Genomic DNA, 105,993 nt, shown 5'->3' with positions numbered 1-105,993 from the left:
CTTTTAAATTGGATTCTTCGCCACAAATTACACGACAAGAAATTCAAAAACAAAAAGAAAAAACTACACTAATAACTCGATTTGGATCGTTAATAGGATCTAACTTATATCGAAACAATGTGAAACAGAATGAATCGAAGCACCGAATCTTTTACTGACGTTTAGTTGTCGTGGCGCCTTCTATGCTAACAAGGTTAATTTAGTAAAGTTACCTAGAAACGAAATTCAGGCCTTAAGGCCTGGGTACATAAGCTGCCTCGCCTGCTTACCTTGCTTACTTCTGATAAAAGAATAAAAAAGAAAAGGGCAACCCAGTTCAACATTTTCCCGGCCTCCTTTATGCCTTGTTCAGACCATGACACAATTACCCAGGTAGTGGCATCGTACAATTTTGAATATGTTATGTCAAAACTTTCGTTATGTTGTTGGGGAAATTACAACAAAAATAATTTTTTATAAAGGGATTTGACTTTTCATATTCGATCAGCTGGTGTGGTACCACTACCTGGTAGTTCTGCCATGGTTCAGACTGACGGTAATTCGTTCTCTATTCGTTGTTCGACCCCAAATTACGATATAATTACTTCATTTCCCATACAAAATTTTGAGAACGAACAACGATTTGTGTACTTTGTTCGATTTGATTACTCTCAGAACGACGACAAAATATGTCCCATCTCTAACATATGAGAGAATTTATCGAAATAAATTAATTATGACAGGAAAAATATAAAATTTATTAAAAACCAAAATTTTTCAGTAAAACTGCAAAATCTGAATGAAAAGTAAACGGTTTAAGGACTAATAAACATTCAAATCATAGCAAATGTTCTATTTTCGTTATTGCAGCTGCATTTCTTGTCCATCGTTTCAAATTCGCGAACAAATTTAAAAACAAAAATCAAATGCCTGCCAGAAAGTCTGTATACCAAAAAGTTATTTTGGCAGGTCTCTCTCTCGTTAATTTTGAAAATAGAAAAATATTTTTATTTGCTGAAAACACCAAAATTGTGAGAAAAAATCGAAAAGATGAATGAAAATAATGTAATTAATGGGCCGATTCCGTACAGCGAGCCGAGTCATGTCGCGTCGTCTATCGTCTCTGCGACAAAATTTAAAAAATGCACTACGTACAGCGATAGAAAATAATCGTCGATAACAAGTTATTTTTATTTTTTTTTTATTTTATTTTTATTCGTTAGTAAAAATGAACGGCGACGGCTAATTTGTTGTCGCCGGAAAATCAACATTACGGCGACAAAAATTGATGTCGTCGTGCTACTTTTGCCATACGTAATGGAAAAATTGCAACTGGCAACGCGACACGACTCGCCTCGCTGTACGGAATCGGCCCATAAATATTTAATAGATATCTGAAAGAAGGACAGATAGTTTTTCAGTTCATATCAATTAATTTTACTCGTCTTCTGGACGAAACTTTCTTTAAAATCAGAAAATAAAAAGTATGAAAATATGAATCATGTTGCAATGAATTGTGTACCATGTCGTATGAACGGGTTAATTCGTGTACGTAATTATGAGAACGAACTACGTGATTCAAATTCTAGTATGAACATGGCATTATTCTTTTATTTTTATTATGTCAGAAATGAAGCAGGAAAGCATGGCAATCAGGCAAGGTAGCTTATGTACCCAGGCCTTTACACCTATGCCTAAATACGACCGTATTCCACGGGCGTGTGTGGTGAAAAAAGTAGAACACATGTATTCTTAAAGCGCTCGGCACATACGGTGCGTTCTGCGTTGCGTTACAACAACCACATGAAAAATGTGTAAGTGAAGCCAAGTTTTTTAATAAACAACAACATGGCTGACGCATTAAAGTTAAACATAATTTAACTGTTTTGGGACAACGCGTGTCGCAACGTGTCACTAAACGGACCGTATGTGCCGAGGGCTTAAGCCCTCGCGTTGTCCCAAAACAGTTAAATTATGTTTAACTTTAATGCGTCAGCCATGTTGTTGTTTATTAAAAAACTTGGCTTCACTTACACATTTTTCATGTGGTTGTTGTAACGCAACGCAGAACGCACCGTATGTGCCGAGCGCTTTAAGAACTACCGAAATACGTCGAGCGTATACTTTTTGTAAGTTGAACATTTCAACTTTGACAGAACGTACGATAAGTTATTGTATGTATAGCTGTGTTCCAGAACTAAAAAGTTTTTACAATTTTTACGACTTTTACACATTTTACTCGAAAAAGCGTTCCCGTACACAAAAAAAGTTGTAAAATGTTCACTTCTCTTTAAACAAAAATGACGCTGAATGACGCTCTCTTTAAAAACTTTTTACACTACAAATTTGGGCGAGTAAAAAAAAATAGTAATATAGTTGCCGGCGTCTGATTGGCTGATACGCCCACTTTGACATTTGTTCCAGTTTTTTTGACGTATTTTCCATTTTTCCGTTCCCGAACTATTTCAAAAAACGTGTGTGTAAGAACAAATTGTTTGCAGTTCTCTCTTTTACGAGTTTTACCATTAAAAAGTACGGGAACGAAGCTTATGTGTGTGTTTTGAATTTTGAAAACAAAAGCCCAACAAAACATGAAATACAATTTATTGCAAAGGAAAAATGTTTGTTTTACGAATGAAAACATTTAATAAAGTTTCAGTCGCGGTTTTTGTGTTTTAAATGGGATTTCGGATTCAACGTATTTGGGTAATACGGACGCTCAGGAAGCGTTGTTGTGGTAGGTAGGTGTATATTGTTGATCAATTTGCAATGGTTGTTGAGAACAGGTTGATTCATATATTTGTTATGTGTGCTGGTTCTAAGCACTAGGCCTAATAGTATGCGTAATGGTCATACGCATTATTACGCCTAGCTGTACGCGCTGACATAACAACTATACAACATATATCAAGTGCTTTGACACTTAAATTTAAGATTTTTCAAAAAGTGAACGACTCATTTATCGATATTTCCGAATAATTGACAGTCAAAACTGATCGTGTGTACCCCGCTTAACATGGTCTTCAATGCGTACCCAGCAAAACTTTTTAAAGTTGTTCTATGTGTTGAACAAGTTGAATCCATTTCATAAAATTTTCACATTTTAGCAATATTTACACTCATTCCCAGCAAAATTTATTTGAAGATGTTCTATGTGAAATAACGATTGCATAGTTTTTTTTGTAGCAGTCCATGAGGAGTCGTGAAAAATGCACTCCATTTATTACATTTTAGAAGCACTTGCGTAGAGATCCCTACAAAAAATCCAGTTTCTCGATCCCTACAAACAACGACTTTATTTTTATTTATTCCAAAGACAAAAAAGAGTGTCAACATTTCTAATATTTTGTTATAAATTAATAATACAAACAGTTAAGTTAATTAAAAGTTGCGAACCTTTTTGTGATAATCCACGAGAGTAGGTCCCAATTTACATTAGGCGAGTTTACTTGAGGCAATTGTCAGTTTGTGGGTGAGAGAGGGTGTTGAGAGGCAAAGGGTTACCATATACCTCACCTCTCTCTCCATCAAACTGACAATTGCCGCAAGTAAACTCGCCTAATGTAAATTGGGACTAAAATGAATGAGTGGATTTGAAGTCCTTGCCGAAAGCTCAGCTGACAATATAAAAACATGTTGGATGAGCGGAACATGATGATATTCTGGGATATAATAAATGGCGTGCACTTCGTTCGTTCGATACATTTTATAAGCAGTTGCTTTAGATATCCCTACAAAACAAAAACAGTTGGTTGATCCCTACTCGTCGTTGCCGACATTATTTCTTTAAAAGAGAAACAAGTGCGAATATATTTCGAAGAATTTGTTATACAATAAAAAAATACAAACTAAAGTAGCGAACATTTTCGTGGTAATTTACGAGACGGAAATTTTTAATGGAGTGGAATTGGAGTCGAAAGCTGAACTAGTGATGGGAAGGCAACATAAAAAACCTTTTGGATGACGAAGAAAAATCAGTTGCGCTTGGATTAAATGGAGAGCGGAGGAAGTACACTCAATTGTGATTGAATTTAATGGAAGCTTTTTTAATTTGTGTTTATATAATAAACTTCTTTGTATTCTTGTTTTACACAAATAATAAATGCATTTTATTTATTCTGGGATATTTCGCAATAGCTTGCATTTTACTGGATCTTTAGATTGATTAAAAACACAATCTGAAGAGTGCCTTTAAATTCAATCAAAAGACTATATCAAAAGCTGTGATTTAAATCGAAAACAGAGTGCATCCTAGCTGTGTGCTGTGGAAGCAAAACAGAGTGCATCCTAGCTGCGCGCTCTCTTGTAAAATTCATAGGAAAAGATGCACTTCAACGGCAAATGTACTGTACACTTGTAGTGATCCAACAGCATCCGCGGATGCAAACTTTTTGCTGGGAACGGCCACCCTGGAAGCAACCGATTATTTCAGCAAAACAGATCGTGTGTACCCCACTTAAAGTACAGTACACATAGAGCTGGCAAACCATCGATATTCCCAACATATATATTTTCGATATATTTTAAAATATCGATGCTATTGATATTATCGTTAAGTTGTCAACACCATTAATTTGGAGATGAAAATGGCGGAAATGTCAATGCTTTTATTGACATTTTGCACAAGTAGTTCACAGAAATGTAAAGGAGAGTAAACAATTGCCTTTATTTTATAAAAATATTAAAAAAATACATTTTACTTTTCCGAAAATGGTGTACGTTTGACTACGGACTTTCTCACACACACAGAACCGAATAGCGAAATTTCTATTTATTTCAATGAATTTTAGGTTGGGGGGTTTTTGTTCCGATAATATAGATAGGCAAAACTATCTATCGATATTTAATTTTTAAAAAATAATCGATTTTATCGATAGTGCCATTGATGTTTTGCGAGCTCTAAAGTACAGTACACATTGCCAGTTTTGAATGACGATTTTTTGCAATTATCGATAACTGTCCAACCGTCCAGCAACCACAAAATATTTTGTGGTTGCATGATGAATGACAAAAATGAACGGCCACACTAGCAAGCAACAACAATGCTGTCATTCAAAACTGACAACGTGTACACAGCTTTAAGAACAGTACACATTTGGTCTGTTCCAGTACTGCAAGAATCTACTAATTTTTGCTATTTTTTTTTCGATAACATAAAGGAAAAAATGTTATCGTAGTAAAAATAGTAGCTTCTTGCAGGTTCTGGAACAGAGCGATTGTCAGTTTTGAATGTCGATATTTCTCAAGTATCGATGACTGTCTAAAGGCCTGCGTACATAAGCTGCCTTGCCTGCTTACCTTGCTTACTTCTGATAAAAGAATAAAAAAGGAAAGGGCAAGCCAGTTCGAAATTTCCTCGGCCTTCTTTATTCTATTATTTTTATTATGTCAAAAATGAAGCAGGAAAGTAAGGCAATCAGGCAGAGCAGCTTATGTACGCAGGCCTAAACAGTCCAGCAACCACAAAACATTTTTCCGTTGCATGATGAATGACAAAAATGAACGGCCACACTAGCAAGCAACAACAAAGCTGTCATTCAAAACTGAGAATGTGTTCCAGCTTAAAGTACAGTACACATTGTCAGTTTTGAATGATGATTTTTTGCAATTATCGATAACTGTCCAACCGTCCAACAACCACAAAATATGAATGATGAAGGACAAAAATGAACGGCCACACTAGCAAGCAACAACAATGCTGTCATTCAAAACTGACAATGTGTACCCAGCTTTAAGAACAGTACACGTTTGGTCTGTTCCAGTACTGCAAGAATCTACTAATTTTTGCTATTTTTTTCGATAACATAAAGGAAAAAATGTTATCGTAGTAAAAATAGTAGCTTCTTGCAGGTTCTGGAACAGAGCAATTGTCAGTTTTGAATGTCGATATTTCTCAAGTATCGATAACTGTCAAACAGTCCAGCAACCACAAAACATTTTTCCGTTGCATGATGAATGACAAAAATGAACGGCCACACTAGCAAGCAACAACAAAGCTGTCATTCAAAACTGAGAATGTGTACCCAGCTTAAAGTACAGTACACATTGTCAGTTTTGAATGATGATTTTTTGCAATTATCGATAACTGTCCAACCGTCCAACAACCACAAAATATGAATGATGAAGAATGATGAATGACAAAAATGAACGGCCACACTAGCAAGCACCAACAAAGCTGTCATTCAAAACTGACAATGTGTACCCAGCTTAAAGCATAGTACACACGGTCCAACAAAACTGACAGTCATCGAGGTCTATTTCGTTAATATCAAAGTCTAGCTGAATAATTACTTTCATGGTTTAGTAAGAAAGGTTAGCCAAAGCTTTATGTCAATTTAAATTTTTTCATTCGAGTATGCCTAAAACTTCAAAACAATATAAACAAACTGTGTATGTGTGTGTGGTGTTTGAATAATATGCCAAACAATTTTAAAAACAATCGAATTCAATGATTTTTAAAATTGTTTTTAGACCATTTGTATGGAAGAAATTGGTGAGATTTGCATTGAATCAATCAGTTTATCATATTCACAACTCGATTATGTGGAGAAAACTTAACTCTTCATTCATTTTTCGCGTTTTTTATAAAATGCTCAAAAAATGGATTGTAAACAAAAACACTTGTTGCTTTTATTTTGAAGTTTTAGGAATTCAAGAAAAACAAGGGTTCTATAGATTTTTTTCATTTAAATCTAACTCTTTACTTATACCATGTCTTTACTTATACCATGATTACTTTCCTAATCACTAAGTTATACCTTAAATGTTGTTTTTCAATCATTTTTAGCTAACAAAAAGTTTTTATTTGCCAGAAAATTGCCGCAAAAGTACGTTGACTGTCAGTTTTGTTGGACCGTGTACTATGCTTTAAACTGGGTACACATTATCAGTTTTGAATGGCAGCTTTGTTGTTGCTTGAAAGTGTGGCCGTTCATTTTTGTCATTCCCAACATTAGATATTTTCGATATAATGTTTTAAAATATCGATTGCTATCGATATTATCGTAAAGTTGTCATCGTCATTAATTTGGAGATGAAAATGGCGGAAATGTCAATGATTTTCTTGAAATTATGCAAAAGTAGTTCGCAGAAATGCTTTTATTTTATAAAAATGTAAAAAATACATTTTATTTTACTGAAAAATGTGTACGTGTGACTACGGACTTACTTTCTTACACACACATAACATAAAAGCAGCGAAATTTCTATTTATTTCAATGGATTTCAGGTTAGGGGTTTTTATTCCGATAATATCGATAGGCAAAACTATCTATCGATATTGAATTTTTAAATAACAATCGATATTATCGATAGTGCCATCGATTTTTTGCCAGCTCTATCATGCAACCACAAAATGTTTCGTGGTTGCTGGACGGTTTGACAGTTATCGATAATTGCGAAATATCGACATTCAAAACTGACAATGTGTACCCAGCTTTAGAATGCATCTAATACATCGATTATCGATAGCAACTATCGTTGAGTGGAGTTGCCTGTTGTCAAAATTACTTTATGTATGGCAACCTTCAACTGAAGTTGGAATCTCAGTTAACGAACCGCCTTTTTTCCAGCAAACAGTTATTTTCAGTTGAAGTGAAGAAACAAGAAGTAACAGCCTGTTTATATTTGGTCTGTTCCTTTACTTTTGAAAGTGGTAAAACCGGCAAAAGTAGCAAAAGTTGTAATCTGCTTCCATATGAATTGTATGGTGTCTGAAGTAAAGGAACGCTTTTCGAGTAAAAAGTTGTAAAACTTGAAGATTCTTGCACGTAAAGGAACAGAGCTATTTTAGCATTTTGCAGGGTTAACCTTTTTTATGAGGATTTATTTGACGTATACACAAAGGAGTTGACATTTAAAACCCAGTGGGTTTGTTAAATCCGGTTATATATAAACGTACTATAAAATTGAAAGGAAAAAAACATTTTCTTAACAATTGTTGATTATTTGAATGATTAATTAATTTTGTGTATCAAAAATATGGTGAAAATAACTAGAAAACAACAGTTTGAATTAGTAATTGATAAATTGCCGACTACACCAGGGAATTTCGTTTTTGAACCGTCAACTTCGAAACGATGAAATTTCGACCCAATTTGTCCTCTATCAAGTTGACAACTTCCTTCAATACGTTTTGGAAACTTCCCTCCGCAAAAAATCTCAACGCAGCGCACACTTTTTAAAGTAGGGGTATGGCTGTTGATCTATAACTTACTTTGAAGTCATCCTTTAACGTTTCCACAATGTAACCTACGGCATCCTTTGGCAATCGAAAATACGCCTTAAACCTAAAATAATTTACTGAATATACAGATCTTTCCAACACTAGCTTCAACTTACAGTACATATGGCGATTCCAATGGATTCGGCTTGTCCCTCAAATTTCTTCTAATAGATGTCATGTCCTGTACATTTTCTTCATCATCAAAAAATAATTCCACTGAACGTATTAGCTTTGTTCCTTTACTTTTTTAATGGTAAAAGAGAAAACTGTCAAAATTACTCTCTCATGAACATTTTTACCAGAAAAGTAATGGAACGAAGAAATGGTAGATCTGGTAGCAATGTCAAAAAAAAAAACATACAAATTCAATTTTCTTCTTTTATTTCACAGTTTTTAATTTTTTTTTTGTCAGCGTTCGCCTTTTTCTTCTGTTTTTCGTTAATTTTTTTTTTCATTGTGAAATATGTAATGTCGGAAAATACGTTCTACTATTTTTTACCTGCAGAAATTTGTCTGAGAAAGGCATTTGTGCTCTCTCCCACTCTCTTAAAAATTGCTGCCAGTTTTACCACTTTTTGGGGTTAAGGAACGCTTTGCAGGTTAAAAATGGTAACAAATGGTAACCTCAGGTATGTAAAGCTATTATTTTAAAATGTTTTTTTTTGCGAATTGTGCCTTTTGGGTTTAATATAGAGTTCACAAGTTTGAAAAAACACTGATCGATAACACGTTTATCCACAACCCAGTTGGGTTGACATCAATAATACAACATTTCATCTCACTTGTGCTGACAATTGACAACGCAACTCAAGTTTAGTGGCAATGCATAATCGACCCCCAAATTCAATCCAAAGAACTCAATCAAAAAACTTGCCGTGGATCGAAAATGGAGTGCATCCTAGACGTTTGCTATGGAAGCAAAAGGGACTGCACCTTGCCCTTTTAAAAATCATGACTTCTTTCACGTAAAAAGATGTTGTCCGAAATCACTCGCACTGATGTACACGATTCATCCACTTCCTTGGCTACAAACATTTTGCTGGAATATAACGTAGATTTCGCGAAGAAGATTGCTCTTTAATGTTCAATATTTCTGTTTCAAATGGACCAAAATAGACAACAATTAAAACAATACAAATTTTCTCAAAAATGTTCAACTTTATTATAACAAAAATCTAATTGTACATACATACATCCTCATTACTATAAAACAGAGGGGGTTATTCTGAACGTAAATTCCCCGTGAGTTCTCCCACACTCTCCTTTAATTTAAACCGGCGGAAAGACAAAACTCATGCGAAATTTTCGTTGAGAATAAGGCAGAAAATTATTTAACAGCTTCTTGAATGTGTTTTTGTTTATGGGTGCCATCACAGAAAGGACGATGTTTGGTTTGTTTACAATTACATAGCCAATAGTCACCGGTCTTCTCAACCTGAAAACGAATGGGTTTCAATTTGATTTTTAGGAACTCATCTTTGTGCATTCCATCGCAAATAGGTTGGCGTTTCGATTTGCCACACAGACACCAGCTGTACACTTTATCTAAAAAAGGAAAATTATGAAAAGCAATGGTTAATAATTCTTATTAAATACTTTGCTTGGTCTGTACATAGTTTGTTGCAATCACTTCTTTGAAGGTTATGTAAAACATTTCGTTTCGTATGCTTGAGTTAAACCACTAACACCACTAACTTATTCCTTTCACTTTTTTGCTTCAAATTACCTTTGTCCAAATGAATCTTGAATGGTTTTTTATCAAATATAACACCATTTTCAGTTTGTAAATGGGCCGTCTGATTTCCTTCTAAGACATTTTTGGGTATGGTTTTGGTAGTTTCCTTTTTGCCGGTCGCACAATAGAAACGTTGCTGAAATTGATTTGCAAATTTTAATTTATTGTATGTGGAACTACGTAGAAAAGATGCCTTGGATTACCACAAGTCCTGTTGCAGGACGAATATCTCTTTTAATTGCAATGGAAAACATCCTTTCAACAATGCTCACAAAATATTCGGCTGTTTGGAAGAACGGTAAAGAACTGGTAAACTTTGAACAGCTGATTTGTTCATATTAGAAAAGTAATCGTTACTCATTACAGTAGGTCTGTTTGTTAACATCCTCAGCATTAATTAAACTGTTTTTACACCATATGTAGTTACGTTTGTTCTGCAGCTTTTTGTATCCACATGTCGAAGGCCAAACTAGAGAACTTTCGTTAACAAAATTACGTTTAGTCCCGGTGCACACTAAAGTGATTTCATTAAAAAAAAGTTCATGAAATTATGCGTTCTAAGATCGAGTTCCATACTAAAGTAATTTTATGAAATTGCTGTAGTGCGGACCTCTGATCTGATTGTTTCATACGAATATTGCAACAAAGCAAAATTGCAGAATACATAAAAGCGTGTACACTAGTAGTTTCTTGAAATTATGTGCTTTTCTAAAAAAAAATGCAAATTTTCATTTCTAAATTTCATTGATGGAGCTCGGTCTGCAGGCCTCGGCACATACGATCCGCGTTGCGCGTTGAAAACAACAACCACATGAAAAATGTGTAAAGGCCTGAATACATGAGCAACCTCGTCGCCTGACTTTCTTGACCTGCTTCAGTTCGGAGACAATAAAAATAAATGAATTAAGGCCTGCGTATATAAGCTGTCTTGCCTGATTGCCTTGCTTTCCTGCTTCATTTCTGACATAATAAAAATAAAAGAATAAAGAAGGCCGAGCAAATTTCGAACTGGGTTGCCCTTTTCTTTTTTATTCTTTTATCAGAAGCAAGCAAGGTAAGCAGGCAAGGCAGCTTATGTACTCACCCCTTAAAGGCCTGGGTACATAAGCATCCTCTCCTGCATACCTTGCTTTTCTGCTTCATTTCTGACATAACCAAAATAAAAGAATAAAGAAGAAAAGGGCAACCTAGTTCGAAATTGGCTCGGTCTTCTTTAAGGCCTGGGTACATAAGCTGCCTCGCCCGGTTACCTTGCTTTCCTGCTTCATTTCTGACATTACAAAAATAGAAGAATAAATAACAAAAGGGCAACCTAGTTCGAAATTGGCTCGGCCTTCTTTACTCTTTTATTTTGTCATGTCAGAAAGGCAAGGCTGCTTATGTACCCAGGCCTTTATTCTTTTATCAGAAGCAAGCAAGGCAACCAAGCGATACAGCTTATGTACCCAGGACTTAAAGAAGGTCGAGTCAATTTTGAACAAGGTTGCCCTTTTCTTCTCTATTCTTCTATTTTCATTATGTCAGAAATGAAGCAGGCGAGGCTGCTTATGTACTCAGGCCATATTTGTTCTTTAAGTTTTCATGTGGTTGTTGTAACATCCACTCAACGGATCATATGTGCAGAATCTTAAGCTGAAAACACATCCAACGTTTGAGTAAAGTTTTGTGTCATTTCTGGTAGATGAATAAAAGGCTGGGTGCTGAAAAGTTTAAATTTTTCTTTATTCTTCTAACAGAAATGACGAAAATCTTCTTCATATCCTCTCTCCCAAAAGCTGTGAAAGTTTCGTATGAAAGTTTTAACGTGTCGCTTTGTCCCGGTCCAAACAAGAGTGAGGTCATTGACAAAATTTCATGAAATTATGCGTTCTTAGATCGAGTTCCATACTAAAGCTATTTTATGAAATTGCTGTAGTGGGGAACGCCAGTGTGGGCCAGGAATTAAGAGTAACACGGCACTCAGCCGAGGCTTGGTTTAATAAGAAAGGTTAGCTAAAGCTTTGCGTCAGTTTAAATTTTTTCTATCGAATATTCCTAAAACTTCAAAACAATATACACAATCTGTGTATGTGTGTGTAATATTTGAATAATATGCCAAACAATTTTAAAAACAATCGAATTCAATGATTTTTAAAATTGTTTTAAGAACGTTTGTATGGAAGAAATTCTTCAGATTTGCATTGGAATAAACATTTAATCATATCCACAATTCGATTATGTGGAGAAACAATGGCCCTTCATTCATTTTTCGCGTTTTTTATAAAATAATCAAAAAAGATATTTGGTCTGTTCCTTTACTTTTGAAAGTGGTAAAACCGGCAAAAGTAGCAAAAGTTGTAAACTGCTCTCATATGAATTGTATGGTGTCTGAAGTAAAGGAACGCTTTTCGGGTAAAAAGTGGTAAAAATTGAAGATTCTTGCACGTAAAGGAACAGAGCTATTATAAACAAACACACTTGTTGCTTTTGTGTTTGAAGCATGGTATAAGTAAAGAGGTAGATTTAAATGAAAACAATCTGTAGAGCCCTGGTTTTTCCTGAATCCCTTTATAAAAAAATTATTTTTGTTGTAATTTCCACAACAACATAAAGAAAGTTTTGACATAACATATTCAAAATTTTACGATGCCACTACCTGGGTAAAGCCCTCGGCACATACGGCGCGTTCAGCGTTGCGTTACAACAACCACATGAAAAATTCGCGAACAAACTTGGCATCACTTACACAGTTTTCATGTGGTTGTTGTTTTCAACGCCCAACGCGTCGCACAACGGACCGTATGTGCCGGGGCTTAATTGTGCCATGCTTCAAACACAAAAGCAACAAGTGTGTTTATAATATCTTTTTTGAGCATTTTATAAAAAAACGCGAAAAATGAATGAAGGGCCATTGTTTCTCCACATAATCGAATTGTGGATATGATTAAATGTTTATTCCAATGCAAATCTGAAGAATTTCTTCCATACAAACGTTCTTAAAACAATTTTAAAAATCATTGAATTCGATTGTTTTTAAAATTGTTTGGCATATTATTCAAATATTACACACACATACACAGATTGTGTATTTTGTTTTGAAGTTTTAGGAATATTCGATAGAAAAAATTTAAACTGACACAAAGTCAGTAATAGGAATTCAGGAAAAACCAGGGCTCTTCAGATTGTTTTCATTTAAATCTACCTCTTTACCATGAGCCGAGGCCTTAAGCGATGCCAAATTTTCGTTTGAAGTTTTTATGTGGTTGCTGTGTTGGTGCTAAAAACAAGACTCAACGATTGTCTTTGAGCCCTAAATTACTAGAGTAATTTCACAGAAATTTTGATATGAAATTATAAGAAAATGTAAAATAAGTCCCGGTCTACACTGGAGTAATTTCATTGAATAAAATTAATAAAATTATGCGTTTATAGATAGAGTTCAATATTAGAGTAAAATCATGAAATTGCTGTAGTGGGGAATTCGATCTAAGAACGCCTAATTTCATGAAATTTATTAATGAAATTCACTCTAGTGTGGACCGGGACTAAAACAGTCTGTTTGTTTCATACGCGTAATGAAACAAAGTCCCGGTCCACACTATAGCGATTTCAGTGAAATAATTTCATGAAATTAGTCGTTCTTAGATCGAGTTCCCCACTAGAGCAATTTCATAAAAATACTTTAGTATGGGACTCGATCTAAGAAAGCCTAATTTCATGAAATTATTTCATTGAAGTCACTCTAGTGTGAAACCACTAGTTTCTTGAAATTGTTGTTTTTTTTTTTTTTTTTTTTTTTTTTTTGATAAAAAACTCAAAATTTCACGTCAGCAGTAAAATTACACTAGTGTGGCCCGGGACTAAAGATTTGCATAATTTCGGCCATGGTGGAATCAAGGCAAATTCACATAAGGTATTTGCATGAATTACAACAACTAACAAATTTACAAAAACAACATTTTGAAAATCCTCTAAAATTGAACAAATTTGAATTAAAATGTAAATATAAAGTATTCAGAATTGTCGTAGGTCATTATTATTACACGTTTATGATGAAAATAAGTATTTTATGGTAGCAAATATCGAAGTTTCAAATTTCATGAGTAGACCCTATCATGGTATAAGTAAAGAGGTAGATTTAAATGAAAAAAATCTATAGAACCCTTGTTTTTCTTGAATTCCTAAAACTTCAAAATAAAAGCAACAAGTGGGTTTGTTTACAATGCATTTTTTGAGCATTTTATAAAAAAACGCGAAAAATGAATGAAGAGTTAAGTTTTATCCACATAATCGAGTTGTGAATATGATAAACTGATTGTTTCAATGCAAATCTCACCAATTTCTTCCATACAAATGGTCTAAAAACAAATTTAAAAATCATTGAATTCGATTGTTTTTAAAATTGTTTGGCATATTATTCAAACACCACACACACATACACAGTTGGTTTATATTGTTTTGAAGTTTTAGGCATACTCGAATGAAAAAATTTAAATTGACATAAAGCTTTGGCTAACCTTTCTTATTAAACCATGGACCCTATTACATTTTGAAAACCAAATTCACAAAAAAGTAAAGATACAGCTGATTGTCACTTCTACCTTCTATAAATATGCCTTGGGTTGAATAATAAGGTGTAACGCCAAAAACAGCTAACCTTCATACCAGTTGTCAAAATGCGTTATTATAGCTCTGTTCCAGAACTAAAAAGTTTTTACAATTTTTACCACTTTTACACATTTTGTGTTCCCGTACACAAAATTTATATGAAAATAGTTTACGACTTTTACAACTTTTACGACTTTTACCACTTTATAAAGTACGGGAACAGGCCATATGAATAAAATCACATACAAAGTGTAAACAAGCAATTCACAGTAATGCATTATTGTGAGCAAATTTGACGTTTGACATGATTTGATGTAACACCTTCTTATTCCACCATGTTTCAGCCGAAAACACATCCAGATTAAAACACATTTTACACTTGCACTTAAAACAGATGTTTTGGGAATTTAAGTCATTTATTTTTATGGAATTGACAACTTAAATGTCGCATGTTTTATAAAACACGTTAAATGTAAAATGCGTTTTACTCAAAAGTTTTGCGACATTTTTGGTAGAAGAATAAAAGACAAAGTGCAGCCATGTTTGTATTTTTCTTTATTGCTTTAGCTTTGTTCCAGTACTTTTTTAATGATAAAAGTGTCAAAAGAGCAAACTGTCGAAAATGTGCCCCACATACACATTTTTCCAAAATGTACGGGAACGGAATAATGGCAGAAACGTCAAAAAAACTGGAACAAATGTCAAAGTCTGCGAATCAACCAATCAGAAGCCGTCAAACATGTTGCACATTTTTGCTCGCTCAAATTTGTCGTGTAAAAAGTTTGTAAAGAGAAAGCTATTCAGCTCCATTTTTGTTCAAAGAGAAGCGAACATTTTGCAACTTTTTTGATGTACGGGAACGCATTTTGGGGTAAAATGTGCAAAATGTGTTAAATGTGTAAAAACTTTTTAGTTCTGGAACGAAGCTTTTATCAGAAATTACACAAGGCTCCTTCATCTCCTGTCTCTTCCAAAAGATGTGAAAGTTTCTTATGAAAGTTTCAACGTGTGGCAACCGTATGTGCCGAGCCCTTAAGTGATACCAAGTTTTCGTTTGAAGTTTTTATGTGGCGTAGGGCTTTATGTAAACGTACTGTTATACCCCGGTTACACTTAACTGGATTAACCTAGTGGGTTTGGATTTCAAATGGCAATTCCAAAGTCAAATAAATCCTCTCGAAGTAGGATAATAACTCATTTAGACTAGCCATAAATCCTCGACTGGATTTAATAAATCCAGTACAAATCTCATTGCATTTAGATATACATTTTGGAGGATTTAAATGGCAGTCAGCTGATTTTTGTTCATAGCACAATTACCAAGGTAGATGCATCTGATCGAATTTGAAACGTCAAAAGAATTTTTTGTAAATTGAATTCGTCTTAAAAACATACGTCAAATTACAAATTTATTGTTTAATACTGAAAATGTTAGCACATTATGCTACTAATGCTAACTAAAGAGAAAATAAAGAATTATTTTATCGCAGTTTGCCCATCTAAAACAAATAAACGAATTATTTTTTCATTATGAATTAATCGAGCTAACATGGCCTAAGGAGTTTTGTATTGAAAAATGAATTCTAGCGTTATACCACAACACACATTCAACTAGAGTTGGGCAATATAGTTCCTGGAGCGGATCGATCTTTCTAGTTCCTTTTGCCAAAAGGAACTAGTTCCTTAATATAGTTCCATAGTTCCAAATAGTTCCGAGACCGATATAGTTCAATGAATCTTTCTCTTTAATCGTTCTTTCTATTTCCTTCGTTCCAAATAGTTCCGAGACCGATATAGTTCAATGCATCTTTCTCTTTCCTCGTTCTTTTTATTTCCTTCATTCTAAATAGTTCCAGGAATGAAGTAGTTTAACGAATATTTTTTCATTCTTTTTGTTTTCATCTTTTGGTGGATTAATTGACATACAAATAAATAAATTGCAGTGTAACGAGGATGTGATTTACGTTTATTTAACAATGTGGCCGAATCTGAATGATGAAGTAACCGAACGTGAAAGATCGAAGAAAGGAAATGAATTATTTAAATGAAAGGAATTATATGCACGCCTGGAACTATATGAACTAAAGGAACTATATAAATGAAAGAGCCGGATATAGTTCCAATAGTTCCTTGTCCGGAATAGTTCCTTGGAACTAGTTCGTTCCGGAACTACACAACTCTACATTCAACCAATTACCCTACGGACCGTTTCGCTTGGTGGTTGCCAAAACTCGTCAGGGGTATTTTGAATGTTAATTAATGGCTAGAAGACAAAGGCTGATTTTGATAACTTCTATTTTTACAAATTTGTAAATATGAAGTATTTTTCTTTTATCAAGTCACGCTAGTGTCTTGTCTAGAAATCAATTTCTCAATACATACACATGTACAATCGAAAGGGGTTTTCCTTCATGAATTGCAATGCCTACTTTTTCAGTAGTTAGATTGGCTGTGGCCTAGAGCGCTAGGACCTCGACAACATTGTCTATTTGTTGGAGAGGACCCAGGTTCAAACCTCAGCCGGGCTCTGCTGTGAATTTTTATTTAATTAATTCATAATTAATAAACTTTCATAAATAATTGGCCTTCGTCATAAAAAGACAATAATAAATAAATAAAAATTCACAGCAGCATTTTTGGATAGAAAAAAAAGGAAAACATAAAAAGAAACACACACGCACAAAGCTTTTTCGCAATGACAATTTCTACACACACACACAACATAAGATTTTTTGCCAGCCACCTAAATGAAGGATGTTTTTTCTATAATTAATTAATCTTTCTTTAATATGCTGTTTATATTAGAGCTTTTTGCGGGGTTAACCTTCTTTATGAGGATTTGTTTGACGTATATGTAATGGAATTGACATTTAAAACCCAGTGGGTTTTTTAAATCCGGTTATATATAAACGTACTATAAGAAAGCAATAAAACTATGTAAATGTAATATTTTTGTTATGGAGTAGTTCCCTGCCAGCATTTGGAAGTGACTCACTCACTCCCTCGCCTAGGAAGTCACTCCGGAGACACGCCAAGGAAGATCGTTGTTGAATTACACAAACAATTTCTATTGCCTTCTTGTGATTACCTTTTATCGCGTATGGCGACACTTCGGAGTGACTTCTGAGCGACTTCTAAGGCGATTGTTTACATTTATTTCATGATCCAGCACATTGAACAAATATAGAACATTTTCTATGTGAGAATTAAATGAGACGGTGGTGCAGTGGTAAGCATACTCGCTTTGCACTCTGAAGGTCCGGGTTCGCTTCCCAAGTCAGGCAGCATAACATCACATTTTTAAAATAACAAAATTAATGTAGGAGGAAATTCCAAAGAATAATTTATCTAAAAGAGCGTACTTAAAAATAAAAAAATAAGTAAAATGAAAAAAAAAAAAAATAAAAACCGCCAATGCTCCTAATAAAAAACAAAAATAAAAGAAAAATAAATTGAAAAAAATATTTTTTTTTAATTTCAAGAACTATCGCGGAAACGATCTTCCAGAAGTGTCCCTGGAGTGACTTCCAAGACGACACGCCGGCGTGGTTCATTTCTTCACAACGGAGGGCACTCCAGGGTGCCTTCCGCGACTATCGCCGCGACTGTTTCCATCGCCCTGGGCGACACGCCTAAGTCACTTCCGCGATAGATTTTGCTTGCAGGGTTAAATTATATTAGTCTTTTGTTTGTTTGTATTTGGTGTATGTATGTATGCGTTTTCATCAAACGACCAAGAGCCGGAGAACGATTTTTATCCGAATGATTGAACTGGATAGTGAACTATGAACTAGATTACTGACCTAGTTCAGTTTAAAGAGCTGAGCAATTGAACTAGATCTTTCAAATGAACTAGATTGTACAACTCTATTTTCTAGCAACATGTTGCAAAAAACAGAGTTGTATACGAGGATTTATGCCAGATTTAAAACAAATCCACCCAATACGAGGATTTATTTTTGTATGGGAAATTTGGTAGATTTTGGCTGCATTTAGCAAATAAAACCTGATAATGTGCTAAATCCGGCTAATAAAGTCATATCTAAATGGGCTATAACCCGGCAAAAAACTCTAGTGTAACCGTACCATTAAAGTTCCCTGTACTGAAGCATGATTCAAATGAATTAGGTAGTACTTGGCCTTTAATCTTTTACATTCTGTTCACACCTTAAAGGCCTACGTACATAAGCTGCCTTGCCTGGTTGCCTTGCTTTTCTGCTTCATTTCTGACATAATAAAAATAAAAGAGTAAAGGCCTGCGTACATAAGCTGCTCTGCCTGATTGCCTTGCTGTCCTGCTCCATTTTTGACATAATAAAAATAAAAGAATAAAGAAGGCCGAGGAAATTTCGAACTGGGTTGCCCTTTTCTTTTTTATTCTTTTGTCAGAAGTAAGCAGGCAAGGCAGCTTATGTACACAGGCCTTAAAGAAGGCCGAGCAAATTTCGAAATGGGTTGCCCTTTTCTTTTTTATTCTTTTATCAGAAGCAAGTAAGGTAAGCAGGCGAGGCAGCTTATGTACCCTGGCCTTAATAGTTGTGAACTGCTCTCTTATGTCATGTTCACACGAGCGTTTCAATTACGTTGTTCGCCTGTCGAACGACGTACACGAATTAAGCCGTTTCCACGACACCATTCGTAATTAACAGAAACATAAACAAAATTTCCTTCATTTGTGTTTCCTTGTTTTCACGAAAATTTGAACCGAAAATACATAAAATATACATTAAATGAATAGGAAAAGCAATAGACTTTCCTCCAAATGTATCTTCTATACTTAACTACACACATTTCATTCATTTTTTCCATAAATTCTGAATAATTTTGTATTTTCAATAAATTTTCAAATGTTTCTATTTTCAAAATTAAAGAGAGAGAGAGAGACCTGCCAAAACAATGTTTGTGTTTACCGACTTTCAGTTATTTGTTTCCTTTTTGTTTCTGATTTTTTACGCGATTTTGAACTAATGGACAAGAAATGTGTAAGGAATTAAAAAGGAAACACAATCATCTTCCTTCTGCATCTATATAAAATGTTTAGTAATTTTCTTTCATATTTTTCTTTTTTCCTAACAATTTTTGTGTTTTCAACAAATTTTTCAATTTTGAATTTAGTCATGTCATAATTAATTTTTTCGATAAATTCTCTCATTTGTTAGGGATGGGACATACTTATTCGTCGTTCAGAGAGTATTTCTAATCGAACAACGTAGAAAAATCGTCGTTCGTTCGTTGAATTTTGTGTGGGGAAATAAGTAATTTATTCGTAGTTATGGGTCGAACAACGAATAGAGAACGAACGACGTACCGTGGAAACGGGCTATTACAAATTGTACGCTTACATCCATGGTAGAACAAACAAGGTAAAGTAAATACTACAACAAATACAACTCAACAAACACCACATGAAAGATTGTTTTTGTTTGTAATGTTAGTGACACCGGTAATTGTAAACAAAAGAAGGAAATGTCTATAAACTATTGGAATTTAAAAAAAACTAATATTTTTTTCACATTTCATTAAATATTTCGAAAAACATCAATGAAAATTCGTTTCATTTTGAATTTGAATGTTTCCATATCAATCCACTAAATGGGTAATTTCTCGCAGAAGGTACAATTCTTGCAAAAATCTTTGGGATCGCTGGAAATTCATTGTAAAAGGTGATGCTGATTCAGTCTTTTGTTTTTGAAAACAAAAGGCAAATGTTTATTGGGACTGTATTATTTTTTTAATTAACCCTTTCGGCCTCAACGTTGCTTATAAACAACTTCGATTTTAACGTCGTTTTATTTAAAACTAACGGAATTTTTTTCCTCAATGAACACATTGCTTTGGCTAATTGTAGTCCAAAGAATGCAAAAATTATAAAAAAGTGCCAGTTGTATCCCGATCAACAGAACTACGATGCATTATTCAGTGTGAAGTCTGGAAAATCACGGCATGTCAAAAATCGATGTGTACAGTCCAAATTATTTAAATCGTTTCTAAATCAAAATGTATGAGCTTTATGTTAAACTTTAGTTTTGATTCTTCAAAAGTAAGGTCAGAGGAATACTTCTATACGATTATAACATTTATATTTACATAATTGCACAAAATAATGAGCAAATAAATTTTACATAAAATGTACTGTATCTTCCGAAAAAGGTGGGGTAACGCCCACCAATTTATGTTATGTCTTAGTTTTGACTTATACCTTAATTCTGTGTTTTTAAAGTAACTACTAATGCGAGGAAAAAAGTTCGGGGCCGAAAGGGTTAAACAAACTTTGGATGAGGTTACATGTCCTTGATATGAAAAAGTATTTATGGAAAATAGTTTTTTTCGGAATGATATATTTTTTTCCTGAAAAATATTTAAAGGAACACTTTGCAGGTTAAAAATGGTAAGAAATGGTAACCTCAGGCACGAAAAGTAACAGAGTATACATCTTCACATATTTGGAAGCAGTGGCATTTGCACTGCACTTTCGAATGCAAACTTTTTTGCGGGTAGATGTGGCAATATTGCAATTCATTTCCGCTTAATATTGGAAAAAAAAACATTTTTTCTCACTTGGTTTATGAGATATATTTCTCTTTTTTTCTAAATTACTTTTTTTATTTTCATTTAGAGAGTAAAATACCTATATGAGTCCTAGACATTTCTTATCTCCGAGCAACTCGTCATAAAAACAATAACAACCCACAGGCCATTCATAAGAGAATAGAGAAAATCACAAATCAAATCTTCGGAGGAAGACAAAAATTTATTTTTAATTTAAGAAAATTTTCACAAAGTTCGCCCGCAACAAAATCAGACGTTTACCGACAACGAACGCGAGCGGAACAACAAGACCAGCCAAAAGAATTGTAGAACGTAGAAAAATAACGTACGGAACAAACACAAAAGTGTGTGCGTGCGGCGGCGGGTGAAAGTGTGTGAGTGTGTATTGGTGTTACCATACAAAACAGACCATAAAGTAGACAACAGGGAGCTACTATATCGTCGATCTCACACACCACATAGCATATATACACATATCTTCTTCGGTCGGTTGTGTCACATACATATACATATATCTATCTATATATACATTAACGACGGCGAATACATTAATTCATTTTCCCCATTTTTCAAATAGTGGAAAAGACAATTAAATGTTTCAATAAAAAAATATTCGAATTTTCCGTCCTTCATTCGAAAAAAGAAACGTCATAAACCAAATGAAAATTACGAATTTTTTATTAATTACTATGTAATTTTAATATAAAAGGTGAACAACAACAACAACAACAGAAAATACATAAAAAATATTTGTGGGATAGAATTTAAAAATAGATCCACTACAAACCTCAGGTCATTATCATTTGTGTTACCCAGCAACAACAATAAAGAAGCAAAGGAGTTTGCAGAAGAAATTTCAAATCCAATTCTTCGATTTACCGTTAAACAAAAGCAACTTTAATCAGCGAAAATGTCTGGTGATGTACAACCACGTAAACGCAAGGACAAGAAGAAGAAACGTGGTAAGTTCATTTTCCTTCGTCATCGTTCTATTTCCAAATAGATTTTCAAAACATATGGATCTAATATCTAGTGTCTAAATCTTTAAATCTTTTTTGATTACTTGGAAACCAATCCAATTGTTCTTTCCTTGTCTTTCTTTTTAATCTCTTATTGTGGGAAATTTGCCCTATTATATAAAAATATTTTTGGTATTTTTTAAGTTTTTATGAAAATTATATTTTTAATTTTCATCACACACATTCTATATTTTCCGATGCCAGATATTGATGTTGTTGTTGACATTGTGTTATTTTCATATTTTGGCCATTAAGAAATTAAGAGAGAGAGAGAGTAGAGAGGGAAAAAGAGATAAAAATGAAGAGAAACACACTTTTAAAACTTTGTTGTTGAGTATGGCCATAAGAGAAAATGACGAAAAAATATAAATTTATCAAATGTAATTTCCCGCCAAATTGTTGTTAAGCTGACAATCAATCCCAGCAAAACATTTGAATCCACGGATGCAGTTAAATGAGTACAATTTTACAGTACAAATGCCACGGAAGTACATTTTTTTCTATGAATTTTACAAGAGAGTGCACAGAAAGGAAGCACTCCATTTTGTTTCACAGCACGCAGTTAGGAAGCACTCCATTTTGAAGCACTCCAAAGATGTAACAAAAATGCAAGCCATTGCCAAATATTCCAGAATTAATAAAATTAATTTATTATATGTGAAAAACAAGAATATTAAGTGTGTCTGCGTACTCGATAATTTGTAATAATTATTACAAATTATTACTGAATGTTGTTTTTTTACACAAATGTTCAGTAAAAGAGAATGAATTGAGAAACTTGTTTTGAAATTTTTATTACTGAGAACTTATAATTTTTACTGAAGGTATTTTGTTCAGTAAAATTTTGTAGCTTTAGGCAGTTGTCAAAAGTTTAAAATATTCAAATACCATAGTCGTAAATATTAATCAACTTGAAAATTTTTTACTGAATGTTGTCTTTTAACTTGTTTAATTTTTTCCTTTGAAAGAGTATAAAATGCTTTACTCTGAGTAATATTTACTGAGAAAGTACAAGGACAAACCTATTAAGAACTTCATTATAGCTTTGTTCCTTTACGTTAAAGTTTCTTCAAGTTTTACCATTTTTAACTCGGAAAGCGTTCCTTAACCCCAAAATGTAGTAAAACTGGAAGCAATTTTTAAGAGAGTGAGAGAGGAGAGAGATAGAAGCAAAATGCCTTTCTCTTCTACCACAGGCTACCAGACAAATTTCTTCAGGTAGAAAATGGTAGAACTGATTTTTCGATAATTGTTTCACGATTATTTGACAATGAAGAAAAAAAAATGAACAAAAACAGAAAAAATGACAAAACAAAATTAAAAACTGTGGTATAAAAGAAGAAAATTGAATTTTTATGTTTCTTTTTGATATTGCTACAACCATATGTGTTTAGGGATTAAGTGATGAAAAATTTGTTTTTGAAGTTTTCATGTGGCTGTTGTAACGCGGCACTCAACGAACCGGACAATTAGTGAATTAACAAGAGGTAGGCCAGGTACGAAAATCACTGAGAAATGCCACCCTGCAGCCATGGCTTAAAACTTCAAATGGCATGGTACAACAATAATGGTAGATGTACCTGCATAGCTATCCCGTATTACAAAAACATATGGAACTTAAAGCTTCACTTTTTATATGTTAAAAGTGCCATATAGTGTAAAAACATTTCTTTAGCTAGGCTCCAGAATATTCTTGTTGGAAAAGTGTTCCAAAAATAGCAAAAGTTCTTCCCAAACTTATGACAGTGAAAAAATGTCATTCACTTATTTTCTACTTGACAAGTTTGGCTAATCTGACATCGTAATTGCTGGTATCCGATTTGCAGATAAATGTCAGCAGAATTTTTACAAAAATTGTAATTTTTACATTCCCATACTTTTGGAACAAATTTAAATTAATATCAATATTTGATAAATTGTTCATTCGTAAGTTTTGCTTAAAAAATCAACAATTTTATTTTGCCACGCGAATACATATTTTTTGTCCTTGTTTTCAATTTTAAGATATAGTGATACAGCAGAAGTTTTTTGTTGGAACAATTCAGCGATACATCTACCTTTATGATTGCATAATGTCAAAAACAGTACAAAATGTTAACCCTGCTCTTGACAGATTAGGCCATAAAAAGAAAAAAAATTGTAATCAGCTGTTAGCTGTGGCCTACCTTTACTTTATTCTACCATGCATGGTGGAATAATAGTACGTTTATATAGCATTTCCAAATTAAATGAAACCTTTTCCAAATTGAATGAAACCTTTTCCAAATTGAATGAAACCTTTTCCAAATTAAATGAAACCTTTTCCAAATTAAATGAAACCTTTTCCAAATCAATTGAAACCTTTTCCAAATCAAATGAAACCTTTTCCAAACCAAATGAAACCTTTTCCAAATTGAATGAAACCTTTATTTTTATTGAAAGAAAAAATCTAGAATATTTTGAAAAGAGAAAGAAATAAAAATGTATATGGGGTTTCAACAATTTTTTACTTAAATTCTAATCATAAGTAATGACATAAAAGTGCAACGCGCTGCATGTTTTGCTTCCTTGAACTTAAACATTTTATAATTTTTGGGCAACAATTAAGGTTTTAGCGAAATAATGCTAAAGAGAGAATTGAGGTTAAAAATTGCTAAAAATAACAGGGGCTAATTGTATTACCTAACCTAATGAAGTGGTTCACGATTTGCTGCTTGTGGAATTTTCAATGGAAATACTCATTACATAATTGGAACAGTCCTCTTTATTGGGCTGTTGGTTGCTATGCTCAATCACGTTAACGATATTACGATCTATTGTCTGATCGCGTAGTACCACTCTAGTACACAATTTTATTTTTGAAAATGCCTTTACTATTGGGTTCAACATTGCTGAATATGGCATTAAAAATTTAAAATTACACCGGTTTAATTCTATCATTATGTGTATTCGTTTACTTATTAAGTTGTTACATAAAAATTATCCTGAAAAAAACTTTCAAAAATAAAATTTTGTGCCAGAGTCGTACTAAGCGATCGGACAATAGATCGTAATACCGTTCACGTGATTGAGCATTGTATCGAACGTCTCAAACAACAGACTATGAAAACTCGACAAAATCGATAAGCTACATTTTTGAAGAACATTTCGAAGCTGAAAACGTCATCATGTGGTACTTTTATAGCGGTTCTTAAAATAAGGGACGAAAAGGACATTGAAGGAAGCGAGTAAGAAGGTCGAAATGCTCTACGAAAATAATACTAATTCGATTTGACTGAAGACAAGTCATTTCATAAATAAGCTAAAACAACTGTTAACAAAGATATAATGTTAATTTCAGATTCCATATATGGTCTTCAGCAGAAACTTAATCACGCCATAACTCGGAACTTCGACACACGGCGGATCTGTCCTTGGGGATTCTTAATATACTCACAAAGGGCTTTCATCCCCAAAAAGAATTATCTCTGCCCCAGATTTTCACCTCCATTTTGTGTCACAGTGTTATTAGAATTTTTTTAAACCTAAATTCTCTCTTTAGGATTATTTCGCTATAACCTTAATTGATGCCCAAAAATTATGAAATGTTTAACCCTGTTCCTTTACGTGCAAGAATCTTCAAGTTTTACAACTTTTTACTCGAAAAGCGTTCCTTTACTTCAGACACCATACAATTCATATGGAAGTTGATTACAACTTTTGCTACTTTTGCCAGTTTTACCATTTTCAAAAGTAAAGGAACAGAACATTTATGTTCAAGGAAGCAAAACATGCAGCGAGTTACACTTTTATATCATTACTTAAGATTAGAATTTAAGTAAAAAATCGTTGAAAACCCGCATAATTTTTTTATTTCTTCCTCTTTTCAAAATATTCTGGATTTTTTCTTTCAATAAAAATAAAGGTTTCATTCAATTTGGAAAAGGTTTCATTTGATTTGGAAAAGGTTTCATTTGATTTGGAAAAGGTTTCATTTAATTTGGAAAAGGTTTCATTTAAGTTGGAAAAGGTTTCATTCAATTTGGAAAAAGTTTCATTTAATTTGGAAAAGGTTTCATTTAATTTGGAAATGCTATATATGACCGGATTTAACAAACCCACTGGGTTTCAAATGTCAATTCCATTGCTAATATTTCAAATAAATCCTCATAGAGAAGGTTAACCCTGCAAAAGTCTATAATATAAACATGGCCTAAAGGCCTGCGTACATAAGCTGCTCTGCCTGAAGGCTTGCGTACATAAGCTGCCTTGCCTGCTTACCTTGCTTACTTCTGATAAAAGAATAAAAAAGAAAAGGGCAACCCAGTTCGAAATTTCCTCGGCCTTCTTTATTCTTTTATTTTTATTATGTCAAAAATGAAGCAGGAAAGCAAGGCAATGAGGCAGAGCAGCTTATGTACGCAGGCCTTGATTGCCTTGCTTTCCTCCTTCATTTTTGACTTAATAAAAATAAAAGAATAAAGAAGGCCGAGGAAATTTCGAACTGGGTTGCCCTTTTCTTTTTTATTCTTTTATCAGAAGTAAGCAAGGTAAGCAGGTAAGGCAGCTTATGTACGCAGGCCTTAAGGATGTGTTACATCAAATCATGTCAAACGTCAAATTTGCTCACAATAACGCATTACTGTGAATTGCTTGTTTACATTTTGTATGTGATTTTATTCACAAAAACGCATTTTGACCACTGGTATGAAAATCAGCTGATTTGAACGATCTAGTTCACTATGTCGATGGTCAGACGCACGATTTCAACATGGCGACGTCAAGTTTTTAGGCGAGGGATATGAAGTACAAAAACCATGTACATGTGTTTGTTGTGTTGCCTCTTCTTGTTATTCGTTACAAGTTTTTTTCTTTCATTTTTATTTTCTCAAGCCAACAACAAAACAAGCATAAAAAGATTTAATAAAAACATTTGATTAGTGAAAGAGTGAAAATTTAACTATTAATATAAATTTAATTATTTTGTGTTGCTTTTTAGTTTATTTATGTTTATTTTGTTTTTATTGGTATGAGAAACACAACAAACGCGAATGGTAAAATAAAGAGGGCACGCAAAAATCTTAAATTTCACGTTAACGTGTGTGGACACTAACGAAATTTGAAAAGAAACTTTAACGACTATATAGTTCAATGGACACCGGTTGTTTGTATATCATCCCTTTGTTTTTATAAAATAACTCATATCATAACTCATAACTGAATGAAGCTACTAAATTTTACCACGATAACAATTTTTCCTTTATGTTATCGAAAAAATAGTCAAAAATTAGTAGATTCTTGCAGTTCTGGATCAGACCATCTATTGGCAAACGTAGTGAACTGCACTTAGCCCCGGTCCACACTAGCGTGAATTTCATTAAAAAATTGCATGAGATTAGGCATTCTAGATCGAATTTCCCACTACAGCAATTTCGTGATTTTACTCTAGTATTGAACTCGATCTAGAAACGCCTAATTTCATGCAATTTTGAATGAAATTCACGCTAGTGTGGACCTAGACTTATGTAAAACGCATTTTACATTTGCACATAAAACAGGTGTTTTGGGAGTTTACGTAATTTGTTTGACAGATATTGTATGGAATTGACAATATACAGTGGTGTGAAAAATAATAAGGACAGTGACATTCACAACTTTTGGTCGCTCCTAAAATGTGTAAAATGGAAGAATTTGCGATGGAAATTTGGTTTTGAAAATGTACATGTATTGCAATAAGAAATCCCGTTAAGATTTTGGTTTCTTTCTGTTTAGTTTTTATACAAAACAAATATTTTTCGTAAAATCCGTGATTTCTGCTGTGAAAAATAATAAGGACAGTTTTTCGTTTTAGTAAAAATAAATTGATATTATTTTTTTGTGATTCTTTCCTGTAAGTAAAAGTTTAAAAGTAAAAGTTTATTTTTAGATTTTCTTTGCAAATATGGGTAAAAATACGCATTGTTATCACGCTACTCTAGAAATCATTAAATGTTTACATAAAGAAGGAAATTTATACAGAAAAAGCTTAGAATCTTTAAAAACAATGGTGGAGGATGCAGCTAAGTGAACTTCAAAGATAAAAGTCGTAGTAGAAATCCAAAAATTGCACCTGTAATAATAAATGCGTTATTCGATGATTAAAAAAGATCCTTTTACCACATCTTTACAAATAAAAAACTACTTAAATATTAATTTTGAAGCATCAACAACTCCTAAAACCCTCTGTGGTGGCCACATTAGAGCTCACAGTGTCAGAAAAGTATCATTTTAATCGAAAAATTATACACTTCCCACGTAGTGGTGTAGGGTATAAAAATATTCAGCAAATAATACAGTTTGCTAGAAATCACATCGCTTGTTCTAAGAAAAATTGCGTATCATTCTTTGGTCTGATGAAACCAAATATATTTGTTTGTTCCGATAGAGGAGTTTATCAGTGTTGAAGACCTAAAAATCAATAATATAACCCAAAAAATACTCTGAAGGCGGCTAAATATGGCAGAGGTAACAGCATGGTGTGGGGCTCATTTTCTTACTATGATGTGAGGTCTCTATACAGTATTCAAAGTGTTTTTGAAATGACTAGATTACATTGAAATTTTGAAAAATATAATTCTTCCGTATTCTGAAGGGGTTTTTGCCGGGTTAACCCACTTCGAGAGGATTTTTTGACGTTTGCGCTATGGAATTGACATTTTAAATCTAAACCCACTGGGTTAATCCGGTTAAGTGTAACCGGGGTATTAATTTCTTTCAAGTTTGGTCCTTATTAAAAGTTGTCATGAAGTGTCCTTATTATTTTTCACACACCAAACTACGACTATTCGCATAAAATAAGATAAATAAAACATGGTTACAAGCAATCAAAATATTTTTATAATACTTTTCTTAACATTTTAAGAAAACGATAAATTTTATAAACTAGTGTAATTTTCACTTTTTTAGTCAGTTTTCAATGTAATCTTGGTTATGGATTTTCACACCACTGTATATGATTCATTAACATTTATTAAAATTTTATGCTAAGTTTACATTTACGAAATCCACTCGATTTCATTTGTCAATTCCATAGCTCAAACGTCAAATGAAATCTCATCTGAAATCCATTGGATTTCATTTGACGTTTAACCTATGGATTTGACAGATGAAATCGAGTGGATTTCATAAATGTAAACATAGCATTAGATGCAAAATGCGTTTAATTGTACCGAACAAGTGAACGCGCTTCGCGCAATAACTGGTAAATCTTGAAGATTATTATGCATAAAGGAACAAAGCTAATATTACGTTTACATATAACCGGATTTAATAAATTCTCTCGGTTTCAAATGTCAATTCCATTGGGTATACATCAAATAAATCCTTATAAAAAGAAAATATTTTTATTTATTATTGTCTTTTTTAGGACGAAGGCCATTATTTATGAAAGTTTTTAATTAATTAATTGGATTAATCGAGCTAATATGGCCTAAGGAGTTTTGTATTGAAAAATGAATTCTAGCGAAATACCACACACTCAACCATTACGCTACGATCGTTTCGCCTGGTGGTTTAAGCCAGGCTCATCAGGCGTATTTGAATGCTAATGGCTAGAAGACAAAGGCTGATTTTGATAACTTCTATTTATACAAACATTTTTACGATTTTGTAATTATGAAGTATTTATGGAAGTCTTTTTCTTTATCAAGTCACCCTAGTGTCTTGTCTAGAAATCATTTTCTCAATACATACACATATACAATCGAAGGGGGGTTTCCTTCATGAATTGTAATGCCTTCAGTTTTTGAAGTTTTTGGATATCATGTCGACTAGTTTTGTTGATATGATACATTGGCATCATGTCGACTAGTTTGTTGATATGATACATTGGCAGTGGCTTAGAACGCTGAGATCTCGACAACATTGTCTGTTTGTTGGAGAGGACCCAGGTTCAAACCTCAGCCGGGGCAGCCGGGCTCTGCTGTGAAGATTTTTATTTATTATTGTCTTTTTTAGGACGAAGGCCATTATTTATGAAAGTTTTTAATTAATTAATTGGATTAATCGAGCTAATATGGCCTAAGGAGTTTTGTATTGAAAAATGAATTCTAGCGAAATACCACACACTCAACCATTACGCTACGATCGTTTCGCCTGGTGGTTTAAGCCAGGCTCATCAGGCGTATTTGAATGCTAATGGCTAGAAGACAAAGGCTGATTTTGATAACTTCTATTTATACAAACATTTTTACGATTTTGTAATTATGAAGTATTTATGGAAGTCTTTTTCTTTATCAAGTCACCCTAGTGTCTTGTCTAGGAATCATTTTCTCAATACATACACATATACAATCGAAGGGGGGTTTCCTTCATGAATTGTAATGCCTTCAGTTTTTGAAGTTTTTGGATATCATGTCGACTAGTTTTGTTGATATGATACATTGGCATCATGTCGACTAGTTTGTTGATATGATACATTGGCAGTGGCTTAGAACGCTGAGATCTCGACAACATTGTCTGTTTGTTGGAGAGGACCCAGGTTCAAACCTCAGCCGGGGCAGCCGGGCTCTGCTGTGAAGATTTTTATTTATTATTGTCTTTTTTAGGACGAAGGCCATTATTTATGAAAGTTTTTAATTAATTAATTGGATTAATCGAGCTAATATGGCCTAAGGAGTTTTGTATTGAAAAATGAATTCTAGCGAAATACCACACACTCAACCATTACGCTACGATCGTTTCGCCTGGTGGTTTAAGCCCGGCTCATCAGGCGTATTTGAATGCTAATGGCTAGAAGACAAAGGCTGATTTTGATAACTTCTATTTATACAAACATTTTTACGATTTTGTAATTATGAAGTATTTATGGAAGTCTTTTTCTTTATCAAGTCACCCTAGTGTCTTGTCTAGGAATCATTTTCTCAATACATACACATATACAATCGAAGGGGGGTTTCCTTCATGAATTGTAATGCCTTCAGTTTTTGAAGTTTTTGGATATCATGTCGACTAGTTTTGTTGATATGATACATTGGCATCATGTCGACTAGTTTGTTGATATGATACATTGGCAGTGGCTTAGAACGCTGAGATCTCGACAACATTGTCTGTTTGTTGGAGAGGACCCAGGTTCAAACCTCAGCCGGGGCAGCCGGGCTCTGCTGTGAAGATTTTTATTTATTATTGTCTTTTTTAGGACGAAGGCCATTATTTATGAAAGTTTTTAATTAATTAATTGGATTAATCGAGCTAATATGGCCTAAGGAGTTTTGTATTGAAAAATGAATTCTAGCGAAATACCACACACTCAACCATTACGCTACGATCGTTTCGCCTGGTGGTTTAAGCCAGGCTCATCAGGCGTATTTGAATGCTAATGGCTAGAAGGCATTACAATTCATGAAGGAAACCCCCCTTCGATTGTATATGTGTATGTATTGAGAAAATGATTCCTAGACAAGACACTAGGGTGACTTGATAAAGAAAAAGACTTCCATAAATACTTCATAATTACAAAATCGTAAAAATGTTTGTATAAATAGAAGTTATCAAAATCAGCCTTTGTCTTCTAGCCATTAGCATTCAAATACGCCTGATGAGCCTGGCTTAAACCACCAGGCGAAACGATCGTAGCGTAATGGTTGAGTGTGTGGTATTTCGCTAGAATTCATTTTTCAATACAAAACTCCTTAGGCCATATTAGCTCGATTAATCCAATTAATTAATTAAAAAGAAAATATATAATATAATGAGGCTATAATATTTAATGTGTAAAATAAAGGAAAAATCCAATGAATTTTGCTGATCGAAGCTATTGACTATATAAATCTATTATTTTCATATTTATATCTACATGATGATGATGTTTTTATAGTTGATAATAATTTTTTTGGCAAGTTTCCATTTGCAAATGATTTGCAACATTCTTGTTACTGCAAAGAACAATGTTTACATTTTCGCTTTCTTTGTTTTGGGCGGCAATAAGAAAATAACACATGTACATAAATACTATGTACCCATGCAAAAATTAAAATTTGTGTGTGTAAGTGCAACATGAAAGCATTGTTGAGGTCTCCTTTATTTGGGATTTACAATCAGGAGACTGGTGAAAATATGTAAAACCGTAAACGCATTCAATGTTTCAATAAAGTTGGACGTCATTTCTGACAATTTGTTTAATTTAGACCGTTTTTTTTTCTTTATAAATTTGTCAATAAATTGAAAAATACAGGGCAATCATGAATATTTCCCTCGGAATTTTTCGCACGAAAAATAATTTTAAAAAGTGAAATTCTTTTAAGTAATTTTTCTGAAACTATTAGAATTACTTAATTATAGAATATTCTCGCCGAATCGACAAAAATCTTTTCTTTTTGGACATAAATATGGAAAAAATAAAATTGGGGAAAGAGAACAAATTCCCCACGGAATTTTTATTCGTGATTGTCCTGATAGTGATTCCCAGCAAAAACCTCTAGTACAAGTGCCGCGCAAGTGCCGATTTTTACAAGAGAGCGGGTGCCTAGGAAGCACTCCATTTTGCTTCCCTACGAATCAGTTCATTTTGAATCCAAATCAAGACTTTGGATGCAGTACTTTTCATTGATTTTAAAGACATTCTTCGGAATATGTTTTAAATAAGTTTAAAGATGCTATTAAAATGCAAGTCAACACAAAACATCCCAGAATAAAGAATTTTATTACATAAACACATATTAGCTCTGTTCCTTTACGTGCAAGAATCTTCAAGATTTACCACTTTTTACTCGAAAAGCGTTTCTTTACTTCAGGCACCATACAATTCATATGGGAGTACTTTACAACTTTTACTACTTTTGTCGGTTTTACCGTTTTCAGAAGTAAAGGAACAGGCCAATTATAAAATCTCTCCGTTAAGTTCAACCACAACTGAGATTATTTCCTCCGCTCTGCATTTTATGCTAGCACATCAAAATGGTTTTTGTTATCTTCCAAAGGGGTCCTCCAACTCCAGTTCAGATTTCGAACTCTACTCCAAAAATAATTTCCGTCTCGTGAGTTAAGTGCTCTGCACCTACGATCCGTTGAGTTTCGCGTTATATGAACTTGGCGGCAAATTTATTTAGACGGTCAATCATATGTTTTTTATTTATTTATTTCAATTCACATATGCCCAGTCTTTCGACCTTAAGGCTGTACACTACAATATAATGCCATAATAACAAGTAAAATTTAAATTAAGTAACTTAAGGGAGGGATGACTATACTACTCCAAAAACACAATTACCAGGTATAAAAAAGGACGAATTCCCTGTTTATTTTGACGTTTCTAATTCGATCAGTGTACTGACACATCAACCTTGGTAATTGTGTCATGTATAATAAAAAAGTTGGATATTGGCTCGGCCATCCTTAGTCCATATTTATATTAGGCAATTTTCCTTGCGGCAATTGTCAGTTTAAAGTTGAAAACACATCCAACGTTTGGGTAAAGTTTTGTGTCATTTCTGGTAGAAGAATAAAGAAAGTATTGAAACTTGGCAGCACTTTGTCTTTATTCGTCTACCAGAAATGACACAAAACTTTACTCAAACGTTGGATGTGTTTTCAGCTTGATGGAGAGGGAGGTGAGGCATATGGTAACCCTTTGCCCCTCAACACCCTCTCTCACCTACAAACTGGCAATTGCCGCAAGGCAAATTGCCTAATGTAAATATGGATTTCTTCTTTTTAATTTTTAATGTGTCAGAAATAAAGCAAGGCAAGAAAGCCAGGCGACGAGCCTGCTTCTGTACCCGGGCCTTTAAGGCCTAGGTACATAAGCTGCCTTGCCTGCTTGCCTCTGATAAAAGAATAAAAAAGAAAAGGGCAACACAGTTCGAAATTTGCTCGGCCTTCTTTATCCTTTTATTTTATGTTATGTCAGAAATGAAGCAGGAAAGCAAGGCAAACAGGCGAGTCAGCTTATGTACCCAGGTCTTTATGTATTAATGCTCGAAAGTGTAAAGCTGAAAACACATCTAACATTTGAGTAATGTTTTGTGTTGGGCGTTGAGAAAAAAAAAAACAACAACAGGGCGACGCCGACACCAAAGTCCAGCGTTGATATGTTTGCCGGCATATATTTCAAATGAATTTGAATTTTTCGGCATCATGCCGAGCAGTGCAAAAACGGCCAAAACGACACAAAACTTTACCCAAACGTTGGATGTGTTTTCAGCATAAAGGCCGCTGCACATACGGCGAATTGAGCGTTGCGTTACAACAACCACATGAAAACTTTAAGAACAAACGTGGCATCACTTACACATTTTTTCATATGGTTGTTGTTTTCAACGCGTCGTACAACGGACCGTATGTATTTGGCCCATAACAAAGGTCCAAACATGCGTCATTTAAGTTGGTTATTGGGTATGGGCTTCTAAAATACTGAAGGCCAGAGTACATAAGCAGCCTCGCCTGGTTGCTCCTGATAAACAGCCAGTTTCTGTATGTCGAAAGAAGAATGTGTGCGAAAGAAACACGTCCAAACCATGGTTTAATAAGATAGGTTAGCTAAAGCTTTCTGTCAATTTAATTTTTTTCTTTCGACTGTTCCTAAAACGTCAAAACAATATACACAAACTGTGTATGTATGTGTGTGTGCTGTTTGAATAATATGCCAAACAATTTTAAAAACAATCGAATTCAATGATTTTTAAATTTGTTTTTAGAACATTTGTATGCAAGAAATTCGTCTGCTTTGCATCGAAACAAACATTTTATCATATCCATAACTCGATTATGTGGAGAAACCTTATTTTTCGCGTTTTTTTTAAAATGCTCAAAAATGGTATTGTAAACAAACCCACTTGTTGATTTTGTATTTACTAATTTTGACGTTTTAGGAATTCAGGAAAAACAAGGGCTTTATAGATTATTTTCATTTAAATCTACCTCTTTACTTATACCATGGTCCAAACTCTTGTGTGTTTTTCAAATTTGGTTTTTTGTTTTGAAGCAAAAGCGAAGGTAAAATTATTTCGAAAACTAAAGTTCAGGCGTGTTTCATTCGCACGCCTTCTTCTTTCGATATACAGAAACTGGCTGTTTATTATTTTATCAGGAGCAACCAGGCGAGGCTGCTTATGTACTCTGGCCTTCAGTATTTTAGAAGCCCATACCCAATAACCAAATACTAAAAATGTTATTCCTGTGGCAATTAAAAAATGTGTATATCATGGATCCACGGTAACCCCATAAGCAAGAATAATGAATAAAAGTTTGTTAACCAGTTTTCTATGAGTCAATAATAGGTGTGTTCGTTTACTCAATAATTTGTACAAGCCCAGTAACTTCTTGTAAACGACCAATGGCCCCGGCACATACGGTCCGTTGTGAGTCGCGTTACAACAACCACATGAAAACTTGGCATCATTTACACATTTTTTATGCGGTTGTTGTTTCTAATGGCCCCGGCACATATGGTCCGTTGTGCGTCGCGCCTTAATACAACAACCACATGAAAAAAGTGTAAGTGATGCCAAGTTTGTTCTTAAAGTTTTTTTGTGGTTGTTGTAACGCGACGCTCAACGCGCCGTATGTGCCGGTGCAATTATGGGCCAAATACATACAGTCCGTTGTACGACGCGTTGAGCGTTGAAAACAACAACCACATGAAAAATGTGTAAGTGATGCCAAGTTTGTTCTTGAAGTTTTCATGTGGTTGTTGTAACGCGACGCTCAACGCGCCGTATGTGCCGCGGCCTTAACGCGTGGCGAGACGCGCAACGGACCGTATGTGCAGAGCCCTTTAGTGCAAGTAACGCGGCCGTTTTCGACCCGGCCTTACATGCTGATCTATTGCCTAACGCCATGTTTACATTTAAGCTTTTTGCCATGCCACATGAAAAATGTGTAGGTGATGCCATGTTTCCTCTTGAAGTTTTCATGTGGTTATTGTAACGCGGAACGGACCGTATGTGCTGAGGCCTTAATGCTTGGTTTACATTTACGAAATCGAGTGGATTTCAACTGCCAATTACTTTGTGTATACGTTAAATGAAGTCTCATCTGAAATTCACTGGATTTCATTTGACGTTTAAGCAATGGAATTGACAGTTCAAATCGAACATAATATGGTAAACTGTATAGGAATTCTGTAACTTTTATCGATTGAAAAGTTGTCAAAATTTCTTTTGTTTTTCTAACAACTACAAAACAAACAAATGAAATTGTTGTAAAATAAACAATGCGTAAAGTTGTTAAAAAGTTACAGAATAGGTACCCTGCCCCCTATTCAGTAATGGCCCCGGCACATACGGCGCGTTGAGCGTTGCCTTACAACAACCACATGAAAACTTCAAGAACAAACTTGGCATCACTTACACATTTTTCATGTGGTTGTTGTTTTCAACCCGCAACACGTCACACAACGGACCGTATGTGCCGCGGCCTTAAATTTTTAACTACTTCACTCAATGTTTATTTTACAACAATTTCATTTGTTTGTTTTGTAGTTGTTACAAAAACAAAAGTAATTTTAACAACTTTTCAATCGATAAAAGTTACAGAATAGGCCTACTGGGGACCTATTCCGTAACATTTAAACAACTTTACTCATTGTTTATTTTACAACAATTTCATTTGCTTGTTTTGCAGTTGTTACAAAAACAAAAGAAATTTTAACAACTTTTCAATCGATAAAAGTTACAGAATTCCTATGTCCCGGTCCACACTAGCGTGAATTTCATTAAAAAATTTCATGAAATTAGGCGTTCTTAAATCTAATTCCTCACTGCAGCAATTTTAAGATGTTACTCTACTATGAAAGTCGATCTAGAGACGCATAATTTCATGAAATTATTTTCAAAGAAATCACTCTAGTGTAGACCGGGACTATACTGAACTGGAGAAAGTAGTAAAAGTTGTGAACTCATATTTGCTCTGTTCCAGAACCTGCAAGAAGCTACTACTTTGTACTACGATAAAATTTTTTCCTTTATGTTATCAAAAACAAAATAATAAAAATTAGTAGATTCTTGCAGTACTGGAACAGACCAATTAATTGTATGCGTTTTGAAGTAAGGGAACGCATTTCGAGTAAAAAGTAGCAAAACTTGAAAATTCTTGCACATAAAGAAACAGAACAAATATTTTAATAATTATTGTATGCTTTATGCATAAATAGTAATAATAATTATGTTATTGTTTTATATCATTGACAAATAGAATCTCTTGATTATCGCAAATCTGAGGGCGAATTAATCTTCTCACGCAAATCAAGTTTGCAAGGTAGTTTCATATGTATTCATATATTTTATTTACCCTTTGGCTGCTGAATACCAACATTATTTATAGTTCCCGATTAAATTTGCTTATGTTTATTTTTTTGCATTGTTTGATTCAGGAACAACATTTCTTTTACCACCGACGTTTATTTTATTATTTTATTTAAACCCCAGATTGATGTCGGTTCCAGCCACTATAAATAAATGCTCCAGAACCTGCAAAAGTCTACTATTTTTGAAATTTTAACAAATAATTAACTTTTTCGATTTACATCTGAAAAAGGTGTAGATTCTTGCAGGTTATGCAACAGTGCATTTGTGAATATAACAATACGTTTATACTGGCGCCTAATATTATGATAATGGGTATAGATTTAATTGGTTGACAGATGTTTTCACACATTTTACGTCAAACCAAATCCAGATAGCGTCATTACCATGATATTAAACGGCAGTATAAACGTATTCTTATGTCAAAAAATTAATATACAATAATTAACATTATAATAGGTGGTACTATAAACGGAATGGAATTGTCCTTATTACAATATACAATGTCCTTGTCCTAACCAAGATATATTTCCTAGCATTTTCACTTTGTTTCTATACACTTTCCCATCCTCAGCTTTCAATTTTCGAATATAAAAAAGATCTCTCTTTCAAAATAATAATTAATGATCTGCATTCTCATTAAATAGATGATGAATCCTCTCATGGGGTACACATAACTAAAATGTCATCGGATGATGTACATTTGCATGTACATCATGAACATGGAACTGGCGGACATTGGTGTGCCAAAGTAATTTTCTTTTCATTGATGACCGTACTTTTGGGTTTGGTATGTTTGATCATTATGGAAAATCGTGGTATATCCGATGGTAAGTAGACCTACTGATATTCGTTTTTGAAGCCAAATTGATTTAAAAGAATTCTACTCTTTTCAGTTGATACACCATTATCGGAATCAAGATTTTCAAATTATTTTGATGGCTGGGTTGATGAACATCGGGTTGATGATCATCATGATGATGTTCATGGTTCGTTAGAAGATCATGATGATCACGACGACGAGCATGATGAGCCGTTTGAAGAAGAGCCAGATGTCTCTGAAGGTGATGATGTTGATGAAGAAACCGAAGATGAAAATGTGACACAAGAAGAAGCTGAAGAGGCTGCCGATGATGATGAAGATGAAAATGTAACGGCAGAAGATGATAATGTTACCGGTGAAGATGTAGAGGCTGATGATGAAGATGATGATGCCGAAAACGATGACAATATTACAGCGGAAGAAGAAGAAGAAGAGGAGGAGGAAGAAAATGTGACTGCTGAAGAAGAAAATGTTACAGCCGAAGAAGAGGAAAATGTCACAGCCGAAGAAGAAAATGTCACTGCTGAAGATGAAAATGTCACTGCTGAAGATGAAAATGTTACTGCTGAGGATGAGTATGAGGTTGACGATGAAGATAATGGTACCAATGAAGATAATATTGATGAAAATGTTACTCGCGAAACATCAAAACCTCATTCTAGGGGAGAGCCAGACGATGATGAAGATGCATTTGAAGATGTAAGTTTTAGTTAATGACAATTTGGACACTCGGAAGAGTAGCCATGAAATTAGCTATCGTCATCATCATTATTATGATAAACGTGAAATCTTAAAGCGCTCGGCGCATACGGTGCGTTGTGCGTCGCGCTACAACAACCACATGAAAAATGTGTAAGTGATGCCAAGTTTTTTGAAAAACAACAACATGGCTGGCGCATTAAAGTTAAACATAATTTAACTGTTTTGGGACAACGCATGTCCCAACGTGTTACTAAACGGACCGTATGTGCCGAGGGCTTAAGTGGAGTACACACGATCAGTTGCTTGACAGTGTGTCCGTTCATTTTTGTCAGTCATCAGGCAACCACAAAATATTTTGTGGTTGCTGGACAGTTTGACATTATCGATATTTTCGAAAAATCGACAGTCAAAACTGATCGTGTGTTCCCCGCTTTAGTAATAATTTTGATTGTAAATAACAACAAATAGCATAACTTGTATTAAGCGCTCGGCACATACGGTGCGTTGAGCGTCGCGCTACAACAACCACATGAAAAATGTGTAAGTGGTGCCAAGTTTTTTGAAAAACAACAACATGGCTGACGCATTAAAGTTAAACATATGCTCTGTTCCAGAACCTGCAAGAAGCTACTATTTTTTACTACGATAACATTTTTTCCTTTATGTTATCGAAAAAAAATAGTAAAAATTAGTAGATTCTTGCAGTACTGGAATAGACCAATAATTATACTGTTTTGGGACAACGCGTGTCCCAACGTGTCACTAAACGGACCGTATGTAAAATTATGACTAAAAAGTTATCATAAAAGTTTACAGCAAATAAATAAAAATTCGATCCATGTTGCCCTTGCTCATATATAGTCCCAATTTACATTAGGCAAGTTTACTTGCGGCAATTTTTCTCGTTCTCTTTTAAACATGCCTCTTGCGTTTATACAAGCAATTCTGGTTCGGCAAGTTTTGTTTTCAAAACATTGGAAACAATGTCAAAAACGAAAAATATAAAAGGAATTGCCGGTACGAGCAATTTTTTTCCACTTCCATACCCGTTGCGTGTCTCTTCTACAAACTGAGACTATCTCCAAGTAAACTCGCCTAATGTAAATTGGGTCATACTTTTATCACAAATGACGCCTAAAGCTGAAAACACATCCAACATTTGAGTAACATTTTGTGTCATTTCTGGTAGAAGAATAGAGAAAAATTGCAACTTTTTATTCAATTACCAGAAATGACACAAAACTTTACTCAAACGTTGGATGTGTTTTCAGCTTAAGTCCCGGTCCACACTAGAGTGAATTTCATTAAAAAAATCATGAAATTAGGCGTTCTTAAGGCCTGCGTACATAAGCTGCTTTGCCTGATTGCCTTGCTTTGCTGCTTCAATAAAAAATAAAAGAACAAAGAAGGCCGACCCAATTTCCAACTGATGGCAACCCAGTTCAAAATTTCGTCTTTATTCTATTATTTTTATTACGTCAGGCCTTAAAGGCCTGCGTACATAAGCCGCTCTGCCTGATTGCCTTGCTTTCCTGCTTCATTTCTGACATAATAAAAATAAAAGAATAAAGAAGGCCGAGCAAATTTCTAACTGGGTTGCCCTTTTCTTTTTATTCTTTTATCAGAAGCAAGCAAGGCAAGCAGGCGAGGCAGCTTATGTACCCAGACCTTTAAATCGAATTCCTCACTACAGCAATTTCATGATTTTACTCTACTATGTCCCTGCTCACACTAGAGTGGTTTCATTAAAAGAGTTTAACGAAACCAAGGGTTCCTAAATCCCGGTCCACACTAGAGTGATTTCATTGAAAAAATTGCATGATATTGTGCGTCTCTAGATCGACTTCCATAGTAGAGTAAAATCATAAAATTGCTGTAGTGGGGAATTCGGTTTAAGAACGCCTAATTTCATGAAATTTTTAAATAAAATTCACGCTAGTGTTGACCGGGACTAAGTCGAGTTCCGTACTAGAGTAATATCATGAAGTTGGTGTAGTGGGGAACTCGATCTATAAATACCTTAAAGATACAATGAAACCACTCTAGTGTGGTCTTAGACTATCGAACTCGATCTAGAAACGCACCATTTCATGATTTTTTTTTTTAATGAAATCATTCTAGTGTCGACCGGGACTAACTTTACTGAAATGTTGGATGTGTTTTCGGCTTAAAACCGAAAACTCCATTTTTAGTACAGCTTTGCGTCACAGCTTGTAAAAGAATAAAGAAAAATTCGAACTTGGTTAAGATGAAAACACGTTCAAAGTTTCAGTAAAGTTAAACGCAGTTTACGTCATTTATTTGACAGATACTGCATGGAATTGACAGCTTAAATGATGTATGTTTTATAAAGTATGCTAGATGTAAAATGCATTTTGGGCGCCATTTTTGACAAACGAATAAAAGAGCAAGGGCAACAAAGATCGAATTTGTTTATTCTTTTATAAGAAATTAAACCCCCTTTTCTGCTTTGCTAGAAATGACATCCAACTTAACTGAAGCCGTAAACACATCCAACTTTTCAGTAAAGTTGGTCGTCATTTCTGATAAAAGAATAAAAGAGCAAGGGAAACAAAGACCGAATTCTTATTTATTCTTTTTATCAGAAATTGCGCCCAACTTTACTGAAACGTTGTATGTGTTTTCGCGTTTATTCTAGCAGGAGACTTAAGCTGCATTTACATCAAACATGTTTTAATAAAACGCGTCGCTTAAGTTGTCAATTCCATTGAATATCTGTCAAATAAAGAATAGCTGTGTTCCTTTACTTACATGTGGTTACCATTTTTACCATTTTCTACCATTTTTAACCTAAAGCGTTCCTTAATCCCGAAAAGTGGCAAAACTGGAAGCAATTTTTAAGAGAGTGAGAGTGGAGAGAGAGCGAAAATGGCTTTCTCTTCTACCACAGGCTACCAGCAAAATTTCTGGAGGTAAAAAATGGCAGAACTGATTTTTCGACTTTTGTTTGACGATTATTTCACAATGAAAAAGAAAATGGACGAAAAACAGAAGAAAAAGTCGAACGCTGACAAAACTAAATTAAAAACTGTGAAATAAAAGACGAAAATTTATTTTGTTTATGTTTCGTTTTGACATTGCTGCCAGAACTATCATTTTTCCGTTCCTTTACTTTTCTGGTAAAATGTTCATGAGAGAGCAATTTTGAGCAATTTTGACACTTTTCTCTTTTACCACCCTTACCATTAAAAAAGTAAAGGAAAAAAGCTAATGTATTTGCCCAATATACGAGAATGTCATGCTGCTTATGTGTCTCAAACCTAAAGGTGTGAACAGAATGAAATACGCCGATTTTTTCACGCTCAGTTTCATGTCAAAGATTAAAGGCCAAGTACTACCTAATTCAAATGTTGCCTAATTAATTTGAATTAGGTAGTACTTTGTCTTTAGTCTTTTACATGAAACTGAGCGTGATAAAGAGGCGTATTTCATTGTGTTTCTACCTTAATAATCTCTTCCTTAAAATTGTGAACGATTCTCAAGGACCACCCAATTTTATAATTCTTGTTTTCGAAAAAAATATTTAACGAAACCTTTTGCACTTGTGTATTTAGGACGAAGATGACACAAATATGGATTCTGTTGAAAATATTGTCGATAATGATGCTGCCGAATTGGAGTTACTTAAAGAGAAAGCTCGCCAACAGGCTGAAGCTGAGGCTAAAAATAATCCAGCCTCAATAGAAAATGAAGCAATTGAAGAAGAATTGGCAACTTCATGGGCATCGTCACGTAAGTTAGATCAAGTAGATGTAGATGACAAAGAAAATCTATATGAAAGGAAATCTTTAATTCAGAGAGATTTGGATTAGGTTTACATTAGGTTGATTTCAAATGTATGTTTTATTACAACAAAAAGCTACAAATCTTCTAATTCTGACTATTCGACAGACCTAAAAAATATCTAAAAATAAGTTTTCACATTCTCAGATAGGAGATAAAACCATTTCCTGGGCCTTGCATTTCGTGTGGCAAACAACCTACAAGCTACAACGTCATGATCACAGCCCATGACAAAATGTTTTATATCTGTTTAACCTAAAGCTGAAAACACATCCAACGTTTGAGTAAAGTTTTGTGTCAATTTAGGTAGAAGAATAAAAGACAAAGTGCTGCCAAGTTTAAATTTTTCTTTTTTCTACCAGTAGTGGAATTTTGCAACTAATTTTTCGAGTTACCGACAAAAATGAGTAAAATTAAAACGCAGAATTATTAATAAAAGTTTCCACACTGTTCATATCGGTAGAACTTACTCTTATGTTACACGCTGAAACTTTCATACGAAACTTTCCCATTATTTTGTCGTTCTTAGGTCGAGTTCCCCATTACAGTCATTTCATACAATTACTTGTGTATGGAACTCGATCTATGAACGCCAAAATAATGGGAGAGTTTCGTATGAAAGTTTCAGCGTGTAACATAAGAGTTAGCGACTGCTTTATTTTGGTTGTTAACTTACCGAAAAAAATTCGTTAACTACCGAAATTATAATCATTTTAATTTTACCGTTTTTTGTCGGTAACTCCAAAAATGAGGTACAGAATTCCACAGCAGAAATGACACAAAAAATTACTCAATATTTTGATGAGTTTTCAGCTTTATCCCTCAGCCAGCTTAGTTTTAACGTATATTTTATTGAAATAATGTGGGTACTTTTTATAAATTAAAAAATCTTGTCATTGTTTTAGAATAAGACTAGAGTTTACTTATGTTCTAAGTTATACATTTTTACTATAAGAATTAGAGTGTAGATTAGACAAGAAAGTGCAAAACTTTATAAATAGAACAAAAAAATACAAAACACAGTTATGAACTCAACTCACCTATTTCAACAAATATTTTTACAGTGACATTAAAAATTGGCATTGGTCTGGCCCTAGCCTTAGTTGCCCGTCTAGTCTTGCTTAAGAAAACACCAGTTACAAGTGAGTTTTTTGAAGTTCATTTCAAATGTTTGTTGAGATCAATGTTCGTTATAACCTTTGCAATTTACACACAAACGTACATGGTCAACATGTGATGAAGGCCATGCGCTTAAAGCTTAATATCTAACATTTTTCTTAAAAACAAAATTTAAAAAAACTGGTTATTTAACCCATAAGCGTGTCTTAGATCACATAACACCTATTCTTTTGCCATTCTATGTGTCCGCATGTAAATGTTGTGGATTAATATACAATCTATATTAAAACTAGGACTAATTTTATAAAGATTTAACAAGATGTTTTTAATATGTCTTCTATTTCAAAATTTTGCACTTTCTTACAAAACTAATAATTTGTCTGTTCCAGAACTGCAAGAATAATAACCATATTTTCGATATCATAAAGGCAGAATTGTTATTATAGTAAAATTTTGTAGATTCTCGCAGGTTCTGGAACATACATAATATGTTTTTAGTTTTTTTTTTCTTTATAATTTTTATTTTATGTACATATCATAAAAATAGTAATATAGTAAAATGAAAATGTTATTTTTTCCACAGTTTTTGAATTATTTAATATTTTATGCTCGCACCATTATACCGCTAAAAGCCATTGTGTATGTATGTATGCTGCCATTGTGTAATTATAAATGTTATCTTTTGTTGTTATTGTTTTTTATCAAAAGATCCTTTAAATTTAATAATCATAATATTTACACCTGTTTTAAAAACCGATCCGGATTAAAGATGATGAAAATCCAGCCACTACCGAAGTTCTATTGAAACGTCGTCTTACCATAGCCACACCCGAGGAAGAAATACCTGACGATATCAACGATATGGATGAACTTTTACCAGAACATGGTTAATTATATTCGAATAACAATTTGTTTGCAAAGAGAAAAAGACATGAACCTGATTTGCTATAAATGCCCACGAGGAAACGAGCGTTTATTCTATTTCGGTTTAATATATTTGACATTTAAAGGGCCTTGAACATACGGTCCGTAGTACGTCGCGTCACGTTTTAAAAACAATAAGCACATAAAAAATGTGTAAGTGGTGCCAAGTTTGTTTTTAAAGTTGTAATTTGGTTGTTGTAACGCAACTCTCAAAGCTTCAAGGACAAATTTGGCATCACTTACACATTTTTCATGTTGTTTTTGACGCATGACGCCACTCACAACGGACCATATGCCCTAATGGGCCAAATACATACGGTCCGTTGTGTGGCGCGTTGTGCGTTCAAAACAACAACCACATGAAAAATGTGTAAGTGGCGCCAAGTTTGTTCTTGAAGTTTTTATGTGTTTGTTGTACCGCAACACTCAACGCATCGTCGGTCGGCAAAAACGTTTGCTCGCCCAAATTTGTTATGTAAAAAGATTCTAAACAGTAGTGCGATTCTCTAACACATTGTTTGAGTTTGATTAAAGTTTTATGTATTTTCTGGTAGAAGACTAAAGAAAAATTTATACTTGGCAACACTTTGTCTCTTATTCATATACCACAAATGACACAAAACTTTACTCAGACGTTGGATGTGTTTTAGCTTTAATCATCGTATAAGTGTATAATCTAAACCAAGCTTTAAGTTCATCTACACTTATGCTATGTTTACATTTACGAAATCCACTCGATTTCAACTGTCAATTCCATAGCTCAAACGTCAAATGAAATCTCATCTGGATTTCATTTGACGTTTAACCTATGGATTTGACAGTTGAAATCGAGTGGATTTCGTAAATGTAAACCAAGCTTTACACCCAAAACAAGTATTCGGGGCAAATAGTCATTTAGTTGGCAGATATTCTATAGAATTTATAACTTAAATCACGTATATTCCTAAGGCCCAAACTCTATCAGCTCGTTGCTTGCTTTCTTAGCTTTTCTCTAGTAAAAGAATAAATGAATTTGTCTTCTGTTATCAGAAATGAAGCGAAGAAAGCATGAAAAATCCATCGAGTTTCTTCAAAAAAAAAATCCATCTAAAATCAGGTTTAAGTATTTCTCTTTGCAAACAATGGAAACAAATTTAAGAGAAAATTAAAATCTACGTTCTTCCTCTTCTTCAAGAATTCTCCGAAGAGGAAATTGAGATTGAAGAAGAAATCGAATATATCGACGACATCGAAGAAGAACAACTTGGAGAAGAAGATGAAGTGGATTCTGGTGAGAATGTTTACAAGCCGGAAACTTTTGAAGAACTCAATGCCATGTATAGGCCGAAAGATTACCATAAAGATGAAGAAGTGGAAGAGGAACATAATAATAGTAGTATGACACATACCAAATTAGAACCTGAGACATATTCGTATCGATCACCATATCAGACACCCCTTAATACGACAACTTCTAATAACTCGTCTACCACTACCACTAATAACACACAACCTTCGCAGCCTGTCAGGAGGGAGTTCGTTGAGAAAAACAATAACACATTTACTCAGACAAATGTGGGAGTTACTCCTTCTCAGACACAACAGACAAATGTGGGAGTTACTCCTTTGCTAAAATACAAGGAAGAAAAATCGGTATCTTTTATGCCTGAAACAATGGCATATTCCACAACGAAACAGGAAATTGAGAAGTATTCACCGCCCAAATTTGAAGAAAAGAAGTATTCACCTCTTAAATTTGATGCAAATAAATACTCACCTCCTAAAGTTGAAGAAGCAAAATATTCTCCGCCAAAAACTGAAGAGAAATTTTCTTCTCAAAAAGAAGAGAAAATTGAGGAAACCAAACCTACCACAACAACTAAAGAGGTAACCCATGATATGGATTATCGTCCCGAAAACGAAGATATCGACTATGATCCGAAACAAACTACAAAAACCAAAGAGGTTACCCATGACATGGATTATCGCCCCGAAGACGAAGATATCGATTATGATGAAGATGATATTTATGACGATGAAGAAGGACAAGATGATGATTCCGAAGAATTAGATGATGACGATTTAATTGACGAGGATGATGACGAAGAACTAGATGATGAGGAACAAGAAATATCCGATATCGATGATACGGAATTAATGAATCGTTTGGAGGCGAAATATGGCAAATTGCCAGCAAAAGAATATGAAAGTGATGAAGATCCAGATGATCCTACATGGACACGTAATTACTAATAAATCTATCTATATTTATATGTTATTCTTGTACTACTAGCATCTTCCAAAAAGATCGCCACGAATTACAAAACAAAAAACATTGTTCAAATGTCACTCATTTTAACCAACATCTCCTTCAATTGGTGTTGAATCCAGTAGATAAAGTCATACTCACTCACGGTCTCCCACCCACACACACACATACAAATTATGATTAGTTTTTTAAGTTGAATAGTGTAAGTTTTATTTCTATTATATATTATTAATTATAAGATCCAGATTAAGATAGGATAATTTTGGACCGATCACAGATTTTTTTTTCAAATAATTCCATTGACTTTCAGTTATTTTCAAGTCTAAAACACAGTCAACGTTTGACTAAAGTTATGCGTCATTTCTGGTAAAAGAGTGAACATGTCAAGGGCAATGAAGACCGAATTTTTCTTTATTCTTTGATCAGAAATGACACAAAACTTGACTCAAATGTTGGATGTGTATTTCTTGCTTTATCAGAAATGATGCAAAACTACTCAAACCTTTAAGCCGAAAACACAATACACGTTTGAGTAAAGTTTTGCGTCATTTCTGATAAAAGAATAAAAGATCAAGGGCAACATAGTTCAAAATTTTCTTTATTATTTTATCAGAAATGAAGCAAAATATTTAAGCCAAAAATACATCCATTGTTGTGTTTTCGGCTTAAGTAACAAGTCTAGTGGAATTCTGCAACTCATTTTTGAGTTACTGACAAAAAATTAGTGAAATTAAATTGCTATAATTTCTGCAATTACCGATTATTTTTTGGTAAGATAGCGAAATGTAGTAGCCGTTAAGTCCTACCTATATAAAGATTGCTGCCAACATTCATTAAAACTTTTCTCTCAAAAAATTAGTTATAGTACGTTTACATTTACGAAATCGAGTGGATTTCAACTGTCAATTCCTTTGCGTATACGTCAAACAAAAACTGGAATGACAGGTGAAAGTGAGTGGAACTCCTAAATGTAAACCAGCTATTAGAGATGGTCTGTTCCAGACCTGCAAAAATCTACTAATTTTTACTACTTTTTTCCGATAACATAAAGGAAAAAATGTTATCGTAGTAAAAAGCAGTAGCTTCTTAAGCTGGGTACACATTGTCAGTTTTGAATGACAGCTTTGTTGTTGCTGGCTAGTGTGGCCGTTCATTTTTGTCATTCATCATGCAACCACAAAATATTTTGTGGTTGCTGGACGGTTGGACAGTTATCGATAATTGCAAAAAATCGTCATTCAAAACTGACAATGTGTACTGCACTTTACAGGTTCTGCAACAGACCAAGAATTTTGCTACAGATGACTTCGGTATTACCGTAACCTGTTCCGAATTTGTATCTTTAAATCTCACACGAAGCTTGTTGTCGATGGCGAAAATTGTCAATACTAGGTCTATTCGATAACTTCGCAAGTACAAAGTACTTGCAAGAACTTGCAACTACTTTTCATTTCTCGGTTACTGAACAAATTTGTTATCGAACAGCGTTTTGTAAAAGTTTGTACAAACTTTTTTGTTATATAAGCCAATTTTTATTCTTTTTCGGCATGAGGTCTGTACGATAACTTGGCAAGTAAAAAGTACTTGCAAGTACTCAGCAAGTTTTCAGTAACTTCTCATCACTAATTTTACTCTCTTGAAGCTAAAAATTTGCAGAATATTATCGAACAACAATTTGCAAAAACTTGCAAGAAGTCAGCTGATTTGAAAAACAAGAAGTTTGGCTGATAATAGCTTATATGCCATTTAGATATGACACCATTAGCCGGATTTAGCCCATTATCAGGTTTTATTTGCTAAATCCAGCCAAAATCTACCAGATTTCCCATACAAAAATAAATCCTCGTATTGAGCGGATTTGTTTTAAATCTGGCATAAATCCTCGTATACAACTCTGTTTTTTGCAACATGTTGTTAGAAAATAGTCGTGTTCCTTTACGTGCCTGAGGTTACCATTTCTTACCATTTTTAACCTGTAAAGTGTTCCCTTACTTTCAAAAGCATACAATTTATATGATAGCAGTTCACCACTTTTACCATTTTTTGCCACTGTTACCATTTTTAAAAGTAAAGGAACAGACCAAATATAAAAGGTTGCAAGCTGACACAAGAAACAAGGTAGATGCATCGGTGAATTGCTACACTAAAAATAATTTAAAATGTAAAAATTTGTAAACAAGGCACAAAAATAAAATTTGTTTTGATATACAAAGTTGATTTTAATCAACCAAGACTAATATTTATGATGTCTAAACGATAAAATAATTCGTTTATTTATTTTAGATGGGCAAACTGCGATAAAATAACTCTTTATTTGCTCTTTAGTTAGCATTAGAAGCATAATGTGCTATCATTTTCAGTATAAAAGAATAAATTTGTAATTTGACGTATGTTTTTTGAGACGAATTCAATTTTAAAAAAAATTCGTTTGACGTTTCAAATTCGTTCAGATGGGCTGATGCATCTACCTTGGTAATTGTGCTATGAACAAAAATCAGCTGACTGCCATTTAAATCCTTCAAAATGTATATCTAAATGCAATGAGATTTGTACTGGATTTATTAAATCCAGTCGAGGATTTATGGCTAATCTAAATGAGCTATTATTTAGACTAGCCATAAATCCTCAACTGGATTTAATAAATCCAGTACAAATCTCATTGCATTTAGATATACGTTTGGAGGATTTAATTGGCAGTCAGCTGATTTTTGTTCATAGCGCAATTACCAAGGTAGATGCGTCAGCCCATCTGATCGAATTTGAAACGTCAAAAGAAGTTGTTGTAAATTGCATTCGTGTCAAACAACATACGGCTAATTACAAATTTATTGTTTAATATTGAAAATATTAGCACATTATGCTACTAATGAGCAAATAATGAATTATTGTGTCGTTTACTTACTTAGCTGGCCCTTTACAGCTAAGCCGAACTAAGAAAAAATCTCCGATCCTCTCTGTTTGCTGCTGTATTTTCCCATATCTCGTTTCACTTGTTCACTCCAACGAAGCTTTGGCCTTCCAGATCTGCGAGAACCTCCATGCGGCCCGTATTTATACGCCTTTTTAGCGGGTTCATCATCACTCATTCTTATAACATGGCCTAGCCATCGCAATCGTTGTATCTCGATTCGTTCAACTACATTGATGTCATTAGCTGTGTTCCTTTACCTACCTGAGGTTACCATTTTTACCATTTGTTACCATTTTTAACCTGTAAAGCGTTCCTTAACCCCGAAAAGTGGCAAAACTGGAAGCAATTTTTAAGAGAGAGAGAGAGCGAAAATGGTTTTCTCTTCTACCACAGGCTACCAGCAAAATTTAAAAATGGCAGAACTGATTTTTCGACTTTTGTTTGACGATTATTTCACAATGAAGAAGAAAATGGACGAAAAACAGAAGAAAAAGTCGAACTCTAAATTAAAAACTGTGAAATAAAAGACGAAAATTGATTTGTTATGTTTCTTTTTGACATTGCTGCCAGATCTACCATTTTTCCGTTCCTTTACTTTTCTGGTAAAAATGTTCATGAGAGAGCAATTTTGACACTTTTCTCTTTTACCACTCTTACTCTTATATCAAAGCAAATTTATTTTTTTCGTGTTGTTTACAAATTTTGACATTTTAAATTATTTTTGTTGTAGCAATTCACCGATGCATCTACCTTGTTTCTTGTGCCAGCTTGCAACTTTTTGTATTTTCTACTATAAAGCCACACGCTGAAACTGTCATACGAAACATTAGCTTTGTTCCTTTACTTTTTTAATGGTAAGAGTGGTAAAAGAGAAAAGTGTCAAAATTGTTCAAAATTGCTCTCTCATCAACATTTTTACCAGAAAAGTAAAGGAACGGAAAAATGGTAGATCCGGCAGCAATGTCAGAAAAAAGCATAAAAAATCAATTTTCGTCTTTTATTTCACAGATTTTAATTTAGTGTTGTCAGTGTTCGACTTTTTCTTCGGTTTTTCGTCCATTTTGTGAAATAAACGTCAAACAAAAGTCGAAATATCAGTTCTGCCATTTTCTACCTGCAGAAATTTTGCTGGTAGCCTGTGGTAGAAGAGAAAGCCATTTTCGCTCTCTATCCCCTCTCACTCTCTTAAAAATTGCTTCCAGTTTTGCCACTTTTCGGGGTTAAGGAACGCTTTGCAGGTAAAAATGGTTAAAATGGTAACCTCAGGTAAGTAAAGGAACACAGCTATACCCTTTATTTTGGCGTTTATAGATCGAGTTCCATACTAAAGTAATTTTATGAAATTACTGTATTGGGGAACTCGACCTATGAACGCCAAAATAATGGGAAAGTTTCGTATGAAAGTTTCAGCGTGTGGCTTTAGAACTAGCAACATGTTGCAAAAAACAGAGTTTTATACGAGGATTTGAAGCTGGACTTAAAACAAATCCACTTAATACGAGGATTTAATTCCGTATGGGAAATCTGGTAGATTATGGCCGGATTTAGCAAATAAAACCTGATAATGTGCTAAATCCGGCTAATGAACTCATATCTAAATGGCCAATAAGATTTAATTAAACAATCGAAAATTATTTGATTATACATTACTACAAAAATATGCCTGTTCGATAACTTTGCAAGTAAAAAGTTTTTGCAAGCTCTTGCAAGACTTCTCAATTCTCTTTTACTGAACCAGTTTGCTATCGAACAGCATTTTGTAAAAGTTCGTGCAAATTTGTACAAATTTTTGGGTTATCGTACATACCTAATAATTCTCTTTCCATATCATAAATAAACCCACTTAGCGCCGAGAATTTTTTTTTTGTGAGAAAACTTAAAAATGTTTATGGAAATTAATTATATATTAAACATTTTTTAATAAATAACTTTTTTCTCTAAAACGTATAGTTTTCCTGTAATCGGGCTTTCTTTTAAAAGTGCCAAAAACTTTGGAGGGTAATATAGGTGTATCCTTATATGCCAATCCCTTGGTTTTTGATTGAGAAAATAATGTTACTATATTCCTAACAAATCCCTGACTTTATATGATTCTAATGTTTGGTTTACATTCGGCGTATTTTCGTGATTTCGAAGGCGTTTCGTGATTTCGCGCGAAATCAAGCAAAAATTATCATGATTTCGCATACAAAAATGAAATCATCTCATTTCGTGATTTCAGCGAAATCAACATCGAAATCACAGTACACATGATATACAACCCTGCTTTTGCCTGAAAAAGTACCAAAAGTTGCAACACTTTTCACGTATCACAATAAACAAGGTAGATGGTCAGTTGCTGCAACAAAAAATTGTATTATCAAAATTTGTAAGCAATGTGAAAAAATATGAAATTACTTTGTTAAAATGCTGTTTTTCATTGTGTTCCCGTACTTGTTAGTGGTTATGTTAGAAAAAAGAGCGAATTTTCATAAATTGCTTCCCCATACAAATTTCTTAAAAAAGACGGGAACGGAAAAATTACGGAAATTGCAAAAACTCCAGCAGAAATGTCAAAATCAACGTATCAGCTATCGTAGTTAGATGCCAACGAACATGCTGCTAGTTTCTAATACCCTAGACAGACAGGCCAAAATTGTACGGCAGAAAATAGGAGAAGAGAGTGTTATTCGGCGCTGCTATTGTTTAAAGAGAAGTGCAAGTCTTGCTAGATTTCGGAGTACGGGAAATCATTTTTAGCACTGAACGGGCAAACTACTTCAAGTAATAATATTTTGCAGGTTCTGAGCACAAATGTTATCTATCAAAATTTATTATTATGATGTCTCAACGATAAAATATTTTTTTATTTGATAGTACTATACACAATTAATACGATATATAGCTAATTTTACGGTAATTTTCGAAATAAAGTTGTAAAGTTCTATATTGTCGTATATTTTTGATGACTAATTAAATATACAACAACTTGTTTTGAAAATTCATGTTCGATCAGCTGCGCATATGCATCTACCTTGATAATTGTGATATGTTTGAAATCAACAAAAAAATAAGTATAAACACCGGGGTGTATTTCAGGATTTCGTAAAATCCAGTGGATTTTGGAGCGCAAGTGTAAACTTGGCATAACGTTTAAGATTGAATTTTTATCTCGTATTTAATTTTTTCATCAAAAGTCGAAAATTACAAAAAAGTCGATGTTTTTGAATATCTTGGTTTTTAGGCCAATTCCATGGAAATGCATCAAATGGTCAAATGAAGCTTTATAAGCGTGAAATGACAGACAACAGACAAAACTATAACAAAATGCAAAAAAAACCCACAAAAATATTCGAAAAAAAACAGAGATTTACGTAAATTTTTGCAACCACGACCAGTGGCTTTATCTGGGTTAAGAGGTGGCCGTCCACTTATTGTTCCTCCTACTCCATGTATGCGCCGCTCTTATTTTATTTTACAAAATAAGTAGTTTTCCACAATTTATTTAGTCATCTCTTCTCTTTTTTATCTTGCAATTATTTTAATAACCAAATGTTTGTTTATGTTTTTGTCAAGAATTGCAAAGTCCGGCACAAAATATTCGACTTTAAATCATCTGATCAAACTTGCAAATTCTTACAAGGAACATTTTGCTTGCAAAAACTTGTAAGTTCTCAGTCACAAAACTCTCCAAAATTCTCTCACAATTCTCTCTAAATTCGGTCTCTTTTACTTTACAAGTTTGTTTTCGAATAGCATTTTGTAAAAGTTTGTACGAATTTGTAAAAACTTTTGGGTTATCGTACAGACCTTTGACCATAGCAGTAGCACAACAACAACTCTATTTTGGCCGAAAATTCTTCAAAATGCCAAAATGTTTGTTTACTTTCACATACAATGTATTCACAAAGCTGAAAACATATCCAACGTTTGAGTAAAGTTTTGTGTCATTTCTGGTAGAAGAATAAAGAATAATTAAAACTTGGCAGCACTTTGTCTGTTTTTCATCTACCAGAAATGACATAAAACTTTACTCAAACGTTGGATGTGTTTTCAGCTTCACAAAAAATTTGACAGATTGAAATCACAATGCTGGCGTTAATTTAATTTCATCATGGAGTGCGTAATTTCTGGTAAAAGAAGCATTTAAACTTGGCAGCACTTTGGCTTTTATCTTGAAGCAAAACTTTACTCAAGCGTTGGACGTATTTTCGGCTTTATCCTGTGTGATCTTTTAATAGACTTTCGAGTGTTGCACAGTATAGATTAGGAATAAAATCATTTTTCATCATTTAGCCGTACAAAAAATATTTTTTTTTATATTTCATATAAAATAATGTTTTTCCAATTTACTTTCAACATAGAAATAAAACCAAAGTCTGGCGGCGGTGGTGGTCCACAATCATATGAAGCCGACGATGATGAGTTTTTTGAACAAGAATTACGAAGAGCCAATAGAGAAATGATGCGAGAGGTATGCATCCAATAATACACAATTTCTTATATGATATTAAATATATAATTTTGTTTCCTTTTTCTTTCTACAGTTTAATTACCATTAGAAATGTCCCTAACCATTATGCTTAGCTTTTTTACCTTTTTTGAGTTTGTTCAATTTTCATTTTATAATATTTATTTTTGTGTAGACTATAAGAAATACCACTAAATAAAACCAAAGATTTTTGTAATTTGAATAAGTTGATATTGTATAAAAAAATGATACATAAAAACGGAAAATGAAAAGTAAAACATAACCTCAATTTTGGTCTAAGTGTTGCATTTTGTTTTTGTTGTTGTCAACATGAAAAAATTAACTTGATATTTATTTATATTGATGTTTCTCAATAAATTCTATGTATACACACACCCACATAAATATTTATATATAGAATTTATTAAAATTAAAATAAATATCGATTTAATTTAAATAAGTTTTGTATTCTATTATTTTTTAATATTTCTGTTGAATTCCTGCTGATATCCCTGCTTTTAAAAACGTTCTTTGTTAAATAATTTTCTTAAATGTCCCAATTACTGTGCAATTTTATACTAACTTTTAAAAACAAATACCGGAACAACGTAGCCCATAAACGGAGGACATTTGGAGACTAGAAGCTATAAAATCGAAAAGTAATGGTCCACTCGTAATTGAAAAAGCTCTCAATATAAGGTAAGTGTGCCATCATTATCTTGATTTGATTGACAGATGTTTTCATACATTTTACCCCAAATAAATCAAAATATATAAATTACATGATATTTTTATTTCTGATACTAAAAATTCTCTTATAGATACTTCAGACTGCAATATAAAACATCAAATGTGCACATGAGGGCTTTTTACCGTATCGTGACTTATACAAGCAGGTACAATCATAAAAAATATATAATTATTATATTACTAACATTATTAATATTGTATTTATCTCTATTACAGATTTCAATAGTTTAAAAAGCATTTCCTCAGCAGAATTTATATTTAATTTTATTTAAGTTTTATTTATTATTATATTTTATTTCAAAATTTAATATCAACAAGAAAATGTATCTCAAAAGGTTTATCGATATCGTATTAAGAAAATTAAGAAGAAATAGAATTATAGCTAATTAATTTTAGACAATATCGACTATTGTACATACATATTTGACTATAGTTTCATTTTATTAAATAAATACATCAATAAAGACATTTCATTAAACTAAAAAAAATGAATTAAACATTTTAAAGATTTGAAGTACTATGTCTCATGAAAGAGATGGTGTCGACCACAATCCAAAGCAGAGAAAATATTCAGCTGATCGAAGGTCTGTCTGGTTAACCTAAAAATTTGTAACAATTTGTACAAATTGATGCTGGAAGTAGTCTGTTAACACAAAAGTCCAGCAAATGATAGCGATTCGAGATGCACATTTTGCTGGACAAATTTCTTCTAGCAAGCACTTGCACCTCATCTTCCTGAAAACAATCTATCATCTATTTTTGATTTATTCGGTGATTTATGTTTGTGTAAATTGAAAACAATTTTATTGGGCAAATAGCATGCCTAATTGTATCGTTTTTCTTGGAATACAACATGGCAAAGTGGAACATTCCATGTTGGATCTTTTCCTTTTTTATGTTTATGTTGCTTTGTTTGCTTGTTTCTTTAATGGCAGACAAATTGTTCTGTTTTGGCAAGTCAGCTGATTGCTTGCGGATTTTTGCTGGAAAGATGTCGGTTTATCTTTTAAGGTGAGAACACAATGAGAAATTCATGATTATCGAAGCCTGAATTTGTGTAAAAGAATAAAGAAATCCAAAATCGCATTTGAATTAGGTAGTACCTGGCCTTTATTCATTTACATGAAATTACAGTTTTCTTGCAAAAGAGAATAAAAACTCCTCACTCTCTAAAGGCCCGGGTACATAAGCTGCCTCACCTGCTTGCCTTGCTTCTGATAAAAGAATAAAAAAAGGACAACCTAGTTGAAAATTATTTTGGTCTTCTTTATTCTTGTATTTGTTATGCCAGAAATGAAGCAGGAAAGCAAGGCAACCAGGCGAGGCAGCTTATGTACCCAGGCCTTAAGAAAGTTCTTGCTGGACAATTCTTGTTGAGAAAATAACCAGACAGACTTCGAATTTATTAAATGTTGCTAGGAAAATTTCTTCCAAGTTCTCAGCAAACAACTGGCAAAATTGTTCTCTCAATTCGTTCTCTTTTACTGAAGTTTTGTGTAAAAAGACAAATTTTCGTAATAATTAATACAATACAAGGGCACGGCTAATGTCAAGCTGCTTATTTATTTGCGGAGGATTTTAGATGTCTGCTTAAATTCAGACAGTCTATTAGCATATATGTAATAGCATATATGTAATAGTACGTTTATATAACCGGATTTAACAAACCGACTGGGTTTCAAATGTCAACTCGTTTGCGTATACTTCAAATAAATCCTCATTAAGAAGGGTTACCCTGCAAAAGGCTATAATATAAACATGGCCTAACTGGTTTTAATAAATATACTGGGTTTCAAATTGCGTAAACGTCAAATATATCCTCATAAAGAAGGTTAACCCGACAAAAATCACTAATGTAAACGACGTTTAAATAATCGTATATGTGTATGGCATTAACCAAGCTTAATGCTAGATTTACATTTAAGAAATCCACTCGATTTCAACTGTCAATTTCATTGGTTAAACGTCAAATGAAATCCAATGGATTTCAGATAAGTTTTCTTTTGACGTATGCGCAAAGGAATTGACAGTTGAAATCGAGTGGATTTCGCAAATGTAAACGTAGTATAAGTAAGCGAATTCAGACGTACAAATCTACCATGGTACAATTACTTAGGTAGAAACATCGGCGAATTGCTACAATAAAGCAACTTTTTTTGTAATGTAAACTGTCAAAATTTTCGCCATATGGTTTCTTGTTGTCTCTTTTTATCGCTTGTGTTTGTACTGTGAAGTGAACATATGCTATCTCTTACTTACCGAATCATATGGTTTTTGTTTTGATTTTTCATAGCGAATTCCTAGTTTTTTGAAGTTTTAGATTCGATCAGCTGGGCTGAGGCATCTACCTAAGTAATTGTACCATGAAATCTACTTTATACCCCGTTTGCATATAACCGGATTAATCCAGTGGGTTTGGTTTTCAAATGTTAATTCCACAACGTAAACGTCAAATAAATCCTCATTAGGAAGGTTAAAGGCCTCGACACACGAGAAGCATGGCATTCTTGCTTAAGTCATATCTGGTAAATTACTAAAGACCAAGTTCGACCTAATAAAAATATTTCAGAATCACATTTGAATTAGGTCGAATTTGATCTTTATTCATTTACCATATATGACTTAAGCAAGAATGCCATGCTTCTTAGGTGTCGAGGCTTCAACCCGACGAGTGGATTTCGTAAATGTAAACGTTTATGCTAAGTTTACATTTACGAAATCCACTCGATTTCTAACAAATTTACAAAAAACAACATTGTTGTTATTGAAAATAATTGCCCTGTTCCAGAACTGCAAGAATCTACTAATTTTTACTGCTTTTTCCGATAACAAAAAGAAAAAATTTTATCGTAAAAATTAATAGCTTCTTTCAGGTGCTGAAACAGAGCAAGTATAAAGCTGGAAGCACATCCAAGGTTTGAGAAAAGTTTTGTGTTATTTCTGATCGACAAATAAAGAAAAATTCAAACTTGGCAGCACTTTGTATTTCATTCATCTACTAGAAATGACGCAAAACTTTACTCAAACGTTGAATGTGTTTAGGGCTTAAGTATTAATATAAATATGCCTTGAACCACATGAAAAATGAGTAAGTTTGTTCTTGGAGTTTTCATGCGGTTGTTGAAACGCGGCACTCAACGGACTATAGCAGAAAACACATCTAACGTTTAAAAAAGTACTGGAACGACTATAACTATAATCAGCTCGTGGCTTGCTTTCAAATTATATGGGGGATCGCCGGCGGAATTGAAAAGAGGCTCTGCCATTCCATTATAATTTGACATGTGGGATGAAAACACATCCAACGATTGAGTAAAGTTTTGTGTCATTTCTGGTAGATGAATAAAAGACAAAGTGCTGCCAAGTTACAATTTTTCTTTTTGCTCTTCTACCAGAAATGTGTTTTCAGCTTTAGGACTAAACCATAAAGCTGGTTTAAAGCTAAACCATTTATTACAACAAAAATATTTTTTTTATAAAGGGATTTGACTTTTCATATTCGATCAGCCTGATAGTTCTGCCATGGTCTAAACCAAGTTTTACAGCGTGTTTTTGTAAAAAGTTTTTGTCCATTCGTTCGTCGATTTCATGAACGAAGACACAATTTGGTTTTCATAGCGGTTGACGTTTGCATTCGTGTGACAAACAAATGAAAGTTTTTTATTTTCGTAATTTTTTTGGTTTTCGTAACAAAATCAGACGAACGAATACGTCAAAAATAAATGAATGGAAAAGACCCATCGTTTTGAATGAAAATTAAATAATTTGAGTAATAAATGGCACAAAACACACAAAAACTGGATGGGAATGCAATTTTATTTATTTCCATAGAAGCACACGCGTATATGTACATCCGTTTCTTCATATTATCACAATTATTTTTGGACAAATTTGATTACATTTTTTTCTTATTTTTTGTTTTTCATCTGTTTATCGGGGTTGCCATCAAGTAACACATTTTACGTGCAGACGCCTATGCGAAATTCACAAAATAAGTATCATGGAGACCCTGAAATATAAAAGCTTTTACGAAATAGACGAAAGCTTTCAGATAAAAACGAATGGTTCGTAAAATTTTACAAGAACCAAATTTTGAACGTATACGTTTTAGTACGAACGGTTCGTGTGACAGGCCAGCATTTTTACAAAAACACCCTGTTAAATTTGATATAGTATGTTTAGATTTATAAAACCACTCTATTTCAAATGTCAATTTCATAGTGTAAACGTCAAATGAATCATAATTTAAAATCTACGCTATGGAATTGACATTTGAAATCGAGTAGATTTCATAAGTCTAAACGTTCTATTAAGGCGAAACCTATAGCTCTGCGTGTGCGTTCAAAAATACAAAAACAAAATACATGTATTTGTTGTTGTTTTCAATTTGAAATACATGTATTTTGTTTTTGTATTTTTGAACGCACACGCAGAGCTATAGGCTTCGCCCTTAAAGAGGATTTTAGGGGTCCATTATCGATAGCAACCCAACTCCAGTTGCGTTGCCCACAGTAAATTTAGTAATAGAATTTTCTATTTCCTCATTAAAATTTATACTTTTTTACAATTAAATTAATAGCTGAAGGTTCAAAACACTGACATTGATTGATTTTAATAAAAATTTCGGCCTTTTTGCTCATTTTAATTGCATGATTTTCTCTTCTGGCAACGCAAGTACAGTTGAGTTGCTATTCATAATCGACCCCTTATTATCATATCCATGACAGTGCACTTCCAACTAAAATGTAAATATGCTACACTGCTCTTTTTCAAGAACGAGAACTTAAAAAAGTGTCGTATTTATGTTTGTAGACATTTATTAGAATTTTATTATCATGTTTTTCTCTTTAATTCAAAGGCAAATTCTATTCAAATCCATTAATTTCCAGAACTGAGGCAATCCGGCGTTTGATGATGTTGAATCTGAAAATATTAAAATGACAATTATTAATAAAATTTCATACAAAAACATGCAATTAATTGTATAAAAAGCATTGTCAGACATCTAAGGAAGGAGAAATAGTCGACATTAAATTGTTCGGTTACAAAAAAGTCGTCATCATTTAATCTCAAAGCCACAAAACGTCCAATGTTTATAGGGGAAAAACACTTACCTTAAAATAATGGTTTGAAACACGTGTCCGTTTCCATTCTTCAATCAGTGTGATGTGGTATGGCCACCTTATTTGATCTAAAAAATAAAAATGGAATCATATTAGTTTGATGAACTTTAAGCAGAAATTTAACCAGTTTAATTGTAAGTTAATTGTCAGACATCTAAGGAAGGAGATATAGTCGACACCATATATTCGGATACACAAAAACGTTGTCATCATGTAAAAACAATACAGCATCATTCTGAATGTAGACTACCCGTTCCCCTTGATTTTGTCTCTCGTCGACTTAATGGAAAGAGTGGAAAACTCGCGGGGAATTTACGTTCAGAATAAGGCAGATAATACCTTCAAATGTATTTATTTAGACCTACCTCATGGTATTGACGGGGGGTTTAGCACTTCATGTTCACCATGTTGCAGCTTCCTCACTGTTGCTACAGAAAAACAGATGTTACAACTCCCAGCCGCAGCCGAATGAGACTCCACTCGTATTGAATCAGTATAGAACATCTCATGGTGTCTGCGTTGATGTGGGCTATCTGTAATAAAACCGAAAATTAGTTAGTGTATTTGACATTTTTTTTATTTTGTGCTTTAGTATTATACAATGTTGTAATTGTCAGGATTAGCTTTATCAACAATAATAAATGCTTTGGTGAAGCTTCAGAATGGTGCAAGGCCAATTTGATATCATCAGTTACAACAATATATGACAAGAAAATTTAATGGATAGTGTGCTTACCTTAAACTTTGTGTTATTTCACTCATGTTTGAAAAATTTTCGGCTCCCAACAAAGGATGTTTCTAAAAAATAAAGAAATACATGAAATTACTATATGTTTTACATAGATAACCACATCGCATAATTTTCTGTGAATAGTCAGGATTAGCAAATATCAACATTAGATACTTTGGTGAAGCTTCTGAGTGGTGCAAAGCCAATGGATAACTCATCATGTAGAGATAATTAAAAATGGACTGTAGTTTGAAAAATATTTAACACCTTTTGGTCAAATGCGCCATTTATTTGACAAATATGGAGTGGAAAAACTTTAAAGACGTGTTTTTTATAAAACCATGTTACAATCATTACCAATAATTGAACCATGGATAAAACAAAAACATTTTTCAAACTCCAGCACATGTTGGTGTGTGTGAATATGTATCCAATATAAAATGAACTTACCACGTGTTATTCATTTTCCAGTTCCCAATGCAGACATAAGCGACGCCATGTTTTTTCATTGATCTGAATGTATAAAAAAATGTTTAATTTATTAAATTCCACTTCAATGAAAATAGCAATTTTTGTTTTATACGATTTTATCAGATTTTAATAACCAATCAGCACTGTTTACTCAGACTGGGGCGGTATAACTAAACATCATGTAAAAATACTAAAATTTACACAAATTTTGTTTTGGAAACTTACATCTGCACGTGGCCTTATATGCAAGTGGTTGTATTGCAAATATAATTTTTATATTTTGTATTGAATTTTGACGGCTTTCCAAAAGACCAACCTTTCAATCCCAACTCCAGCGTTGAAGAAAACAAGGAGACGGAAACTAGTGACCAGCTGATTTCAATGAGTATTATATCCCATTGAACAGTAATTCGTAAATAGGAAGTGAACAGAAACATTCAAAAAATACAACTTTGTTTAGTCATGCGTTAGTTAGAGACGTATCGTAGTTGCATACATATATACATACGTGGCCACGTATCTAAAGGCCTCGACACATAAGAAGCATGGCATTCTTGCTGAAGTCCAAGATCTATTTAACAGGTCACGTAAGTAGCACAAATACAACTCTGTTTTAGCCAAAAATTCTTCAATGTGTCAAAATGTTTGTTTACATTTTCATACAATTTATTCACAATAACAAAAAAATTGAAACCAATCAGTTGGTCGTTTTACGCCACCTTATTATTTCATCATGCTGAAGTCATATCTGATAAAAGACTAAAGACCAAGTTCGACTTAGTAAAAACATTTCAGAATCACAATTGAATTAGGTCGAACTTGGTCTTTAGTCATTTACCAGATATGACTTAAGCAAGAATGCCACGCTTCTTGTGTGTCGAGGCCTTAAGACTTATACCAGACCATGGCACAATTAAGAAGTGGCATCGTAAAATTTTGAATATGTTATGTCAAAACTTTCTTTATGTTGTTGGGGAAATTACAACAAAAATATTTTTTTTATGAAGGGATTTGACTTTTCATATTTGATCAGCTGGTGTTATACCACTACCTGGTTGTTCTGCCATGTGCCAGACTATGAACATTTTCATTAAAATTCTTTGTTGTTTGACATTTCACTACCTCACAGCGAATTCAAATGACAAATATGAATGTTGACAGTTCAAATCTAAATCAGCTGATAATGGCGAAGGACCTGTAATTGGACCATGGTCCCGGTCCACACTACTAGAGCGATTTCAATGAAATAATTTAATGAAAGTAGGCGTTCTTAGATCGAGTTCTACACTAAAGTAATTTTTGATATTACAGGTCCTTCGCCAAAATCAGCTCATTTAGATATGAGCTGTCAAAATTCATATTTGTCATTTGAATTCGCTGTGAGGTAGTGAAATGTCAAACTCAAACTGTAGAGAAACAGGTATATGCATCTCGAAAAACAAACTAAAAATCTTCATGTCCCGGTCCACACTAGCGTGAATTTCCTTAAAAAATTTCACGAGTTAGGCGTTCTTAAATCGAATTCCTCACTGCAGCGATTTTAAGATTTTACTCTACTATGGAAGTCGATCCAGAGACGCATAATTTCATGAAATTTTTTCAATGAAATCACTCTAGTGTGGACCGGGATCATGTTGTACACTTAAAATTTCGACATTTGTTGTGTTTTTTATGAGAGTTTAATCTGCAATAACTTATTTTGGCAGTTAAAGTTCGATCAGCTGGCATTTTATTTTATGTAAAACAAAAATAACTACGTCCCAATTTACATTAGGCGAGTTTACTTGCGGCAATTGTCAGTTTGATGGAGAGAGAGGTGAGGCATATGGTAACCCTTTGCTTCTCAGCCCCCTCTCTCAACTACAAACTGACAATTGCCGCAAGTAAACTCGCCTAATGTAAATTGGGACTACGTTAAAGCTGGGTACACATTAGGTCTGTACGATAACCCAAAAGTTTGTACTAATTTGCACAAACTTTTACAAAATGCTGTTCGATAACAAACTTGTTCAGTAAAAGAGAATTGAGAAGTCTTGCAAGAACTTGCAAAAACTTTTTACTTGCAGAGTTATCGAACAGGCATATTGTCAGTTTTGAATGTTGATATTTCGCAATTATCGATAACTGTCAAACCGTCCAGCAACAACAAAACATTTTGCGGTTGCATGATGAATGACAAAAATGAACGGCCACACCAGCAAGCAACAACAAAGCTGTCATTCAAAACTGACAATAGCTTTGTTCCTTTACTTTTTTAATGGTAAGGGTGGAAAAAGAGAAAAGTGTCAAAATTGCTCTCTCATGAACATTTTTACCAGAAAAGTAAAGGAACGGAAAAATGGTAGATCTGGCAGCAATGTCAAAAAGAAACATAAAAAATCAATTTTCGTCTCTTATTTCACATTTTTTAATTTAGTTTTGTCAGCTTTCGATTTTTTCTTCTGTTTTTCGTCCATTTCCTTTTTCATTGTGAAATAATCGTCAAACAGAAGTAGAAAAATCAGTTCTGCCATTTTTTACCTGCAGAAATTTTGCTGGTAGCCTGTGGTAGAAGAGAAAGCCATTTTCGCACTCTCTCCACTCTCACTCTCTTAAAAATTGCTTCCAGTTTTGCCACTTTTCGGGGTTAAGGAACGCTTTGCAGGTTAAAAATGGTAACAAATGATAAAAATGGTAACTCAGGTAAGTAAAGGAACACAGCTAATGTGTACCCATCTTAAAGGCCTGCGTACATAAGCTGCTCTGCCTGATTGCCTTGCTTTTCTGCTTGAGGAGCTAATTTCTTTACTGTCAATTCAGATAGATACATACAAAAAAACATTTTCCGAGAAAAGGGTGTTAAGGCCTGCGTACATAAGCTGCCTTGCTTTCTTCTGATAAAAGAATAAAAAAGAAAAGGGCAACCCAGCTCGAAATTATGTCAGAAATGAAGCAGGAAAGCAAGGCAAGCTGGCGAAGCTGCTTATGTACCCAGGTCTTTAAGGCCCTGGGTACATAAGCTGCCTCGCCTGCCCGCCTTGCTTCTGATAAAAGAATAAACAAGAAAAGGGCAACCCAGTTCGAAATTTAAGGCCTGGGTACATAAGCTGCCTTGCTTTCCTGCTTCATTTCTGACATAATAAAAATAAAAGAATAAAGAATGCCGAGCAAATTTCGAACTGGGTTATCCTTTTCTTTTTTATTCTTTTATCAGAAGCAAGCAAATCAGGCGAGGCTGCTTATGTACCCAGAATTTAACCACAAATTTACATATGTTTTGCACCATGTCATGAATTCAAACGGTTGCCCCATCCCGGCGTATTTGAGTCAAAACTACTTTGGTTTGTCATGGCAGCTGACGCTTCTCAGCTGCGATATATGGGGGATGTTCTCTGTAGACCGCATTCACGCGATAGCTGTTTATGGTATCTGCAACTGCATCCGTGTGAATGCTATTTAAACCTGCTTGATAGGCTTCTTCTTGGAGTTATCTCTTGTAACGTTGGACCTTGCGGATCAAACTGGCGCCGCATAGTTTACCACAGACATATCGCGTTATACATACATACATATGTATGTTGTCAACAAGGTTTTTTATCTGCACCCCAAGTGCAGCCGGCTAGGGACTTGAGGACCCAGTTCCTACATCTCAGCTTGTCACGGATAGCATGAATATTCTGTCGAATATCATCCCTAGAATCTTGGGGTAGTTTGTGGTCGGAGTTCTGCTATCATCGACCATGACATTCAACTCTGTTCTCATCTCTGCCGTCCATGTGGTGAACAGATTGGCCATAGATTTAGTGGCGAATATTTTCATTTTCCTCGCGTGGAAAGGGTGGTAAGAGTTCAACCTTTCACAAATGACATCTGGGTAGGTACCTGACGCCAAGATCTTACAATCGTCAACATGCGTTACGATCTCAATGCCGTATGGAAGGGGCGGAATACAGGAGAGGTAAAGGTTAAACAGTTCCCAACCTTGCTGAACTCCCTGCTTCACTATACGGGATTTGGATTTCTTTTTCCAGAATTCCACGTTTGACAGGCGTCCACACATCTAAAGTTGCAAACACATCCAACGTTTGAGTAAAGTTGTAGTTATTTCTGCTAGAAGAATAAAGAAAAATTTTAAATTTGGCAGCACTTTGCCTTTTATTCATCTACCAGAAGAGGCACAAAACTTTACTCAAACGTTGGATGTGTTTTCAGCTTAATTGATTATCCGACGTTTCAAACTTGACCGGAGGGTTTTCTGCTCGGTGTCCACAAACAGCGTGGAGTGCTTCACAGTATTAAAGGCTTTTGATAAGTCAAGCTCCACCATCACTGTTCTATCGCACGGTTTGTTCTGGTTGAGCCCTAGACTAATATGTGTACAGAGATGGCGAGCAGCACTGTTGTCGTGCTGTGCTAGGGAGAACTAATGTCTCAGAGTTCTTTGCTACGAGTGTCAAAAGCGGAATCGGTCTGTAGGATTAACCATGGTAGAATAAGGAAGCTAGAACAGTAGTGGAATTCTGTAACACATTTTTTGAGTTACCGACAAAAATCGGTAAAATAAAAACGAAAAATTATGAATGAAAAGTATCACTAAAGGTTGACAACACTGTTGCTATCGGTAGGACTTAGCGACGGCCTTATTTTAATTGTTAACTTACCAAAAAGTTTCGTTAATTACCGAAATTATAAGCATTTTAATTTCACCGATTTTTGTCGGTAAGTCAAAAAATGAGTTACAGAATTCCACTACAGGTTCGAAAAACCCATAGAAAATCAACCCAAATTTCAAATTTCATAAAATGATTACAAAAATAAATGGAACGTTATAAAGAAAGACAAATACATATGTATGTATGTATTTTTTATGGGGATCTGCTAGCATCGCAAATATCTACATATTTCAGTTATCTGGTGCTGATTCCTCTGTATTCAGACTCAAATATTCTGCAACATGGACTGGTTGCGCCCATAAAGAATCAGGAGACAGTGGTGAGTGAGCTAAACAAATGCAGCGTGACATGTGGTCCCAATTCACATGCCGGGCATGTGTTGGATATCGTGGCATCAATTCGAGCCCGATACTAATTGAGTCGACTGCATCGTCCGCTAAAGCCACTAGTTTTATCTTGATAGTTGGTGTTCTACTGCAGTAATGGGTGGGTGGTGGTCGCCTCCGAATACGGAATACACACTGTAGCATTGTGCAGCCTGCTCAACTACATCAGTATGAATGCTATTCAAGTCTGCCTGATAGGTTCGTTTTTTTTCCAGATCATGCCTGGGCGAGGGAAGCCTGCCCACTATGTCGTGGCAATGATGCTCACGGCGATAACACCCAATAAGGTACTGCATCGACAACATTTTGTTGTGCTGATGCGAGGGTAAAATCTTCGTCTCCGTCTATAATAGTGTCATGAGGGCACGTTTGAATATTCTTCTACTGCGTAGCGCTAACATTTGCATACCACGAAGAACCACATGAAAAATGTGTAAGTGATGCCAAGTTTGTTCTTGAAGTTTTCATGTGGTTGTTGTAACGCGACGCTCAACTCACCGTAAGTGCAGAGGCCTTTATTTTTATTATGTCAGAAATGAAGCAAGGCAAGAAAACCAGGCGACGAGGCTGCTTTGTATCCAGGCCTTTATATTGGTAGTCTAATACTATGTTTACATTTACTAAATCCACTTGATTTCAAGTGTGAATTCCTTTGCCTATACGTCAAATGAAAACTCATCTGAAATCGACTGGATTTCATTTGACGTTTGAGCAATGGAATTGACAGTTGAAATCGAGTGGATTTCGTAAATGTAAACATAGTATTAATGACTGTTTTTTCGTCGGTAACTGGCTGATGATTTTCGGTAATACCGACAAAAATCGGTGAAATTTGTGTACAAATATCATGTGGCATCACTTACACATTTTTTATGTGGTTGTTGTATATAACGCGCGACGCGACTCACAACGGACCATTAGAAAGGAATAGGCACTGAGCTATTATTTTTGTGAACTAAAACTGCTGAACTAGTTCATACGTTTTTTCAATGAATCTCTCAATTGAACAAATCTAACTTCTGGAACTATTGGCGCATTTGTTGTTTGTTCTTTGGCCGGTACGACGAATATATCCGTTTACCGTTATTTATTCGTGTTTAACTATATCCGTCCATTAACATCTCGTAAAAATGTTTGCCCTACTTGGCAAGTTATTGCCTCTATTCCTACTGACCATTGTCAGTGGAGCAGTTATTGAACAGGTTGATGATACAGATCTAATCCATATGCTTACCGGAGAAGATAACGTCATCGTTTTGTTTAGTAAGTCAACAAAAAACAACCAACCGAAGTGACCTTTAAAGATTTATTTAAAATTGTGTATGTATTTGTTATTGTCTTTTTCATATAGCCAAAAATGCATGCCCTAAATGCGATGAATTGGAATTGACATTGGAAAATGTTGAAAAAGAATTGAAAGAAAATGTTGGAGCTGTTGTGGTAAAGGCTGTCAATAGTCACATGGTCAATTTATATGATCCAACAAAGGAGCCAGCCTTAATCTACTTTAGACGTGGCGTTCCTCTACTCTATTATGGGGAAAATAATGCTGAGGATATTGTTCGTATGTTTAGTGAAAACCCAGAACCAGCTGTAAAGGAATTGGCCGATGATAATTTTGAACATTTGACCCAAGCATCAACAGGTGCCACAACAGGGGATTGGCTTGTATTTTTGTAAGTTGTGCTTATGAATGAAAGTATTAGATGCATCATACATACATATGGTCATGGGTGCATAGATGTGTGTGCGTGTGACTAATGGATATGGTGCTTGGTTTAATGTTCTTTTTTTGTTTGTTTGTTTCTTTTTAGCTACTCGGCAGATTGTGTATTTTGCTTACGTTTACATGCTACGTGGGAAGCTGTTGGAGCTCATCTTAAACATCGCCTAAATGTTGCTCGCATCAATCGCTTGGAAGCTGGTATTTCAACTGCCAAACGTTTTGGCGTTACAGAGTCACCTGAATTTATATTGTAAGTACATAGCACATATATACATATGCCAGGAACTATAGAAGAACTATTTCTTTCAGAAAGAGTCTATTGAAAGGGTCTATAGAAGCAGCCTTTCTTTCAGAAATGTTCTAGCAGTCTTTCTTTTATTCAAAAATAGACTATAGAAGCAGTCTTTCTTTCAGAAAGGTTCTTTAAAAGCAGTCTCTCTTTCAGAAAGGTTCTTTAGAAGCACCATAACTTTCAGAAAGGGTTTATAGAATTACTCTTTCTTTCATAAAGGGTCTACAGAAGCATTGTTTACTTCAAAATAGTTCTATAGAAGTACCCTTTGTTTCACAAAGCGTCTATAAAAGCAGACTTATACTTTCTTTTACAAAGCGTCTACAGAAGCAGACTTCCTTTCAGAAAGGGTCTATAGAAGCACCCTTTCTTTTAGAACGTTTCTTTAGAAGCACTCTTTTTTCAGAAAGGGTTTACAGGAGCACCCTTTGTTTCAGATATGGTCTATAGATGCACTGTTTCCTTCAAAAAGATTCTATAGGAGCACCCCTTGTTTCACAAAGCGTCTATAGGAGCAGACTTCCTTTCGGAAAGGATCTATATAAGCACTCTTTCATAAAGGTTCTATAGAAGCACGCTTTGTTTCAGAAAGGGTATATAGAAGCACGCTTTGTTTCAGAAAGGTTCTATAGAAGCACGCTTTGTTTCAGAAAACTTCTATATAAGCAGGCTTTCTTGTACAAATCGTACACTCGTTCTTTCAGAGAGTGCCTAAAGGTCATTCTTTCTTTCAGAAAGTGTCTAAAGAAGCACTATTTCCTCCAGAAAGCGTATAAAGAAGCACTCTTTCTTTTTGAAATTGTCTAAAGAAGCATCCATTCTTTCAGAAATGGTCAATAGAAGCACCCCTTCTTTTAGAAAGTGTCTAAAAAAGCACTCTTTCTTTCAGAAAGTGTTTAAAGAAGAACTCTTTCAGACAGTGTCTAGAGAATCACTCTTTCTTTCAGAAAGTGTCAATGCATGGACCCTTTCCACGGAAGCACTCTTTATCTCAGAAAGGCTCAAAGCTTGCACTCTTTCCACGGAAGCACCCTTTATTTCAGAAAGGGTCTAAAGATGTACCCTTTTTATCAGAAATGGTCTATAGAAGTACACTTTATTACAGAGAGAAGCAACCTTTGTTTCAGATATGGTATATAGAAACACCATTTGTTTTCGAAAGGGTCTATAGAAGCACCCTTTCTTTCAGAAATTGTGAATGGAACCATTCTTCCTTTCAGATAGCGCCTAAAGAAGCACTCTTTCCTTCAGAACAGTTCTATAGAAGCACCCCTTTCTATAAGAAAGGTTCTATAGAAGCACCCTTTCTATAAGAAAGGGTCTTTAGAAGCACCCTTTCTATCAGAAAGGGTATATAAAAGCGCCCTTTCAGAAAGTGTCTAAAGAAGCTTTCTTTCAGAAAGCGTCTAAAGACAGACCCTTTATTACAGAAAGGGTCTATAGAAGCACGATTTACTTCAGAAATATAAACCAGATAATTAAATTAAAAAATTAATATTAAAAAATACAAAAATAATTCGAATAAGTTTTCATTATTTAATAATAAATTATGTTTTATTTTAGATTACGTCAAGGTAAAGTTTATCGTTACAAATCCAAACTCTACACGGCCCAACAGTTCATTGATTTTGCCACCAAGGACTATGCCAAACAAACAAATCCTGAAGTAGTACCTCCAGAAGTTAACAACATGTAAGTCATATCTATACAAACATCGGCTACATACTATTTTAACATTCTCTCTTTGTCCTTGTTCATGTAGGAACAACTTCATCACCGATCAATTGAAATCTATGGGTGATAGTCAACAAATTGTTTTTATTGTTGTCGGTGTTGTCACACTGGTTATTTTAGTTGCTTTATTAATCAAATGTAAGAAGGCCTCAAAAAACCAAGCACCAGCAACAGTTAAAAAATCCAACAAATCTAAGAAGGCTAAATAAAGAGGGGAAAACTGTTGCTGCAATAAATTCGAAGAAGACACAAAGATGAGTGAGTGGGTGAACATGTACTTCCAAAAATGAAACATTCCATTTATGGACAATAGCTTTTTTAGACAAATCTTTCCATGACAGTTTGTGTTACATATTCCATTTATGTATTATTAGATATTGTATGTGAGTGTGAATCATAAAGATTTCATTTATAAGTAATTTGTATATAAAATATCAACATATTTTTTATATCAATTTTTTTATGAAAAAAATAAAAAGATTTTTGTAAAATTTTTTTAATTTTTTTATAGATATGTGTTATTTATTTATGGGTTAATGAATATGTTGAATATTGCATTTTTTAGGAAGTATAGACAACACTTTTATTCGTTTTTCTATTTTAATATTGAAAAATCTCATTTAAAACACGCAATCGACTAACATTGAAATAATTCCTAGCGGTAATCGAATACGAATTATTCGACTCATTATGGAAATATGTATAATTGCAGATTGTATCGAATGAATCCAATGGATAATTTTCTTTGTTGCATTTGGGTATAGAAACAGAATTTCTGCAAATAAATTAAATATCAATATTAATGTACCGTCATGATATAAATTTTGTTTATACTTACCGGTTAGTGGCAAAATCCACAAAATACTGCACAAAATCTTGACTTACTTTGGCATCTATGGAATTAATGGGAAAGTCAGAAAAGAACTCTGGCGATCGAAACAAATATAGAAGTTCGTCTGCATGCACCACACCATATTTTAAATCCTTTAAACCACCGGAGTACAGTGAGGCATAACTATGTGGTCCCTTGTAGTTGAAAACATACAATAGCAGAGGAAATTTCTCAGTATCAATGGTATGGGCAAACATTTTAGTGTCTTGATAAAACGAATGCAAGAAGACACGATCGGAAAATAACTGAAAGTAAATAATTTAGTTAAAGAAAGTAATGAAATGAAAAAAAGATTTTGCCATCTATAAGATAATCTAGTGGTCTTCAGTGAGATAACCTATTGGCCTTTAATGAGCTGAGATGAGGGCTGCCTTCTAAAAGGTTTGAATATTTTTCCACTGCGTTGCATTTATATTCGCAAACCACACTACTGCCGCGTAGTTTATCACAGACCGACATAAGGCGTTATATGTGGTCAAAAAGCTGTATTTATCTGCACCCCTAGTGCTCCATTTAGGGGCTTCAGGACCTTGTTCCTACATCGGGTGGAATACAGCAGAAGTAGAGGTTTAACAGTTCCGGAGATATAACCCCCCCTTGGGAGAACTCTCTCAGTTTCACTCTACGGGGCTTGGATTTCTTGTTCCTGAATTTCAAGTACGACTGGCGCTGGCACATATAATTGATTATCCAACGTTTCAAACGTGGCCGGAAGGTAGTCTGATCGATGTCCTTTGACTTTTGATATGACGGCGGCACAATCAGTGTTCTATCGCACGGTTTACTCAGGTTGAGTCCTTGACCAATATGTGTGGAGATGGCGTGCAGCGCTGTTGTCGTTCGGGGCTGTCACGGAACCCATGTTGATGATCAGCAACTGGATAGCAATTTTTGACGCTGAGGGAGGATTAAAGCCTCAAGGCCCTTGAGCTACGGGCGACAATAACGAAAGCCTGGCTTCAGTAGCGGCACCAATCTATCTATTTTGCAGACTTCGGGAAAGAAGTGGGTGGCTGGAGATAAGTTGAGAACTTTAGATATTCGACTCCCAGATAATCCAGTTGTTTCCGCATTACCTTCGGACTCCATGAGGGCCCAACGTTTTGGATGATTTAGCGTTTCTGATAAATCCATTGGAAATTGTGGTGGTTTATCGTCTCTTCTCTTCGCCCTTCGTCACTTCAGGGGTGCTCCGACAAACTGTTGATTAAAATCAGCCTGATCACGAATGTAAACTCCCCGTGCGGTTTGTCTTTCTGCCTTTGCAACTTAAATGAAAAAGTGAAATAACTCACGGGAAGTTGATATTCATGATTGGGCTGAATAACTTGCGCAGCTCTTCGGATCAAACGTAAGCGAAGTCCTATCTTCGTTGTTTTCAGTGTTCGAGAGTGGATTACCCGTTGCCCACAGTTCACTTACTCTGGTTCCAATTTTACATACTATTCAGATGAATTAGGCACTCGTTCCGCTTATGCTCACCGACCAACCTGTTAACTTCCAGTCTCAGTTCCCTGACTTTGGGGTCACTGGGGTTGGTACGGTCACGTTTCTTTTCTAATCCAATCGCCTCTGTTGCGAAATTTGGTTTCACTTCGGGTAATAGTACTAATACTAATACTAATACTAATACTAATACTAATACTAATACTAATACTAATACTAATACTAATACTAATACTAATACTAATACTAATACTAATACTAATACTAATACTAATACTAATACTAATACTAATACTAATACTAATACTAATACTAATACTAATACTAATACTAATACTAATACTAATACTAATACTAATACTAATACTAATACTAATACTAATACTAATACTAATACTAATACTAATACTAATACTAATACTAATACTAATACTAATACTAATACTAATACTAATACTAATACTAATACTAATACTAATACTAATACTAATACTAATACTAATACTAATACTAATACTAATACTAATACTAATACTAATACTAATACTAATACTAATACTAATACTAATACTAATACTAATACTAATACTAATACTAATACTAATACTAATACTAATACTAATACTAATACTAATACTAATACTAATACTAATACTAATACTAATACTAATACTAATACTAATACTAATACTAATACTAATACTAATACTAATACTAATACTAATACTAATACTAATACTAATACTAATACTAATACTAATACTAATACTAATACTAATACTAATACTAATACTAATACTAATACTAATACTAATACTAATACTAATACTAATACTAATACTAATACTAATACTAATACTAATACTAATACTAATACTAATACTAATACTAATACTAATACTAATACTAATACTAATACTAATACTAATACTAATACTAATACTAATACTAATACTAATACTAATACTAATACTAATACTAATACTAATACTAATACTAATACTAATACTAATACTAATACTAATACTAATACTAATACTAATACTAATACTAATACTAATACTAATACTAATACTAATACTAATACTAATACTAATACTAATACTAATACTAATACTAATACTAATACTAATACTAATACTAATACTAATACTAATACTAATACTAATACTAATACTAATACTAATACTAATACTAATACTAATACTAATACTAATACTAATACTAATACTAATACTAATACTAATACTAATACTAATACTAATACTAATACTAATACTAATACTAATACTAATACTAATACTAATACTAATACTAATACTAATACTAATACTAATACTAATACTAATACTAATACTAATACTAATACTAATACTAATACTAATACTAATACTAATACTAATACTAATACTAATACTAATACTAATACTAATACTAATACTAATACTAATACTAATACTAATACTAATACTAATACTAATACTAATACTAATACTAATACTAATACTAATACTAATACTAATACTAATACTAATACTAATACTAATACTAATACTAATACTAATACTAATACTAATACTAATACTAATACTAATACTAATACTAATACTAATACTAATACTAATACTAATACTAATACTAATACTAATACTAATACTAATACTAATACTAATACTAATACTAATACTAATACTAATACTAATACTAATACTAATACTAATACTAATACTAATACTAATACTAATACTAATACTAATACTAATACTAATACTAATACTAATACTAATACTAATACTAATACTAATACTAATACCATCGATACCACATAGCCTACACATTTTACTTCTATCTACGCCTTTGCAGAGCCGGGCGATGTGGCCTTTCTCCAGGCATCTATAGCAGTGATTGCCAAATATTTTCCTTCTGATTCGGCATCCGACTAAACCGATTCTAATCTTTCTCTACTTTAAAATCTTTGTGGCTACATTCGCAGGGGCCTCGACTAGTGCTTGTTTGGTCCCCCCGTAGAACATTCGGATGTTTCGAACTTTAATATTTTCCGCATTGGTTTCATTCGAAAACTTTAGGATGCTGTTCACGATTTCTTCTTTGGTTGTAGTTTCCTCAATATCTCTGATGTCTATGAGGAATTTTTCGACATGAGTTTGAGTTTTAATCTCTTCGCCAAATGATGTTTTAATAACCTCTTCTAATTTCTTTGCACTTCCATCTCTTGTTCCCATTTCTATGTGGACATTTCCGTCCTTGGTTTGACGGATCTTTTTTATTCCCACTCCAATTTCGTCCAACTAGATGCAGGTTTTCATCTTACTCACTATTTCTGCATATGAAGAATTATCACTATGGATCGTGAGAGACTCGCCTTTTGCTCTAACAGACTTGGTTTCGGCTCTTCTTTTATTAGAAAACTTTTTCCTTTCAACAAGGGACCACGGTTGGGTATTAAAACGTTCCTCTTCTGCCTTCTTCGGTTCCGCTGTACGCACTTTCTTATTAATTTTGCTCTTTTCGGGAGAAATTGAGGCAGTTCTTTTCTGGCTATTTCTCAGAGTTAGTTCGTATTCTGTTTGAACTTCTTTGTTTTCCATTTGGATTTCTTCTTGACCACCTGTAACTTTGCTCAAGGCTAGCGCTTCTCGATTTTCTCTCAATTGCTGATATAAGGCCACTGCTTGCATGAGATTATCACGTATAGTTTTATGTATATTTTTTGCCTCGCTTACGATAAAGTTCATCGCACTCAACTTATTTCCGAGTTTAACAAATGCTTGTTCCTCCTCCAATTTTAGGCGAGCAATATGCGCCTCATCATCCATCATTTCATTGGCCTTATTGTTGCCAATTTGGAATACCTGATTGCTTCCAGTTTGGAATGTCAGGCGTATTGGTGTAGCCAACGTTTTAGGTGGGATTCTCTTCATTATGCAGCTTGGTTTAAATGGGTTAGCTTGCGTACTGCATTCCTCAATTTCTTTATCTTGGTTGATGTTATTCATTCTTCACTATGTCCTAACTTGAAATTCGTTATCTCAGCTCGATGTGTAGTTACGTTTTTTTTTTGTCCCATGGTTGTCTTTGTAATCAGGGAGGCCATGCGAGGGTTGACTTATACTTATACTTATACTTATACTTATACTTATACTTATACTTATACTTATACTTATACTTATACTTATACTTATACTTATACTTATACTTATACTTATACTTATACTTATACTTATACTTATACTTATACTTATACTTATACTTATACTTATACTTATACTTATACTTATACTTATACTTATACTTATACTTATACTTATACTTATACTTATACTTATACTTATACTTATACTTATACTTATACTTATACTTATACTTATACTTATACTTATACTTATACTTATACTTATACTTATACTTATACTTATACTTATACTTATACTTATACTTATACTTATACTTATACTTATACTTATACTTATACTTATACTTATACTTATACTTATACTTATACTTATACTTATACTTATACTTATACTTATACTTATACTTATACTTATACTTATACTTATACTTATACTTATACTTATACTTATACTTATACTTATACTTATACTTATACTTATACTTATACTTATACTTATACTTATACTTATACTTATACTTATACTTATACTTATACTTATACTTATACTTATACTTATACTTATACTTATACTTATACTTATACTTATACTTATACTTATACTTATACTTATACTTATACTTATACTTATACTTATACTTATACTTATACTTATACTTATACTTATACTTATACTTATACTTATACTTATACTTATACTTATACTTATACTTATACTTATACTTATACTTATACTTATACTTATACTTATACTTATACTTATACTTATACTTATACTTATACTTATACTTATACTTATACTTATACTTATACTTATACTTATACTTATACTTATACTTATACTTATACTTATACTTATACTTATACTTATACTTATACTTATACTTATACTTATACTTATACTTATACTTATACTTATACTTATACTTATACTTATACTTATACTTATACTTATACTTATACTTATACTTATACTTATACTTATACTTATACTTATACTTATACTTATACTTATACTTATACTTATACTTATACTTATACTTATACTTATACTTATACTTATACTTATACTTATACTTATACTTATACTTATACTTATACTTATACTTATACTTATACTTATACTTATACTTATACTTATACTTATACTTATACTTATACTTATACTTATACTTATACTTATACTTATACTTATACTTATACTTATACTTATACTTATACTTATACTTATACTTATACTTATACTTATACTTATACTTATACTTATACTTATACTTATACTTATACTTATACTTATACTTATACTTATACTTATACTTATACTTATACTTATACTTATACTTATACTTATACTTATACTTATACTTATACTTATACTTATACTTATACTTATACTTATACTTATACTTATACTTATACTTATACTTATACTTATACTTATACTTATACTTATACTTATACTTATACTTATACTTATACTTATACTTATACTTATACTTATACTTATACTTATACTTATACTTATACTTATATACTTATACTCCTAAGGAGACATAAGGGTTTTCTATAAGAACACTTATGGTTCTTCGATGAGATCTAAAGCCCTGGGTACATAATCTACCTCGCCTGCTTGCCTTGCTTGCTTCTGATAAAAGAATAAAAAAGAAAAGGGCAACCTAGTTCAAAATTGTCTTGGCCTTCTTTATTCTTTTATTTTTGTTATGTCAGAAATGAAGCAGGGAAGGAAGGCAACCAGGCGATGCTGCTTATGTACCCCGGCCTTAAGGGGCGTGTATAAGAACACTTAAGGATATTCTATAAGAAGACCTAACGATCTTGTATAAGAAGGCGTAAGGGTCTTCTATAAGAAATCCGAATGGTCCACTATAAAGGCATCTTAAAGATTATCCAAAGATCATCTATTGCTCTGTTCCAGAACCTGCAAGAAGCTACTATTTTTTACTACGATAACATTTTTACCTTTATGTTATCGGAAAAAGTAGTAATAATTAGTAGATTCTTGCAGTTCTGGAACAGACTATATATGAAGACGGTATTGTCAAAGAATTCCTGAGGAGATATAAGGGTATACTCTAGGGAGTTTCTATAAGAAGACCTAAAGGTTTTCTATAAGAATACTTAATTTCTTCCATTAGAGTGCCGAATAGTTTTTTAAAAGAAGAACAAAGGTTTTCTATAAGAAGATCAAATGACATTCTAAAAAAACCCTAAAGATCTCCCAATATGTCTTCTATTAGAATATCGAAACGACTTTTATAAGAAGTCCCAAATGTGTTCCCTAACAAGACGTAAAAATTTTCTCTAAGATGACCTAAGGATCTGTTACGAAAAGACCCTGTGATAACTTCATTGCCTCCAAAGGGACTTCACTGAAAAATCGATTCTCCATACTTACATTCAAAATGCCCTCCTTGTTTAGCACACTGTGGCCATGGAAATATTCCTCAATTATCTTCTGCATAGCTTCATCGATTTCGGAACGCGAAAATCTCAATGGAAATATAATTAAACGTTCTAACAATGCGTTAAAATCTTCATTAAGGGAGTTACGCAGTTCTTCAAATTCCCACATGGAAATAGAAAATACGGCACCTTCTTCCGGGACAATACCAGCCATAAAACGTGTTGGATTATAATTAGCATTCCTCATAATTTCCAATGGATGTTGGGTAAGAAATGCTTCGGGAGATTGTTGATTTTCCACAACAATTGAGAAGACAGTGTCCCGATGGGTGTGCCAATATTTGAGTTTGTCAACAGCTGCCATTACTGCGTGGGCATCAATTAGACGAAAATTCTCGAGCAATTGTGAGGAACTTATGGTCTCTGCATTGGGGATATTCAAATGCGAGGCAGTTTCACGAGCCACACTTAAAGGATCTTCTTGTAGTGTGGCTGCTACACTTGCTGTACCACTTTGGGCAATGACACTTTCAAAGAGGCCTTCTGAATGTTTGCTCAGCATGTGTAGATGGGAGGCTATACCACCAGCACTTTGTCCAAATATTGTTACACGCTTTGGATCACCACCAAATGCTTCGATATTTTGTTGTATCCACTTGAGGGCCAGCGTTTGATCTTTCAGACCAAAATTTCCACTTATAACCGAGTCATTTGTTGACAGAAATCCAAAGATCCCTAGGCGATAGGCGGGCACAGCCAAGATCACCCCTTGTGTATCCATAAAGTATTCAGGACCCACAATTTGGGGATTGGGGGAACCGGCATAAAATCCTCCACCATGAAAGTAAACCATAACGGGAAGGAGATTGGGATTGTTGGAAGAGGGCTGTAATATAAGAAGTAGCTTGAAGGAGGGGGTTTCTATAAAAAAATCCATAGATTACCTGTGGTCTGTAAATATTCATATAAAGACAATCCTCCTCTCCTGTCACCTCAGAGTTGGGTATCAATACATTCTTTTGTATACAGTCCGGTTTTGGTCTGGTAGCATCAAGTATTCCTTGCCATTTAGCATGAGGTTGGGGATGCTGCAAAAAATACAAAGAATATATTGGCTCGACTCCATCAATTTATGGAAATTATATAACATATTGACATAACTTACAGAAAATCGCAGATTACCAAGAGGAGGCAGGGCATATGGTACCCCCAGAAATGCTTCAAAACTAGAAATCCGATAACACGGCATTCGAATACCCAATATGCAGCCGGCATGTATGGAACATACACAGGGTGGGGGAGGCAAACATTCTACCGCCTGGGATAAAATAAGCAAAAAAGTTAGCACAAGGAGAAATTGTAATGCGAACTTATAAGCCATTGCTGGGCTTTCTACCGCAATTGTTAAACAAATACTAAAGGCTAACTGTGGGTTTTACTTGAAATAAATATTCTTGAAATGATAAACTTGTTTTACTTTACGACTAATTAGGTAATTAACACTGGATGAATGATAAAAAATGTACTAAGTTTATGTTGAAATTAATTAAAATTTTTATACACTGGATGAATGATAAAAAATGTACTAAGTTTATGTTGAAATTAATTAAAATTTTTATTGAGATTAGATTGAGACCTCTAAGTGTACGAAAAATACTAAAAGTTACTTAATTTGATACCAATTGTATATTTTGAACGAATATAGCTAGAAAATTGCAATATGGTATGGGAATCAAAGTTGGGAAGTAGTGTTGACATAAGGAAAAGATTTTGGAAATTCGTACTTATGTGTACGAATAGTACTAAATGGTACTAAATTTGGTACAATTTGAACTTGGGTGAACGGATAGAGATGAAATCCTGAAATCTGGAATTAGGATTACCTTTGAAGTAAAGGATTGAGATAGGTTTGGAAATTCGTACTTATGTGAACGAAAAGTACTAAGTGGTACTAAGTTTAGTGCAACTTCGATTTTGGTCAACAGATGGAGCTGGAATCCTGAAATTTGGAATTAAGATTACAGTTGGAGTGTAGGATTGATATAGTTTTGGTAGTAATGTGTACTAAATGGTACTAAATTTGGTAAAATTTGAATTTGGATGAACGGATAGAGATGAAATCGTGAAATCTGGAATTAAGATTTCTGCTGGATTATAGGATAGAGGTAGTTTTGAAAATAGAGGCTGAATCCTGAAATCTGGAATTCAAGGCAAAACCTTAATTAGTGTGTGTGTTGCGTGTGCGTGTTCAAAACAAAATACATGTATTTCAAATTTGAAATACATGTATTTTGTTGGAGTGTAGAGTGCAGTGTACTGATTGAGGTAGTTTTGGAAACTCGTACTTACATATGTATACGAAATGTACCCAATTGTCGAACAATAGAACTAAAGTTATAACGACTTTGATTTGGACGAATGGATAGAGCTGGAAATCTGAAATTTGAAATTAAGATTTCTGTTGTAACCACACTGTGGTTAGGGGTATTATGTGTTTGTGCATTTGTATGTAACATACAAAAGGAAACGAAATAGACCAATAGTTCCTTTTGGGGATATACATATAATAACTTTCTGAGTCGATTTATGCATGTCCGTCGGTCCGTCTGTCCATGTATTTTTGTTCGCAAGGTACAGGTCGCATTTTTGTCCGATTCAGCTGAAAATTTGAGAATATAATTTTCTTAGCCATAGGAAGAACGCTATTGCTTTTAGTGAAATTCGGTTCAGATTTGGATATAGCTCCCATATATATTTTCGGCCGATTTTGAGGTATTTGCTGCAACGTCCCATTTTGATGAAATTTGGAATGTGTGACTGAATTCGGTCTAGAAATAATAATGCCAAATTATATCGAAATCGGTTAAGATTTGGGTATAGCTCACATATATATTTTCGCCCGATTTCACGTATTTGCTGCACCAAACACGTTATATACTGTGACTGTCACTGAAAATGATCCAACCTAAAATAAAAAAAAATGTAAACGTTAATAACTTGGAATTGAGTTGTGATTTTTTAACAATTCAAAAAACAATTTTGTAGGCTAAACAAAAATTTTCCGTTTGCAGTACCGTTATACTAAAAATATCCCAAAAAAAATGGACATTTTTAAATTGAGCATTAAGAATGATGCACCTCAATAATCGATTAATAATTTCCCAATTTTTCGTTTTTTTCTTTGTCAATGTTTTTGATGAAATATGGAATGTGTGACTGCATTTGGTCTAAAAATAAGTGTGCCAAATTATATCGAAATCGGTTCAGATTTGGTTACAGCTCCCATATATGTTGTCGCCCGATCTGTCCAATTTTGATGACATTTAGAATGTGCGCAGGAATATTGTCTAGCAATAAGTGTACCATATTATTTAGAAACCAGTTCAAATTTATATATATCTCCTATATATATTTTACATATTCACAGTGGTGTAGGGTATCATATAGTCGACCCCGCCCGACTATAATCTTTTCCTTGCTGGTGTAGGATTGAGAAAGTTTTGGAAATTCGTACATAGGGGTATGAAAAGTACTAAATGGTACTAAAGTAGGTTCAATTTAGATATGGGTGAAGGGACAGAGCTGGAATCCTGAAATTTGGAATTAACATTATTGTTGGAGCGTACTATTGAGGAAGTTTCGGAAATTCGTACTTATGGGTACGAAAAGTACTAAATTTGGCACAATTTGGATTTGATCGAACGGATAAAGCTGGAAATCTGAAATTTTGAATTAAGATTGCTGTTGAATTGTATGATTGAGATAGGATGGTTTTGGAGATTCGTACTTATGTTTACGAAAAATACAAAATTTGGTACAATTTGGATATGAAAGAGGTGAAATCCTGAATTTCGGAATTACAATTGGAGATAGTTATTGAAATTCGTATACAATTGGAGATAGTTATTGAAATTCGTACTTACGTACGAAAAGTATTAATAGCACTACCCAGCTAACAATTTTTTCCGATTTTTTTCCGAATTCGGAACGAAACTCTGCACAAGTATGCGATTCTGATGTCGAATTCGTTCAGAAATCGGAACAAAATTGTGTGAAGGTGCCCACGAATTCGGAAAGTTTTATCGGAAAAAAATCGGAAGTAATATTAGAGTTTCTTTCCGAATTCTGAACGAATTCGCAAAAAAACTCGAATGAAAAAAAGGGAAATTTTAAGGGAATTTTCGATTATCTGCACAATTTCGGAAAAAACTCGGAAAGAACATTCGAAAATCGGAAAAAATTCGGAAGATTATCGGATGTTTGATCCGATATTCGGAAAAAATTCGGAAGATTATCGGATGTTTGATCCGATATTCGGAAACAAATCGGGAAATTATCGGATGTTTGATCCGATATTCGGAAAAAATCGGAAGATTATCGGATGTTTGATCCGATATTCGGAAAAAATCGGAAGATTATCGGATGATTGATCCGATATTCGGAAAAAAATCGAAAGATTATCGGATGTTTGATCCGATATTCGGAAAAAAAATCGGAAGATTATCAGATATTTTATACGATATATGGAAAAAAATCTGAATATTTTCGTAAGGTTTTATCCGAAAATCGGAAAAAATTCCGGTGATTTATATTTCGGAAAATGTTCGGATGTTTAATGCGAATTTTTTTATTCTTTATTTCATCATCACAAGTTGGATTTAATAGTATTCATTGCTGCTGCCCGCTGATATTATGTGTTTGCAAAATTATAAAACACAACTTTTCCTAATAAAGTTTCCATGTGTCATCACGATGTTGTTCTTTATTTGGCGTATCTAAAATAGAATTAACAATATTTGTTATTATAAACAGCTTTTTACAAAATGTGTATGCAAACTTCCAATTTTAATTTGTTTTAAAACACACAATAATTTGTTCCGCTACGTCTTACTCACTTAACTGCTGCGAAATAACTAAAAAACAAGGTACAGCATACAAACAAAGCAAAAAATTTGCTCGCGAGAAAAATACACAGATCAAAAATTCTTTCAGATTATGTGCAGAGTACTCGGAAACTAATCGGAATGAAAACAAATTAAAATTTCCCTTCCGAGATTGTGCAGAGCACTCGGAAAATAATCGGAAAGAAAGGTTACGAAATCTCGGAAAAAAATCTGATATCAGAGCCATCGGCAAAAATTGTTGGCTGGGTATGAATTTGGTATTATAGCCGTTGTTAGTGTGTAGGGTTGAGATATGGATGTGGTTGTGGATATATGTACATTCCATAAGTGTACGAAAAATATTAAATGGCACAGAATTTGGTTCAAATTAATATAGCAGTTGGGGTTTAGAGTGGAGATAAAGAGGACGTTTTGGAAAGTCGTACTTATGTATGCGAAAAAATACTAAATCATGGTTGGGATATAGTTTTAGATATAGAGATGTAATTTTTGAAACCCATACTTATAATAAGTACTAAAGTTGGTACGGTTTTGGAGTTGCATGAGATTTATATTTTTGTGTTGGCGTTTAGACATGGTAGAACAAAGAAGGTAAAGTAAATACTACACCAAATACAACTCAACAACAACCACAAAGTAATTTGTTTTGTTTGTAACGTTACTGTCACCGGTACATGTAAACAAAACAAGGAAACGTCTATAAACTATTGGAATTTATAAAACTAATATTTTTCACATTTGATTGAATATTTTGAAAAACATGAATGAAAATTCACTACATTTTCAATTTAAATTATCCATATCATTCTACTAAATGGATAATTTCACGCAAAAAGAAGAATTCTTGCAAAAATGTTTGGGGTCGCTAAAAATTCATAGAAAAAGTAGAAGCTGTTTCAAACTTTTGTTTTTAAAATCAAAGAAACACATGTCACGGTGCTCTTGAATCAAATTAAAATGGACTGTGCATACACCTGGGAAGTTTTTGCGGATTCTGAAACTAAAAGGCTGATTTAGGACCCAGGTTCAAACCTCATAAATAATGGCCTTCGTCGTAAAAAGACAATAATAAATAAAAACTTCACAGCAGAGCCCGGCTGCCCCGGCTGAGGTTTGAACCTAGGTCCTCTCCAACAAACAGACAATGTTGTCGAGATCTCAGCGTTCTGAGCCACTGCCAATGTATCATATCAACAAACTAGTCGACATGATATCCAAAACTTCAAAAACTGAAGGCATTACAATTCATGAAGGAAACCCCCCTTCGATTGTATATGTGTAGGTATTGAGAAAATGATTCCTAGACAAGACACTAGGGTGAATTGATATAGAAAAAGACTTCAATAAATACTTCATAATTACAAATTTGTAAAAATGTTTGTATAAATAGAAGTTATCAAAATCAGCCTTTGTCTTCTAGCCATTAACATTCAAATACGCCTGATGAGCCTGGCTTAAACCACCAGGCGAAACGATAGTAGCGTAATGGTTGAGTGTGTGGTATTTCGCTAGAATTCATTTCTCAATACAAAACTCCTTAGGCCATGTTAGCTCGATTAATCCAATTAATTAATTAAAAACTTCATAAATAATGGCCTTCGTCCTAAAAAGACAATAATAAATAAAAATGTCCTTATTTTGTTTACATATACCGGTGACACTAACATTACAAACAAAAACAAATTTCTATGTGGTTGTTGTTGAGTTGTATTTGTTATAGTATTTACTTTACCTTGTTTCTTCTACCATGGATTAAACGTTAGTTTAGTGATTAATAGGAAAAAGTTCATGCATTTTCGCTACAGGAAAACGTTTTTGAGAAAAAGGTCAAAAAGTCAATTAACGACTACTACATTTTGGGCTCTATCTCATCGAAAAATTTTGTTAATTACGAAGTTATAAGCATATTAATTTTACCGATTTTTGTCGGTAACTCCAAAAATTAGTTTCAGAATCCTACTACACTACGCCAGACTTCATCACGTCTGAACTCCAAATACCACGGCAGCGGGTTCTTCGATACCAGATTGACGTGGAACCAAACAACATCTGTGTTCCGGTCAGCGACTGCCACCTCAGTGTACATATCGTTGTATTTGTATAATTTTTTTCTGTGTTGGGAGCAGCATGTCCCGGAATGCCAGCTCCGGATTCTTTTGGTCCGTGCTGGGACAGAGGAAACCCCTAGAGCAATATATTTGTTTTCGGTTTGTCACATCCACATCTTTACCAAAACCCAAACTTCGGTGAGATGCAATATATGTCAGGAGTGGGATATATAAGGGGGGTTTCTGGATTTGTCCATGAGAGGGTCTATGACAGGGACTACACAGAAAAAAAATATTTCAAGAATTTTTACATATTTTCGTTCGTGATGTAGTTTTTTCATACTGTAGGTACATGTGCAGTTTCTTATTTCCATCCGAAAGCCACTATTTTATCAAAAATATGTAAGATTTTCATGATATGCAAAATCACTTTCCTATTTTCCAATTTTTTAATTTCTTTAAAATAAAGGCAACGTCTAATATCTCAACCTAGAGCTGATAGAACATGTATGTACATTGTTCTGCTGTGCTTACAAGACGATAACAACTACAGTGAAAATCATTAGAAGAAACGGTAAATTACAATAACACAAAAAAAATAATAATGATTAATTTTTATTAATCAGCATCAAAATTTGTCTCTGCTTTGACTGTGGTGTGGTTGTTAGTCAATAAAAACAAAAAACAACTCGCCAAAATTGTGTGTTTTTTCAATTTCTCAAAAAAGCCAGTATTTGTTTGCTTTATGAAAGGCGTTCATGAAATGCAAAAATTTGAACCTTGGCAAGACTTTATGAACACTATTCCTGAAATGCAGTAATTATTTTTTTCTGTCAAAGTACGCTGTATTTAACAATTAAACAATTAAATTGCAAAAAGGAGGCAGAAACAGGGATTGGAACAACAACAATCCCTGTTTCTGCCTCCTTTTTGCAATTGCAATTGGACTTCATGAGTTGGAAGAATATCATGGTCGCGGCAGTGCAGAAAACCTCAACTCACAACAACTGCAGCTTACTGCGTTAGGATGATTACAATGTACTGAGGAAGGATTGCACCAGAAGTGGAGGTGGGGGATTAGCTTTCCTATTGCACCGGTCGTCTGTTCAATACAGACCTATTTCGCTTGAGCTTGGCTCCAATGAACCATACATGGAATGAACCACAGTCAGGTGTGCAACTGCCGAGGTAAAGTTGCTGAACGTATACATTCCGCCGATAAATACCTTTACACAAAAGTTTAGGCCCAACATTACCCCGCTTTTGGAAGGCCGTAACCCTCTGGTCTTGGGGGACTTTAATGCTCATCATGAGTTGTGGTATTCGGTCCTCGTAAACGACCAAAGGGACATAGTGCTGGCTGAGCAGATTGATAGGTCTACGTTACGCACGGTTAATGAAAACGCATCTGAGAGTATTACCGGAGAGTGTGACAGTTCGTCAGACATAACCGTCGTGTCCCCTGGTCTGACAAATGACGTCACCTGGCAACCCCATAATTATCTCCATCAATTAATTAATCATGAGAAAACTAAATTGCCTAGTTTCAGAGAGTTCACTAGTCACCGCTTCAGAGTTCTGCCCAAGCCTTCTGATGTTCAGGTAGAAAGGACGTTCCGAGACATCAACACTGCTGTAGCAACTCGCAATATACCTGTTGGTGAAATACCAGAAGTGAAACCGAACTTCCCAGCAGAGGCGACGAGATTAGCAAATGGGTGTGATGAACTTTGTCGTGCCAACCCCAGAGCCAGTGAGCTGACCCTGGAAGTTAACAAGTTGGTCGGTGAGCATAAGCCGTGGTTAAATCATCTGAAGAGTTCCAACATTGGAGCCGGAATAAGTGAATTTTGGACAACGGTTAAGTCACTCTCGAACCGTGGAGAGAAGGAAGATAGGACTTCAGGATTTGCGCAAGTTATTTCAATCGACGTAGAGGTGTGCAAGTTTTTTAAATCGACGATGAGGTGCGCAAGTTATTTCAATCGACAGTTTGTCGAGCACAACGGAAGTGACAGAGCGAAGAGAAGAGTACTATGTCGCATTAGGTTTCTTCTCTTATCTCTAGAGGATGAACCACCACAATTTACAATGGATGATGTTGCGAACGCTAAATCATACAAAGCGTTGGGCTCTGATGGAATCTCCATGTTAATGCTGAAACAACTGGATGTGTCGGTATCTCACTAAAGTTCTCAATCTGTCGCTAGCCACCCACATCGTTCCCGAAGTTTGGAAATGGGCAGAGTGGTCTCGCTAGTGAAGCCAGGTAAGGATGCCAGCAAAGGTGAATCGTATAGATCGATTTTGCTGCCCATAGCAATGATCCTTGAGGCTGTAGTCTTTCTCAGCGTCAGAAATAGCTATCCAGTGGCCGATCCTCTGCATGTGTTTTCTAGATATTTTTTCTCAGCCAATTCGGCACCTAAGTATAGATTTTTGGTAGCTAAGTAGAGATTTGCTGGATCTTCCAGTTCGGTAAGTTCAGTGGAGCAAATCTGTGCTATTTATTGTGTTTGCAGCTATTCGACCTCATGACAATATCGGATTTTATCTCGTTCCGATCGGTACCGTTCATTCCTACGTTCCCTCAGAACCAATTTATGGTCTCGATTATCGGCACTTCAAGAGAAGTCTTCTTGGAATTCTTGTTTCTCTCATCGCTCTTTCTTCAGGGAATGCATTCTGGTTCTCAAATTTCTGACGATTTGCGATGACAAAAGTCTCAACCTTAATTTTTGCAAGACTTGCAGATTTGTCTAAGACAACTACAAGGTGATGTTCGGCTACATCGGATACACAATTCGTAAGTTATCGTGCTCAATGTAATTTTAGTTGGTGCCGGCTAATGGGTTTTTAGAGCATTTGGGTCATTATCTTAGGAAGTATGGAACCGAATCAGCTTAAATTAGACATTTGAGGTTCCGAATGACCGAGAAATTTATTCACAACAAATTGTGATGATAGGTTCATATTTTAGTATAGCCCCCATATAACGGTACCTCCCGATTTAAGGTATTTTGAGGATTTTAGCTACATTTTCCTTCCAAATTGGCTCCAATTTAAAGTATTTTGAGGCTTTTAGAAACATTTTTGACCAATGACCAAAAAACTTCTCTACTAAAAATTGCCAAGATAGGTCCACGTTTGGGTATAGCCCCAATATAACGGTACCTTCCGATTTAAGGCACTAAGGGGTCGCAAAACTTCCTCACTAAAATTTGTTAACATAGGTCCATGTTTTGATTTGAGGGCTATAATTTGACATTTGAGGTTCACATCACTATATAATTGATCCACAAACATCCCAGGCGGGACAATAGCCGTAGACCATCCCTGCATTTTCACATACAATATCAGGAACCTATGACTTATCCTGATGACGTTTTTTTAGTTTATAGTACTAAAATATGAAATTTTTCAAAGTCCGATCTGGGTTATCAATATTTTTCCAATATATATTCACCATAGATATTTCAAAAACAGTTTGGATCAAGCGCACATAATATTCTGAAAGAATTTATTATGAAAAAACATCAATAAAATATATTTTGTGACCACAGATAACGAAAATGTGACTAAAAACGATAGAATATGGTCCTAAATCATATATAACCAGTAAGGAAAGGATCAAAGTCGGGCGGGGCCGTCTATATGATACCCTACACCACTGTGAATATGTAAAATATAAATCGGAGCTATATCCAGATCTAAACCGATTTTGATATAATTTGGCACATTTATTTCAAGACCGAATTCAGTCACACATTCCAAATATCATTGAAATCCGACTTATATAGCGTGTTTGGAGCAGCAAATACGCGAAATCGGCCGAAAATATATATGGGTGCTATATCCAAATCTGAACCGATTTCGATATAATTTGGCACATTTATTTCTAGACTGAATTCAGTCACACATTCCAAATTTCATCGAAATCGGAAATATATAGCGTGTTTGGTACAGAAAATACGTGAAATCGGCCGAAAATATATATGGGAGCTATATCCAAATCTGAACCGATTTCTTTATAATTTGGCACACTTATTTCTATACCAAATTCAGTCAAACATTCTAAATTTCATTAAAATCGGACGTATATAGCGTGATTGGTACATCGCATACGTGAAATCGGGCGAACATATATATGGGAGCTATATCCAAATCTGAACCGATTTCGATATAATTTGGCACATTTATTTTTAGACCAAATTCAGTCACACATTCCAAATTTCATCGAAATCGGACATATATAGCGTGTGTGTTACAGAAAATACGTGAAATCGGCCGAAAATATATATGGGGGCTATACCAAAACTTGGACCGATATAGCCCATCTTCGAACTTGATCTTCCGACGGCTAAAAAAATGGTGTTCCCCAATTTTCAGCGAAATCGGTCAACAAATGCGACCTGTATGTTGCGAACGGACGGACGGACGGACGGACGGACGGACATGCATAAATCGACTCAGAAAGTGATTCTATGTATATCCCTAGAAGGAACTATGGGTCTATCTCGCTTCCTTTTGTATGTTACATACAAATGCACTAACACATAATACCCCTTACCACATAGTGGTGTAGGGTATAAAAAGCGAAAACTTCTGGAGATGTTAAATATTATAGCTACAAATTTCTTTTGTTCGGAGACTCATATTGAAATTTGATTTGGAACATTTCTTTGACTCAGATTTTGACTCAGTATGGAATTAATTGTAATTAAGAGTCTAAAAGTTTAACAAATAATTTCTACCTATAATATCTAATTTTGTAACGCCATTTTCTTAACAAAGTATTTTACATAGATATCTAGTTTGTTCTGGGACTTACAGTGAAATTTTGTGTAGAATATTTCTTCTTTTGACACCTTTCGTTTAGAACTAAATTTCATGTTACCTTCATGCATCAACTCGAAAAAAGAAAAAAACAAATTTATTCAAAAAATATTTGGGTGTTTTGTTGGCAAACTTGATGTACATATTTTCTTGATATATAAGGCAAATACATATTTCATTTATTCAGCGACTTATATTGAAATTTTGCAGAGATTGATGGAGAATATTTTTGTCTTTGACGTCTTCCATCTAAAATGAAGTTCTGATGGACAAAACTTAATAAACTCAGATAAAGTACAACATTAACCCTAAAACGTGATTTTAATTTTGGCAGATTCCTGGCGTTTAGGTACGATCTAGAGTTTTGGCGTATTCGGGGACCCATGGTAATATTTTATGGCAAATAATTTTGTAGAATATTTTGATCTGATACGATCACACTTTAAAGGGGTTTTTAACGTTTTTGAAAAAGGGACCAAAAAGACCAGTTTAATGACTCGCATGAGGGTTAATTCTTTTCATAAAAAGATACCCCGTTTTTTGTTGTCAGTAATTTTGCCAAAGACACTTTATACCTAAAATGCAAGGATTCCAAGGAATCTGATGTCGAATATTTCAAAACCTGTAGAAATGGGCGGAACTTGCCACACCTATTTAGGTTACTTCAAAACGCCGATACACGTGTCTTCTTTTTTTCGTTCCACTTTCATAATCGGTGCGGGGTTTCTTGTAATTTTAAAAAAAAGTTTAATTTTGCTGTAGTATGTAGTAAACATAAGTCGATGTTTTGGTACAGCCGCCATATAACGGCACCTTCCGATTTTCGGTATTTTGAGGATTTTAGCTAAAAATTTTAATCGTAAACATAGGTCCATGTTTTGATATAGCTCCCATATAACGGTACCCCCGGCATTTTGATAATTTTAGCTAAAATTTTGACCGAACTAGCTGAAAATTTACGTTTGAGGTTCTATGTTTTCATATAGCTCCGATATAAATGTACCTCCCGATTTTAAGTATTTTGAGGATTTTAGCTAACATTTTTAACCGAACTAGCCGTAATTTGCCATTTGAGGTTCTCAGTGATCACAAAACATCTTCACCAAAAATTGTCGATATAGGTCCAAGTTTTGGAATAGCCTCCATATAACGGTACCTCTCGATTTTCGGTATTTTGACGATTTTAGCTACAACTTTTAACCGAAGTAGCTGTAATTTGACACTTGAGATTTTCCCACCAAAAATCGTAAACTTAGGTCCATGTTTTGGTATAGCCCCATATAAAGGTAACCCCGATTTTCGATATTTTGAGGTTTTAGCTAAAATTTTTGACCGAACTATCTGAAATTTGATATTTGAGGTTCTCGGTGGTCCTGAAACATCTCCACAAAAAATCGTCTAAATAGGTTTATGTTTTGGTATAATCCCCATATAACGGTACCTCTCGATTTTAAGTATTTTGAGGATTTTAGCTAAAATTTTTATCCGAACTAGCTGCAATTTGACGTTTGAGGTTCTCGGTGGTCCCAAAACTTCTCTATTAAAAATCGTCAACATAGGACCATGTTTTGATATACCTCCCATATAACGGTACCTACCTATTTTAAGTAATTTAAGGATTTTAGCTAAAATTATTAACCGAACTAGCTGTAATTTGCCATTTGAGGTTTTCTGTGGTCACAAAACTTCTCCACCAAAAATTGTCAATATAGGTCCATGTTTTGGAATAGCCCTTATATAACGGTACCCCCGATTTTCGGTATTTTGAAGGATTTAGCTACAATTTTTAATCGAAATAGCTGTAATTTGACATTTAAAGTTCTCAGAGTTCCCGAAACTCCTCCACCAAAAATCGTCTAAATAGGTCCATGTTTTGGTATAGCCCCATATTACGGTACCACCCGATTTCAGTACACTTTTTAACGGAACTAATTGTAATTTGACATTTGAAGTTCCCGAAACTACTCCACCAAAAATCGTCTAAATAGGTCCATGTCCCCCATATAAGGGTACCAACAGATTTGAGAAAATTTTAGATAAATTTTTTGACCTAATTTAGGCATTTAAGATATCCGTGGTCGAACATTTTTTGCACATAACAGGAAACTAATTATTCAATTTTAGTTCAGAATATTTGATGGTGGAGAGAATTACTATGGAAACAAAGATCGCCCGGGTGGCACGGGTCGAGGTTAACCGATCGCCATTAAATACAATATATAAGCTTTTGGCTCAAATGGAACAAAATATAGGGGTGGGAGTTCCAAAAAATGTTCTTTTTTTGGTCGCCCATTGAAAAGCTCTTTGTATTTTTGCTAAAAAAAAACCAGTAAGGAAAGGATCAAAGTCGGTCGGGGCCGACTATGTAATACCCTACCCCACTGTGTGAAGCTAAATACAAAGCAGAACAGATTTCGATATAATTTTCACATTTGTTTGTGGACCAAATTTTGTCACATGGTCCAAATTTCATCAAAATTGGACATATATAGCGTGTTTCGTGCATCAAATACCTCAAATCGGTCGAAAATATATATGAGAGCTATATCCAAATCTGAACCGATTTCAATATGATTTGGCACAGTTATTTCTAGACTAACCACCGCCCCATATTCCAAATTTCATTGAAATCGGACAAATATAGCGTGTTTCGTGCATCAAATACCTAAAATATGCCGAGAATTTATAAGGCAGCTATATCCAAATTTGAACCGATTTCTGTATAATTTGGCACACTTATTTCTAGACTAAATACCGTGGCACATTCCAAATTTAATTGAAATTGGACATATATAGCGTGTTTCGTGCACCAAATGCCTTAAATCAGGCGAAGATATATATGGGGGCTATATCCAAATCTGAACCGATTTTTACCAAAATAAATAGCGTTCGTCCTTTCGCCAAAAAAACTATCTTCCCCAATTTTCATGCGAATCGGACAATAAATGCGACCTATACTTTGTTTATACATACATGGACAGACGGACATGCGTAAATCGACTCAGAAAGTGATTCTATGTATATCCCTAAAAGGAACTGTGGGTCTATCTCGTTTCCTTTTGCATGTTACAAACTAATGCACAAAGACATAATACCCCTTACCACAAGGTGGTAGAGGGTATAAAAAGGATGTACCTTTGATAAAATAATTGAAGATTTTTGCTCTGTTGCAGAACCTGCAAGAAGCTACTATTTTTTACTACGATAAGATTGTTTCCTTTACGTTATCGGAAAAAAATAGTAAAAATTAGTAGATTCTCGCAGTTCTGGAACAGACCATTTGTTTCCAAACGATTGTAGATGACATTTATTAATCCTAAGTATCCATCTTCCTTTTAAATCCTCCTCCATAGAGTTGTTCCGAGTTCAATTGTCAAATTGTATGTAAATGAAATGCAGTTCCCAATTTAACAATTGGAGCTGGGAGAGAAGTTGATTATCGCCGTCATCGTTGGTGTAGTTGGATTTTCTAGGTCAATTGTTAATTGTGATACATAATCTTTTTGCACAGTCCTCATTTTTTCATCGTTCTTTCTTTCTTTGGCTTTTGGAGTATTCGAAAGTATTTGTATGCAATGCATTTTTTTGTTCTTTGCTCTTGTATTCCATTTTTTCACTTTCGATTTCATTCGACCATTTATTGAGTTCAAAGCCAATTAATGCGAATATGTAAGTACGTAGGTGTGTGCGTTTACATTACGTATAAAGATCGTTAAGTCTGGGGGTCTCGTGCAGGCAGAACAAAAAATGCTGCTTGTCGGCGCAAATATTTAAAGATGCGCGTGTGACCTATTTTTGGAAATGCCATTAAATCGATTGCTGCGACAGTTATAATGTTGTAATGGTATTTTGTAGGGGACAATCAGATTTAAGGCACGGTACGAAAATTAATTCTTAACTATGTTCCGGTCCACACTAGAGCGATTTCAATGAAATAATTTTTATGAAATTTTGCGTTCTTAGATAGAGTTCCATAGTCCATATTTATATTAGGCAATTTTCCTTGCGGCAATTGTCAGTTTGATGGGGAGAGAGGTCAGACATATGGTAATCCTTTGTCTTTCAACACCCACTCTCACCTACAAACTGACAATTGCCACAAGCAAAATTGCCTAATGTAAATATGGACATACTGAAGTAATTTGATGAAATTGCTGTAGTGGAGAACTCGATCTAAGAACGCCTAATTTCATGAAATTATTTCTTTGAAATCGCTCTAGTGTTGGTCGGGACTATGTAATTCTGAAGCTAATCGATGCAAATTTTATAAGCGTATGTTAAGATGGGCTCCAGTCAGTCAGCCAGCCAGAAAAACAGACGGACGAATATGGTTAAATCGACTCCAAATTGTCTTAAGAAGGAATTTGTCCAAACATACTTGAGGTCTAGAAGCATTATTTCCGTTAGACCAATGACTGAGGGTATAACTCAATAATTCCTTGATAAATTTACCCGGCAAACAAGCACCAATGCCATCCATCATCCATCCACATACTAAAAATATTTACTTCCGATGATTTTGCCACAAAAACGAATGCAAATTTTACTTCTCCAATAGATCGGGAGACTGGATGGTTAACTTACGATCTTTGTCGTCGTCTGGATGCAATGTTATAAAAAGTCGATGATTGACCAAAGGAAAATTCAGTTATTTTTCAACGTTTGTTGTTCGAAGTCAAGTTGAACTATTTCGGTAAAAGTGTTCGCTCTCTCTCTCTCTCACACACATTCGCATTGTTGTAAATCGATCATTAATCCTATTGATAAAAAGAATATGTTTGTTTTGTGTTGTTGTGTGTTTGTTGTAATCACGATTTCATTAAATTGCATTGTAAATTATTTCAAAAACTTATTTAACCGAGGTTAATCCACAGATTATAATCATGTATTTATTAAATATAACAAGCAAAAAGTCTTTAATTTCGGCTGGGCTGAACTTTTTATAGCCTTCACCATAAAATATTCTTAACTAAAATGGAGTATGGAGTTTCATTTCCTGTCCACAATTTTAGGTGCAAAATTGGTCGACCACGGATAACTTGAATGCCTAAATTTTCTAATCTAATCTAAAAAAGTAAAAAAACGTTAAGCTCGACCGGGCCAAACTTTTTATACCCTCCACCAGAAAATAATCTGAACTAAAACAGAATAATTATTTTCTTATAATTATTTTCTATAAAAAATGTATTCAATCGGTCGGGAACCTTATATGGGGCTATATCAAGGTGTGGAACTATGTTTTTGGTGGAGATGTTTTGTGACCACTGGAAAATTCAAATGTCAAATTGCAGATACTTGTACCTAAAATCCAAAAAAAAAAACGAAAATCGGGGAAAAACTGCCGAAAATCGGGAGGTACCGCTATACGGGGGCTATACGAAAACATGGACCTATGTTGACAGTTTTTAGTGGAGATGTTTTGTGATCACTAGGAACTACAACTGTCAAATTACAGGTAGTTCAGTGAAAAAGTTTAGCTAAAATACTCAAAATACCGAAAATTGGGAGGTACCGCTATACGGGGGCTATACCAAAACATGGACCTATGTTGACAGTTTTTAGCTGAGATGTTTTGTGATCACTGGGAACCTCAACTGTCAAATGTAGTTTGACAGTTCGGTCAAAAATTGTAGCTAAAATCCTAAAAAAACCGAAAATCGGGAGGTACGGTTATATGGGGGCTATATCAAAACATGGACCTATGTTGACGGTTTTTAGTGGAGATGTTTTGTGATCACTAGGAACCTCAACTGTCAAATTACAGGTATTTCGGTGAAAAATTTTAGCTAAAATCCTCAAAATACCGATAATTGGGAGGTACCGTTATATGGGGGATATACCAAAACATGGACCTATGTCGACGTTTTTTGCTGGAGATGTTTTGTGACCACTAAAAACGTGAAATGTTCAATTGCAGGTAGTTCGGTGAAAAATTGTATCTAAAATCCTCAAAATATCGAAAATCGGGTACGGTTATATGGGGGCTTTATCAAAACATAGACTTATGTTGACAGTTTTTAGTGGAGATGTTTTGTGATCACTTGGAACCTCAACTGTTAAATGTATATATGGGGGCTATGCCAAAACATGGACCTATAATAACGATTTTTCATGGAGAATTTTCGTGACCACTGGGAACCTCAAATATCAAATTTCAGCTGGTTCGGAAAAGAATTGTAGCTAAAACCCCTCAAATACCGAAAATCGTGAGGTACCCTTATATGGGAGCTATTCCAAAACATGGACCTATATTCACGATTTTTCATGGAGAAGTTTGGGGATCACTGAGAATCTCAAATATCAACTTACAGCTAGCTCGGTGAAAAATTTAGCCAAAATATCTTAAATCTGGAAGTACCGTTATATGCGGGCTATATCATAACGTAGACATATCTTGGTCATCTTGTATACGCAAACGTGGACCTATCTTGGAAATTTTTAGTGAAATAGTCAAATTCCAGCTAATTCGATCGGATAATGTAGCTAAAAGCCTCAAAATACTTTAAATCGGGAGGTACCGTTAAATGCGGGCTATACCAAAACGTGGACCTATCTCCACCATTTTTGGTGCAGATGTTTTTTTTTTGAAACCCCAAGTTGGAGCCACATTGGTCAGAAAATGCAGCTAAACGCCCAAAATACTTTAAATCGGAAGGTACCGTTATATGGGGGCTATAGCAAAAGGTGGACCTATATAGTCCATCGTCGAACCTGATGTCCGATGTTCGAAGTTTGAACCCATGACAGTCACCCCTTTCGATAGTTATCGTGCCCATCAGCAATTTTAATTGGCCACCGTGGGTTTTTTTAAAGCTTTTGGACCATTATGACGGGGAAGAACTATGGATTTGCCCACACAAAACTTATATTTTTCTAACCAGAACCTCAAGGACAACTTTCGATAAACATTTAAAAACATTCTGCGAACAGCTCCTGATAGAGGTACCGGAAAGAGTTGTCCGATAGATAATGTGATTTAAGTAAAAAATTTGAACGTTTTGTGAAGGAAGAAAAAATATTCCTTAGAAATTCCACGTTTATGGCTCTCTTGACCTGAGATAAAATATTCTTTTAAAATCCACACTTATGGCCTTGATGATCTGAGAAAAAATGTTCCTGAGAAAAAATATTCCTTAGAAAATCCACGCTTATGGCCATAATGACTTGAGATAAAATATTCCTTAGAAAATCCACGCTTATGGCCCTCTTGACCTGAGAAAAAAATATTCCTTAGGAAATCCACGCTTATGGCCATGATGACCTGAGAAAAAATATTCCTCAAAAATACACGTTTATTGCCTTGATGACCTTTGACCTGAGAAAAAATATTCCTCAAAAAATCCACGTTTATGGTCTTGATGACCTTTGACCTGAGAAAAAATATTCCTTAGAAAATCCACGCTTATGGGCCTCTTAACCTGAGAAAAAATATTCCTTACAAAATCCACACTTATGGCCTTTATGACCCGAGAAAAAATATTCCTTAGAAATTCCACCCTTATGTCCTTGATAACCTGAGAAAAAACATTCCTCAGAAAATCCAAGCTTATGGAGCTCTTGGCCTGAGAAAAAATATTCCTTAGAAAATCCACGCTTATGGAGCTCTTGACCTGAGAAAAAAATATTCCTTAGAAAATCCACGCTTATGGAGCTCTTGGCCTGAGAAAAAAATATTCCTTAGAAAATCCACGCTTATGAAGCTCTTGACCTGAGAAAAAATATTCCTTAGAAAATCCACGCTTATGGAGCTCTTGGCCTGAGAAAAAATATTCCTTAGAAATTCCACGCTTATGGCCTCTTGACCTAAGAAAAAATATTCCTTAGAAAATCCACGCTTATGGAGCTCTTGACCTGAGAAAAAATATTCCTTAGAAAATCCACGCTTATGGAGCTCTTGACCTGAGAAAAAATATTCCTTAGAAAATCCACGCTTATGAAGCTCTTGACCTGAGAAAAAATATTCTTCAACAAATCCACGTTTATGGCCCTCTAGACCTGAGAAAAAATATTCTTCAAAAAATCCACGATGGCCATACTGACCTGAGAAAAAATATTCCTTAGAAAATCCACTCTTATGAAGCTCTTGACCTGAGAAAAAATATTCCTTAGAAAATCCACGCTTATGAAGCTCTTGACCTGAGAAAAAATATTCCTTAGAAAATCCACACTTAAAAAAATATTCCTTAGAAAATCCACGCTTATGAAGCTCTTGACCTGAGAAAAAATATTCCTTAGAAAATCCACACTTAAAAAAAATATTCCTTAGAAAATCCACGCTTATGTCCTTGATGACCTGAGAAAAAAATATTCCTTAGAAAATGCACGCTTATGGAGCTCTAGACCTGAGAAAAAATATTCCTTAGAAAATGCACGCTTATGGAGCTCTAGACCTGAGAAAATATTCCTTAGAAAATCCACGCTTATGGAACTCTATACCTGAGAAAAAATATTCCTTAGAAAATCCACGCTTATGGAGCTCTAGACCTGAGAAAAAATATTCCTTGGAAAATCCACGCTTATGGAGCTCTTAACCTGAGAAAAATATTCCTTAGAAAATCCACGCTTATGGGGCTCTTGACCTGAGAAAAAATATTCCTTAGAAAATCCACGCTTATGGAGCTCTTGACCTGAGAAAAAATATTCCTTAGAAAATCCACGCTTATGGCATTGATGACTTGAGAAATAATATTCCTCAAAAAATCCACGCTTATGGCCTTAATGACCTAAAAAAATTTATTCCCCAAAAACCACGCTTATGTCGCTCTTGACCTGAGAAAAATATTCCTTAGAAAATCCACGCTTATGGCCCTCTCGACCTGAGAAAAAATATTCCTTAGAAAATCTACGCTTATGGCCCCATTGACCTGAGAAAAAAATATTCCTTAGAAAATCCACGCTTATGGCCTTGATGACCTGAGAAGAAATATTCCTTAGAAAATCCACGGTTGTGGCCCTCTTTACCTGGAATAAAATATTCTTCAAATAATCCACGCTTATTGCCTTAATGACCTGAGAAAAATATTCTTCAAAAAAAATCCACGCTTATGTCGCTCTTGACCTGAGAAAAATATTAGAAAATCCACGCTTATGGCCCTCTCGACCTGAGAAAAAATTTTCCTTAGAAAATCCAGACCATAGAAAAATATTCCTTAGGAAATCCACGCTTGATGACCTAAGAAAAAATATTCCTTAGAAAATCCCAGCTTATGGAGCTCTTGACCTGAGAAAAAATATTTCTTAGAAAATCCACGCTTGTGGCCCTCTTGACCTGAGAAAAAATATTCCTTAGAAAATCCACGCTATGGCCTTGATGACCTGAGAAGAAATATTCCTTAGAAAATCCACGCTTATGGCCCTCTTGAACTGATATAAAATATTAATTAGAAAATCCACGCTTATGGAGCTCTTGGCCTGAGAAAAAATATTCCTTAGAAAATCCACGCTTATGGAGCTCTTGACCTGAGAAAAAATATTCTATAGAAAATCCACGCATATGGTCCTCTTCACCTGAGAAAAAAATATTCCTTAGAATACCCACGCTTATGGCCGTGATGACCTGAGAAAAAATATTCCTTAGAAAATCCACGCTTATGGCCTTGATGACCTGAGAAAAAATATTCCTTAGAAAATCCACGCTTATGGCCTTGATGACCTGAGAAAAAATATTCCTTAGAAAATCCACGCTTATGGCCCTCTTAACCTGAGAATAAATATTCTTCAAAAAATCCACGTTTAAGGCCCTCTTGACCTAAGAAAAAATAGTTTTCAAAAAATCCACGCTTAAGACCCTCTTGACCTGAGAAAAAATAAACTTCAAAAAATCCACGCTTATGGCCTTGGTGGTATGAGAAAAAATACTCCTTAGAAAATTAGAATATTTCTTAGAAAATCCACGCTTATGGTCCTCTTGACCTGAGAAAAAATATTACTTAGAAAATCCACGCTTATGGTCCTCTTGACCTGAGAAAAAATATTACTTAGAAAATCCACGCTTATGGTCCTCTTGACCTGAGAAAAAATATTACTTAGAAAATCCACGCTTATGGTCCTCTTGACCTGAGAAAAAATATTACTTAGAAAATCCACGCTTATGGTCCTCTTGACCTGAGAAAAAATATTACTTAGAAAATCCACGCTTATGGTCCTCTTGACCTGAGAAAAAATATTACTTAGAAAATCCACGCTTATGGTCCTCTTGACCTGAGAAAAAATATTACTTAGAAAATCCACGCTTATGGTCCTCTTGACCTGAGAAAAAATATTACTTAGAAAATCCACGCTTATGGTCCTCTTGACCTGAGAAAAAATATTCCCCAAAAAATCTACGCATATGGCCATGATGACTTGAGAAAAAATTTTCCTTAGAAAATTCATGCTTATAGAACTCTTGGCTTGAGAAAAAATATTCTTCAGAAAATCCACGCTTATGGCCATTATGACCTGAGAAAAAATATTCCTTAGAAAATCCACACTTATGGCCTTGATAAGCTGAGAAAAAATATTCCTTAGAAAATCCTTGCTTATGGCCTTGATGACCTGGGAAAAAAATATTCTATAGAAAATCCACGCTTATGGCCCTCTTGACCTGAGAAAAATTTGTAATGCGATAGCTGAGACCTTTTCCGTCCGTTGTAATCACTCAAGCATCCACAAAAATTGAGCTAGAGAGCTATATTTTTGCACCCAACTGTATTTTTTTCATATTCAGGACAAGTTCGAAGATGGGCTATATCGGCCCATATTTTGTTTTAGCCCCCCTATAACGGTACCTTCCGATTTACGGAATTTTGAGGATTTTAGCTACAATTCTTAACCGAACTAGCTGTAATTTGACGTATGAGGTTCTTAGGGGTCACAACACTTCCTTACCAAAACTTGATAACATAGGTCCATGTTTAGGTGTAGCCACCATATAATGGTACTTCCCGATTTATGATATTTTGAGGATTTTAGTTACATTTTTGTAAAAATAACAGGTAGTTCTTTGACAGTTGCGTTTCCCACTTCACCACAAAAATTTGTCAACATAGGTCCATCTATAAGTATAGCCACCCTTATAACGGTAACTCCCGATTTTGAGGATTTTAGCTACAATTTTAAACCGAACAGGCTGTAATTTGATATTTGCGGTTCGTAGGGGTCACTGCACTTCTTCACCAAAAATTGTCAATATAGGTCCATGTTTAAATATAGCCCCCATATAACAGTACCTCCCGATTTTCGGTATTTTGAGGGTTTTAGTCACATTTTTTGGACTGAACCTCCCGTAATTCGACATTTGAGGTTCCCTGCAGTCACAAAACTTCTTCATCAAAATTTGTCAACACAGGTCCATTTTTTGGTTTAGTCCCCATATAATAGTACCTCCCGATTTTCGGTATTCTGAGAGTTTTAGCCACATTTTTTGACTGAGCCACATAATTTGACATTTGAGGTTCCCTGCAGTCATAAAACTTATACACCAAAAGTTGTCAACACAGGTCCATGTTTTGGTAGCGCCCCCATATTGCAGTACTTTCCGAATTTCGGCATTTTGAAGATTTTAGTCAAATTTTTAACCGAACTACCTGTACTTTGTCGGCTAAGTTTCGCAGTGGCTACAAAACTTCTCCAAACATTTTTGTCGACATAGGTCCATGTTTCAGTATAGCCACCATATAACGGTAGCTCCGAATTTTCGGTATTTTGAAGATTTTAGATACAATTTCTTAAACGAACTACCTGTTATTTGACAGTTGAGTTTCCCAATGACCACAAAACTTCTCTACGAAAAATGTTCAACAAAGGTCCATCTCTGCGTATAGCCTCTCTATAACGGTACCTCCCGATTTTCGTTATTTTGAGGGTTTTAGTCACATATTTTGGACTAAACTTCCCTTAATTTGATATTTGAGGTTCTCTGCACTCACAAAACTTCTTTACCAAAAATTGTCAACATAGGTCTATGTTTAGGTACAGCCGCCATATAGCGCTACCTCCCAATTTTCGGTATTTTGAGGATTTTAGCTACAAGTTTTAATCTAACTAGGTGTAATTTGACATTTGAGCTTCCTAGTGGTCACAACACTTATACAACAAAACATTGTTCCACAACATCCCATACGGGACAAGGGATACTTCTCTCATATCAATGAGTGCACCCCGATTCATATTTAGCTCAATGATATGGGACCTACAGTTTATCGCCGAGTCCGAACGGCGTGTCTTAAGACACCACTTTTGGAGAAGTTTTTCAAGGCTGACATTACTGAGGGGTATTTTGCCACCGTTGAAAAATGTTTGATGTTGCCTGGCCGGGGAATCGAACCCCCGACCTTCTGCATGCAAGGCGGGTGTGCATACCATTGCACCACGGTCACAACACTTATAGGTCCATGTTTTGGTCTAGCCCCCATATAACGGTGCCTCCCGATTTACGGTATTTTGAGGGTTTTAGTCACATTATTTTACTGAACTTCCCGTAAGAAAACATATTCCTTAGAAAATCCGCTGCATGACCTTGATGACCTGAGAAAAAATATTCCTCAAAAAACCACGCTTATAGCCTTGATGACCTGAGAAAAAAAAAACATTCCTCAGAAAATCCACGCTTTGGCCCTCTTGATATGAGAAAAAATATTCCTTAGAAATTCCACGCTTATGGCCTTGATGACCTGAGAAATATTCCTTAGAAATTCCACGCTTATGGCTTTGATGACCTGAGCAAAAATATTCTTTGAAAAATCCATGCTTAAGGCCTTGATGACCTGAGAAATATTCCTTAGAAAATCCAAGTTTGTGTCGGTGATGGTCTGAGAAAAAAATCTTTGAAAAAAAATTTTCAATTTACATCCATGTTTAGTTATAGCCTCGGAATTTTCGGCATTTTGAAGTTTTTAGCTACAATTTTTAATGGAACTGACTGTAATTTGACATTTGATATTCTCTGCAGTGATATAGTCTCATGTTTAAGTATAGCCCCCATATAACGGTACCTCTTGATTTTCGATATATTGAGGAGCCACATTTATCGACTGAACTTTCCGTAATTTGACATTTGAGGTATCAGTCATTCAGTCAATTTTATCAGAGCAGGAGTAGCTGCCATCATTAGAGTATTTAAGACCATGCCAAAACCATGGATGTTAGGACTCGTATGTCAGATATATATTCACTGGACAATAGCCGTGGACTATCCCCGCATTTTCACAGACAATGTCAGGAACCTATGACTTATCCTGATGACGTTATTTTAGTTTATAGTACTAAAATACGTAATTTTTCAAAGTCCGATCTGGGTTATCAATATTTTCCCTATATATGGTAACATGGGGCGCCTTCGCCACGTTTTTGTTCAAAATGTTCTCATACCGACACCGTTGAGGTTTTTCAAATATTATTTTTGGTACAAATATTAGCATATCTTGACTATAAGTTTTGATATATAAATGGTTATAAGTTTGTTTTTAAAATATTATTTTTGAGTATTTACAAAATGTGTAAAAAGTGGCGAAGCCTCCCCACCCATGGGGCAGCTTCGCCATCGATATTGAACATTCTCCAACGGACTCTAAAACTGTAATTTACCATACTTCTTCCTTAAATGTCAACATTATGCAAAAAAGGAACATGTTTTCTATTGAATAATCAAAAATTATTTTAAAATTCACAAAAAGTAACCGATTCTAGCGGTTAATTGAAGTAGGTGCCTTGAATTTAGGTACAAAAATCATAATATAACTAAAACAAGATACGTTTAGGATAATATTTGATTTTAACTTCATATTATAGCGTTTTTATATCTATGGTATAAAGAATTTAAGTTAACATTAACCCACCACGCCCCTATCATGGCGTAGGCGCCCCACCCCTTACATATTTCATAATATTAATATATTGACATTTGCAATTGCTTTTTTCATGCGAATTATTGAGATTTATATTCTTCAGTAGTTGTCTTCTAACGGTATAAAATGTGTTTTTGATATCACAAAAGGTAAAGAAGATATCATAAAAAATACCTACCATAATTATTATTCCCAATACCCTGAAAACACAAAACCGCGTGAGTCCGCTATCATACCTATGACGCAACTGCCAACTTTTGGGAGATGATAGATCTTCATTAAACTCACAATTTTGCTTTTAACGGATTTTTTCTAGCACTTGTATTTGCAAGAAAATCGGCGCTGGCGTAGCCGCCCCAGTGGCGAAGGCGCCCCATGTTACCATATATTCCCCATTGATATTTCAGAAACCGTTTGGATCGAGCACACATAATCTTCTGAAAGAATTTATTATCAAAAAGCTTCAATAAAATATATTTTGTGACCGCAGATAACGAAAATGTGAATAAAAACGGTAGAATATGGTCCCAAATCATATATAAAAAGCGAAAGCTTCTGGAGATGTTAAATTTATAGCTACAAATTTCGTTCGTTCAGAGACTCATAATGAAATTTGATTTGGAACATTTCTTCTTTTGACACTGCACCCGAAAAGTGATGTATTTTAGGAGATTTTGACTCAGTATGGAATACATTTTTATTAAGAGTCTAAAAGTTTAACAAATAATTTCTACCTATAATATCTAATTTTGAAACGTCATTTTCTTAACAAAGTATTTTACTTAGATATCTAGTTTGTTCTAGGACTTACAATGAAATTTTGTGTAGAATATTTCTTTTTTAACACCTTTCGTCTAAAACTAAATTTCATGTTACTTTCATGCATCAACTCGAAAAAAGAACAAAAAAAATTTATTCAAAAAAAATATTTGGGTGTTTTGTTGGCAAATTTGATGTATATATTTTCTTGATATATATTGTAAATACATATTTCATTTTTTTGGCGACTTATATTGAAATTTGATGGAGAATATTTTTGTCTTTGACGTCTTCTATCTAGAATGAAGTTTTGTGGGAGAAAATTTAATAAACTCAGATAAAGTACAACATTAACCGTAAAACGTGAATTTACTTTTGGCATATTCCTGGTGTTTAGGTACGATTTAGAGTTTTGGTGTATTCGGCGACCTATAGTAACATTTTATGACCAATAATTTTGTAGAATATTTCAATCTGATACGATCACATTTTAAAGGAGTTTTTAAACGTTTTTGAAAAAAGGGGCCAAAAAGACCCCTTTAGTGACTCGCATGAGGGTTAATTTTTTTCATAAAAAGATACCCCGCATTGTTTTCAGTAATATTGCCAAAGACACTTTATACCTAAAATGCAAGGATTCCAAGGAATCTGATGTCGAATATTTCAAACCCTGTAGAAATGGGCGGAAATTGCCATGCCTATTTACGTTACTTCCCGACGTAAACTTTCAAAACGCCGATACACGTGTCTTATTTTTTTCGGTCCTCTTTCATAATCTGGCCGAATTATCTTGTAATTATTTTTTGTGTTGTACAGTGTTATCTAAAATCTAAACAAAATTCATGTTGACATTCTAAACGATATTGATAATTAATAAGACTTTTATACAATTCCTTGTAATTTCTCCGCTAATCTGATAAATGAAATAATCTTAAATATTGCCGGAAAAAAAAAACTATTTCAAATGGATATCTGACATTTTATTAACCAACATTTCAATTTATTCACCACCGCCTATCAATAGAATTTATTGTTGTATTATTGTTGTTATTGTTATTGTTGTTATTATCATATTGTTTACTAGCATGTCTGGGCTAAATGTGGCGCTCGTGGGTTTAATCATGATTGTCGACGTTGTTGTTGTTGTTATAAACTTGGCACGTGCTTAAAATTGCTTGAAGTCTAACTGAATTTCTTTTCTCAGTTAGATAGAGAGGGGAAGGGGGGCTATTGTTTTGACTGACTCGTGTTAGCGATTGATCAATCGGTGTTAGTTAATGTTTACGTTACTGGAAATCATATCTGCCCACAATGAAATGGCAAAAACGTTATTTAAAAGTCTAATTGATTGTAGACGTTAATACAAATTAGTGGCGCTAAACGATATCGGAACATAACAAATTAATTATGACGGCTATTAAGAGGTGGCGGGCGGACCTTATTCAAATCGGGTCGGTATTAATAAGTAATTATAGACAATTCATAAACTTGTCATAACAATAATTATTGTACACACAATTGGAATAAATC

The 105,993-nt window shown here is 34.2% G+C and overlaps 5 protein-coding genes and 1 long non-coding RNA gene across 23 annotated transcripts in view; 3 read left to right on the top strand and 3 right to left on the bottom strand.

Annotated features, from left to right (window-relative positions):
* Positions 1-9,341: 9,341 nt before the first annotated feature.
* LOC141405299 (uncharacterized) lies at positions 9,342-10,267 on the bottom strand. Its single transcript, XM_073989495.1, has 3 exons — positions 10,142-10,267; positions 9,930-10,074; positions 9,342-9,748 (listed from the first exon to the last, which is right to left on the bottom strand). The coding sequence occupies exons 1-3, from the start codon at positions 10,190-10,192 to the stop codon at positions 9,531-9,533; spliced, it is 414 nt and encodes a 137-aa protein (XP_073845596.1). The 5' UTR covers positions 10,193-10,267; the 3' UTR covers positions 9,342-9,530.
* Positions 10,268-21,221: 10,954 nt separating this feature from the next.
* Positions 21,222-54,610, top strand: Asph (Aspartyl beta-hydroxylase). 18 transcript variants are annotated; one of them, XM_073992418.1, is made up of 12 exons: positions 21,319-21,446; positions 21,784-22,036; positions 37,220-37,282; positions 37,977-38,159; positions 38,226-38,851; positions 42,430-42,607; positions 43,723-43,800; positions 44,361-44,420; positions 44,547-44,663; positions 45,876-46,922; positions 54,204-54,313; positions 54,387-54,610. In XM_073992418.1, exons 2-12 carry the CDS (start codon positions 21,985-21,987, stop codon positions 54,399-54,401), a joined length of 2,529 nt encoding a protein of 842 aa, XP_073848519.1. In that variant the 5' UTR covers positions 21,319-21,446; positions 21,784-21,984; the 3' UTR covers positions 54,402-54,610. The 18 variants fall into 18 exon arrangements, with proteins under 18 accessions (XP_073848529.1, XP_073848534.1, XP_073848523.1 ...); XM_073992417.1 differs by having other exon boundaries at positions 21,652-22,036; XM_073992416.1 differs by having other exon boundaries at positions 21,326-21,559.
* A 5,247-nt stretch (positions 54,611-59,857) lies between these two features.
* LOC141406228 (uncharacterized) lies at positions 59,858-61,745 on the bottom strand. Its single transcript, XR_012413343.1, has 6 exons — positions 61,610-61,745; positions 61,364-61,426; positions 60,920-60,981; positions 60,549-60,716; positions 60,175-60,251; positions 59,858-59,983 (listed from the first exon to the last, which is right to left on the bottom strand). It is a non-coding gene; the product is annotated as an uncharacterized lncRNA (long non-coding RNA).
* Positions 61,746-67,388: 5,643 nt separating this feature from the next.
* Positions 67,389-70,682, top strand: LOC141387640 (uncharacterized). Its single transcript, XM_073957589.1, has 5 exons — positions 67,389-67,685; positions 67,774-68,098; positions 68,237-68,398; positions 70,004-70,132; positions 70,203-70,682. Exons 1-5 carry the CDS (start codon positions 67,553-67,555, stop codon positions 70,381-70,383), a joined length of 930 nt encoding a protein of 309 aa, XP_073813690.1. The 5' UTR covers positions 67,389-67,552; the 3' UTR covers positions 70,384-70,682.
* Positions 70,683-70,758: 76 nt separating this feature from the next.
* Positions 70,759-80,573, bottom strand: LOC141387725 (juvenile hormone esterase-like). The gene is made up of 6 exons (XM_073957822.1): positions 80,440-80,573; positions 79,256-79,408; positions 79,035-79,178; positions 78,083-78,976; positions 71,013-71,311; positions 70,759-70,949 (listed from the first exon to the last, which is right to left on the bottom strand). Exons 2-6 carry the CDS (start codon positions 79,337-79,339, stop codon positions 70,775-70,777), a joined length of 1,596 nt encoding a protein of 531 aa, XP_073813923.1. The 5' UTR covers positions 79,340-79,408; positions 80,440-80,573; the 3' UTR covers positions 70,759-70,774.
* A 13,952-nt stretch (positions 80,574-94,525) lies between these two features.
* LOC141386630 (juvenile hormone esterase-like) overlaps positions 94,526-105,993 on the top strand; it is a 39,164-nt gene continuing 27,696 nt past the window's right edge. The window contains exon 1 of the mRNA XM_073955544.1: positions 94,526-94,571. The gene's annotated coding sequence lies outside the window, so the exon portion shown is untranslated. The remainder of the gene's footprint in view (positions 94,572-105,993) is intronic.

Source organism: Musca autumnalis, unplaced genomic scaffold (assembly GCF_047663935.1).
Source record: "Musca autumnalis isolate F117 unplaced genomic scaffold, ASM4766393v1 scaffold_5, whole genome shotgun sequence".
Taxonomy (NCBI): domain Eukaryota; kingdom Metazoa; phylum Arthropoda; class Insecta; order Diptera; family Muscidae; genus Musca; species Musca autumnalis.
Note: the sequence above shows the minus strand (reverse complement) of the source record. Positions and strands in the feature narration are given on the sequence as shown.

Excerpts from the sequence above, each read along its gene's own strand:
- Asph (XM_073992418.1), top strand. The coding sequence starts at position 21,985 with ATGTCTGGTGATGTACAACCACGTAAACGCAAGGACAAGAAGAAGAAA. Across the intron at positions 38,160-38,225 it reads AAATCGTGGTATATCCGATG|TTGATACACCATTATCGGAA; the intron begins GTAAGTAGACCT and ends TACTCTTTTCAG. Across the intron at positions 38,852-42,429 it reads ATGAAGATGCATTTGAAGAT|GACGAAGATGACACAAATAT; the intron begins GTAAGTTTTAGT and ends TTGTGTATTTAG.
- LOC141387640 (XM_073957589.1), top strand. The coding sequence starts at position 67,553 with ATGTTTGCCCTACTTGGCAAGTTATTGCCTCTATTCCTACTGACCATT. Across the intron at positions 68,099-68,236 it reads GGGGATTGGCTTGTATTTTT|CTACTCGGCAGATTGTGTAT; the intron begins GTAAGTTGTGCT and ends GTTTCTTTTTAG. Across the intron at positions 68,399-70,003 it reads GAGTCACCTGAATTTATATT|ATTACGTCAAGGTAAAGTTT; the intron begins GTAAGTACATAG and ends GTTTTATTTTAG.
- LOC141405299 (XM_073989495.1), bottom strand. The coding sequence starts at position 10,192 with ATGTTTTCCATTGCAATTAAAAGAGATATTCGTCCTGCAACAGGACTT. Across the intron at positions 10,075-10,141 it reads GTCCTGCAACAGGACTTGTG|CAACGTTTCTATTGTGCGAC; the intron begins GTAATCCAAGGC and ends AATCAATTTCAG. Across the intron at positions 9,749-9,929 it reads CAAGATTCATTTGGACAAAG|ATAAAGTGTACAGCTGGTGT; the intron begins GTAATTTGAAGC and ends TTCCTTTTTTAG.
- LOC141387725 (XM_073957822.1), bottom strand. The coding sequence starts at position 79,339 with ATGCCGTGTTATCGGATTTCTAGTTTTGAAGCATTTCTGGGGGTACCA. Across the intron at positions 79,179-79,255 it reads TTGGTAATCTGCGATTTTCT|CATCCCCAACCTCATGCTAA; the intron begins GTAAGTTATGTC and ends TATTTTTTGCAG. Across the intron at positions 70,950-71,012 it reads GTGGATTTTGCCACTAACCG|AAATTCTGTTTCTATACCCA; the intron begins GTAAGTATAAAC and ends ATTTATTTGCAG.